Genomic DNA, 140,455 nt, shown 5'->3' on the forward strand with positions numbered 1-140,455 from the left:
ACCACTGTAAACTTCCACACTACATATTGTGGTAGGCCACCTTCTAAGATGACCCCCAAGGACTCCTACCTCTTGGTGGTCACAGCTTTGCTCTTCCCTCCCCTTGCAGGTGGGGTGGACCTGGGGACTTGCTTCTACCTGATAGAATACAGCAAGAGTGATGAGATGTCACTTCCGAGATTAGGTTGGAAGGATGGTGACTTCCAGCTTGTTAGTCTTCTCTTGGGCTCTTCTTGTTTGCTTGCTCTGGTGAAGCCAGCCACCATGTGGTGAGTTGCCCTGTGGAGAGGCCTATATGGCAGGGAGCTGAGGGAGGCCTTTGGGTAACAGCCTCTGAGAAACTGAGGCCCTCAGTTCAGTAGCTAGTGAAGAGCTCAATCCAGCCCACAGCCACTGAGCAAGCTTGGAAGAGGACCCTTCCCTGCGGCAGCTTTGTGCTATTGTAATATAATAAAGAGTGTATATCTGGTTTTCATCTAGGGTTCCTGGCATAGAGTTTCTAAAACCACTGGAATTTCCTAAGTAAAAGGGGTGAGAGAAGTGTCTTTTGTTACTCATAATAAGCCCCCTTCAACCATACTTGAGTTTATTCTAATGAGGTGACTCATGGAGGTTGGGGGCTGGTAGCCAGAGGAACCAACCACGTGATTGAGGGTTGCAACTTTCAGCCTCACCCCCAACCTCCAGGGAGGAGAGAGGGGCCAGAGATTGAGTTCAATCACCCATGGCCAATGATTCAGCCAAGCATGACTATGTGATGGAACCTCCATAAAAACATTGGGTCTCATGAGAACAACAGAATACAGAGAGCTGGTTTGGTGGACATATGGAGGCTCTGGGAGGGTGGTGGGCCCAGAGAGGGCATGGAGCCCCTCTCCCATACCTCGATTATGCATCTCTTCGATTTGGCTTTTCCTAAGTTGTATCCATTATAATAAACTGGTAATGGTATGTAGACTGTTTTCCTGAGTTCTATGAGCCATTCTAGCAAATTATTTAACTTGAGGAGGAGATTGTGGGAACCTTCAATGTATAGCTGGTCTGTCATTAGTGCAGGAGGCCCTGGACTTTCAACTGACATCTGAAGTGGAGGCAGTCTTGTGGGATCCCTTAACATGTGGGATCTGCATTAACTCCAGGAAGATAGTGTCAGAATTAAATGGAATTGTAGAACACTCACTTGGCGTCCAGAGAGTTGGTTGGTGTGTGGGAAAAAATATCCCACACACTTGGTGTCAGAGATGTGAGTAAAGACAGGTCAGAGACCTTGCGATGATTGCAGCCCTGGCTGACACCTTGATTACAACCTCTTGGGAGACCCAGAGTCTGAGGCACTCAGCCAAGCTGCATTCAGATTCCTGCCTAAGAAAAACTAGGAGATAATCAGCATTGTTTTAAACCACTAGGTTTTGGGGTTGTTATATGGCCATAGATAACTAATACACATATTTATTTCAACATCTCTTAGAAAAATAGAACTAACACATCAAATTGAGTTTTAGTGTTTTATTACTTGCAATGAAACTAAGTAGAGAAAATGAATCAATGTAAATCAATTTGAAGAGAACCGTAAGATAAACAGAGGTACAGATGGGTGTGGGATGGCAAACAGCAAGGGGTAGAAGGACAGTGACTGAAGTTTGGTAAGCACTGAGCTAATTGAGCTGACCATGATTCCAAAGCCATAGTATGCGTGCTCAGTGTTAGGAATAATGAAGGGTTACCTCTGTCTGGGTGCAGGAGTCTACAGGGTGCAGCAAGTGCCTCCACCTCCAATGGTAAGTTGTGCCCTGCTGAGGGGGCTGCATATCAAAATCATCTGGGTTCCCGCTGCCTGCCTCCCATAGCTCCCTCCCGTCCCTAGCTCCTTCTTGCCTTACCCCCAGCCTCAGTGCAGGCAGCACACCCATCAGGGAAGGAATGACTTTGTGACCTGTTTGCTGTAGCCCTGTGTCCAGTGGCCTGAGGGGACTGGAGATCCAGGAACCCTGGTTCTTTTTTTTGTTTTTTGGGATGGAGTCTCGCTCCGTCGCACAGGCTGGAGTGCAGTGGCACGATCTTGGCTCACTGCAACCTCCGCCTCCCAGGTTCAAGTGATTCTCCTGTTTCAGCCTCCCCAGTAGCTGGGACTACAGGTGCACGCAACCACACCAGGCTAATTTTTTGTATTTTTAGCAGAGATGGGGTTTTGCTATGTTGGCCAGGCTGGTCTCGAACTCTTGACCTCAGGTGATCCGCCTGTCTTGGCATCCCAAAGTGCTGGGATTACAGGCGTGAGCCACCACACCTGGCCAGCATCCCTGGTTCTAGGATGGCTTCTGCCATCACCTGAACAGGAATTGTGGAAGGGTTATTTCTCTTCGCTGGGCTGAGGAAGAGGAACAGTGGTGGGTAGGGTGGAAGAGAAAGGAGAGAGAAAGATAAGGGTAGGGGATAGGTGGGACAGGGTCAAAGGACATCACTGCCCTGCCTCGAGTCCACTGCAGAACTGCCTCCCAGTCTGTGGCACCAGAAAGACCCATGGATGGGGCAGGCAGGAGGACTGGTGGCTTCACCCAACCTCAGCTGCAGATAAGGGGAGATCTTGGCCAAGCCCTTCTTGCCTCTGGGCTCAGTTTCTCCCTCTCTAAAAGGATTGCGGAGGCCTTTCTGGACTGTATAGCCTTGAAGGGGAGGTGGCCAGAGCCACTGAGTCTCTGTCCTTCTTCTCTGGGTCTGGGAAATGCTGTCATAGCCTCCTCTTTCTGGGTTCTGTCTCCTCCACTGGACCAGACAGACAAGGAGCTCTGAGGATGGGGCCAGGCACTCAGACTGTGCCTACTGGAAGGGTGCCCCCTTCACCAAGTGCTTCCCATTGGCCCCGCTTCTGACACATGTCATCTTGTTCGAATCCTCCCTACAGCCATGTGAGGTGCAATTCTCTCCCCACTTTACAGATGGGGAAACTGAGGCTCAGGGAGGGGGTGATGCGCCCGGCATCTCACAGCTGGGCCAGTGTAGGCGTGGAATCAGCAGAGCCAGCAGCAGATCCCCATTTTGCCCTCTCCTCTATTGTATCCACAGCACCTAGAAGAGCACACAGCACCTACGAGGCGCTCAGTAAATGCTTGCTGGGCAGGGCTTGCTGGGGGGTGGTTCCTGGTCAACCTCGCAGAGCAACTGGCCCCGAAGGAGCAGCTCGAGCCAGGTCCTGGACCTCCGCTATTGGAGGCACGTGTGTCTGGGAAGACCCCCTTCACCCAGCACAGGGGCTTGGGCTTGTTACACCCCCACTTCACGGAAGAGGCAACTGAGCAGCCGAAAAGTGCTGTGACTTGCCCGAGGTCCTGCAGAGGCTGGGCTGGTGTCTCACTAGTTTTTTCTTTTTTGAGATGGAGTCTCGCTCTGTTGCCCAGGCTGGAGTGCAGTGGCACGATCTCGGCTCACTGCAACCTCTGCTCCCTGGTTGAACCAATTCTCCTGCCTCACTCAGCCTCCTGAGTAGCCGGGATGATACGCGTGGGCCACCACGCCCAGCTAATTTTTATATTTTTAGTAGAGACGGGGTTTCACCATGTTGGCCAGGCTGGTCTTGAACTCCTGACCTCAAGTGATCCGCCCTCCTCAGTCTCCCAAAGTGCAGGGATTACAGGCGTGAGCCACCGTGCCTGGCTGTGTCTCTCTAGTTTTACTCCCAGGCTAGCACTGCTCCCTTGGTGACAGGTCCCTAAGCCAGGGCCCAGAACACCCACAAACGGTGACTGCCAGGCTGCTGTGAGGATGGTGCTACCCAGAGGGGCCCCTACACTAGCTCTTTCTCTCCCTCCCGAGACCCGTAAGTATGTGGCGACAGACTCACTGAATGCCGGTGAGGGACACAGCCCAGATGCCATCTGTCCGTGCCCCATTCTGGCTGTGCCAGGAACAGGACATTGCCATCCCAGTCTCAGCGCCCTCTTGCGGGACCTCACTGGGCCCTGCCCACATTGTTTGTTTCTGCTCCTTCTGAGCTCCCTCCTGCATCACGCTCCACATGGTGTAACTGCTTACTGGGAACCACATTCCACTAGGGCCTCTGGGGTTGTGTACCCAAACATCAAGGGAATTCTTTAGTGGCAATAAAGACAATTTATTGGGATGTGCCGTTTTTGCAGACAGCTGCGTGCATCTATTATTTCCTTTCTTTGAAATAAAAATATCTTATACTTTTTTTCATGTTTTAAAATGTATGCTCCTTGTCACAACAAAACAAAACAAAAAACAAAACAAAAACAAAACTCAAACCTGTGGCCACATCCTGAGATCTCTCTCGACCCCACTCTGTTCCCCAGAGCTGTGTCATCTTTTAAACATTTGCTGACTTAGGAGCTCAGTGATTTCATTGTTACTTTAATTTGCATCCCTTTGTAGCCTAATGAGATAGAGCTTTATTTTAGGCATTCCTCACTGATATTTCCTCTTTCTTGGGAACTTCTGGTTCAAGTCTTTTCCCATATGTGGAATTTAAGGCTGAATGTATGGGATTTTAAAGGCTCTGCAGGAAGCAGAATTTTGGCACCCATGATCTTCACTCCTGGTGTCCTGCCTGTGGTTGTGTTAGATGAGATGGCAAAAAGGATTTTGTAGATGCGATTGAAGTCACGAATGAGCTGATCTTAAATTAGGGAGATCATCCTAGATTATCTGATGAGCCCAGTGTAATTGTTACCAGAAAGAGGTCCTGATCTAGATCCCAAGAGAGGGTTCTTGGATCTCCCACAAGAAAGAACTCAGGGCAAGTCCACAGTGCAATGCAAAAACAAGTTTATTAAGAAAGTAAAGTAGGCTGGGTGTGGTGGCTCGTTCCTGCAATCCCAGCACTTTGGGAGGCCTAGGCGGGTGGATCACCTGAGGTCAGGAGTTCGAGACCAGCCTGGCCAACATGGTGAAACCCCGTCTCTACTAAAAACACAAAAATTAACTGGGCGTGGTGGCATGTGCATGTAATTCCAGCTACTCAGGAGGCTGAGGCAGGAGAATCCCTTGAACCTGGGAGGCGGAGGTTGCAGTGAGCTGAGGTCGTGCCATTGCACTCCAGCCTGGCGACAGAGCGAGACTCTGTCTCAAAAAAAAAAAAAAAAGAAAAAAAAAGAAAAGAAAGTAAAGTGGTGACAGAACAGCTGCTCCACAGACAGAGTTAGGACGTTCCGGAAAGTAAGGAGGAACGTGTCCACCCTAGGTATAATACTCGTTTATATATAGGATGAAAAAAGATCAAAGATCATGAGGACACGTGCTCTGCCACTGGGGTTTGTGATAAAGAATTTTCCTAATTACTGTATTTTGCAAGAATTGATATTATTACCTTTAAAGCAAAATTAGGGATGCTTCTGTTCTGAAGATATCAGGATATCAGCACACTCCCAAGTCTAGGTCTGCTTAGTAAACATTATCAATCTGTTCCCTTAACTGTGAACATCTAGAGGCTGGGAATGCCTCACTTTCTGGGAATGCAGCCTGATAAAGCCCCAGCCTCATTTTTCCTAGTCCTCACTCAAGATGGAGTCGCAGCAAGTCCCAGCCTCATTTTCCCTAGTCCTCACTCAAGATGGAGTCGCAGCAAGTCCCAGCCTCATTTTTCCTAGTCCTCACTCAAGATGGAGTCGCAGCAAGTCCCAGCCTCATTTTTCCTAGTCCTAACTCAAGATGGAGTCGCTCTGGTTCGAATGCCTCAGACATAATCATATGAGCCCTTGGCTCACTGCAACCTCTGTCTCCCAGGTTCAAGCGATTCTCCTGTCTCAGCCTCCTGAGTAGCTGGGATTACAGGCGCCTGCCACCATGCCTGGCTAATTTTTGTATTTTTAGTAGAGACGGCGTTTCACCATGTTGGTCAAGCTGGTCTCGAACTCCTGACCTCAGGTGATCCGCCTGCCTCGGTCTCCCAAAGTGCTGGGATTACAGGCATGAGCCACTGTACCTGGCCTGAAAGCAGAGTCTTGACGAATTATTTGTACACTCATGTTCACAGCAGCATTATTCACAATAGTCAAAAGGTGGAAGCAACCCAGTGCCCATCCATGGATGACTGGATAAGCAAAATGTCATGGATACATACAGTGGAGTATTATTCAGCTTTAAAAAGGAAGGAAATTTGGACACATGCTACATGGATGAACCTTGAGGATTTTAGGCTAAATGACATAAGCCAGTCACAAAAGAACAAATACTGCAGGATTCCACTTAAATGAGGAACCTAGAGTCGCCAAAATTTTAGGGATAGAAAGGAGAATGGTGGTTTCCAGGGGCTGAGGGAATGAGGAGTCAGTGCTTAATGGGTCCAGAATTTCAGTTTTGCAAGATAAAAAGAGTTCTGGAGTTGGAGGTGATAGTTGTATAGCATCATTAATATATTTAATATCAATGAGCTGTACACTTCAATATAGTTATGTGAACTAAAAATATCTGAGACAGGTCTCGATCTATTTAGTAAGTTTATTTTGCCAAGGTTAAGGAGTGCCTGGGAGGCAGGTCTATGCCTTCCTCCAAGGATGATTTGTAGGACTTCAATATTTAAAGGGGAAACTGGCCAGGTGCGGTGGCGGAGGTTGCTGAGTGACCTGAGATCGCGCCACTGCACTCTAGCCTGGGCAACGAAGCAAGACTCTGTCTCAAAAAAAAAAAAAAAAAAAAAAGGGAAAGGGTGGATATTGGGAAAGAGGGAGAAATTTTAAAAATATGTGGAGAGATAAGAGACAAAGGTTGGGCCGGGCGCGGTGGCTCACGCCTGTAATCCCAGCACTTTGGGAGGCCGAGGCGGGCGGATCACGAGGTCAGGAGATCAAGACCATCCTGGCTAACACGGTGAAACCCCGTCTTTACTAAAAATACAAAAAATTAGCCGGGCGTGGTAGCGGGCGCCTGTAGTCCCAGCTACTCGGGAGGCTGAGGCAGGAGAATGGCGTGAACCCGGGAGGCGGAGCTTGCAGTGAGCCGAGATCGCGCCACTGCACTCCAGCCTGGGCGACAGAGCGAGACTCCGTCTCAAAAAAAAAAACAAAAACAAAAACAAAAAAAGAGACAAAGGTTGCATTCTTGTGAGTCTTTGATCAGACTTTCACTGAAATACACAATTTACAGGTTGCGGGGGGTAGAGGAATAGTCACTTATGCCTTAGTCTGGCTAGGTGAATCTGCACTTTTATACCAGAGGAAGCAATCAGGTGAGCAGAGGGATGACTTAGAGTTCCATCCTTTGTTTGGAACCTGTGAAGATCAGTTGTCAATGTACATTGTTAGGGTAAAATTCAACAAAACTGTTTTAGGGTAAAGATCTTGGGGGCCCACAAAAAATTTCCTAGCGGGCAAATTGTGAGGGAGGTATGTAGCTTTTTAAATCTTCGTAGCTGTTTTATTAAAGAAGAAAAGGCGAGGCAGTTTGCCCAACGCAGTTCCCAGCTTGACTTTTCCCTTTGGCTTAGTGATTTTGGGGTCCTGAGATTTATTTTCCTTTCACAGTTATGATGGTAAATTTTATATTTATTTTAAACCCTCCCCCCTCCCCAAAAGAGGGGGAAAAAGTAAAGAGATGTGGCAGAAGGGGAAGTCACAGAGATTGGAAGCGTCTTGCAGCACCTTTTTTTTTGAGATGGAGTCTCGCTCTGTTGCCAGGCTGGAGTGCAGTGGCGCAATCTCAGCTCACTGCAATTTCCGCCTCCCGGGTTCAAGCGATTCCCCTGCCTCAGCCTCCGAGTAGCTGGGACTATAGACACGTGCCACCACGTCTGGCTAACTTTTTGTATTTCAGTAGAGACGGGGCTTCACCATGTTGGCCAGGATGGTCTCGATCTCCTGACCTTGTGATCCACCTGCCTCGGTCTCCCAAAGGGCTGGGATTACAGGCGTCTTGCTGCATCTCGAAGCGTCTTCAGCGTGCTCTTGCTTGCTGGCTCTGATGATGGAGGTGTTCAAGCCATCGTGGAAGGAATGCAGTGGCCTCTAGGAGTGAGAATGACACCAGCCAACATCCAGCAAGAAGATGTGGACTTCAGTCCTAGGCCCATGGAGACAATTCTGTTAACATCCTGGATGAGCCTGGAAGTGGGCTTTCCCCAGAGTCTGCAGATAAGAGCCCACGGCAGCTGACATTTTGACTCTAGCCTCGTGAGGCCCTGAGACAGGAGGTTTCCTGCCCCGCAGGACTGAAAGATGATGAATGGGAGTTATTTTATATTTTCAGATTGTGGTAATTAGTCACTGTAGCAATAGAAAACGAATACAAGGTCTTTATGCATTAATGTTGAAAACACTTTTTATATACGTTGTAAATATTTTTTAAGTGTGTCATATTTTTTAAACTTTTCCCTTAATGATATTGAATCCTCCTAATTTCACCATCAGAGGGTAAACTCCAGTTCCATTCTGGGGGGAGTCCTTTGCAGTCACCCCGTGTACTCAATACTCACATGCATCAGAATCACCCCGAATGCTTGTTAAAACACAGATTCCTGGGTCCTCCCCGCAGAGTTGCTGATTTAGTAGGTTTAAGGGCCCAAGAATTTGCATTTCTAAAATGTTTCCAGGTGATGCTGAAGCTTCTGGCCGGAAAGACCATCCTTTGAGAACATATTTCCTCCCCAGCCCTCGGCCCTTAAGCCCCAGAACGCTGCCCCGCCCTGGGTGGAACGAAGCTGAGCTCCACCCTAGAGGGGCGGGGCCCTTTAGCTCCGCCCCACTCAGGAGAACCCCCACCCCCCCCTCCCCGTTCTCATTGGCTGGGACTGCAGGGATCCCCTGCGCCACAGTGCCGTGCGCGCCTCAGCAAGAACGCCAGGGGCGGGGTCTCCGCGCCTGCGCAGTGAAGCTGGGCGCCCTCGGGGCTTGAGCTTCTGAGGGTCGGGTCCAGCGCGCGGGCTGCTGGATGGCGGAACCCCAGGCGGAGTCGGAGCCCCTGCTGGGCGGGGCCCGCGGCGGTGGCGGCGACTGGCCGGCGGGGCTGACCACTTACCGCAGCATCCAAGTCGGCCCTGGTGAGCCGCCCGGACCTGGGGAGGGGACTGGCCCGGGAGACCAGGGTCGCGCGTGGGGGTCCCGCTGTCCCAGCACCCCGCGTTCTGCCGGGCGCGCCCCCACCAGGTTCGAGTCCGAGCGGGGCCCGGGCCGCGCCGGGTGCCAGGCGAGCCGGTGTTCTGAGGGCGAGTGGGCTGCGTCCTGCGGACCCGGACCGGGGTCAGGGCAGAGCTGGGGTCTCTTCCGTGTCGCGTCCTGATCCCGACCAGCCGGGCGAAGAGGCCCTCGCCCAGCCTTGGGCAGCCCCGAGGGAACCGGCCACCTGCGGCAGGCACCTTCCGTGTGGCCGGGCGGGCCCAGACCCCATACTTCCGGACTGTCGCCGTAATGAGGGTCGCCTAATTGACTCAGAGAAGGCAGCACTTTGATTTTTCCCGTTTCTTCTGGAAAAAGCAGAGGCTCACAGAGAGGCGTTACCCTACCCAAGGTCACACACCCAGTAAGTGGCCGAGGTGGAATTCGAACCAGTTGGGAGCTAGGAGTCCTTTCTTTGTAGGGTGCCTTTCCCCGTCCCACTTCCCGTGGGGCTGGGGCGGGCCCCCTAGACGGGGGCGGCTTCTTCTCCTTGCCCTCTGCCAGCCCAGAGTCCCCTCTGCACTCCCTCCTGCCCTTCCTGTTTTTTGTCCTGGTCTGAAGATTGCTGAATCCGCCCCCCGAGGGTGGGGTGCGTCCGCCCCTCGCTGACACCAGGGGAATGAGATTCTGGATTAAGAGGTGGAAGGACCTTAGTTTCACTTCACAGATGAGGAAACTGAGGCCCAGAGAGGCCCTGAGACCTGCCCAAGGTCACAGCCCTCTGTTCTGGTGCGGCTGCTGCTCGAACCACTCTGAGAATTCACATCTGGCTCCTTCCCTCTCTGGCCTCTCTTTCCTTCTTTCCTCCTCTGTCTGGAAGGAACTGGGTTGGAATCCTGGTGCCCACCCACTGGTCTGTGGCATGTGCCTATCCATGGAGTAATGAGGGGCCAAGGAGGGGACCCTGACGAGAGATGAAAAACCAGAGGCCAAGGTGGCCACCCTGTCTGCTCACCTCAGAAGCTGCCTCCAGGAAGTTCTTCAGGTGCTTCCTGGGACCAGTCAGGAAGGAGATCTGCAGGGAGCAGCTCTGGCAGGCCCCTTGATGAGACGCCCAGCATATGGCACCGTTCAGGGAACACAGACTTTGTGTCTAGGGGTCTGGGCGCCTTTCTGGGGCTGCCCTGGCTGTGTGACCTTGGCAGGTTGCTTAACCTTTCTGTTTGTTTTTTGAGATGGAGTATCACTGTCATCCAGGCTGGAGTGCAGTGGCGTGATCTCGGCTCACTGCAACCTCTACCTCTGCTGGGTTGAAGCGATTCTCCCGCCTCAGCCTCCCAAGTAGCTGGGACTGCAGGCGCCCGCCACCACACTTGGCTAATTTTTGTCTTTTTAGTAGAGATGGGGTTTCACCGTGTTGGCCAGGGTGGTCTCAAACTCCTGACCTCAGGTGATCTGCCTGCCTCGGCCTCCCAAAGTGGTGGGATTACAGGCGTGAGCCACTGTGCCTGGCCATGCTTCACCTTTCTGAATCTCAGTAAAAGGGAGATAATACTAAGGACTGCCTGGCGGGCATTGTGAGGATTCAGAGAGAATCCAGAGTTTGTCCTCAGCACAGGGCCCGGCGGGCTGGTGTGGGGGCCAGTGGCCATCCTGGGTAAGCTCTGTGATCATTGCAGGTCCTCCCTGGCAGGTGAGACCCGCTCTGCTGGGCAGTGTGGCTGACAAGAGGAGGCTCTCGGGGAGCGCTCTTTGTCCCTATGCTGTGGCCTCAGCCAGGGCTTCTGAGAACGTGGACAGGACGCTCTGTGTTCCGAATCCCCTTGGCCAGGGTCCCCGGCAAGGACTGGCGACTATGGAGCCGTGGAGACTCCGAAAGGCTCATTCAGTCTCTGTGCTGAGGCCTGTGCCAGGCTTTGAAATGAAGGCCCTGTGCTCTGGTTTGCAAGTCCTGTGGTTGGTCTCTTGCCAACGGGTTGTGGTGGGGGCTGCTGCTGTGGGCGCCCCAAGGACCCCAGTGGACCCTGCTGTTGGGTCGTTTTGACTTGGCCCCACCTGATGGGGCCGGGGTCAAAGGTTGAGAACAGTTGTTTTCTCTTGTTTCTGGGTCAGAAAAATCACACTTTTACTGGTTATCAAACAAGTCAGAGGACAAGGGATTGCGATGCTGTAGAGGCTTTCAGAGTAACTGAATGCTTATGAAGGGCTCACTTAGCAAAGTACTCTGGCTATAGTAAGTCATTCAGTCTGTACTTAGCTCCTATTGGGTGGGGGTCCATGAGGACCTGGAGCACCTAGAGGTTAAGGGACTTGCCCAGGGTCACACAGGATGATGGTCAGGACCCTACACAGGTTGTGCAGCCTGGAGCCTGGAGCAATAGGGGAGCGGGAGCTCAGACCTGGATGTTGCGGGGCAGAGGCTTGGATTAGGAAGCCGTGTTGAGGCCTGGTGTGCCGGATGCAGCATCTCAGCCCCTGCTGTCCTCTGTGCCTTGCAGAACCCTTCAGCCCCAGTGGGTGATGGTGTGTGGAAAGGTGATTGTCCCCCAGGGTGATGAGCTCAGGGCGGGGTGAGCTGCCCCAAGGGAGTCCCTGGACTCACAAATTGGGGGATGGTGCTCCTGGCAGAAGCAGCAGCCTGAGTAAAGGGTTGGAGGCTTTGGAGAGCATGGCCTTGGCAGAGCCCAGTTCGGAATGAGTGGCACTGAGGGTTGAAAGGCAGGAGAGAGGCGGGCCGGCAAATGTGGGAACCTGCAGTGCCAGACCAGGGTGGAGTGTGGGCCTGGAATAGTGGGGGCCCAGGGGAAGCTGCGATGTGCTTCTGAGTGTTTGGAACAAGATCCTTGGGCTGTTGCAGGGTGAAACGGAGGATGGCCAGACCCAGAATTTTACAAACCAGCAACCAAAAAGCCAGGCGAAAGGGAACCACGAGTGCTGGATGGTTCCAGGGGTGCCCACCACTGTTGGCCTGGGATGGCTGGCCTGGGTGGATGTGAGTACTTTCCGTGGTCCTGGGGCTGGAGTGAGGCCCGGAACTCGGCCGCTTGTCTCTTCTCTAAGAAGCTTGTATCACTAGATCTCTCCTGGTAGAGATTTTGTCTTCTCCCAGGGAATCTGGTAAGGTGGGGCCTCTCAGATCACCGGCCCCCCAGGCTCCCCTCAGGGCTGTTCATTTATTCATGGGATAAATCAGCTTTGAGTCCTGTGTGCTTGACTTCTGGGCTCTGCAGATACAGCAGGGAACAAAACAGTGTGGCTTCTGTTCATAGCGATCCCAGGATGTGCTCAGGGGACATAAACAGTAGCCACTTTCAGAGCTTCCCTGGGGAGACATTCGGGTGTCCTCAGGGTGGGTCTCGTGGCTGTGCATGTGGGCACCAAAGCCACAGGGAGGGAAGGCTCTTGCTCCCGGCAGTGCAGCAGGGCCGGGCAGAGCGAGGGTGGGGTCCGGTCTCCTGCCTCTGTCTGGGGCCCCTCACACCTCTAATCCGTCCAGGGCCCAGCTGCCTATACCTCATGCCCCCAAGCAGGAGCCCCGAGGACAGGGGCAGCTGCCTCCCTAAGGATGGCCAGTGGCGTGGGCAGGTCATGGCCTGGAGCTCTGCCTGGGGACCAGCACCTCCCGAGGCCTCTGCTGCTGCCTCCCATGTCACCACATTGTCTTGGTGCAGCTGTGGGCCCCAAGGGGCCAGGTGTGAAAGCCGAGTCTCAACTGAAAAAGCAGCTGCTTCACCCTCTCCCCGTGCTGGGAAGTGTCAGCCTCTCCGGGCTCCTCAGTTGCTTCGGGTTGAGTTTTCCTTCCCTGTTGGCCTGCTGGGGAGCAGCTCTGCAGCGAGGCCACAGAGGTGGCCTGTGCCTACGATGCGGGTGGGTGGCCCAGGCTCCCCGCAGTGGCTCAGTGGCTGACCAGGTGCGCCCGCTGGCTGCTCTGTGGCAGGCGAGGGGCTTGTGAGCAGGCCAGGGTGCTGGGTCCTGGCTTCTGTGCCGCCTGACTTTTCCTGAAGGCCCCTCCTAGTCAGGAGCCACTGCCGCTTTTGCCCAGGCCTGCCGGGAGGCTCCACCCTGCTTGTGCTGTTGGTAAAGGCGGGCGGCCACCCTTCACCACAGAAGGCACCGGCAGAGGCTGGGGGACTCGGGCGTTCCTGCAGCTCTGACCCTGGGAGTGATTTGGGTGGGCTTGCCTGGGCCCATGGACCGGGACAGTGAGGGAATGGGACCTTGGTAGCACTCGTGAAGCCTCATGGCGGTGCCTTTGGGTTCTAGATGCCAGTTCTCCCTGTCACTGTTGAATCCGAGGTCTGGTTTGATGGGGGTGGGTGGGACACTGGGTACAGTGTCCTGGCTCACGAAGGCTGTGCAGGAGCCAGGTAGGGCCGAGCGGAAGAGGGGTGACAGCAGCCCCATGTACCAAGCATGCCTGGGGACCGTGGCAGGGGGCTCTTGTGCTCCTGCGTTGCACCTCACAGTACCCTCTGGGGAGCCGATTGGGTGGCTGTAAATAGCCCCACTTGACAGAGGAGGAGCCAGCCACAGCCTTCCTGCCAGCACGTGGAGGAGCCGGGCTCTGAACCCCGACGCTGGTGCCAGGGCCCTGCAGGACGTGCTGCTTCCCACAGGCTTGCTAGGTGTGTGCGCTGCATGCGGAGGTGCTGTGCCCTGGGCCTGGCCTGTGCATTTGATGCCGAGGCACTTACCTGGTTTGGTCCCTGCCCTGGGCAGGTACGTGCAGCCCCACTGCCGGGTGGAGTCATCTCTTTACAAACGGCCTTGGGAAGAACCACAGCCGGCATCTTTCCTTGATCACGGGTATCCTGGAGGGTGAGGCCATGTCATCCTGCTCGGTCACCTGATGTGTCCCCTCTGCCTGCAGGTGCTGCGGCCAGGTGGGACCTCTGCATTGATCAGGCTGTGGTCTTCATCGAAGATGCTATTCAGGTCGGTGGCACCTGCTCCCTGTGGCCGGGCCTGGGGGGTGGCCGCCCTCCGATTGGCTCGCCCCTCCAGGGGCGACTGACTGGGTCCAAGGCCTCCATTGCTGGACTGTAGGTTAAGAGAACTGAGGGTGGAGCCTCTGGGCACGGCTCTTCGTCAGTCCCCGGAGGACTTGTCTTCTGCATCCTGGACGCATTTGCTGCTTTGATGCACCGTGTTCTGGGGCCTGTTGTGGACCACCCCATTCTAGGTCCCGGGTGGGTGGGGGCATCCTGGAGGATGACACAGCTGCACGGGGCGTGGGAGGGTCAGCCTTGCACAGAGAAGAGAGAGCCTCGCAGGCAGACACGGGCACAGCTGTGCTCTCAGCAAGTGTTCCCTGAGCGTTTGCTCACGCACCCACCCACCCCGGGTGTGTGGCCTGTGAGGTCTTGTGTGTTGGGCAAACCTCGTGGTTTGTGATGGTGTGGGCCTGATGGGTCAGGGCTGGCCATGTCCACACGCTGAAGCGTCCCCTGTGATCCACAGCCTGAGACTTGGGCCTGTCTCTTGTGTGGTGTGGGGCTCGGGTCACGGCCCACCCTGCATGCACCCGTGTCATGCCTCATGTGACTTTTCGCTTGTAGTACCGCTCCATCAACCACCGGGTGGATGCCAGCTCGATGTGGCTTTACCGACGGTATTACTCGAACGTATGCCAACGGTGAGAACGCACCCATGTGGAACTCAGGGTTCCTGCCGGCTTGCGTGGCGGGGGAGGCTGGCCCCCACCTGGGGATCACCTGGTCTCAGGGTCCAGGCAGGCTCCCCACTACATAGATAGGGTGGTTACCATCATCCTCTCTGGAAAGGAGACGGCCTGTGATGGCAGGCTCCTTCTACAACAAGGGTTCCTTTCTGGAATGCTGTGGTCAGCCCTCGGCAATAGAGCTTTGAGCAGATTCGTGATCTCCCCAGTCACGAGTGTCCACGCTCAGGCAGCGCCAACTCCCGTGCTTCGGACTGGGGAAGCTCCTGACCAGCCTCTGGGCCCTGAGGGCTGCTGGCTCCTGTGTTTTCATGTTTCTGTCCCCTTTCCAGGACTTTGAGCTTCACCATCTTCTTGATCCTGTTTTTGGCTTTTATCGAGACCCCATCCTCACTCACCAGCACGGCGGACGTGCGCTACCGCACTGCCCCCTGGGAGCCGCCCTGTGGCCTGACCGAGAGTGTCGAGGTGCTCTGCCTGCTGGTCTTTGCGGCCGACCTCTCTGTGAAGGTGAGGCGGGCGCCAGGCCCTCTATGTGCTGCCCCGGCCTCCCAGCGCCTGGCCGCTGCTCTCCTGGTTTATTGCTGATTCTCTGGAGTGAGCTGCCTTTTCCCCAGACTTTGTACTTTGACCCGGTGAGCAAGGCACACTTTCTTGGACAAGCAAGTGCCTGAGGCAGAGGCTATGTCAGCTCTCCTCCCTCTCCACCATGCAAACTGAGGCCAGTGTGCCGTCAGCTCTCCTCCCTCTCCACCATGCAAACTGAGGCCAGTGTGCCGTCAGCTCTCCTCCCTCTCCACCATGCAAACTGAGGCCAGTGTGCCGTCAGCTCTCCTCCCTCTCCACCATGCAAACTGAGGCCACTGTGCCGTCAGCTCTCCTCCCTCTCCACCATGCAAACTGAGGCCAGTGTGCCGTCAGCTCTCCTCCCTCTCCACCATGCAGACTGAGCCCAGTGTGCCATCAGGGGTTGCACAGGCTGGCAGGGCCTCTGGGAACAGTCCAGTGTCTGCAGTGCTGCTGTAAGGAGAGGTCCCAAGTGAATAAGTGAGGCCCAGGTGGTCCCTCCTCAAGGCTCACCCTGCCACCCCAAAGAGAAGAGGAGAGGAGGTGGGCGTGGGGCAGAAAGGGGTTTCTTATGCACACAGCAGCTGCTGCATGTTTGACTCTGGGTTCTGCCTGTGACGCACGTCCTCCCACAAGCTGGAGGTGGGCATTTGGTGCTCACCTAAGCTTCTGAGCCTCGTCAGAGACTTAGTGCCTTTCCAGGGAGGTGCAGGCTACGTTTTCTATTTTTGTCAAACAGTGATTCCAGTGCTGCGGTCTCAGGGGCCCCCACATCCATGCCCATGGTGTTAGATCAGGCCCTGGCTGCAGCTGTCCTCAGCGCCAGCCCTGCCGCTCCTTGGCTGGGCCTTGGGCTCACGTGGCTTCCTGGTCGCGTGGGGCCTCTGCCCGGCACTGCCCTGTAGTCCCTTGTGGGCAGGGCGGGCTGTGTGCCGACCGAGGGTTGTGGCTGGATGCTGGTGTGTGTGATTGCAGGCCCCGGGCAGTTTCTCATTTCTTCCTTTGTAGCTTATCATGTGGTTAGCAGGTCTGGGGGTTTTTCAACTGGAACTGAAACTGGCAAGAGGTTGTCATTAGCGTTTTTTGAATGGCTGGTGTGTTTGAGAAGTGTCAAAAGGTGAGAGAGGGTACATTAGCAAGCTGTGACCTCTGGGGGCTGTCTTTTATTTTATTTTATTTATTTATTTTGAGACACAGTCTCGCTCTGTTGCCCAGGCTGGAGTGCAGTGGTGCAGTCTTGGCTCACTGCAACCTCCACCTCCTGGGTTTAGGTGATTCTCCTGCCTCAGCCTCCCCAGCAGTTGGGAATACAGGCGCGTGCCACCACGCCTGGCTAATTTTTTGTATTTTTAGTAGAGACGGGTTTCACCATGTTAGCCAGTATGGTCTCGATCTCCTGACCTCGTGATCTGCCCGCCTCGGCCTCCCAAAGTGCTGGGATTACAGGTGTGAGCCACTGTGCCCGGCCGTCTTTTATTTATTTATTTATTTTTGAGACAGAGTCTAGCTCTGTCGCCCAGGCTAGGGTGCTGTGGCATGATCTCAGCTCACTGCAACCTTCGCCTCCTGGGTTCAAGTGATTCTCCTGCCTCAGCCTCCCAAGTAGCTGGGATTACAGGTGCCTGCCACCATGCCCGGCTAATTTTTCTATTTTTGGTGGAGACAGGGTTTCACCATGTTGGCCAGGCTGGTCTCAAACTCCTGACCTTGAGTGATCCGCCCACCTCGGCCTCCCAAAGTGCTGGGATTACAGGCGTGAGCCACCGCCCTCTGGGGACTTTCTTGATGGTGGGAAATGGCAGTTAGGTAAGGGAAGAACAGACCAGACCTCACTTCCCAAGCTGCCTTGCTGTGGCGGCGGAGACCTGCCCACTGAGCCGGTACTCTTCTAGCCTTTTCCAGAGTGCATTCCATGTCTTCTCAGCCTGCACAAGGTGGTTGTTAGATAGGCAGAACAGGCAGGAGCCTCCCATTACTGATGAGGACCCCAGGCCAGAGAGCTTTGGTGCTGCCTGAGACTGCACAGCGAGTCCCTAGCAGGCTTGGGCGGGAGCTCGGGCCTCCTGACTGCTGCTCTGCGTCCCGTGGGGACCACACTGTTGTGGAGGCGCACCCTGCTCTGGTCGCCTGGTCCCTGCCCTGCGCACCGTCATTCTCTGGCTGCAGGGCCAGCGTGTGGGGCTACTTGCTGCTCACCCGCCCGTCTCTCTTGCAGGGTTACCTGTTCGGGTGGGCCCATTTCCAGAAAAACCTTTGGCTGCTGGGCTACCTCGTGGTGCTGGTGGTGTCTCTGGTGGACTGGACCGTGTCCCTGAGTCTCATGTGTCATGAGGTAGGTGGTGAGGCAGCCCTGAGACAGATGGAGAGATCTGGGGCTGGTGTGGGTGCAAGGCCCACGGGGGTGCTGGGATGGAGCCCTGAGCCCGCCAGCCATCCTGCCCACCCGCCCAGCACTGCCCACCTCCCATGGCACTTCCTTCACTTGTTGGCTGGGGATCCTTGTTCCTGTCTCACAGATGAAGACACGGAGGCCTGGACCGGCACAGGGTTCCTCCTGGCTCGCCCTGTTTTTGAGGGCGGACCTGGGAGTGAGCTCCAAGACTTCTGCCTCCCGGCTCTCCGCTCTCTAGCTGAAGGCCTCGGCCGTCCAGCCCCGGATGAGAGCGCCACACCAGGGCCTCACCATGCCCCGTAGTCACAAGCCCCAAGCTCTGTGAGGTCTGACAGTGAGAAAGCCCCCTCACCCGGCCACACTCAGCCCTTTCCACCGCAGTGCCTTGGTTTCCCCTCAGAGCACCCAGAAACACCCCCTGGGCTTTGGGAGAATAGAGCTGGGAGAGGTGGGTGCGGAGTCAGCAGAATCCACTGGGGTCTGTCGGGAAGCAGAGCCCCACAGGTGCCTTGTGGAGAGAATGAACAGAGGGCCTTAAACAGGCTCCGAGAAACCAACAGTGAAAGGAGCCCAGTGGAACCCAGAACCGCCGGGAGCAGTCCCACTCATGGGCAGGGGATGGGGGAGAGATGGGGGTTGTTAGCACCTGGAGGCCCAGGGGAGGGGCCCATAGAGCTGGGACCTTGCCCTCTGTCCTCTGGGAGGGGGTGCTGTCTGGTGGGCGCTGGTGCCTCCCAGAAGCTCAATGAGGTTGGTCCTAGCAGTGCTGATGGGGGGGCTGGAAGCTCCAGGTGCAGCTGATAGGAACAGCCCAGTAAGTGCATCTCCTGTCCCCGCCTGCCCCAGGGCCCTGCTGGCAGGACCTGGTGGGGAGTAGCTGCTGAGGAGAGCTGGAGCGGGCGGCATCGCAGCCCACAGCACGGCAGAGCGGAAGGGTGGCTGGAGGGCAGCCCCGCTGTGCTGCTGCGGGGCCTCCGTGGCCACCTCCTTCCTGTCTCCCTGACTCGGCAGCTTCCCGCAGCTTCCTCCCTGCAAAGGGAGAGCCTCTTGCGTGACTGCCCCAGCAAAGGGAGCGAGGATGGCCCTCCCACCGCCATTTCTGAGTTACGGTTGTGGCAGCTGTATCATGTTCTGTAACTTACAGGCTAAATTGTAAGCCACACCAAGAATCCTTATATGAAATTAGGATGGGGAAGGAGACAGGAAAAAGAGACACAGGTCTATGTTACAAGCAAGGAAGAAAACGAATAAAGGCCTGGTTTTATACCTGGCCGTGGGCCCTGCCTGGATCTCTTCTGCCACCTGCTCCGCGCTCCCTTCGCCTCCGCCAGCTCCCCACCTGGCCCGGGTTTTTCACCTGGCACAGGGACTGGACCTTCCTCCCTGAGGGGCCCGAGTCCTTGGTGGTCCTGCCTTTGGAAGGCTGGAGTTTTCTGCTAACTTTTCCAATGGGACATAGGAGTAAGAGGTGGCCCAGAGGACCCCCACCCAGCCCTCCCTGCTGTTCTCAGTGGCAGCAGCCAGCCTGCCCGCTCACCCTGCTGGCACAGCAGCCCTCTTTCCATGAACAAGCTATGGTCCAGCATGTGTCCCGATGGAAGCATCCCCACCTTGGGAGTGGATATTTCCAGAGCGGGGACCCAGAATGGGGGAGGTGGGAAGTGGAAAGCTGGCCATCCACCTGTGCCTCTTCACCATGTTCACTCCCATTGCCCTTGCCTGGGTCCCAGTGGGTCCTGGCTGGGGGAGAGACAGCCCCGCCAAGTGGCCTCTGGTTCAGAGCCTGTGCTGTGCCCTGTGACCCTAAGCTGACAGCATTGCTGAGTCTTCCTAAGGCTCTGGGACCCTTCCCGCAGCCAGCTACTGTGGGGCCGCACCGGGGCTGCCCCAGCTCTTTCACCTGAAGCAGCATTTGCAGGGCTGTGAGTGGGACACAGTGCCCCACAGTTCATTCCCAGGTCCTGGGATGGTGCTGGGAGAGGCGTTGGGGGCAGGGCAGGCAGATTCATAACCTGCATGCCTGTCTGTCCAGGGAGGACAGATGAGCGATGGTTGTGGGCAAGGGCCCCTCTGTTGTCAGGGGGCTGTCTCGGGCTGGTGCCTGGCCCTGCCTCTGGCTGAGTGGTTGTGCTATTGGCACCAGGCATAGCCTCCGTGTCTGTCGTGGTGGTTGCTTTGTGTGTGGTGGAGGGAGTTAGGAGCAGGGTAGCTGAGGGAAGAGGCCTAGCTGCATCCACAGGATGCCTGGTCCTGGCCAGAGAGCCTCCTCTCCGCGATGCCCATGGTGGGCGTTCACGTGGGGCACCAGCTCCTTAGGCCACGTGCCCTGCAGAAAAGCTCGTTCAGAGCAGCTGGTCCACATACTTCCTCCCAGACCTCGTGCCCAGTCTTCCACTCTTCTCTCTCCACGCCCCTGTCCTCCACCTGGGAACGTCCCCTTTCTCAGTCCACACAGGGGACCGCCCAACCCTGCCCACTGCAGAGCTTTCCCTTCCGCAGCATCCGTGCAGCGCTTTCTTGATGGAGGCTGAAATGCGTGTGTGTGTGTTTCCGGCTGGGCCGGCTATCATTCAGCACGTCTGCAAACCAGGCCTGAGGTTTTCCTCTGTGGCCAGCTGTCCAGTCATAAAGAACTCCTACAGGCATGGGGTGGCTTGCAGGGAGGACTGGGTGCCCTCCAGCCTTGTGGCCGAGTGGGTTGGATAATACGGAGGCTGACGGTCACTGTTGGGTTTTGCTCGTTCACTCTTGTCTTTGCCAGGGCTGTTTGGACGTGGTTTTTCCTCAAGGCCTTGGGTCTGAGGGTCCCAGGGGCTTGACTGGCATTGTGGTTGGTTGTCCTTGGAGGCTGGTCACCTGGATATACCTTCCCATCCTTATAGAGGCCTCATGGCCCCAGCTGTCAAGGGAAGGCCCTCAGGTTGGGCTCTTGTGTCTGGGGAAGCTGTGCTATGGTCTGTGTCTGACTACAGGTGAGGGTGCAAGTTCCTGGGCAGGGGAGGGGACCCAGCAGCACCTTCAGCACCTCCTTGGCCTGTAGAGGGGCTGAAAGAAGGCTTTGTTATCAGGCCCTAAGACCAGAGTTTCCAACCAGTGGGCAATGAATGGGTTCCGGGTGAGCTGGGCGCACAGGGCAGGGGCCAGAGCCCTGAGCAGTTCTCTGTTCACCACTGTTCTCTTGGCCTTCTCAGTCCTGCGCCAGGCCCTGGGGTCCCTTTTGAGAATGGTGATTCACTTGGAGTGAGCGCTGGGGATCAGTCACTTGCAGATGTTCTGGAGGGCCTGCCGTGCTGCTGCTGGCTGGACCTTGGTGAACAGAATAGGCAGGTCTCTTGTCCTCTGAGACCCCCTTCTGGAGTGAGAGAGAGACTGCCAGCGCACAGAAGTGCCAGACATAGAGTGTGATTCCCAAGTGTGGTGGTGGGTGCCATGCCGGAGAGGAGCCCGGCAGCCCTGGGAGAGGCGGCGTTCTGCAGGTTGCGGGGGCTGAGCCGGCCGGCTGGGCAGACACTGGCAGCTTGAGGGCCGTGGCCTGTGAGGTCTGGGAAGGGGCTGGACTGACTGGCTGGGCCTGTTCCGTGGACCCCGGAGGCCATGGGCAGAGCTGTGGGCAGCTGTCGGAGGGTTTTGGTTTTGTGCAAGGAGCTGACAGCTCTGCGTTTCTAAAACAAGATACTGATGAGGATGCGAGACTGCAGTGGAGAGCGTGGATTTGAGATTGACAGGCGCCAAAGTGTAAACGAGATACTCAAGGGACTGAATCCAGGTGTGAGGCAGAGAGAGGAGGTGGGGGCAGGGTGCCCAGCACAGGCGGATCGGGCAGTGCGGGGACCCACAGGGCAGCTGGGAGCACCAAGGTAGCTGTGTCTGGTGCTGAGGGCGCCAGGCAGGATGGGAAGGTGCTCATGGGGACCCCCAGGTGGGTCCCAGTGGCCAGGAGGGGAGGATGGGCTGGGATAGGAGCAGGGGAGTGAATGGAGGGGAGGGCAGGGAAACGTGGCATGATGGAAGCTGTGAGAACACTGATGTGTGATGGTTGGGGCAGAAGGTGGTGATTGAGCCAATCCTGAGAGGGCTGGGGTGGGTTGACAGGACTGTGGGTGGTGGCCGTGGGTGGGCCCTTCTGTCCTCACAGAAGGAAGGCAGGGAAGATGGGGATACCTGTGAGAGTGTGTGTGTGTGAGTGTGAATGTGTGTGTGAGTCTGTTTTGCTTGTCCATAAAGCAAGACCTGAGGCTGGGTATTAATAGAGAAGGGGTTTATTTGGCTCACGGCTCTGTAGGCTGCATGGGAAGCATGGTGCTGGCGTCTGCTTCTGATGAGGCCTCAGGAAGCATCCACTCATGGCAGAAGGAGACGGGGAGCAGGTGTGTCACATGGCGAGAGAGGCCCCCAGACTCCTTTTAACAACCAGATCTCTCGTGAACCCCTCACCTGAAGTCATTGCTGCAGGGAGGGTACCAGGCTGTTCATGAGGGATCCACCCCACGACCCAAACCCCTCCTGCTAGATCCCGCTTCCAACACGGGGAGTCAGATTCAACGTGAGATTTGGAGGGGATGCACATTCACACCGTGTGAGTGTTGAGCGTGGGAGCAGTGAGGCTGGAGGGCGCTGTGTGAGTGTGGGGGTGTGGAGGTGGGGCTCCTGGAGGCAGGGTCTGTGTCTGGGAGGGGAAGGCTTGGAGATGGGGACACAAGGGGAGGCGGGTTGAGGGGTGAGGAGGCGGGGATGGTACCCTGAGAAGCCAGGTGTGCTGGGCAAGGCAGGAGGGTACCAAGGGAGGCATGGGACCACCACCCTTCCAGCTGTGTCCTGGGTGGGCAGAGGGGAGGATGGCCTTGGACAGGGACAGAGACAGGTGTTAGGATTGGGGAACCTGTGTGTGCAGTGCCCAGGAGTTGGGAGATGGGTAGTGGGGAGGCCTGTGACAGGGAAGGACTGCAGAGCATGTGGCCTGGAACAGGTCTCAAGGCCAGCTCTGGAGCCAGGCCCTCCACTTTGAGCTCAGTGACTCTGGAGTGGCCCCCAGGGCACTGGGGTCTCTGAACCGTGTGCCCATCTGGGATGGTCGGTGAGGGGTAGAACTAATAAGCACTTGACGTGGTCCTCAGTTTGCTGGGTCTCTTCCAGCCCCTGCGGATCCGCCGGCTTCTCCGTCCCTTCTTCCTGCTGCAGAACTCCTCTATGATGAAGAAGACCTTGAAATGCATCCGCTGGTCGCTGCCGGAAATGGCCAGGTGGGCTCTTGGTGCTCTGGGCTCGCAGGGTTGGGAAGGGGCTCTCTCTGCCCCGGGCCACGTGGTTGCGGGTGGGGTCCACCGGAGTCTCATCTTGGACTGCGTGCTCCGCATCCCTGGCTGGCTGGTGCTGGTGTGGGGAGGCTGCTGGGGAGCTTTTGGGGTCTCTGTGGTTCCAGCAGTTCCCCAGAAGCCTCCCAGCAGCCTTCGAGCTAGGGCCAGGGCTGCAAACACCGCGGCCCCAGCTCAAAGGCTGCTGAGTCCCATGGGCACTCTCTCCGATGGGTCTCCTCTTGTCCCCTCTGTGGCTGTGCCCTGCCTCTCCCCTCTGCCGTCCCCTCCCACTCATGGTGTCGGCGTGCTGCCAGCCTAGACTTCATAAAGCTGAGCTGCTCCTGACGGCACCCCTGCTTGGAAGCCCTCGTGGCTCTTGTTGCCACTAGAAGCGTGGGGCTCTCTCCCTGCGCCCCAGGCCCAGCCTCCATCCAGCCTCGGCTCACCCCTGGTCCCGATCCCCTGCCGCCCTCCGCTCTTGCCAGTGGCAGCGTTGCCCGAGTCCCTAGTGGCTCACGTGCTGACCCCTCACCATCCAGCTCAGGTGGATGGAAGTGGCCTCCCCTCTGAGAGCCCTGGGTCCTTGGATGCTGTCTCAGCTGGGCCCCCAGGGTTTCATTTGTCACTGTCAAAGAAAGGACCCTGCCAGGGCAGGACCAGGCCTTTCCTCTGGGCCCCATGAGCTGAGCATGAGGCGAGGCCCTTGGGGAGAGGGGGACCCAGCTGCTGCCTGGATCCACCCCAGCTGCTGCAGACTCCTGGGCGCTCCTGTCACCGAGCCCTGCAGGCAGGTCAGGTGTCCCTGCCTGCCCGCCGCCTGGCCCAGGCTGAGTGCCGTGCTCTCCCCCAGCGTCGGGCTGCTGCTGGCCATCCACCTGTGCCTCTTCACCATGTTCGGAATGCTGCTGTTCGCCGGTGGGAAGGTAGGGCGCCTGTGGTCAGGGTCTGGGAATGGGGCTGCCCTGTGCTGTGACTAACAGAGGGGGCTGGGCTGGTGTCTGCTGCCCTGGCCTAACCCATGTGCGGACTCTGTCCAGTAATAGCAGTGGCCCATCTGGGGTCCAGGAGTCTGCCTTTGGGTGGCCACAGTGCTCCACCACCCCACTGCCCAGACACCTGTCTGCCCTGGGGTCTCCTGGGCTCAGGGCCACTTGTCCTTTGTCCTGGCTGCCCGCTCCCACCCTCCTCTGCTCCCTCCCATCCTGACTCAGTTCCCCTATCCTCCTTACCACTTCCCTCCCTCCCTCCCTATCCCCCGCCCCTCCCCGCCCTTCCCCGCCAGGCTGTTCACTGAGGGTGGGTCCTCTGGCTTCTCCTCCAGCCCTGTTCATCCTTCCTGACAACCAGGCTTGCCCTGTACCCTCTCTGACTGCAGCCCCCAAGGCTGCGCTGGCCTATTGGGAGGGCCCTCACCTCCCACGCCCTCTCCTGCCAGTAGTCTCTCCCACCACTAGTCTCTCCCACCATATCCTCCTCTGCGGCTGCCCCAGGGCCCAGCAGCTCGTTGCTGTGTGGAGGCGTCTTCCTGTCCCCCCACCCTGCTCCAGTGCTATGTGTTTGTCCTCCTGTCCTGGCCGAGGGCACCATCCTTCTTGGGGCTGGGGCCACGCTGCGTCTCTGCTGCTTTGTTGTGGGAGTGGACAGTGCTCAGCCTGCGCTGCTGTTCCTGTTTGTGGCCCTGTTGGGGTTTGGTGTGTGTTGTCCAGAAGGGGAAGGCTGAAGCCCGTGTTCTCACCCAGGGCGGAAGCGGTCATTGAGCCCCTGTGTGGCTCTGCATGTGTGTGTGGAGTCTGCATGTCTGTGTGCATGTTTGTTTGTATGTGTAGGTGTATGGTGTTTATGTCTGTGTGCGTGTTTGTATGTGTGCATGTGTAGTGTCTGTGTGCATGGTGTCTGTATGTCTGTGTGCGTGTTTGTATGTGTGCATGTGTAGTGTCTGTGTGCATGGTGTCTGTATGTGTGCGTGTGTGGTGTCTGTGTGCGTGGTGTCTGTATGTCTGTGTGCATGTGGTGTCGTGTGTGTGGTGTGTCTGTGTGCATGCATGGTGTCTGTATGTCTCTGCGTGCGTGGTGTCTGTATGGCTGTGTGCGTGTGCATGTGTGTGCGTATCTCTGTGTGTATGTGTGTGTTTGTGTGCCTGTCTGTGGGTGGTGGGGGCAGCTGGGTTGTGGAGATGGAACCGGCTGACAGAATCTCAGGCCCTCCTCTGTGTGACCGTCCAGTGACCGCTGCAGTAGCGCTGTTTGCCAGAGCCTGTACCAGGTGGATGGTGTCAGTGTGGGTGCTGGAAGTGGCATCAGCCTCGGCCTTGAGGCCAGGGTGTGGTCCTCGGCCCCGGGAAAGCCGAGTGTCCCATCCTGAGGCACCTGGAAGGGTTGGCTCCTCCTCCAGGCGTGGGTTTCTGCCCCACGAAGGGGACCTAGGGGAGCAAGGTGTACCTTGTGTGAGGGGTGCGTGCTTGTCGTGGTCTTGGCAGGAGTCTGGATCCCTGTCCGAGGCAGGACTTGAGAGGAGCGTGGGATGGTACCCGGCCCGTCCTGCCTTCCTTCCCTGGCCATCATGCCCTGCCAGCCTGGCCTGGGGCGGTAGCCAGGCTGTGCTTCTGGGTGCAGTGGCCGCCTTGCTTTAGCTACCTTTGTGAGTGCGGTCCAGAGCCAGCCTGCTTGTCCTCTGCTGGCTTTGCTCGTTGTGAAGCTCCAACCTGGATTGATTTCCAAGAACCAGGGTTGGTGTTGGGGTGTGTGGTCTCCCAGCAGCCGTGATGGTGCTGTCCCATTTTACAGATGTTTCTCAGGTCGGGGCTGTGGGCTGGCTCGGGTCCATCGTCGCTGGTTGTGGCAGGTTGGGCAGGAGCCCAGGGCTCCTCTGTGTCCCTGCAGAGCTGTGGCTTGGGCTGGGCAGGAGGTATGGGAAGTCATGCCTAGGGTCTGGAGCTGAATTGTAGAGGAGGAGCGTGAGGCCTGCTGGGAGGTACACAGTGTGGGGTGGGAGATGGCCCGGGGCAGGGCCACCTGCCTTGGGGAGTTCTGTCGGCTCTATGGACCTCAGCGTCTGTTAGGTGGTGTGCCTCAGCTGGCTCGAAGCCTGGCCCTAAACCTTGCTCCGTGGGCGCTCGGTGGGTTGCTTTACGTTTGGGAACGTGGTGGTTTGACTGGGTGAGGGTGGGATGGGGGAGGCCCGGGAGGCCTGGACCCAGTGCTCTGGTCCTGCTGTCCCCGGTGACTGCTGGAGGCCAGCCTGCCCTCCAGGCCTCGGAAGGCCTTGCTCTGCTCCTCCACTCTGGCTTGGGCTGAGGCCCAGGAGGGGCCCGCCTAGCTCTCCCCAGCAGGGGAGCCTGTCCCTACCCGTGGCTCTGTGCCTGACAGCGCTGCCTGCCTTCTAACTTCCTCTCAGTGGCCCCTGTGCCCCCTCCCCCAGCAGACTGTGGAGTCTTCACCAATTAGCTCACGTGTCCTTGGGAGCCCCTGACTGGACAGACGAGGGGACAGTGCCATTTTATAGGTGAGGCCTTGGAGGCCTCAGTGCTATTGATGCGGCTGTGAGGCAGGAAGGGCGGCCTGTGCGACAGAGAGTGGCCATCACAGGTGCCTCCATGCCAGGGCCTGCCTGTGGGGTTGCCCCTTGCCCAGCAGCTGGGATTGTGGCTTTGAAACGATCCCTAAGAGAGGAGGTTGCTTTGTGTGCCAAGTCCCGCTGTGCCACCTGCCCCCACAGTTCATACAACCAGTCTGGTTTGCGGGAACCACCCATCTTCCAGCTGGGGGGTCTGGAGGCTTGGTAGGCAGAGGGTGCCCACGAGCCTGGCCCCAGTGAGAGCCCCGGGCCCGGAGTCTCAAGCGGAGTTGCTTTCCGAGCAGAAACACTGCATGTGCCAGCTGTGTTTTGTGGCTGGGACCCCTCTCAGGAGGGAGAGAGGATAGGGACTCCAGTGTGGATGCCCCCTTACCAATGGCTGTGATTCGCCACAGCCACGAGCACAGTGCCACTGAGTCCCGTGGGTGGCTATGGGCGGCCGTGGGCCCTGACACACAGCCTCTAGGGCAGGCTTCACGAAGGGTCCAACCTATCTCACCCTGGCAGCCTGGGCCCCTCTGCTCCTCCTGCCCCTCCTGCCTCTGCCCCGTAGCCTCACTGCTTGCACAGTGCATGGCAGAGTCGGCTGCGAGCAGGCGAGGTGGCCTGAGGGAGGTCACTAGGCTGGCTGAGGGCTTTTTGCTGTGGTTCTGAGCCGGCCTGCTTCCAGGCACCGTGTCCATGCGGGTGAGCGGTCTCCCTGGGTGCCCACTCTTGCGCCCGGAGATCCTGAGTTTGGTCCTGTCTGGCCATGAGCTCAGCCTGCTGGGAGGCCACAGGGAGATGCAGGCTGGGCGGCGGGTGGATGGTTCCAGCCGATTGGGTCTGGGGCCTGGAGCTCAGCCTGTGGGGTGGGGACACAGTGGTGCCCTGGAGCTGCCGCTTCTGCTCTCAGCAGGATGATGGGCAGGACAGGGAGAGGCTGACCTACTTCCAGAACCTGCCTGAGTCTCTGACTTCCCTCCTGGTGCTGCTGACCACGGCCAACAACCCCGATGGTGCGTGCAGGGCCAGGGAGGGACCGTGGGGGTCGGTGAGCCCAGCACTGGGGGGCCGGTTTGGGCTGCTGAGCCTTAGAACCCAGTGGGAGTTTCTGAGGCCTTTTTATCGATAAGTGGAGAAGAAAGGGTGACATTTTCCTTCCTCCCCTTCTTTTCCTATCTCTTCTTTTTTTGTCTTGGTTTTCTTCTCCCTCTCTCTTGTCCCTTCTCTTTCCTTCTTTCCTTTTCTGTCTCATGACTTTGCTTTCTCACTCCCTCCTCCCTTTTTCTTTTCATCTCCTCTTCTTCCTTGTCTTCTCACTCCTCTGAGAAGCTGAAAGTGGCTGGTGTTCTTCATAGGGCGATGATGGCAGTGGTCAGAGGGGTCTCCTGGTGCCGTCCTGCTGGAGCTCCACACACCCACGCTCCTGTTGCTGCCGAGGTTCAGCTGTGGGAGCCACTGGGCAGCAGCATGTGAGGGCCAAGGGTCTTACTGGCCACGACGCTCACCCTGTGTGATGCTCATGGGGCCTCCACTGCTCAGGTGCAGGTGTGGCCAGGATGGAGGCCACAGTCCTGGGCTTGGCTGTGGCCCAGCCACCCTGGCTGGTGCCTTTCATCTTGCGGACCCTGAGTGCTGTCTCTTGTGTCCTCTGAGTCCTAGGAAGTGACCGCACTGGGAACAGGACTGTCTGAGTCCTAGCAAGTGACCGCAGTGGGAGCAGGACTGTCTGAGTCCTAGCAAGTGACACAGGGGGAGCAGGACCGTCTGAGTCCTAGCAAGTGACCGCAGTGGGAGCAGGACCGTCTGAGTCCTAGCAAGTGACCGCAGTGGGAGCAGGACCGTCTGAGTCCTAGCAAGTGACCGCAGTGGGAGCAGGACCGTCTGAGTCCTAGGAAGTGACCGCACTGGGAGCAGGACCGTCTGAGTCCTAGGAAGTGACCGCACTGGGAGCAGGACCGTCTGAGTCCTAGGAAGTGACCGCAGTGGGAGCAGGACTGTCTGAGTCCTAGCAAGTGACTGCAGGGGGAGCAGGACTGACTGTGGGGAGGGCTGCAGGGAGGCTTTCAGCTCTGTGTGCAGAGGGACATCCTTGATAGGTAGGGAGTTCCCCGTCCTGGAGGGTGTGCGAGCAGAGGCAAGAGATCGAATTTGGACAGGAAGGCCTTTCAGCCCTCCCAGGAGACCTCCTTTCTTTTTTTTCCTTTTCTTTCTTTTTTTCTTTCTTTCTTTTTTTTTGTTTGAGATGGTGCCACGCTCTGTCACCCAGACTGGAGTGCAGTGGTGCAATCTCGGTTCACTGCAACCTCCACCTCCCAGGTTCAAGTGATTCTCCTGCCTCAGCCTCCCGAGTAGCTGGGTTTACAGGCATAAGCCACCACGCCTGGCTAATTTTTGTATTTTTAGTAGAGATGGAGTTTCACTATGTTGGCCAGGCTGGTCTCGGAATTCCTGACCTCAAGTGATCCACCCGCCTCAGCCTCCCAAAGTGCTGGGATTACAGGCGTGAGCCACCACGCTCAGCAATGGAGACCTCCTTTCTATTGCAAAAGCAAATAGTGTAGCGTCAGGATGGGAGTGGGATCGGGTACTGAGGTTGTCCGTTTCTGTTATTTCTTTTTTCTTTTAGTGATGATTCCTGCGTATTCCAAGAACCGGGCCTATGCCATCTTCTTCATAGTCTTCACTGTGATAGGTGAGTGCAGGTAACGTGGCCAGCATTTTGTGACAGGATCCCGAGAGCTCAGGGACCGATACACCCTGCTGCCTCCACGACCTGAAACTTCACATCCGTGTTTTTCACTCCAGAGATCACCCCAGGGATCCCCCGCCAACAGCTTTTAACCCCAGGGATCCCCCACCAACAGCTTCACCCGAGGGATCCCCCACCACACGGCTTTACCCCAGGGATCCCCCGCCAACAGCTTCACCCCAGGGATCCCCCACCAACAGCTTCACCCGAGGGATCCCCCACCAACAGCTTCACCCCAGGGATCTCCCACCAGCAGCTTCACCCCAGGGATCCCTCACCAACAGCTTCACCCCAGGGATCCCCCACCAACAGCTTCACCCCAGGGATCCCTCACCAACAGCTTCACCCCAGGGATCCCCCACCAACAGCTTCACCCCAGGGATCCCCCACCCCACGGCTTCACCCCAGGGATCCCCCGCCAACAGGTTCACCCCAGGGATCCCCCACCAACAGCTTCACCCCAGGGATCCCTCGCCAACAGGTTCACCCCAGGGATCCCCCACCAACAGCTTCACCCGAGGGATCCCCCACCAACAGCTTCACCCCAGGGATCCCCCACCAACAGCTTCACCCGAGAGATCTCCCACCAGCAGCTTCACCCCAGGGATCCCCCGCCAACAGGTTCACCCCAGGGATCCCCCGCCAACAGCTTCACCCCAGGGATCCCCCACCAACAGCTTCACCCCAGGGATCCCTCACCAACAGCTTCACCCCAGGGATCCCCCACCCCACGGCTTCACCCCAGGGATCCCCCGCCAACAGGTTCACCCCAGGGATCCCCCATGCCACGGCTTCACCCCAGGGATCCCCCACCAACAGCTTCACCCCAGGGATCCCCCATGCCACGGCTTCACCCCAGGGATCCCCCACCAGCAGCTTCACCCCAGGGATCCCCCATGCCACGGCTTCACCCCAGGGATCCCCCACCAACAGCTTCACCCCAGGGATCCCCCACCAACAGGTTCACCCCAGGGATCCCCCACCAACAGCTTCACCCCAGGGATCCCCCACCAACAGCTTCACCCCAGGGATCCCCCGCCAACAGGTTCACCCCAGGGATCCCCCATGCCACGGCTTCACCCCAGGGATCCCCCACCAACAGCTTCACCCCAGGGATCCCCCACCAACAGCTTCACCCCAGGGATCCCCCACCAACAGCTTCACCCGAGGGATCTCCCACCAGCAGCTTCACCCCAGGGATCCCTCACCAACAGCTTCACCCCAGGGATCCCCCATGCCACGGCTTCACCCCAGGGATCCCCCGCCAACAGGTTCACCCCAGGGATCCCCCATGCCACGGCTTCACCCCAGGGATCCCCCGCCAACAGGTTCACCCCAGGGATCCCCCACCCCACACTTTCTGTTCTGTCCCCACCATTGACCTCGTCATCCTCCCACCTGTGACTGCGCTGGCCAGGCCATGTTTCCATTTGATAGGGGACGCCCCCGGCGCTGTGCTATCCTGTGCCGGCCACCCTTGTGTTGGTTTTGCTGCTGTACTGGTGGCGCCCCTGACCGTGGCTGTCTCCTCTTGAAGGAAGCCTGTTTCTGATGAACCTGCTGACAGCCATCATCTACAGTCAGTTCCGGGGCTACCTGATGGTGAGCGAGCTCCCCCATGCTGGCTGTGCCTGGAGCTGCCGGGAGGCCAAGCAGGGTGTGGCTCGAGCTGAGCAGCTGGGTGACCCTTGCTGGCCAGGCCCCTGGTGGGATGGGAGGGCAGGGTTGCCACCTCTTGTGGATCAGCCGGGGATGCACATGTGTTGTTGCTCTAGCCACTGCCAGAGATGGCAACTCCCAGGACAGCGGACCCTAAACCCTCTTGAGGGGGAGCTGGGGGCGCCCCCAACACACAGAGGAGAAACGCGGCCCAGCATATTGCGCAGCACGCCCGTCAGACACCTTCCTGTGCGGCCTGTCCCGGAAGTCTGACCAATCCTCTCATTCCTGGGGGGTGAGGGGCTGTCCCCTGGCTGTGGGGAACTGGCCCCCCCACCAAGGCTGCCCAGACTCCCCCTCTGCCTGTTCCCCAGGGGAGGGAAGGGTCGGGGGTTCTGAGCTGGGGGAGGGCTGATCCTGCCGTTCATAGCCTTCCTCTTTGCAGAAATCTCTCCAGACCTCGCTGTTTCGGAGGCGGCTGGGAACCCGGGCTGCCTTTGAAGTCCTATCCTCCATGGTGGGGGAGGGAGGAGCCTTCCCTCAGGCGTGAGTGCTGGGCATGGACCCTCTTCTCCCTGAGGGTGGGCGCTATGGCTGCTGGGCAGGGGCCGGGTGTTCATTAGGGGCTTCTTGTGCTTGGCCTGTGCCTCACCCCTGCTGGCTGGCACCCGACTCATGGAAACCACCATGTCCCTGGCGCTCTGTGGTTCCCGGCGTCCTTGTCCTGAGTCCATGCCTTTGTCTTCGTGCCCCCCGGGGACCCTGGGCTGGTGAAGGGCCGAGTGGCCCGGCCTTCTTGTCCCCCTTTGTGCTCTTCTACCCTTCTGTGCTGACTTAGGCAGCAGAGCCAGAGGTGCGTGGGCCAGGTGTCCACACCACCATCCTGCTTGGAAATGAGGGCAGAGAGCTTGAGGGACATTGCAGTGGAAAGTTCTGGTCCTGACTGCTCATAGTGGTGAAGTCAGTTTGCGCCTTCTTGGGGGGACGGCAGTGGCAGGATGCTCGTTACAGGGGCTCTTGGTGTGGCTCAAGCTGCAAAGTGGCTTCATGGCAAAGCTCAAGCCAGACGCCAGGGCAGGAGGACCCAGGCCAGGGTTCCAAGGGAGCCGAGCTGGCTGTGCTCACCGGGCTGTGGGTTTTTCCCTGCAGAGTTGGGGTGAAGCCCCAGAACTTGCTGCAGGTGCTTCAGAAGGTCCAGCTGGACAGCTCCCACAAACAGGCCATGATGGAGGTACCCGCCCCCTGCTCCCAGCCTCCTCTGGGCTCCTCCCGGGAGGTCACTTGGGCCAGCAGCCCCTTTTCAAGACTAGGGGTGTGGCTTCAGGTCACCTGCAGCGTTCACAGCCCGTCGGGGTGGGGTTGGGGCTGGGGGCGCTCACCTTCGAGGGCGCTCACCTTCCCGTGCGCCCCTGCTGACCTGTGCTCCTTCCTGTGCAGAAGGTGCGTTCCTACGGCAGTGTTCTGCTCTCAGCTGAGGAGTTTCAGAAGCTCTTCAACGAGCTTGACAGAAGTGTGGTTAAAGAGGTAACTGGGGCCACAGCCGCCCAGGGTGGATAGTGGGGGCCTTCCGGTTTCCCCTGCCCTTGATCACCTGGGGAACTCTTCTAATGATCAGTGCTGGGATTCACCTGCCAGGGATCCTGGCTCCTAGTATGGGAACTGGGAATGGAAATCTCTTTGGCTCTTGGAGACTGGGGAGATTTTTATGAAATTCACCAGACCCCAGGAACTAGCCTGAGCCCAGCCCGACATGAAGGAGTCTTCCAAATGGTCTTCTCGGTTTCCATGACAGACTCTCCTTTTCCTGTCTGTCCTTCCTCAGGAGGTCCACACACTGGTCCTCTCCAAGGCCTTTGCCTTTCACCCTTGACACTTACAAAGTTCCCAGGTGGGCCTCAGCATCCGACTAAGCTCTGTGTCCAGAAGGCCTGGGCCAGGTGGGTGGAGACAGTGGGAAACAGCCCAGGTGCTCACAGGCAGTGTGGGGGCAGCACGGGGGCTGCCATTCCAGCTGCTCAGCCTCAGAGGACTGAGCCAGACCCTGGAACAGGGATGGGGCAGAGAGGTGGGGTGGCAGACGCCTGCCAGTTCTGTGTCACTTTTCTCGTTTGCTCAGGCTCCTGGGACGGCACCACAGACTGGGGCGGGGGCAGGGCTGAAGCAGCAGACATTTGTCATCTCACAGTCCTGGCTGTCAGTCCAAGGCCAAGTGTCACAGGGCTGGTTCCTCCTGAGGCCCCTCTCAGTGGCTTGTAGGTGCTGTTCTTTCCCCATGTCCTCACCTGAGGCCTCTCTCCGTGGCCCGTAGATGCCACCCTCTCCCTGTGTCCTCACCTGAGGCCTCTCTCCGTGGCTTGCAGATGCCACTCTCTCCCTGTGTCCTCACCTGAGGCCTCTCTCCATGGCTGTAGACATCGCCTTCTCCCTGTATCCTCACGTGGTCATCCCTCTGTGTGTCATCTCCTCCTCTTATAAGGACCCTATTCAGATTGGATTAGGGCCCATTCTAATGGCCTTGTTTTAACTAAATTACCTTTTAAAAGGCCCTGTCTCCAAATATAGTCACATTCTGAGCTACTGGGGGTTAGAGGTTAAAGATACGAATTTCGAGGGAGACAAAATTCAGCCCATAGCAACTGTCACCTGCTTCAGGATTCCTTGTCGGCCCCTGTGGCTGCAGGGCCCTGTCAGAGGTGGTTCTCTAAAAAACATTGTTTTCCTAAGGTCCTTCCAGACCTCTGGAGTCAGGCCCTGCCCCAGCCTGAGCTTGAGTGCCATGCACTCGTCCCCATCGTCACTTCGGGCATCCTCTTTAGGACTGCATTCCTCATTGTGGCACCCCCAGCCCCTTGGGGCATATGGGCGATGAGTGTGGTGAGGATCAGTAGGTGGCAGTTTGAATATTCACGCCATCAAACCTCTGTTTGGGACGAGGCTGGGCAATGCGGTATCAACTTAAGGTTGACTTGAAGATACGAAATAAATTTTACCAGGTGCAGATTTCGCAGAAACTGTGGAGATGGTCCTCAGATAACAGAAAGTTAAGAAGCACCATTCTAGATAAAGGCGCTTGTCCTAGGGGCGGAGCTGTTTGGGGCTCAGGAAGCAGCTCTTAGCGGCTGTCGTAGGCTAGGTTTGCTGTGATCCGGCCCTTGTTTAACCCAGACGGACACCTTGGCCAAGAGAGATTTCAGCATTATCTATTATGTCTAAATTGTTACAAGGAGAAGGTGTTCGTGTGTTAGCTGTGTAACTGAGAGCTAACTGATACGACTAAAGGGGCAGGCAGACACAGGCCGGGAGAAGCCAGTCATCCTAAAGGTTCTGGAAAGGTGGTTTTTGTTCCTCAGGCTTTGCTCCTGGTGTGTTCTGGGCCATCTGGGCTCTCCCTGGGCAGTTGTTGCCGTTCCCTAGGGCATGATTGAGTCCTGGTTGTCCAGAGCTGACTCTCCCACCCTTTTCCAGTGTCAGGATTTGGTGAGACCTGGAAAGGGGTTCCTCCTCCCGTGATGATGTGGAGGAAGGGCGGATGGATTGCTTTGGCTGTGACCCAGTAGAGCGGGCTCATGTGCGCACAGGAGTGGGGAAGGCCCAACACGCAGGCCTGGCCTGATTCCCAGCCTGGTGGTCTCCCTGGAGGTCCCGGCGATGCTCTTCCCAGGGCACCGAGCACTGGGCTTTGAGATGGGAGTTTAGGTTCCACAGGTTTTGGGAGCCGCAATAGCCTTAATCTGGTTTTCTGACTCCTTCTTTCCTCAATAATGCTGACTGTAGAGGGGAGGCTGTTGCCCCTCGGTATCTGTAGGGATTGGTTCTAGGACTCCATGTGGATACAAAATCCGTGGATGTTTAAGTCTCTTACTTAAGATGATGTAGTGTTTGCATGTAACCTACACACATCCTTCCGTATACTTTAAGTCATTTCTAGACTACTTGGAATACCTAGCACCTAGGAATGCGGTGGGAGTTTGGGGAATAAGGGTAAGAAAACCTGTACATGCTCCGTACAGATGCTTTTTCCCTGAGTATGTTTTGATCTGCAGTTGGTTCAGTCTGCGGACGCAGAGCCCGCTGACGTGAAGGGCTGGCAGAGCTTCAGTTTGGGAGGCAGATGCTTCTGGGATTGCTCAGATTTGGGGCAGCCTGTGGTTTTGGAAGCACAAAGAGGTCCTTTCTCGGCAGGCTGACGTCATGGGAGCTCCAGCCTTTTTGAGAGCCCTCCCGTGTGGGGTCACTGCCTGGGCGTCAGCCTGGCCGTGGCCAGGGAGTCGGTTGGTGCTTGCTGGCGAGCTTCAGAGAAGGTGCCCTGCCTGCTGCTGAAAGAAGTCTCCTCTTCATATGAGAAGCTTTTGGGGTTAAAAATGTAGTGGTCATTCATTATAGACAACAGAGGGAAGTGGGAAAATCCACCTCACGGGCTTTCTACCCAGAGACAAGCACTTTAGTCATATCAGTTATCTCTCAGTTACACAGCTAACATATGAACACCTTCTCCTTGTAACAATTTAGACGTAATAGATAATGCTGAAATCTCTCTTGGCCAAGGTGTCCGTCTGGGTTAAACAGAAAGTGTCATATACGGCAGTGGCAACTACGATAAAAGAGTAACTGCAAGATGTAAGGAAACCATGTGGTGTCCTTGGGCTGAGGGGAGTGCATGAGGAAGGATGGACCTGGAAGGGGACCCTCCGAAGCCGGGGTTCAGACCTCTTGAGAGTAGGTGTGGTTTTGCCCACAGGAATGCAGAGACGTTCACTGGCTTCCCTGGGCTGCGGTTGGTTTGTGGTCACTGGGTAAGCAGGAGGCGACCCTCCCGGGTGCAGCAGGCCCAGGCTGTGAGCAGGCAGTGGCGTGGTCCTGCCGAGGGAATTCAGTGCCAGTGTGGGCAGGTGGCCTTTGGGCACTGGTTTCCACATTGAGGACTGTGGGAAGCTGGGAAATTTTCAGGAGGTCAGGCTGTGGCTGTAGGTCGCCTGGGGACTATGTGTCTCGGACAGAGCGTGTCCAGATGTGCTTAACACCACACCCCGATCCACCCCGTAGCATCCGGAAACCGCAGGGGAGGCTTGCCCTCCTGCTGTGTCCCTTCACCTGCCCTCCTGCCGTGTCCCTCCACCTGCCCTCCTGCCGTGTCCCTCCACCTGCCCTCCTGCCGTGTCCCTCCACCTGCCCTCCTGCCGTGTCCCTCCACCTGCCCTCCTGCCGTGTCCCTCCACCTGCCCTCCTGCCGTGTCCCTCCACCTGCCCTCCTGCCCTCCTGCCATGTCATTCCACCTGCCCTCCTGCCCTCGTGCCATGTCCCTCCACTTGCCCTCCTGCCCTCCTGCCATGTCCCTCCACTTGCCCTCCTGCCCTCCTGCCATGTCCCTCCACCTGCCCTCCTGCCATGTCCGTCCACCTGCCCTCCTGCCGTGTCCCTCCACTTGCCCTCCTGCCCTCCTGTTGTGTCTGTCCACTTTCCCTCCTGCCCTCCTGCCCTCCTGCCATGTCCCTCCACCTGCCCTCCTGCCGTGTCCCTCCACCTGCCCTCCTGTTGTGTCTGTCCACTTGCCCTCCTGCCACGTCCCTCCACCTGCCCTCCTGCCATGTCCCTCCACCTGCCCTCCTGCCACATCCCTCCACCTGCCCTCCTGCCCTCCTGCCATGTCCCTCCACCTGCCCTCCTGCCGTGTCCCTCCACCTGCCCTCCTGCCCTCCTGCCATGTCCCTCCACCTGCCCTCCTGCCGTGTCCCTCCACCTGCCCTCCTGCCGTGTCGCTCCACCTGCCCTCCTGCCGTGTCCCTTCACCTGCCCTCCTGCCCTCCTGCCATGTCCCTCTACCTGCCCTCCTGCCATGTCCCTCCACCTGCCCTCCTGCCATGTCCCTCCACTTGCCCTCCTGCCCTCCTGCTGTGTCCCTCCAGCCCCTCCGCTAAGAAAGCCTCACCTCCTGTTCACTGTGGATGAGACGCTGAAAGGGACCCTGCCCGTTGTGGCAGAGTGCGTATCGAGGAGGATATCGGGAGCCGAGAGGAAGTTCGCTGATCATTGGCACCACCAGTTTGGGTCTCACTGGAGAATAGCCACTCTATTCAACTGGATATTTTGGTGTTTTCCTTCCAGACTTTTCCCTGTGTAATTTCAGGCATTCGTAGTTACCTGGGGAAACAGTTGCTTTGTTCTTCTTTGACGTATACATGAAGCATTGCGATTTTCACTCCGCAGCCTGCCTGTTCACGCAGCCATGTCTTCTTACCCTCTCCATTTTCATATGGACTTTCTGGGGGGATGAGCTGTAGCCACGTGTCACATGTGGCTGTGGAGTACTTGACACGTGGCTGTTGCCACCGAAGAACTGAGTGTTGAATTTTGTTGCATTGAAATTTTCATGAAATAGCCGCCGGTGGTCAGTGGCTCCCGTGTGGGACAGCGGGTGCAGGTCCCCTTGCTGAGAAATGTTTAGGCCATTCCCCTTGTTGACCTCGTGCACACACGGACGTGTCTCAAGGAGGCTGCTGAGCGTGGGAAGTGCTGGGTCTCACGAGGGTCCTGACAGTGGCAGCGTCTGCCCGCCTGCCCCTCATTGCCTTCTGCTGCTGCTGGCCACAGTACAGGAGTCGGTTCTGTGCTGAGTTTCTGTAGCTATGAGTATATCACTTACCTGTGTTTTTTCACACAGCTTTTTTTAAAAATATATATCAGGGTGACACTTTGCATATGTTTCAGGTGACTCTAATATCACAACATGGTTTACTTACAGCCTCAGTGGACGTTTCAGTTGCTTCTATTTCTCTTTGGGTGTTACAAAGACCACTGAGATGAACACCTTTGTGTATAAAGCGATTTCTGTGTCTGGGATTATTTCCTGTGGCTGGATAGATAGGACGGGAGATGGGGTAGGAAAAAATCAGATCCCAGAATAAGAGGGTGTGAGCATTTTTGGGCTGCAACAGCCACGGCTGCTGGCCTGTGCTTCTGAGCGCGTGTGTTCCTTGCCCAGCACCCGCCGAGGCCCGAGTACCAGTCTCCGTTTCTGCAGAGCGCCCAGTTCCTCTTTGGCCACTACTACTTTGACTACCTGGGGAACCTCATCGCCCTGGCAAACCTGGTGTCCATTTGCGTGAGTGTGGATTTGCCCCAGAGCTGGCGCGGAAGTGCCGGTTCCCGCCCACCTTGCAGGGGAGCCTGCCCCTCCTGCCTCGCCCAGTGCTGTGCTGGGCCAGCCGGCGAGCCCTCTGTTCTGGCGTTGCAGGTGTTCCTGGTGCTGGATGCAGATGTGCTGCCTGCTGAGCGTGATGACTTCATCCTGGGGGTAAGTTCTGAGCTGTCCACCTGTCAGGGCCAGGGTGAGGCTGGGCAGTGCTGGCAGCCCTGGGGCCCAATGCTGGGTGCCTCTTCTGCCCCTTTCAGATTCTCAACTGCGTCTTCATTGTGTACTACCTGTTGGAGATGCTGCTCAAGGTCTTTGCCCTGGGCCTGCGAGGGTACCTGTCCTACCCCAGCAACGTGTTTGACGGGCTCCTCACCGTTGTCCTGCTGGTAAAGTAGGCGCATCCGAGGCCGGCCTCTCCTGGGCGGGTGGGTGAGCGCCACCTGGGCTCTGTGCTGGCCCATCTCAGGCCTCTCCTGAGGACTAGAGGCTGTAGGAAGGTGGGCTTCTGCTCTCAGTGGTGAGGGCTGGCTTCCCTGCTGGCCGAGTTGCTCAGTGGGCAGCCGGTGGGGTCTTTAGGAGGCTGGGTTTCTACTGCATCCGAGTGTCATGGGGGGTAGGCTGCCACTCCCGACCCCCAGGGGAAGCCCTGAAGGACTTGTAGCCCTGGCCAGCGACTCCAGCCCGGGGAACAGCCTCTTAAATGTCACTGATAGACGGTGTGACCTCAGCATGGGTGGAGCGAGGGGCCAGGGGGCTCTCAGGCACCAGGGTGTTCTCGGGAAACGCTTACACTTCCTTTCCCCAGACCCAGTGGGAGTGAGGGCATGCCACACTTGGTGTGTGTGTCACAAGCAGCCACATGAGAGTGACGTTTGCTGTAGCCAGCAGGCCCCTCGGCACACGGGTGAAGAGAAATTTGAAAAGGGCCCTGCAGTCTGTCCTTGACTCAGTATCTTCTCTGCCACCTCTGCCACCCCAATCTGTGCAGTCCCCCGATTCCTGAGGCCAGGGTGTCTTTCCAGCTGAAAGAAGTCCCGACATCTGGAACCAACCCGTGGGGTCCAGGACCAAGCTCTGATTTCTCCCCAAAAGCCCCTTTTGGGGAGAATGTGTTAGAGATGAGCTTTATAATAATTCCTTTAAGGGCCGCCCAGATTAGTGTTGCTGTAGCGAAGCCTTCTTTTCTTTTGTAATTAAAGGTTTTGGAGATCTCAACTCTGGCTGTGTACCGATTGCCACACCCAGGCTGGTATGTGACTGGGCAGAACCGAGGGCGGCTACAGCAAACAGCACCACCACCCAGCGCCCCTGGGAGGGTCTCAGTGGTGTCCAGGGGGCTGGGTCTGCTCTGACTCTAGGGCAGACCCCGTGATGGTGGAATGGGTGGGCCGATCCCACAGCAGAGGCTGTGTCGGGGCAGGGCCCTGCCATCGCTCTGGGGGTCCTCTCTCCAGAAGCTGGCACCCCGCAGGCTGTGGAGGGAAGCCGTTGTTCCCCCTTGGAGATGGCCTCCAGGGCGGCAGTGGGCTCCCCCTCCCAGCACACATGCTGGGAGCTGGCAGCAGAGATGCCCCTGGCTCAGGTCTCAGGGGACCTGTGACCACTGGGATTCGGCTGGGCCCCTCTGCTGGCAGGAAGGTCCTTGGGATAGCCCCTGCCTCACAGTGTGATCTTGAGTCATCGCCTCCCACTCTGGACATCACTTTAGCCTCCTTAAAATAGTGGAGCCAGGGGCCCGGGGCTCACTGAACTCTGAGGCTGTGTGCTGATTCCCCACTGCCCGGGGTTCTGGCCATGAAGAGACAACCTGGGCAGACCCTGGAGCCTCGTGGCACCGCAGGGCCGTCAGCCAGGCTGCTCTGCCCTGAGAGCGAGGCTCTGGTGTGCCCATGATGAGACAGGAAGGGTGGGGCACGGGGCCCAGCGTGCCAGCCTCGGCCCTGTGGTTAGGCCGGGCTCCTTGGGTCTCTGTGTGCTGTGTCATCCACCCCACTGCCTAGGGAGCAGCTGGGAGTCACTTGGTGGGGGTGGGGATGGTGGACAGCAAGAGCCTTGCTATTCCGTCAGCTCCCTAGGAAGCCCCCCAGAACTTAGGAAGGCAGGCAGTGCCACTGTGCTGTGCTGTGGGGCTGGCATTGCCTCGTCTTTCATGTGCACTGAGCATGCCCGCTGCACTTTGTTCTGAGTCATTACCTTGGGGGGCTGACACTGTGGGTGAGAATGGGTTTGAGTTTCAACAGAAATGAAAGCATGGAAAGACCATGAGGGATGCCAAGCGGGGCTTGGGTCAGGGATGGGGTCAGGGTCAGGGTCATGGGACAGGAGGTAGGCGATGGGGGCAGGAACCAGGGGATGGGGCCGGCGCAGGAGACCGGGGCAGGAGACATGGGCTCACGCAGTTCTGCTGGGGCCTGAGCTGGAGCAAGTCTCAGTGTCTGGAACCTCCATGCCCTCCCGTGTGGACGGAGGGTCTGTGTAGAAGGAGGGCTGCGGCCTTCCTGCGAGGGCTGGCTGGGAAGGTGTTGGGGGGATGGGGGTCGCTCCGGGGCTGCAGGTGGAAGCGGAGCAGTGAGTAGCCCAGGCCCCGCCCTCTCGCCACCCTGCAGAGGCTTTTCTGCTCGGTGTTGGCTGTGGGGTGCACTCCCGTCATGCCCTGTTGCCCTCCCTGCGCCTCCGTCCAGGAACCCGCGCGTTTCCTTGTCTCCTCCCTGTGGGGCTCCTGGGCTCCTCCCACCCCGCCTCCCGTGTCTCTCCCCAGGAGGCCGGAGATGCTGGGCCTGCTGTCGCTGTGGGACATGACCCGCATGCTGAACATGCTCATCGTGTTCCGCTTCCTGCGTATCATCCCCAGCATGAAGGTGTGTGCCGGCCCCACCCCCACTCGCCCCACCCTCCTGGGTCATGCTGCTGCGTTGCTCCAGGGTGGGTGAGCCTGGGGCAGGAAGGGCCCGAGGACTGTGCCCGTCACCCTGGGCTCCCTGGCTGCACCCTCAGCTCTCTGCCGTGCTCTTGTGATGCTGGGGAAGGGTCATTAGAAGCAGGAGAGCCCAGCCCTGCATTTCTGGGTTGGGAGAGGAAGGCGGGCAAGGGCGTGGTGGGTGCTATGCTTTGGCCAGTGGCAGGAGCTCCTTGGGGCTGGAGCCCTGGACACCAGTGCTCCCCCAGGTCTCTGAGGTTCCCAGAAAGGCCTTTGCCATGGCTCCCAGGGTGCTATTAATGAGGGGCAGTGGTACCCCTGGCCAGGGAGCTCGTTTCCAGGATCCTCTAATGCGGGCGCAGGTGGCTCATGACCATCTCTGAGGGCTGGTTTCTCTTAATGCACCGGTTAGGAGCAATGGGCACCTTAAAGGGGCAGGCAGGCAGAGGTCGGGGGTCTGGGCCTTGCTGCTCCTGGCACCATGTCCTAAGACCCATGTTCTGAGTGTCCAGGTCCCTCCTCTGTCCCCGTTCATCCTTCCTCTGAGCTGTACACCTGTCCCACCTGACAGTATGTCCCACTTGAAGGCAGCTCAGGGGTCCTGAGCCTTCCTAGGGGGCTGCTGTGCTGGGACCTTCATACGCACACACACGCGCACACATGTTCACACATAATTACAGCCATACAGGCACAATCGTACATATATACAATACAGCCAAGCACACGTGATATCACACACAACCACACGTGACCATGCACATGCATATACACACACAATCACAGGCACACATATACAATCATGTTTGGATACAATACACATCATCATGCACATACACAAGTACATTAATACACACGCACCCCCGCATCACCGTATGCACAGATAATCACATGCAAATATCCATGTGAACTCGTGTCCGTGTAAGACGCATGATCGTGTGTGCACACATCGCATGCAGATATCCATGTGAACTCGTGCCCGTGTAAGACGCATGATCGTGTGTGCACACATCGCATGCAGATATCCATGTGAACTCGTGCCCGTGTAAGACGCATGATCGTGTGTGCACACATCGCATGCAGATATCCTTGTGAACTCGTGCCCGTGTAAGACGCATGATCGTGTGTGCACACATCGCATGCAGATATCCTTGTGAACTCGTGCCCGTGTAAGACGCATGATCGTGTGTGCACACATCGCATGCAGATATCCTTGTGAACTTGTGCCCGTGTAAGACGCATGATCGTGTGTGCACACATCGCATGCAGATATCCATGTGAACTTGTGCCCGTGTAAGATGCATGATCATGTGTGCACACATCCACAGTAAGGCCTCAGTGCTATCCACAGGTTCTTGGAAACTGTGACTTTAAGGGAAATGGCGCACAGCAGACCCTGCAATCATGCCGTTTTGCTTGAAGTCGCAGTTTCCCAGGACCTCTCACGTGAGTATATACATGCTCACGATGACACGCAATGTGTGCACACGTACATGCTGACTGGTCTCCACTGTGGCGTTCAGCTGTGTTGTCTAATTTGGATTCCTCAGGTGGGTTGATGGGGCTGATGTGAAGGCCTTTCTCCCGGCTAGGCTGTGATGAGGAGGAGCGGCTCTTTGGAGCCGGGGCCTCCCTGCTGGTTCTCAGAGGCCCCTTCTCAGACTCAGTTCCTGCAGGTGCTCCTGCCACCTCTAGCTCTGCATTTCTTTGGCGTCTCCAGGCCACAGAGTAGCTGACCCACCTGCAGTGGGTTGGGAGGCAGAGAAGGGCCTCCCACAGGAATTTGAAGTCCGTGCTTGAATGAGGCTGGGGTGGAGGTGTTGGGATGCGGGAGTGGGTGAGTGAGTGCGTGCGGGTGGCGATGCAAGCGTGTGTGAATGCGTGTGGGTAGATGTAGGTGTTGGGGTGCGAGGGTGTGTATGGGTGGACGTGGGGGCCTGACAGGCTGTGTGGGTGTGTAGAGGCGTGTGGGGGTGGCTGTGGGTCCAGGTGTGTGTGTGTGGGTTGGTGGTCATTGGCCTGCCCCATCTTGCCTTTCTGTCAGGGTCAGCGTGGTGGGCCGGGATGGGGTCCCCTCAGTGGGGCCAGGAGGAGTAAGGGCTGTGCTCTCTTCCTGTCCTCAGCCGATGGCCGTGGTGGCCAGTACCGTCCTGGGCCTGGTGCAGAACATGCGTGCGTTTGGCGGGATCCTGGTGGTGAGTCCCAGGCTGCTGCTGGTGGCGGGTTATGCACTGGAGTGGGAGGCTGGGAGGCTGGCGGAAGGCAGTGCCGGGCCGGCTCACTGCTCTGTCGGTAGGAAGGTTCTTGGGTTCGGACGGCAGCAGGTTCCTGAGGCCAGGGAAGTACAGGGTCGGGGTAAGAAGCCAGAGGCATCCCCTTCTTTGTACAGCAGGGAGCTCGGGTGGTGTGGCTGGTGGCCCTGCCTGAGTGAGCATCCTTCCCTCCCATGGCAGAGACTGTTTGGTAATTTTTGAGTCTCTCGTGTTTTCTGGGTTGTGGATCTCGTTGAGAAAGTAATGACAGAAATTTAAGAGGCGCAGGGCTTTGCTCCAGGGACCCCAAAGCCTGCACAAGCCCTGGGATGAGGACTTGGTCGAGGCTCCTTTCTTAGAGGGATTTCAGGGACTCACAGCCACATTTGCTGAGCGAGAACTGTGGGACGCCCCGGCCCCTCCCCGGGGGCCAGCCTTCCAGCTGAGGAGCCCATCTGCTCTGCCTGGTGGCCGGGCTTGGGCAGGAGAGGGGCCTGTGACCAGGCAGGCCCCAGATCCGCGCCGGGCAGAGTGACAGGAGGCGCCCTTTGCAGGAAGCCCGGCCACACTTCAGGCAGTTTTGCCATTTTATTCTGACCACCTTGACGTAGGGACCACTGGGGTGAGAAGGTGTCTCTGGGGCCGCAGGGTGCTCTGGGCTGGACCCCAGCTGTGCCTCGCGCCTCTGGAAATAGACGCTGGGAAGAGAATCTTGCCTCAGGTGCTGTCTGCCCAGCCCCCTAACTTGCACAGCAGAGGAAACTGAGGCCCAGAAAGGGGACCAGGTTAGCCCAGGCGTGTACCCCTTCCACTCTGCTGACACATGTTAGGGACAGGCCTGGGGTTGGCGGGCAGCCTGTCCCCTAACTGTGGCTGCCAGGGTACCTGGGGGCAGGGCCCTAATTCCCTTAGGAGCTCCATGACCACGCCTGCCTGAGCCCCACTGTGTCTGTGGACCCGCCAGCCCTGGGGGAGACCAGCTGCGTGTGTTTTGAAGTAGCAGCCAGGCTGGAATCCCAGCCCTGGGCAGAGGGTCCTGGCCTCACAGTCATCCTCTGGCTTTGCGGTTCTGTCTGGGGAGGGGGGTGGCGGGTGCACCCATGGGTGGGGCTGACCAGTCCCCGGCTCCTGGCCCGCCAGGTGGTCTACTACGTATTTGCCATCATTGGGATCAACTTGTTTAGAGGCGTCATTGTGGCTTCTCCTGGAAACAGCAGGTGAGGTGGGGTCCGAGGTGCCACAGGGAGTGTCTCAGGGGTGCTGGGGTGGGCGGGAAGCCTTGGCGGTGGCCTCAGTGGGCTCAGCATCTCAGGATGGGAGGGTGTTCTCCCAGTTCCTTCGTCTCCTCCCTCCACCCCCTTTTCCCCACCCCCAATTTCCACCTCCGCTCCGCACCTCTCCTAGGAGCCCTTGCCTGGAGTCTGCTAAACACATTTCTCGTGGCCTGCGCAGAGCAGCACTTTCCCTGCCCCCTGAGCCTCTGTATCCCAATTTGGACCTTCAGGCCAGGCTGAGCACGCCAGCAGAGGAAAGGGGTGTAAGGTATCAGGCCTCAGAACCTGGAGCCCCCGCCCCTGACCCAGGTGTGTTGTGTTCCCCAGCCTGGCCCCTGCCAATGGCTCGGTGCCCTGTGGGAGCTTCGAGCAGCTGGAGTACTGGGCCAACAACTTCGATGACTTTGCGGTGAGCCCTGCGCCCTGTCCCAGCACCCTGCTCCCCGGGCTCCTCCCCTCCCCACCTCCTGGGCCCTCCTGGACCGCTGGTCTCTGCCCCCGCAGGCTGCCCTGGTCACTCTGTGGAACTTGATGGTGGTGAACAACTGGCAGGTGTTTCTGGATGCGTATCGGCGCTACTCGGGCCCGTGAGTCCTCGTCTCCCTGACGGCAGTGATTCTCCGTGCAGCCTGGGGGTTCCCTCACCTCCGGGCACGCTGCATCTGCACTGGATGCCCGGAGCGTGGCTGGGACGGGGACTCGGGCCTTGACAGGGAAGTTGGCCAGCGTGGCATCCTGGCTCGCCTTGTCCCTGCCCCCTGCATAGCCACATCGTGACTCTCAGGATGGTGGCCAGTGACTCTGGGTTTACACCTCCTGGAGGTCGTTGGTGTGTTTGGGGCTTCTGAGGAATTCCATGGGGGTGGGGGAGCCCCGGGAAGGCTGAGTGAACGAGATAGTTCAGCTCTGAGCTTGAAGAGCTCAGACTGGCCCCAGCTGATGGTCCTGGGTTTTAATCCCAGCACCGCCTCCTGCTGGCTTAGCTACCTCGGCAGCTTGTTGCACGTTTCTAGGCCTCAGTTGGGTTGTTTCTGAGATGGAAATAGTAACGCGCTCTGCATCATGGTGTGTGTGGGCCGGCTGCCCGAGAGCTGTCCTGGCCACGCAGCAGTGGTGTTTGTATCGAGTGCTCTTGCTTTGCTCATCGTGGTTCACAGGGTGGGTCTCTGTCCTCCGCAGGTGGTCCAAGATCTATTTTGTATTGTGGTGGCTGGTGTCGTCTGTCATCTGGGTCAACCTGTTTCTGGCCCTGATTCTGGAGGTATCAGAGATCCCCACCCAGGCTGTTCTCCATGGTCGTTTGTTTCTAATTCACTTTCGATGGGCCTGAGGCCACCGGCCGGGCCTGCCTGGAACTTTGATGGGAGAGTCGTGCTGGGTTAGGCGGGTCCTGAGTGAGGCTGAGCCCCTCCCGTGGGGCTCAGTGCTGCCCGCCCTGGCTGCTGGGGCCTTGGGGAGTGCTCCTGACATCTGGGCTGCTGGGGCCTTGGGGGGTGCTCCTGACATCTGGGCTGCTGGGGCCTTGGGGGGTGCTCCTGACATCTGGGCTGTGGGGATTCTCAGGCCCCCAGGTCGGGCTGAAGGAGGGACTTGGACATTGGCTCCAGGAGGAGCCAGCAGCCTCGTGGGGCCTGTGCCTGGGTGTCCAGGGTGAATGGCTCAGCCCCCTCAGTGGGTGCCCTGTGGCTGACCCTGGAGGGGCCGGGGATGGGGCAAGGCTGCTTTCACTCGGGGCCCACACTCACTGGCCACTCCTCCTGCTTGCCAGAACTTCCTTCACAAGTGGGACCCCCGCAGCCACCTGCAGCCCCTTGCTGGGACCCCAGAGGCCACCTACCAGATGACTGTGGAGCTCCTGTTCAGGTGTGTGGGTGGGGAAGGCGCTTCTGTCTGGCCCCCTGGGATGGGAAGCCAAGAGCTGGGGGGTGGAGGGGTTGAGGCGGCGGGCAGGCCCTGATGACTGTCCTCCCCCTCCGCCTGGTTATCTGGCTTTGGTCCTGTGCTCTAGGAGAGCAGCTCAGAGCCGGGATCGGGAGGGCTTCTTCTTCCTGCCACTGGCGTCATAGCCTTTGTCCTGCTCTCCTGCTCTTGGATTGGGCATATTTAAGGCACCATCCTTCAGGGTCCATTGGATCCTGTTGGATGTAAACAAGGGACCTGAGGAAACCGCACCCATCTCTTCTCCTGGCAGCTTTGAGATGGTTCCTCTGCTAGTCCAGAAAAGTGACCACCCAGAGGCAGCCCTGCTGTGGGGCCTCTGTGCCTTCCACCAGGGGCTGCCGAGTTGCTGCAGCCAAGCCCTGCGGTCCTGCCAGCCAGTGGGAAGACGTGGCCCCTGGGCTTTTAAGAATGCCGTGTAGATATTTCTAGTGGCTACATCCATCCTGAGGCTCATCTGAGTCCCCGTGCCTCTGTGTCCCTGTGACACTCACTTCGCATGTGTTGCTAAGCTCTGCTCCCTTGTTCTTGTGGGCAGGCCAGGGTCTCCCTCCTTTAGAGGCCCCTGTGTGCATCTTTCCTCAATTCCACAGGGATATTCTGGAGGAGCCCGGGGAGGATGAGCTCACAGAGAGGCTGAGCCAGCACCCGCACCTGTGGCTGTGCAGGTGACGTCTGGGCTGCCGTCCCAGCGGGGGCGGCAGGAGAGAGAGGCTGGCCTACACAGGTGCCCGTCATGGAAGAGGCGGCCATGCTGTGGCCAGCCAGGCAGGAAGAGACCTTTCCTCTGACGGACCACTAAGCTGGGGACAGGAACCAAGTCCTTTGCGTGTGGCCCAACAACCATCTACAGAACAGCTGCTGGTGCTTCAGGGAGGCGCCGTGCCCTCCGCTTTCTTTTATAGCTGCTTCAGTGAGAATTCCCTCGTCGACTCCACAGGGACCTTTCAGACAAAAATGCAAGAAGCAGCGGCCTCCCCTGTCCCCTGCAGCTTCCGTGGTGCCTTTGCTGCCGGCGGCCCTTGGGGACCACAGGCCTGACCAGGGCCTGCACAGGTTAACCGTCAGACTTCCGGGGCATTCAGGTGGGGATGCTGGTGGTTTGACATGGAGAGAACCTTGACTGTGTTTTATTATTTCATGGCTTGTATGAGTGTGACTGGGTGTGTTTCTTTAGGGTTCTGATTGCCAGTTATTTTCATCAATAAGTCTTACAAAGAATGGGATTGTCATTCTTCACTTCAGCACAGTTCTAGTCCTGCTTCTCTGGAGTAGGGTTGTTGAGTAAGGTTGCTTGGGTTGTGCATTGCACAAGGGCACATGGCTGTGAGGTGTATCCTGGCGGGGGGCTGTCTACCTGCAGTGAGGGGCACCTTTTCTGTTTTGCTCAAAGGCATGTATAAGCCAATGGGTGACCTTATTTCCTGTGTCTTCAGGTGTGTGGCAGGGGGCCTGGGTTGGGGAGGTGGGGCGAGCGAGCAGTGTGTGGAAAGCCTTGTTGTCACCTGAAGCAGGCCAGGTCCAGATTGACCAATGGTTTTCTCACTTCAGGGGCCAACCCACGCCCCCTTTCTGCTGAGGTTTGGGTGCCATCTAGTGGTGGGATGGGACTTGGTTGACTACATTTAAGGCAAGGTGGACCCAGCAACTCCCAGAAACAACTCCGGGGACACCACTCCCCCTCACACTCCACACCGAGCCTGGTGCCCGGTCTGTGCCCAAGCTCAGCGGGACCAGGAAGGGATGGGCCCTGCCAGGGTTGCCCCTGCACTGTGCATTCTTGCCTGGGAGGCACAAGTTCTTTCATCTGCTTTTCCTTCAGAGGTGCTGAGCCCACGCCATAGCCCCTGTGGGATGGTGGGGGAGGGGGCGACCCGAACAACAGTGCAGTCGGTATCGAGATTGGGGAGAGGAGCGAGTCCAAGGAGAAGAAGGTCATGAGTTTCTTTTTACTCGTGTCGAATAATAACAATAACAATATGGAAACCACCGCAAACTTGGAGAAAAGTTGTAAGTACAGTAAAGAGAAGCTTCCTTCTGAGTCACTTGAGTGGTTGCCGTTCTGGCCCTGCACCCTCTGTGCTTTGGGACGGCGTCCAACCCGCATTCGTGTCAGGAGTGAGTCGCACGTGGCTTTGTGGTCATGGCGACTTAATCTGCCTGGACGGTGGCTCCGTCTCCCTGGGCTTAGACGACCTTGGCACTTCTGGAGATAAGCCCATGGCTCCCAGGTTGTGTTCATGTGACGTTTCCTTGTGGTAGGTTCTGGGTCTGCATTTTGTCTAGGAGTGTCACAGGATGGACACTGCCTCCTGGCAGGGGCTGCCCAATGCAGTTAGCCTCCTGCTGGTGTTCTCTCTTGTTGCTTGGTGAAGGTGGCCACGGTCAGCTTCTCCACTGCCCAGTGAACGACCCCTTTGTAATGAATGAGTGGGGAGGTAGTGTGAAGCGATGCCAATATCCCATCCCTGTCAAACTGCCTTTACTTTTTCCTTCCTTCCTTGCTCCCACCTGTGTGGATCCTGGTCCCTTCTTGTATTCAGGGCTGTGGTCTGTTATGACGTTTACTCTCAGGCTCAGGTCCTGCTTGTTTGGCCCGTGGGAGCCCCTTCTTCTGCCTTTTGTGTTTTTTTTGTTATGTACCTACAGTTCTTTAGCTGTTTCTTTACTTTCTGGTGCAAAAAGATGTTCAAGCCTTATTTTATACCTGCCTGCCCCTTTCTCTTTCATTTATTGGAGTGAGCTGCAGCTCTAAGGAGACCTGTTCCTTTGAATGGAGAGTAGCATCAGGAACCAGGATGTGGGTGCGAGGCGTGCTCCTGGCTGTTGCAGATTGCTGCGCCCGGGAGCTCTTAGTGGACAGAGCTAGAGGATATGTGCACGTACTTCCATCTCTCTCTCTGTCTCATCTATTCACAGCTGGGAATGACACTAATACCTCCGATTTTAGCCCAGCACCACAGGGTACGTTCCAGTTTTTCTCTCTTTCCATAGCTGTAAGGCCCTTTCTGGGAATGGTTCTCATTCTCCTCAATCTATTATTGGGTCAGTTTTCCTGCATGTCCCCAGCCTCCCATCACTGCCACCCACTCCCCACAGAGATGCCCTGCTCATCTGACTGGGGCTTTGACTCCCACACTGTGTGCCCCTCTTGTGTGGACGCCCTGCTGCCAAAACCTTCAGCAAACAGCTTTCCAAATGGAAGTTGTCACTGTCAGGGCCTTTACAATCAGCAACAGCAAAATCTACATGCTGCTGAGGGTCCTGGCTCATTAAGATGCAATAAATATGTAAGTACATAAAAACAGCAATAGAAGAAACGTAATGCTTTATTCTCAAATATGATGTCTACATAGAAAAGCCAAAATTATTAAGAATAGTAAGAATTCAGCACAGTTGTTTGCTATGAGATTTAAAAAGTTTTTACTTTATTACTTATTCATTTATTTATTTTAGGGTCTTGCTCTGTTACCCAGGCTGGAGTGCAGTGGTGTGATCATGGCTCACTGCAGCCTCCAACTCGTGGGCTCAAGCAGTCCTCCTACCTCGGCCTCCTGAGTAGCTGTAACTACAGGCACATGCCACCAGGTCTGGCTAATTGTTTTATTTCTCGTAGAGATGGAGTATCTCTATGTTGCCCAGGCTATTCTTGAATTCCTAGGCTCAAGTGATCCTCCCACCTTGGCCTCCCAAAGTGCTGAGATTACAGGTGTGAGTCACTGCACCTGGCCTGCCCTGAGATTATATACTGAAATCAATTGCTTTTCTAGACAGTAGCAATAAGCTTATAAATTATATTCAAGGATTCAGTTATATTCATTTTTTAAAAGATATTTAAATAAGATTAAAAATTCTTAAGGTTTCTAAAAATAAATGGAAGGAAAGATATTCAAGGCCTATATACAGAAAACTATAAAACTTCATTAAAGCCCATGACTGTAGATACAAGTAAATAGAGACTATGGTAGTTTTCTGTTGCTGTGTAACAAGTCCCCACATACTTGGTAGCTTATCACAACCTCATTTCTTAGCTCCAAGCTGCAGGTCAGACATCCAGGCACGGCTTGGTAGGTCCTCCGTTCAGCAGAAATTGGGGTGTCAGTGGGCTGGGTTCCTTCTGGGAGCTCCAGGGAAGAGTCTGCTCCCATACTCACTTGGGTTGTTGGCCAAATGCAGTTGCTTGCAGGTGTTGGGCTGATGTCCGTTTCCTGCTGGCAGTCAGCCAGGGGCTGCTCTTAGGGACTAGAGGCCACCCACATTCGTTGCCATAGGGTCCCCTCCATCTTCAAAGTCAGCAACAAAGAAGCTGCCTCACATTGACTCCCACTCGCCCTTTGAATCTCTAGGAAAAGCCTGTGCGGTTTACAGTTTCACCTGATTAGGTCAGACCCACCAGGACAACTGCCCATCCTTAAAAGTCCTGTGTGCCACCTAACGTAGCCCAATTCCGGGAGTGACTTATTCACGGGAGGAGATTGTGTAAGGGTAAGGATCACTGGGGTCATCTTGGAATTCTGGCCACCACAGTTTTTCTATCTTCATGGTCAAAAAGAATTGATATTGTAAAAATGTCAGTCTTCTCCAATTTCATCCATATATTCATTATAATTCTAAACATAATGCCATTTTTTCCCCACAAAATTTGATAAGTTGATTGAAAAATTAACATGAAAGTACAAAAACAAGAAGAGCAAAAATCCTTTCTGTGGGAGAATCCAGTTGAGGGAATTGCTGCTCCATTATTCCTGACTTACATTGCTGGGACAGCAGCCACAGCAGCGTGGTCCTGGTGCAGGAGCTAATCGGCTAAGGGGAGAGAGCCCGGAAGCCACGCACATCAGCGCAAGGGGCGGATAGGCTAAGGGGAGAGAGCCCGGGAGCCCCGCACACCGTCGCAAGGGCGAATCTACTAAGGGGAGAGAGCCCGGGAGCCCCGCACACCGGCGCAAGGGGCGGATCGGCTAAGGGAAGAGAGCCCGGGAGCCCTGCACAAATGCAGAACTGCGACGGATGGCAGCAAACCCGCAGGGAAGGGATGGTTATTTAATAAATGCTGCCAGAAATTCCAGCCCAGGTGGGAAAAGAAAGAAATAAGTTCCCTGTTTCACACCTAACACAAAAGTACATACCGACTGGAGGCGGGCTTAAGTGTGAAAAGCAAGTTTTAGAACGTTTAGAAGATGAACTCAATATATTTAAATTAAGAACTTCTTTCTTTAAAAAAGGCCATAAAATAGGCAAGCCACACACTGGGAGAAGATTTTGGTAACTGAGAACAACTAAGAACTTATATCCAGACCACGTAAAGAGTACCTACAAATTAGGAAGAAAAAGACAAAGCAGTAGAAAGTTGGGCTTTTCACAGAAAAGCAAACACCCGGGTTCCATAGCTATGTCAAAAGTTGCTCCGTCTTACTAGTTATTAGGAATATGCAAAATGAAACTGAAACACAACATTTCACTCACTCCATGGTCAAAATGGAAGAGGTTGGACCATCTTAATTGTTGGTACTTACATGTTTATTCTTAAGAGTCAAGCTAAGCTGAAACAACCTCTTTGGAAAATTGTTTGATGTCATTTCTTGCAATTGAATAGGATGTACCTTGGTAATTCTCTGCTAGATACACTCACAAGAGAAACCGCTGCCCGTGTGCACTGGAAGACAGTCGGCAGAGTGATCCTAAGAGCAGTATCAGTACTAGCAACACATCTGCCAGCTGAAACGTCCTCAACAGAATGACAGGTACGCTGCAGCTTGGTGACAGTGGAGTATTACACGGCCGTGAACATGAATGAACTCCAGCTGCAAAGAGCTACCTGGAAGAATCTTAGAAACATAATGTTGGGTGAACAAGTTCCAGAAGTCTCCACACGGCACGGTATTATTCATGTAAAATTCAAAAGCAAGGTTAAACAACATACCATGTAGGCACGCATACGTCAGTGATGAGGTTACTTCAACACAAGACGCCCAGAAGCCTATGGTCCGGTCAGTGCTGAGATTACTGCAACACAAGATGACCAGAAGCTTATGGTCCGGTCAGTGCTGAGGTTACTTCAACACAAGATGCCCAGAAGCCTATGGTCCGGTCAGTGCTGAGATTACTTCAACACAAGACGGCCAGAAGCTTATGGTCTGGTTAGTGCTGCGATTACTTCAACACAAGATGGCCAGAAGCCTATGGTCCAGGGAGTGGCCACCTCTTGGGGAAATGGGGATGGGATGGGAAGGGACTGACTGCCATGAGCAAGTTCCAGGGGAAGTTCTTGTCCTGGCGGGGCTGGGCAGGGCTCATGGTCATGGTATTAACCTTAGGAATATGCACATGTTACATGTGTTCTTTTGCATGTGCCAAATATTAAAAGGAGAGCGAGAGGAGAGGCATTGAAGACAGTGAGGATGGACGGCTCCCTCAGGGAATCTCGTTGCAAAGGGGAGGCGGGGTCAAGAGGATATTGTGGTGGTTTTCACGTGGGAGGATCCTGTGTGGACTGATGGGGAAGACCCAGGGAAGAGCCAGAGAAGTGACAAAGCAGGAATGAGGAGGCCAGGCAGGGGTCAGCCACAGGGACGTTGCTGGGCAGTGGCAGGAGGTGCAGTGCCAGGGGCAGCAGTGGGGCAGAGGTGGGTCGGGGCTTGGCGGGGCTGGGCAGGGCCGGGCTGGCAGGTCTTCTGCCCCCAGGGCTCAAGCACAGGGCTGACCAGAGCAGCGGTTCTGCCGGCCCCGCAGGCCTGGTGTCGCCAGTGGGAGCACTCAGTGGCCATCAGGGTCCTCTCCCAGGTTCCCTCCCACGTGCTGTCCCCAGTGCAGGTGGCTGGATGGGGTCCAAGACCCATGCCCAATCTGTTGCTGGGGCCTGGGAGCGGGGTCTTAGTGAGCAGGCTGGGGCCTTTCATGTGGTCTCTGTCCAGCTGGGCACAGCAGGGGGAATCTTCCCTACTGCCAGAACGGCTTGGATTGGGTTTCCCGCCTGAGATAATTAGTGGTTCTTAGGAAAAGGTTAGAAGAGCTCTTGCTTAAAAACCACCAAATGGGACTGGGCACACTGCACTGCTCCTAAAAATCAAAGAGGAGGCGTGGAGCCCAGACAACACTCCTCACATCAAAGTGGCCAGCAGACGGCCCAGGGCAGCGGGCACAGCCTCCTGCACGCCTCTCCCCAGCCCTCTAATCACGTTTCAGGGTGTGTGTGGGGGGCCAGCTATTCTTCTGAGTAATTCAATCGGAGCCTCACAGGGTGGTGGGACCCATACCTGTGGGGGGTCTGGGTAGGCCTGGGTGCCTCCGCGGTTCCGACCGCAGTTGGTTAATCCACACCTGGGCCTGGGCCCCGGCAGCACCTGTCGCCAGGTGAGCCTGCCTGCCTGCCTCCCAGGCCCTGCAGGTTGTGGCCTTTTTAAGCACAGCTGACGGGCACACTGACTTGTGAGGTGGGCGGGGGCCCAATAACACAAGTCCACGGTGAACATTCTAGAGTGGTTCTTATTTCTGAAGCTGAGACCTATGCAGTGCCAGGCAGGTGTCTGCCAGCGCCCCTCAGACATGAGCGTGCATCAGAACTCCCTGGGGAATGTTGACAATGCAGATTCCCAGGCTCTGCCCCAGAGTTTCTGATTGAGATGGCCAGGCTTGAGGATGTACACGTGTGAAAAGTTCCAGGTGCTGCTGCTGGCAGGGGCCACACGTGGGGGTCGACTGGCCTAGGAGCGCCAGCTTCCCTCCCTCCTTCCCTTGTTTTCTTTCAGCAAATTGTAAGGAGCACCCAGAGCTGCTAGGGGCCAGTTTGAAACCAGCAGTGCTTTGGGAGGAGCAGCTACAGAAAGGCCCCTTCTCTGGGTGGTTGGAATGAACCCAGCCTCTCTGGGTGGGGGCATCAGGGAAAAGTGCTGGCTGCTCAGTGCTGCTGTGCCCCCGGCCACACTGGCGGACACGTGGCTTGGCCGGTAGGAGCCAGGCAGGACATTGGCCCGTCTGCCTTGGCTCTGGGGTGTGTGCAGGGTACATGACTGGATGTGGAGAGCCTGGCCGGACCCTGCCACGCTCAGGGGCACGGACATCAGCAAGAGCCCCTGGGCATGAAGAGAGCAGAGATGGGGTCCCGGCCTCTGTGGGGTCTGGAAGTTCCTGGCTGATGCCTCCCATCCCCCAGCTCCATGCTCCTGGGCTTTTGAGCCCCTCCACTCACCCTGTGAGGCCTTGTGATGTGGAGAAATTTGTAGATATTCATGCCATCGAATGCCAGAAAGAACAGAAGGTAGCTTACATCTGGTGCTGTAGCATGCTGTCAGTGTTTATCTGAGGTTACTGTGAGCCAGGCACGGGGCACTCACGTTCTCACCTGGACGTACCAGGGGGATGACAGCAGAGAAAAGGCTGGGACCAGGAGGAGGAGGAAGAGGCTGGATATGAAGCCCGAAGACCCACTGTTACTCCAGGCCAGCTTGGAGCTTCCTGAGGGCCTTTGGGAAAAGGGAAAAGGTTTCTACCTGAAGAGGCACGGGTCTTGTTGGTGAGCCCTGCCCTTCCTGGCGGAGACATCCCTGGGTGGGCTAGGCCTGGAGAAGGCTACCACCCAGCGTTGGTGACCCCAGCACCATGTTGGGAAACATTGGGATGTGAGCCAGGACCCACAGAAGCCTCAATTTGGTCTCCGTGTGTTTTGAAGGTTCATGGCGGGAGGCCTGGGGGTGAAGGGTATGAAGGCACCTTCTAGTGTTGAAGGCAGGGAACACATGCCCATTGTCTGCATTTCATTTCCCTTAAAAGGAATCTCAGGAGAGTAATAATAGTGATAATTGGTTGGTAGACAGAAGTCATGTTGCTGGGGGCCTGCTGGCCTCTAGGTGCTTTCTGGAGCCCTTTACCTGCAGGCTGGAAGATGGATGTGTTTAATCTTACAGAGTCACCCGCTGTGGCCCTATTGACAGATGGGGAAACTGAGGATCAAAGAAGGTGGATAACCTGCCAAGGCTGCCTGGCTGGTGAATGGTGCTGCCGCTGCTCCTCCCGTTCCCAACCTTCTCTGCTTTCCACCCCCTGGTACCTCTGGGTGGAAACGTGAGCTCTGCGTGCCTGGCTTGTCCTAGCCCCGGATAAACACTCGCTGAACCAATGCTGCAGCATCAGATGCAACTCCCAGGACGGCCCTTTGCCCACCATGGCAGGGTGGCCAGTCCCAGTGGCTCCGTGTGTCACCGTGGAAGGTGGCAGGTGACACTTGGCCTAGAGTCTGAGGCTTGGCCTGGGTCGTGCCTGCTACTGGCTGTGGTCTTGGACTTGAAATCGGCTTTTCCTGGCACCTGTCCTGTCTTTTGGAAAGGGAGGCGAGTGGGCTTGTTGGGAGAATGGCAGTGAGGAAGCTGAGCCAGCGACCCCGGCATGGGCTGTGAGCTTCAACCACCAGGTTCAACCCTTGGAGCTCCTTGCATGTGGGGTCACTGTCCCCATCTTGCAGGTGAGGAGACTGAGGCACAAGGAGATTCAGGGACCCATGCAGACAGGTGGCAAGGTACAGTGTGAGCCCAGGGCCGCTCTGCCTGCAGCCCCAAGCTGTGGCCACGGACTTCCCACGGGGCGGCTCCTGGGTTTCCAGGCCTGGGCTCAGCCATAGTGACTGCGGTCTGGGTGGACCACCGGCCTCTCTACACTCATGTCCTTAGCTCTCAATCTTCAGGATGGTGGTGGGCATATGGCCCGTCTCCTTTCCCATGTCCTGTGGTAATGACCTTGATAAGTGCAGAGTGGAGTGAAGAGTGAGGGAGGGAGAAGTAGTGTGGGGTGCAGCAGGCAGAGCTTCCGGTAGCAATGCTCCAGATGAGGGACCTTCGAAGCTGTGGTTGCAGGACCCATCCCTGGTGCAGCTGGGCCCTCCCATTGCCAGGTGAGGGGCGCCAGGCATGTCGGGAAGGAGGGGGATGTGGGTCAGCTGCGGAACTCATGGGAACTCTGTTGGGACGGAGTTCTCTCCTGGGATCCGGCCACTTCCTCTCTCCTGGCACCTCTTCCTTCCAGACTTGCTGATCGAGGCACTGGCGGGAGAGATCAGAGGTGAGGGGCCTTTCTTTCCTGGGTCGATGGAGGTGGGCTCTGACGTTGGGTGATGTGGGTGGCCTCCAGCTGAATCGGGCTCCCTGGGTGCCTGTCCACTCCTCTGCTGTGCCCTTCATTGGTCCAGCACCTCAGGCACTGGGGACCCTGGTCCTCCCATGGGTCCTTAAGCCAGTCTTCAAACAGTTCATGCCAGGGCCCTCTGCCCCTCCCGCGTGGTCCCCACCTGGATCCCAGCAGCCTCAGGTATTCTTGGGCTCACTGGCTGGAGGCTGGAGGTGCCCTCCCTGGCCCACCCCTGCATGGCTGGGCTGCTGTGGCATCAGGCACCATCTCCATGTGGGGGGCACCAGTCTACCCTCCAGGTGGCTCTGAGCCCTCTCACCAGGCTGGGTGTTAGCTGGTGGAGTGGCCACATCGTTTGCACTAACCCCACTTTCTGGGTCCCTCTGGGTGTTCTCTCTTCTCCAGTGGGTGAAGAGGCCTACAAGTCGGGTGCTGGTTTTTATTCATTTCCTTTGTAAATTCTTATGTCCAGAGGGCTCCTGCCTTGGGATTCACATGTCCGGTTTTCAGGTGGAAATGCCTATTTTAAATCCCGTTACAGGTGTGTTTGCAGAGAAACAATACTGCAGACATATGAACGTGTCCTGTGGTTGTTGGGTCAGTGGGGCATTTGCTCCTTTTATTGTCCTTTTTAGTATTTTATTATTTTTTGAGATGGAGTTTTGCTCTGTCCCTCAGGCTGGAGTGCAGTGGCGTGATCTTGGCTCATTGCAACCTCTGCTTCTTGGGTTCAAGCAATTCTCCCGCCTCAGCCTCCTGAGTAGCTGGAATTATAGGCACCCACCATCATGCCCGGCTAATTTTAGATTTTTGTAGAGATTGGGTTTCACCATGTTGGCCAGGCTGGGTCAGGCTCGAACTCCTGACCTCAAGTGATCCGCCCACCTCGTCCTCTCACAGTGCTGGGATTGCAGGCGTGAGCCACCACACCCGGCCCCCTTTTAGTATTTTAAACCATTCCAGGCTGAACTTTAAGAACTATGAGGAAAAATAAGATGTTTAAAGTCACGAACGAACACACACATCTTATCCTGATGGTGAAACAAATAGTTACAAGCTACTTTAAAATACCAGGAAGTTCTGGATTGGCCAGAGGGTGGGAGTCAAGGTTTGTAGCCAATTGGGTGCCAGGGCCTCTAGGCATGTGCTGAATCCGTGGCCCTTTCTTCGAATAATGTCTTTATTTTATTCTATTTATTTATTTATTTTGAGATGGAGTTTTGCTCTTGTCACCCAGGCTGGAGAGTGCAGTGGCGTGATCTTGGCTCACTGCAGCCTCTGCCTCCTGGGATCAAGCAATTCTCCTGCCTCAGCCTCCTGAGTAGCTGGGATTTCAGGTGTGCACCACCACACCTGACTAATTTTTTTTTGTATTTTTAGTAGAGATGGAGTTTCACTATGTTGGCAAGGCTGGTCTTGAACTCCTGGCCTCAAAGGATCCGGCTGTCTCAGCCTCCCAAAGTGCCACACCACTGTGCCCAGCCTTGAATAATGTCTTTAAATTAGCTCCAAATCCACGGAGCCACAAGGAAAATAATTACATCGAGCAGCAGTTAACAGAATATCCCAAACCCCAAGGTGTGACAGAGTAAGGCCTGTGCAGCTGCAGTGTGGCGCTGAGCAGGAAGGACGCGTGGAGATGCCGGCTGTGGCGGCCGTGTGATTTGAAGGCACCTGTGACTTCTGCTCCTGATGGGGCAGAGGCCTCATGAACACGACTATGGTCTGTGACATGCTCACATTGGAGGGAGTGCCAGGAAGTTCCCAGGCCCGGGACGGCCACGCCTTCTGTTGGTCCATGCAGGGCTCCTGCCTGTCTTTTATGAGTGTAGTAGCTTAGCTCTGATTTTAAGCTCAGCTGTACCTCAGCTCCGGTGTAGTTTAGTGGCTTAGCCGTGGCAGGGAGGGGATGGGGTCGGCCCAGCCCCCTCCCCAGGAGGGCTTTCCTGATCTCCCCCATCAGAACAACCCCCTCTCAGCTCCTACCACCTGTTCTGTCTGTCCCAACATTGACCTCTCCCTCCTGTCTCACAGCTGGCTGTGGGCCTGTGAGTGCTCCTGGATGGAATGTCCCAGACGCCGTCGGTCCCAATAAATGAGCCCGTAGCATGGCACCCGATCCACCCAAAACTGAGACTCTCCAATACATATGGAAAGCGGGGTGGTGGGGTAGCTTTCCAGCATTGTTCCAGTGGTTCCCAAACATTTGTGTCCATTGGGATTCCTGGAGAGCTCATGGAACAGGCTGCCGGGCCCCATACCAGGGTTCCAATTTGTCAGGCCTGGGAGGGACCTGGGAATTCCGCTCCTGACCAGCTCCCTGGTGTTGCTGATGCTGCCGGCCGGGGGTCACACAATGAGAACCACCTCCCAGCATTAGCATCACTGTAGTGGGCTGAGCGGGGATCCCCCAAAGTATGACCAGGTCCTAACCCCTGGCACCTCAAATGCGACCTTATTTGGGTAATAGGGTTTTTGCAGGTGTAATTAGGTTAAACACGTTGAGGCGAGGCCATGCGGGATTTAGGGTCGCCCTGAATAGAATGGCTGGTGCCTTATAAGAATAGAGAAGGCAGAGACCACAGAAAAGACCACGTGAAGACAGAGGGCAGAGACTGGAGTGATGCGGCCACAATCCAGGGAATGCTGGGAGCCCTCCGCGGCTGGAAGAGGCAGGAAGGACCCTCCTTTAGAGCCCCCGGTGGGAGCACAGCCCTGCCAATGCCCTGATTTCTGACCCCCGGAACTGTGGGAGAAGAAACCTCTGCTGTTCTGAGCTCCGGGTCGGTGGTGATTTGTTGTGGCAGACAGAGGAGACCAGTGCAGCCCCCGAATTGTGCTCATTAGCAGCCACTTCTGGGTGCCGAGCTCCGCAAGACCTCACATTGCGACCTCCAGGCAGCCAAGGCCACATGGGGCAAGTGCAACGATTTTATGCTTCTGCGCCCTGCTGTTTCTCCATGCAGCGGCCCAGGGGTGCTTCTGGAACACATCTAGGCCTGAGCCCCTGGGTTCCAGGAGCCTGTGGAGAGCTTGCAGCCTGGGGCTGTCCCCAGGGCCCCTCTCTCTCAGTTTTGTTTGGAGCGGTGGCCTCGAATGCTGCCCGAGCCTGGGCTGGGGGTACCAGCTGGGCAGAGGGATGCCCTGTGACCTCTCAGGGGGCTGCGGCATCTGGGGACAACCTGCCCTGGGCCCAGGGTTGGGGGGTCAATGGGACAGGCATGGCGGGGTGGTGCTGGTGCAAAGCTGCCTGCCCAAGTGGGGAGTGCTCCAGCCGCATGGGGCATCAGTCACCTTGGGTATTTCTCCAGGAGCAGGCAGTCTGGGAGACCTCAGAGGAGGCCTGCTGGCTGGTCCACTGGTTTGTCAATCACTGGCAGGGCAGAGAGTGATGAGCTGGGCTTGGAGGGGACACAGTCTTGGATATGAGCCCAGCTCTGTGGGCACGGGCACTGTGGCCCCTTTTCCACTGGCCTCAGGTTCCTGGTGTGTGAGATGAGGTGGAAGTGAGTGGGAGGGGCTCCTGGCAGGGCTGCGAGCCTCCTACCTCTCGGTCCCACATCGGTGCTGGGTCCCAATGCCCACCTTGTCTCAGGGGTGACGTTATCACCTTTTGAAGAAGCCCCAGATGGTGTTGAATAGCGATCGCCACCCCCCAGTGTGCACCAGGGAAGGAGCATCGTAGACCTAGCAGATGAGGGCAGGCATGACTGAGCCCGTCCCAGCTGGGCCTGGGGACCAGAGGCTTGTAACCTACAAGATGCCCTCAGAGCATAATTTGCATACAGGTGAGGGCCTGCGACAGAGGCCCTGCATGTCCAGAGGCAGGGCCAGGTAGAGTAGGTAGGCTAGACACACCTGGAGATGCTGCCCTGGGCACACGCAGTTCCTGGGTAGGCCAGCGGAGGGCAGCAGAGCCTAGCAGCAGGCGACCCAGTGCCCAGGCCCTGGTACCCTCCTTGTCCTGCTCAGCACCAGGCCCGGGAAGGCAGGGGGAGTCCCCTCCTGGCAGGAGCTCCTCCTCCTCCTGGCAGCCTTCCTGGGCCTGTGCTGGGAACCTTACAACCCTTGCCTAAGGGACCCTAGGGGAATCTGTGTGGTGGCAGTGACAACCAACACTTGTTAGATTCTAGCCAGGAGGGAGGGTAGCTTGCTCTTAGTGGGGAGAGGGTGTGATGAGGTGGGCTGCTGGCTCCCACCACCAGGCCAGCCGGCCACCTGGAGTGCAGGGCACTGATGGGGCCCTCTCTGGCTGTGGGGTTCCCACTGGGTGGGGCTGGAGCAGCCCCTGGGTCTGTCTACCTGCCAGTCACTGTGGGGACACTCAGACTCCCTTCTCCCCGGGTGGGCCACGTCAGTGCCCCCAGGCATGTGAGGTGCTGAAAAGACCCTGCGCTTCTGTGGGTATGCGACTCATTCCACCTCATTTCCCCAGAAATCCGGGTCTCCAGGAGGCTCTTGCAGTCACCCCTTGCCGGTGCGTGCGCTTAGGGAAAGGCCATTTTCAGGCTTCACTGGGGCAAAGGAAAGAGGCTCTGTGCCTGGGGATGCAGTGGGCCACTGGTGAGGGGGGTCACGCTTTGCAGACAGGGCCAAAGTCCCAGAAGGGGAAATAGGTTGGGAGCTATCAGAGGCCGAGTTGGACAGCTCCGCCTTTCCCCCCGCACTGCACAGCCCCTTCTCCTGGAAGTGGACAGGGCAGGGAGGACTGAGAGGGGAAACTGAGGCCCAGACATCCCAGGCAATTTCTGAGGTCACCCCAATGTCTGTTCCTTGAGTGCAGCAGTGGCTTGGGCCCCGGGTGCCCTGCCTGTCCATCAGCTCTGCCCACGCCCCCTCCCTGATTTTTCTCCTTGGCAAAGCCCACCCAGCCTCTGGCACAGCCCTGGAAAAATGGTCAAGGAAAACTCTGGATGCTGGGCCAGCATCACAGCAGAGCCTGGGGGACCCTGGACCTCCGTCGGTGGCTGCAGCGGGAACACTGTGTGGAAGTGTGCTGTGCATACTCATGCATCCTCACTTCTGACTTAACAGAGGAGGGAGCTGGGGCTCAGAACATCCTGGAACACGCCCACCCCTGAGCACACCTGGGCTGGCTGCCTCCAGAAACCAGGGTGGTGTTGGCCACTCTGATAGGCAAAAGGGATTGCATTTGTTTTGGGGACTGTCTGAGGTTAGAAGTCACCCAGTGAAGACAGGAGAACACAGGTGGGGGATATTGTCTCAGTCTGAGTGCCCAAAGGTGGCGGTATTAGCTCAGCCGTGGGGACAGGCAGTGCACAGCCTGTGCTCTGGCCAGGAGGAAGGGGTGCATCAGGGGCTCTGTGGCTGGAGGCAAGGAGACCTCTCAGTAGAGCTGGGAAGGAGGAGTGGGGGCCCTGCTCCCGTGAGAGGTGGCAGGTGGGCAACGATGGCCATGGCTGGGCTGGAGGGAAACTGCTGACCCACGTCACTCGAGCGGGACATGAGACTGGCCCAGGCAGAAGGGCCTGAGACCCCAGGACCCTCATCAAACGTTCACCGGCTCCTTGGGGTTTGATGAAGGGTTCGCAGGCCCGGCAGTGTGCCCCCTCTGGGAGGCAGTCTTGCCCGGCTCATCCACCTCTGGCATTTGTTTCAGTTGCCAAGAATTTGTTTGGGGGCGCCAGGGCTGATGGTCCCACTTTCCACCTGGCAAGTAGTCCTGCCGCATAACTGAAAGGCAGCGACTCCACATGACCACGGGGCAGGCAGGATGGCGAGCTCTGCTCCAACCTGCATGGTGGCAGCGGCCCCGGGAGGCGGACTCCGGGCTGGACGGGAGACACGGGGGAAAAGTGAATCTGGTAGAGGTTACAGAGGGGCCACCCACTTGGCTGGTGCAAGCAGGAACCCTCTCCAGAGAGGCCACCCTTCCAGGCTCTGGGGACCCGAGCATAGGGTTGGCGAGTTCTGGCATTTATTATTATTATTTGTTCCAGAACAAAATTCAACTCCCATCCTCAGTTGGCCAATAATGTGGTAGGAACAGGTGGGAGCTGACCCCCAGATGCGGGGTGCTGGGTGCTGTGCTGATTTTCTGGGGCTGCTGTGCAAAGTACCACAGCCTGAGTGGCTTTAGACCATGGAGATGTGCTGTGTTGCAGTTCTGGAGGCCAGAAGTCCCAGGTGCAGGTGCCAGCAGGACCGGGCACCCTCTGAAGGCCCTAGGGAAGCGTCCCTCCTTGCTGCTCCTGGCTTTTTGCGGCTCTGGTGTTCCTTGGCTTGTGGCTGCGTCGTTCCAGTCTCTGTCTCCCCCTTCATGTGTCTTCTCCTCTGTGTGTGTCCACATTTCTCTCTACTTATAAGGACACCGATTGTATTGGATTCAGGGCCTTCCCTGCTCCAGTATAACCTCAACTTATTACATCTGCAGGAACCTTATTTCCAAGTAAAGTCACATCTGAGATTCCAAGTGGATGTGAATTTTAGGAGCACCTGATTCTACCTTTCCAGGTGTTTTCTCTCTCACAAGCATTCACGAGCAGGCAGCTTTTTGATTTTTACGGTAAGGGGCGGAACCCAGCAAGGCATTGGGAGGGGTGAAGGCCAGAGAGTGGGGTGCAGGTATCAGGAATGAAGGGATGGGGGCCAGGGAGGCTCTAGCATCCAGTCTTCCTTCTGATCCCAGCCTTGCCATTTTCAGCTGTTTGGTGTTTGGGCAAATTATTGGACCTGCCTGAACTTTAGTTTCCACATCTGTAAAATGGGCCCGTTATTTCTCTGCACTGCACTGGCATCAGTTGCTGGTTCTCTGTAGCAAATGGAGACGACAGAGTCGGTTTGTACAGGGCCAGGAATGGTGTCCTCAGAAATGTTCCGGGGGTGGCCCCAGCTTCTCCTCCACCCACTGGCTGCACAGACTCCTTGTGCCTTGGGTGCCTCATCTGCAGAACGGGAATAACCACAGTTCCTGCCCTGTTGGCTTAAGGCGAGGACAGGTGGGAGACGGGCCCAAAGCCCTCCCAGGTGCCTGGCCCGGGGCCAGCCTTCGATGCAGATCAGCGTCCGTGCAAGTCAGCTGTGGGGCTCAGTCATCTGGAGATGGTCGGGGAGGCTCTTGCAGATCTTTCTTCTTTCCCCCGAGACCCTGGCTCCACCGTGGGTTTTGTTGGCGTTATTGGAGGGCAGTGGGGAGTGAGTGGCAGCGAGATGGACCTGGTAGCGATGACAGTTGCCAGCCACATCTCCAAGGTGGACTTGGTCCCAGCCTGGCAGCACAGGTGAAGCTGGGAGTGGTGCGTGCAGGGCTCTCTGCATAAGCGGCATCCCAGAGCCTTCCTCTTGGACACTGACCGATGGGACATCGGGCCACGCAGCGTCCACACGCAAGCACTTGCCACCAAGTGTGTCTGCAGCGAGAAGATGCCAGGGGCTTGTGTGGCAGTAGAGCTGTCAGCGCCCACCTGCTGGGTCGAAAGCACCTGTCTCTGCCCAGAAGGGAGGGTCCCGTGGTGGGTGAATGAAGGTTGGGTTGGTTTCACAGACCCCCGTCGTGCCCACTCTTCCCGTCTCTCTGTCTAGACCGAGGCCACGTCAGCTGGCAGGGCCTGTGAGCCCTCTGGCCTTACATTTCCTTGGTCTGGGCCTCTCTGTGTCACATGGCGAATGATCCCTGAGCAACAGTGCCATGTCCTTGGGGAGCTTCGGTTTGAAGGGGCCCCGCCATGGGTCTTTTGTAACGTGAGCCATTGCCCCGTGGGTTGGGGTTTCCATGGATTAGTGGGGCACACCGCACCTGTGGTCAGCCCCCACCCCCATCTTTGAGTCTGGGTAAGACAACTCTGGCCTTGCCCGGCCCGGGGTGCCCCCACAGCTCATTCACCTGGCACAGAGAGGCAGTGAGCAAACCAAGAAAGGCACTTTTGATCTGGGGACGGCTGGCACATTTGCCAAGAGCCCCCAGACAGCCCTGCCTGGCTCGAGCCCAAGACAGCTTCTCAAAGGGCAGTTCCTTCGAGAGAGACTGTTGGGAAACACCTTTGAAAAATGGCTTTGTGCAGCCGGCCTGGAGGGCTGTGGACCGAGTCCCAGGGCTCCTCCTTGGCCACCAGCCTGGGTCCCAGGACGCAGGGCCATATGGCAGGTTTAGAAATTAAGCCAGGCCCTGACATTCCTGTGTGCAGCTCCGGAGGCCCCCTCCCCGCCCCATGCCTGCAGCCCACTCCCTACCTCTGCCAGCCCGGGGCTCAGTGCCTGCCCTGTGCTTGGGGTGGGGTGAGGAGCTGGGCTTCCACGCCAGCCGACTGGGAAGCTTCTCCAAGTGGTGAAACCCAAGGGAAAGCCGTGGAGTCTTTCCCCGCTGCCACCCGCCTTGGTTTAGTGATGCTCTGCTGGGCCACGTATCCTGCTCTCAGAGTTCGGAAGGGACTTAATCTATTTTTGTCCTGTTCAGCCAGGATGATTATCTTTAATAAGGCCATCTTGAATGTTTCCTTGTCAGCTCGTTTTAAGGAAATGTTTGCGCATTAAGCATTTTCCCACAGCGGTAAGACAATGTGCTGTCCCTTGCCAAAGATCACATTTGCCATCCTCGGCGTTCCTGCCTCTGGACGGTGAGCCTGGAGGCTGGCCAGCCCATTGCTGCCAGGGGCCCTCCATTGATCACTATCAGGATGTGATTGATTAATATCTCATGGAGGAGGAGGCCTGCGCTTGGCTGGCCCGGAGCTCCCTGCTGCCGAGGGGCTCTGTGGGCAGGGTCCATGACCGCTGGCAGTGGGGAGGGGCAGCAGCGAGGTGGTGCATGGGCTCTGGCAGGTGGCCTGAGTGATGGGCTGAGCTTGGCCGCAGCCGTGTGAACCGGCCGCCCGGCCCTGCTCCAAACTCTTTGAAGCACTTCCAGTTTGCCCAGCTGGGTACGTCCAGTGCAGCCCTTTACACTTCCAGTTTGTCCAGATCCACTAAGCAAAACCAAACTGTCCAGGTCCCCTGAGGCCTGCTGGCCCTGGCTCCCAGGCCCGGCTGCCCAGTGAGGTGCTGTGGGAAGGTGCCTCTGGGTGATTCTCTGAGCCTGTGGGCAGGGGATGGAGGGAGCTTGTCCCAGCCTCCTGTCCTTGGTGAACTGCTCCAGTGGGGACAGGCCTCCCTCCACCATCTTCCCACTCAGGGCTACACAGAGGCCAGGCTCCCAGGGCCCAGCCCTCACCTGCTGAGTGACCAGGGCAGGGGACATCATCTGTATCTGGCTGTGTGGGGGCCCAGCCACAGAAAGGCAGGTGGGACAGCAAATGGCAGCGTTTGGGGTTTTCAGAGGCCACAGCTTCTGGGGAGAGGAGGATCCCTGAGCATGAATGGTTGCAACAGGATGTGGGGAGGGAAGAGGAAGAACTGGTCCAGACAGAGAAGGAGTAAGGAGGGCCCAGGGCAGTGGGCAATGCTGTGTCTGCTCCATATCCAAGAGGTGGTGCTGGGGCTGATGCCTGCGGAGAGGTGGGCAGGCCAGGGACTGCCTGGCCTGCTTGAGAAGCTAATGGCTGGATGGGCAGGGCCATCCAGTGAGGGTATTTTCTAAATTGGAAAGTCCCTGATTTTTTGGGAGCTGGAGAACTTTAAAGTGGGAAGGGCCTGCGGAGAACTTAGCATCAGGCCCCCTGGTTTTGGGGAGGCTGAAACCTGGCATGGCAGGAGTGGCCCAGCCTGCACTGCTGGGAGATGACCAGTGGCTGCTGCACTAAGAGCTTACCTGGGGCAGGTCCATGGGTCTCTCACAGTGAAAACCCCATGGCCTGGAATGCAGTATTCATGCCAGAAACACTGAGAAAGGCTCTGCCATCCAGGGACTATGCTGTGAGGGTTTGCTGAGCACCAGGATTTTCTGAGCAGTGGGGTTTGCTAAGCACCAGGGTTTGCTGAGCACCAGGATTTGCTGAGCACTGGGGTTTGCTGAGCACCAGGGTTTGCTGAGCACCAGGATTTTCTAAGCAGTGGGGTTTGCTAAGCACCTGGGTTTTGCTGAGCACCAGGATTTTCTCAGCAGTGGGGTTTGCTAAGCACCTGGGTTTGCTGAGCATCAGGGTTTGCTGACTACCATACTGCCTGGGATGCCACAGTGAATGCAGGCACAGCCCCACCTGAATGTTGCTTCAGACAATTCAGCCTCCTCTTATCCCAGCTCTGTGAGATGGGGCCCCCACACCTCAGGGTTGTCCAGAGTATCACACCTCAGGATTGTCCAGAGTATCACACCTGGTCACACCCTCCTCCCCATCTTGGGAGAAGCCTCTGTGACCCACCTGCTCATGCCCGTGTCCTGGGCTCGGTGTTGATGCTCCCACCCCACCCCATCGCAGTCATCAACAAAGTCCATTTGAACCTCCAAGCACATTTTTGGTCTGCCTCTCCTCATTCCCTCTCCCCTGTCCCAGCCCCGCCATCCAACACACCTGGAGGACTATAGTGGTCCCTGATGGTCCACCTGTTTCTCCACTGCTGACTTCTCTGCTCTGTCTTTGCACCCGCAGCAGCTATTGGATCATGTCCCTCCCCATTGTGAAACTCAGCGATGGCCGTCCACAGCCCTCCACCCTGGCCCCCAGCCCACGTGCACGAGCCCCTGCCCACTGTGAGCCTGCCACCCCTGCCATGTCACTGGCCAGCACCACACCTCCCAGCCTCAGGGCCTTTGTCCAGGATGTTTAGATTGGGCTGAATGATGACCCCCTTAAGGTATGTCCAAATCCTAACCTAGAACCTGTGGGTGTGACCTTTTTGGAAAGAAGGGTCTTTGCAGGTGAAATTAAGGTAAGGGATGAGATCATCCTGGATTATCTGTGTGGGCTCAAAATCCAATGCCAGGTGTCTCATGAGAGAAGAGGTGAAGACACGGAGAGGAGGAGGAGGATGCACGAAGACAGAGGCAGAGACTGGAGTGATGTGGCCACAGTCAAGGAACACCTGGAGCCCCCAGGAGCTGGAAGTGTCAGGAAGGACCCTCCTCTAGCACTTTCAGAGGGAGGGCGGCCTTGCTGACACCTGGGTCTTGGGCTTCGGGTCCCCAGAACTGAGAAAATAAGTCGCTGTTGTTCTGAGCCACCCAGTTTGGGATGGTTTGTTACAGCAGCTGCAGGAGACTTGTACATATTTGTTCTGCCGACACGCTTTTCTCATTCTCACACGCCTTTCAGGTCTCAGACCCACTCCCTGTGGGAGGAGCTCCTTGGTGCCCATCCAAGCACCTGCCCCTGCCCCTTTGGGAGCCCCACCACAGTTTATGATCATGCATTTATTGATCACTTATTAACTTATTTCTTGGCTAATTACACATTTGTTGATTATTGAAAATGCAAACTATGTCTGGTTTACCTTTGAATCCCAGCCTCTGTGAAGAGCTGGCTCCTACTATTATTATTGTTAATCAGTATTAGTATTAGTATTAAATGAATGAACAGGTACCTCCTCATTCATTCATTTATCCACTCAATTACCTTTTATTGAATGCTGCTGGGTGCCAGGGGCTGGGGATATGGCTGTGAACAAGACAGACCCAAGTGCCTGCCTTGGTGGGCTCTTCTAGTCAGAGTGGCCAGGAGAAGCAGACCAAGTGTCTGGTGCACCAGGCAGTGGTGAGCTCCAGTGGAGATTTAGGCTGGGCCAGGGCAGGCCTGGCTGATGAAGGAACACACATCCAAGGAAAGGGAGGCAGGGATCCCAGTGGAGACCTCAGGACAGAGCAGCACATGCCAAGGCCCTGAGGTGGGGCATGCTGAGCTCCTCGAGGTTCCCTGAAGGGGCCTTGTGTGGAGCAGAGGAGCTCCTGGCGGTTTGAGTGGAGGAAGGATGAGATCCAATGTACTATGTTAAGGCTCGCCCTGAGTCCTGATGGCTGGGATGTCCATGGCCTTTGAGCTGTGCAGTGGAGAAGTGAGAAGTGAGGATCTGCAGGGGTGGCTCCAGGCATTTTTGAGTCTGCAAGGGAGACAACTGATCACTTTAATCAGGCACTGCAAACTCTTTAGATCAAGGGCTGGGAGATGTGGCCATTTTCTTGCTCACTCTGAGGTGGGAGATAGCTGAGGTGTTGACCAAGATCAAGACAGGGCAGCACCACCGTTTGCCACGCTCTGCCTTTAGGCATCTCCCACCTGGCTGCCTTGAAGAACACTTGCTCCCTTCAGAGTCACAAATCAATCAATTGATAAATCAATCAATAATCAATCCTCATGTTACTTTGTTAATCATCTCCTGTATCAGTCACAGCACTGGCATCTGGCACACATTATCAAATTTAATCCTTCCCACTTTCCCTTATGAGGCCCTTTATACAGATGAGGAAACCAAGGCTCAGAGAGGAAAGTCTGTGGCTTCAGGGTCATCAGCTAGGAAGTGGCCAACTCTGGCACGGACCTCAGGCCTGTGTGAGGCTGAGTTCAGTGTGTCCTGGCATGGAAGAGAGATAAGTTGGCAGATGCAGTGCCCCAGCATCTACTTGGAGGAAGAGGTTGGGATCCTTGGGAGAGAGGGCTTCTGGAAATGCAAGTGTTCTAGGAGAGAACTGTGTGAGCAGTGCACAGTGCTGGAAAACATGGGGCCAAGAGGTTGGCCTGGTGGGGTTCTCTGTCTCAGAGGCTACAACTGGGGGACACAGCCAGTGGGGTCCCTGACTGAGACCTTTGTAGAGTTCTAGGGAGAGAAAGGCAGGAAATATAAATTATTCTACCAAGACAGTTGTCTTTCTGGGGTATGACCAATTTTCTCCACCCACCATCCATCCGCCCATCCATCCATCCATCCATCCATCCATCCATCCATCTAAACATCCATCCATCCATCTGTCCGTCCGCCCGCCTGTCCGTCCATCCATCCATCCAAACATCCATTCATCCATCCATCCAAACATCCATCCATTCATCCATCCATCCATCCAAACATCCATCTATTCATCCAAACATCCATCCATCCATCTAAACATCCGTCTATTCATCCATCCATTCATTCATCCAAACATCCATCCATCCATCCATCCATCCATCCATCCATCCATCCAGACATCCACCCGTCCATCCAAACATCCATCCATCCATGTGAACATTTATCCATCCATCCAAACATCCATCCATCCAACCATTCAAACACCCATCCATCCAACCATCCAAACACCCATCTGTTCATCCATCCATTCAGCCATCCGTTCATCCATCCATCCATCCATCCAAACATCTGTCCATCCATCCATCCATCCATCCGTCCGTCCGTCTGTCCGTCCGTCTGTCCATCCATCCATCCATCCATCCATCCATCCATCCGTCCGTCCATCCATCCATCCATCCAAGCATTTATTCATCCATCCAAATATCCATCCTCCATCCAAACATCCATCTGTTCATCCATCCATCCATCCATCCATCCAAACATCCATCCATCCAAACATCCATCTATTCATTCATCCATCCATCTATCCATCCATCCATCCAAACATCCATCCATCCATCCATCTATCCATCCAAACATCCATCTGTCCATCTAAACATTCATTCAAACGCCTCTCCATCCATCCATCCATTCATCCGTCCATCCATCCATCCATCCATCTGTCCATCTAAACATCCATCCATCCATCCATCCGTCCACCCGTCCGTCCATCCATCCATCCAAACATCCATCCATCCATCCATCCAAACATCCATCCATTCATCCATCCATCCATCCATCCAAACATCCATCTATTCATCCGAACATCCATCCATCCATCCATCTAAACATCCATCTATTCATCCATCCATTCATTCATCCAAACATCGATCGATCCATCCATCCATCCAAACATCCACCCGTCCATCCAAACATTCATCCAAACATCCATCCATCCATCTAAACATTTATCCATCCATCCAAACATCCATCCATCCAACCATTCAAACACCCATCCATCCAACCATCCAAACACCCATCTATTCATCCATCCTTTCAGCCATCCATTCATCCATCCATCCATCCATCCAAACATCTGTCCATCCATCCATCCATCCATCCATCCATCCATCCATCCATGCATCCATCCGTCTGTCCATCCATCCATCCATCCATCCATCCATCCAAGCATTTATTCATCCATCCAAACATCCATCCTCCATCCAAACATCCATCTGTTCATCCATCCATCCATCCATCCATCCAAACATCCATCTATCCAAACATCCATCTATTCATTCATCCATCCATCTATCCATCCATCCAAACATCCATCCACCCATCCGTCTATCCATCCAAACATTGATCTGTCCATCTAAACATTCATTCAAACGTCTATCCATCCATCCGTCCATCCATCCATTCATCCATCCATCCATCCATCTAAATATCCATCCATTCATCCATCCATCCATCCATCCATCCATCCATCCACCCATCCATCCATCTGTCCATCCAAACATCCATCTGTCCATCCAAACATCCATCCATCCATACATCCGTCCATCCAAACATCCATCCATCCATCCATCCATCCATCCAAACACCCATCTATTCATCCATCCATTCAGCCATCCATTCTTTCATCCATCCATCCATCCATCTAAACATTCATCCATCCATCCATCCAGGCATCCATCCAAACGTCCATCCATCTGTCCATCCATCCATTCGTTCGTCCATCTGTCCATCCATCCATCCATCCATCCATCTAAGCATTTATCCATCCATCCAGACATCCTTCCGTCCATCCAAACATCCATCTGTCCATCCATCCATCCATCCATCCAAACATCCATCCATCCATCCATCTATCCATCCATCCATCCATCCATCCAAACATTTCCCAAATATCTATCCAAACTCCCTACTTCCCTCTTTGTAGTCTATGACAAACATTCTTCTTGATACTGGGGATACAGGATGGATCCTAGTTCCTGCTCTCAGGAGGCTGGGAAGCTCTGAAGAAATGATTATGCAAATCTACTAGAATTGTGAGGACCACCAGGAAGGAAGGTACAACACTCACTAAGAGTGTATAACCAGCCCCCCCTCACCTGGTGCTCAGAGTGGGCTTCTCTGGCAAGTGAGCTGAGATGAATTGGATGAGCCAGAGTGACCTGCTCGGGAGCAGAGAAGCGCAGTCCCAGTGGGAGGAACAGAATGTGCAAAGCGTCTGAAGAAGGAAGGGCTTGTTGAAGTGGGAAGACTGGTGTCTGTAGGGGTGGGTGGGGAAAATGAAGAGGCTGTGGAGGAGGCGGGGGGCTCAGGCACTGGGTCAGGGGGGCCATACTTTGATGATGCTGACAGACTCAGGGTCAGGTGATCACTCTGGGGTGTGAACTCAATGTGGCCCCCTTCCAATTCTGTTTTGCAGTCTCTGCTTTCTCAGAAGGTTACTCCAAAAGGGGACCACAAGGTCAAGATGGGCACGGGGAGGCTTTGGATGCCGAAGCAGTTTTATTTTGGCAAGTCAGCCGAAGGAGCACGTGCGCCTAAAATTAGGCAAGAGTGTGAGCTGCACACAAGTTCACACGCTCAAAACTCCTGTGGGCAGGGCCTGCGCAGCTCTCCTCTGTCTGTTAATGGTACAGTCTGTTCAGACCTTTGGAACATTCCTCAGCTTTTATTTAATGTAGGAAGAATCATTTCTGGAATTAGCATATAAATTGGCAGAAGTCAGCAGCTCTAGCAGAAGTCACTCTCTGTGTCAGGAAAGGAGAGCGAAGGCCTGTGCATGGATGGGAGGTCCACTCCCACTCCTCTGGCGCCCTCCTTTCCCCTTCAAGGGGCAAATACATGGTTCATTTAAAACACTCCAGCTTTCTTCCCAAAATGTGCAACTTGGGAAAGAATCTGTGTCCCTTCAGCTCTGGCTGCAAGGGGAGAGGGGTCGTGGCCAGGGACGGGGTGCTGAGGAGAGCATGGGAAGCCTTTCTGACCAAATGGCTTGCTTCGGGAAAATTTTCCCACAGGAGTGGCCCCATGGCCTGCCTCCCAGCACAAGGTTATTGAAAGGGAACACAGAGAAATGTTCACTGCCCTAAGCTGTCTTGTCTGGTCTGGTCGGGGGCAGATATTTTACACATTTTATAGCCCTATTAGTTTTAGGTCTTTTGGATAGGGGTGACCAGTTGATCATTAACTGTTTGCTACGTGTGGCATTCTGAATTCTGGCCCCAGATAGCTCAGCCCAGCGTGCTGATTCCGCCTGGCCATTGGGCCATGGCTGGGTGGGCCGCCGCCTTCCCCAGCGGGTGGGGCGAATTCTCCTGATGCCAGGGCTGGGGCCCATGTGGAGGCCTCCCTGGCTCCCTCAGGCTCTGGTGTGAACACTTCATTATCCTTTCTGGGAGTTCAATCCCCTTGTGAACCCTCCACCATGGTGTCTTCACAAGACTGTGGGCGTCTGCCCTAAAAAGGCACCAATGATTTGATTCTGACATTCCTACTTTGGTGTGTTTCCCCCAGAATAAAATAGCAATCAGGCTGGGCGCGGTGGCTTATCCCTGTAATCCCAGCACTTTGGAAGGCTGAGTTGGGCGGATCATGAGGTCCGGAGATCGAGACCATCCTGGCTAATATGGTGAAACCCTATCTCTACTAAAAATACAAAAAATTAGCCAGGTGTTATGGGCGCCTATAGTCCCAGCTACTCAGGAGGCTGAGGCAGAAGAATCGCTTGAACTCGGGAGGCGGAGATTGCAGTGAGCCGAGATCGCGGCACTGCACTCCAGCCTGGGCAACAGAGCGAGACTCCTCCCCACCCCCCCAGCAAAAACAGCAATAAAACAGGGGCTCTCTCTACGTCCTGGACAACCATGGGGTCTGGGTGTCCTCTTCTCCACCTTTCGGCCTCCAGGCCTGGCCAGGACACTGTCCTGTCCTCGTTGTAAGACTTGCATTTTTGACGTTCTCTACCTACAAAAGGTTCGTGCCAAAGTGCAGCTTTTGGTCGGGTTGGGAGTCCTCAGGCGGCTTCTTGGACAGGAGGGTTGGGCAGGTCAATGGGGTGGGAGTTGGGGAGCAGCCACACTCATGAATAGATTCTCGTTTTGCACTAATCAGATTTTCTAGCAGAGCTTCCAGAAATGTCGTTCTCTTGCAGAATCAAAGGCAATTGCAAGGCATTAAAAACCAATGTGCCTTCAGTGTGTGGGCTCCCGGTCTCACCCCCAGCTGGTTCATGTTGCCGCCCAGTCCCGTCTCAGACCTCCTTAGGCCGCCTGTTCTCCCTCCCCGCCCCCAGCTCAGTGCCATCTCCCCTCCCGGCAACTCCCTGTTCTAACTCCTCTCCTTCTGGGACACGTGGCCTCTGGTGGGCACTTCCAAATGGTCAATGTTGTCACTCACCCTGGGCTTAGAACTGTCTATGGCTCTTCAGGATTCAATCTAAGAGAAAAGCCCCAACCCCTGGTTTGAGCCTAGAATGCCCAGCGAAGCCCGGCCCCTCACTCAGGGCAGCCTCGAGAACGTCCTGCAGCTGCCTGGACATGGCACCGCTGTCTCTCTCTCTGCATGTCCACTGCTGTTCCCTCTGCTGTCTCTCTCTGTGCGTGTCCACTGCTGTTCCCTCTGCTGTCCCCTCGTCCCCACCTGGCCAACCTGCCCCACCCCGACGCCCCTCTTCAGGAGGCCTCCCCTGTTCCCGTCTCTGGGCTCTAGTGCTGCATTCATCACGTTATTCCCTTTCCATGAGTCTCATTTCCTCCCAGGTCTCCTTCCACCTCCATGCATTCTGGGGCCAGAGGCAGCTCTGAGCACTGTGGCCGAGGGATAGACGGACCAGTATGTGGGGAGGTAGGTGAGGGGTGTGCAGTTTTATAGCTCAGCCCAGAACATAGGCGGTGGAGCCAGACGGACCTGGGCTCGAGCCCAGCCCTCGCAGCTGTGTGATCTGAACAAGTTACCTAACCTTTCTGAGCCCGGTTTTTTCATGTGAGCAAACAGGCCGTGCGACAGCCCTTCTGGAAGGTCAGGGAGGCTGTGGCCCAGCTCTCGCTCGGAAGTGCTCAGTGATGGGTTTGGAATATTGTGGGGACCGAGGGGTAGGGATGTTTTCCCTGAGTGTGTGAGGATGACCCTGGTGTGTGGAGCAAAAAGGCAAGCTGGCCCCCGGGCGTAGGGGCTGGGGGTGCTACAGGGAGGTGCTTTTATGCTCATGCCTTCCAGAATGGGAGAGCCCTAGGCCTCACCCAGGAAAGAGAAGGACCCGTGCCAGGTGCCGGCTTCATGTCCAGCTCTGCCACCCTCTTTCGTAGGGATCCGGGGCCCCATTGTTCACATGGGGGTGGCCTCTAGGCTCCTGATGATCTCTTGGGAGCTGCCCTTGGTGATGCCGAGCTGCCTACAGGGGTCCTTCTGGGGCCTGAGGCCAGGTGGTCACTGGGCCCCTGCCCCTCGGCCCCTTTGTGAACCCAGCAAAACCTGCACCTTTGGCGCATGACCTCCAGCTCCTTGGGAACCTATGACTGCTCTTCCAGAAGTCCCTCTACCTGGCAACGGGCCCTCCACCGAGAACTCCTGGTGCTGAGATGGACGGATCATGATTTCCTTCTGTCTGCACCAGGCTTTGCTTAGGAGAGAAAATGCCAGAAACAAAAAGGCTTGTCTCACCCTCAGCCTTAACATAGGATTTATTATGAATAAATGAAACTCCCTTGCAGGGCAGTTGCTCTGCGACCAGCGTGGCCTAGGAAGGCTCAGCTCCAAGTGATCAGCTCTGTCCTACAGAGACTGAAGCTTGGAGCAGCTGGTGACAGGACCACGGGCACGTAGCCTGGATTGGGAGAAGTTGGGAGTGGCGATCACTAGTGTTTGCGGAGCACTTGCTAGGAGGCCTGAGCCAAGGATGTTATCTTATTGATGTATGTTATCTTGTTTAATCAGAGCGTGCCAAACATCCCAGTCTGCCCCAAAGTCCCGGGCGACACCTGTCGCCCTGGCGTCATCATTAATAACCCCCGGAAGGTGAAAACTCTCAGAGTGCCCTTGTGGAGCTGATAAGGAGCACGGTTTCACTGTGCTTAGTCCTCTGTTGAGCCCTCTGGAATATCCCTATGATGTGGATGAACAAACTGTGGGTCAGGGGGATGGAGGGACTTGCCCAGGGTCACCAGCTCGGAGGCAGGGTTGGATTCCAGGATTTATAATCTCAGAGGTGGGATTTAAAGCCACGGCCCTCTAATCCTTCCCGAGCAACCGAAGGCACGGAGTGTGTTCGCGGTATCAGGGAGGGTGGTGGGAAGGCAGGGGCGGAGGTCCCTTCAGAGGCCTGACCTTCCCAGGACCCCTCACCAGCGGTCAGCAGCCGGGGTCCCGGGAAGAATTCTGCCGAGAGAGAGCTTTTTCCCCTTCAAGGAATAAAAAGCACACACACACATTCCTCCGAATCAAAGGTGTGTCCAGAGAGAGGGAGGGCAAGGCCCCTTGACCAGCAGCTGCCAGCAGCCTGGGCACATGACAGCCCCTGAAGGCTGCTGGCACTGACTCTGGCCAGGCATTTGCAGTGGACGGCGGTGCCAGGAGAGGGAGGGCGGCCTTTCACCAGCTTGGCACCTCTGCCATGTGACGGCCGCCTCCCCTGGGGGAGGGCGGGGCCGCCCCTCTCCCAGCAGGCGGGTGCAGCCCCAGGGGTGCTGCAGGCCACTGCGGGACCTTCAGGGCCCGGCTCCCGGCACTGGCCTCTGTGCCCTGGCCGTTCCTGGGGTGGGGCATGGGTCAGGAACTCGCACTCTCACTCTCGGGAGATAGGAACTCAGTCCCGTTCATAACCCCACCGTGTAACCTGGAAGGCACTTTGCAGTTTACAAAGGCCGTCATAGCCAGGGTCCTTGAAGGAGGCGTGTCACTGTCCACTCTCCAGAGAGCAGCCTGCGGCCTGGGAGGTGGGCTTCGCCTCCTCGACGTCACATGTTGGGGGCTGTTTCCTCGTTGACTTCCAGTGCAGGGCTGTGATCTGGAGTCCAGGCCTTGCTGGCCGGGAACCCCAGGACAAGGGTGGCCGTGACATATGTTCTGGCGCCTTCAGTACTAGTGAAAGAAACGAGCCGGCCGTGTCAGCTGGGAGATTTCTTGCGGCTGCCGTAACAAAAGATCACAAACTGGTGGGGGCTGGAAACCACAGAAATGCCTTCTCTCCCAGTGCTGGGGCCGAAGCCCGATATCTAGATGTAGGCAGGGCTGCGCTCCCTCCGACGGCTCCAGGGAGGGACCCCGGCCTCTGTCTGCCCTGGTGCCTCCAGGTGCCCTGTGGCTTGTGGCTGCCCCGCTCCAGTCTCCGCCTTGTTTTCATGTGGCCCCCATCTCTTCTCCCTGTGTCTCTCCTCTGAGCCCTCAGGAGGAGGCTGGTCATTGGATTTTGGGTTCTCCAGGATGATCTCACCTCAGGGTCCTTAATTGCATCTGCAGTGCCTGTTTCCAAATAGGGCCGCATTTGGTTAGGACGTGGACACGTCTTTCGAAGCCACCATGCAGGCCACTACAGGAGGTTTCATGAATTCATCTCAATTTCCAGAGGACCTGGTGTTGCTTGGCCAGCCCCCTCCAGCAGTGACTGGAGGTTGCTGAGTAGCAGAAGCTTTAGGTGGGGCAGGCCCTCACCTGTCTGCCACAGCGAACCCCGACCCTGCCTGGGACCCCTGACCTGGTCTTCCCAGTCCATTTCACAGCCAGGTAAACTGAGGTAGCTCAGGGTGAGTTATTGCCAGGCCTGGGCTGCCCAGGGCACCCGGCCCACGGGGCAAACCCCAACACAGTCCTCAGTTTACCAATTCTCGTCACATGGAAGCCACCTGGGGGCTTCCCAGGGTGTTCTGTCTGCCCCCCTGTCCCCAAGGGTAGCTTGTGTCAGGTTGGGATGACTCAGAATAATCAAATATGGCCACGTCTTTTGGGATGAGCAGCCATTTATCATTTATCCTGGGGATCAGAGTTTTTTCCTCTGTAAAGCTGAATAATGTTGCCTGGTATAGCCCTAGGTAGTGTTACTTTGAAGGCTGAGAGAGAATGTGAAAGCGTTTTGGAGCCTGAAGAGTACAGAAGGGAGAGACGTGGTGAGCATCAGGGCAGTGCAGTGTTATCTTCCTGAGCTGTACGGGGAGCGTGGTTAGGACAGGAGGGACAGACCGTGGTGAGCATCAGGGACAGTGCAGCGTCCCCTCCTGAACTGTACGGAAAGTGTCCTTAGAAACTTCAGGAACTCCTTCCGTGGAGTTTCCCTGTTCTTTGCATCCATCCTGTGCTCAGCCCTGAGGTAGGCGCTGGGGAAGGGGAGCGAGAAGGGCCTCTGTATCTGTCCCTCTGGGCGTTACATGACTCCAGGAGCTGGGTATTGAACATCACAGGCATGGCTGCCCCGGGCTGCCCGAGCGGCTGGACATAGGTGGTGGGTGTGCGGGGCACGAAGAGTGCCTGGCTCAGGCTTTTGGGGACAGCTGAGTGCAGGAGCTGGGGCAGCATTGAGTCTAGGATGGAGGATGCATTGTGGGGAGACCACAGGGAAGACCATCTGAGGAAGAGATCCTGTGTGACTGGTCACCCACAGAGAGATGGTGGTGAGACCTCAGCATGGCTGGCTCAGAGCCCCTTCCTGAAATGGCGTGGCATCACGGTGATACAGGAACAGAAATTCGGAGCAAGGGGAGGACTACCATGCCTCTCTTCTGCACTCTTGGGGGCAAGGCCAGAGCAGGAATTGGGTGTGGTGGGGGCTACTGAGCTTGGGTCCTATGTTCACTTTCTCCTTCCATTTATTTATTTATTTATTTATTTATTTTTGAGACAGGGTCTGGCGTTGTTACCCAAGCTGGAATGCAGTGGTGCAATCATGGCTCACTGCAGCCTCGACCTCCGAGGCCCAAGTGATCCTCCTACCTCAGCCTCCCAAGTAGCTGGGACTACTGCTATAGTATAGTCCAGTGCCTAGACTGTACTAGTACTATAGGCACATGCCGCCACCTCTGGCTGATTTTTGTATTTTTTGTAGAGATTGGGTTTCACCATGTAGCCCAGGCTGGTATCAAACTCCTGGGCTCAAGTGATCTGCCCACCTTGGCCTACCAAAGCCCTGGGACTACAGACATAAGTCACTGCATCTGGCCTAATTACTTATTTTTTTGGGGATGGGTCTTGCTCTGTCACTCAGGCTGGAGTGCAGTGGCAGCATCATAGCTTAAGCAATGATTTTGTCACTGCACTCCAGCCTGGCAAACCTCAAACTCCTGGGCTCAAGTGATCCTCCTGCCTCAGCTGCCTGAGTAGGTGGGACTACAGGCATGAGCCACCACATCTGGCTAATTAAAACAATTTTTTTTTTTTTTGCTGGAGACAGGGTCTTGCTGTGTGGCCCAGGTTGGTCTCAAACTCCTGGCCTCAAGTGATCCTCTGAACTCAGACTCTTCAGTAGCTGGGATTACAGGCGTGAGCCACTGGGCCTACTTCCTTTCCTTTTAGACTCAAAAATCCAGTGTAGGAGCTTTGTGGTCCATTGAGTAGGCTGCATTGCCTAGCCTCCCTGTTGCTGGAGAAGTGTGTCAGCTAGCTTTTGCAGTGTAACAAACCACCTCAAAACATTGTGGCTTAAAACAGCGAGGGTTCATTATTTCTCCAGGTTCTGTGAGTTGGCTAAGCAAGATTTCTGATCCGGGCTGGCCTGGCTGTGGCTGGATGGTTGGGGATGGCCTCTCTCCCATGTTGGGGGCCTCTGCTGGGACAGCGATGCTCTCCCTATGTGCTCATTCATCCTCAGGAGACCAGCCCGGCCTTGCTCATGTGCTGGTGGGAGGTCCCGGTACCGACATAGCAGCCTGCATGCACAAAAGCTTTTCCAGCCTCTGCTTGCATCCTGTTTGCTTCATCCCTTTGGACAAAGCAAGTCACAGGCCAAGTCCAGATTCAGGGGTGGAGAAATAAACTTCATCTCCTGGTGGGAGGAGTGACAGAGTCAAACAGTCATATGAGGGAGTGTGAATAAATTAGGGGTCATTACTGTCATGCTCTACCACTGAGTGTGTGACTCAGTTCTGGCCAATGAGATGTGAGCAGCGTGGGTCTTCTAGGAAGTCTCCTTCCAGGGAATAGGCACACCTCCTTTCTCCCTTCCACATTCCTTGCTGCTTGGAATGTGGATGTGATGGCTGGAGCTCTTGCAGCCATCTTAGACTATGAGGTTGAGAGCCACACCCTGGGAGTGGTGAATTAGTTGGAAGGAAGCTTGGTTCCTGTTGACTTCTTGGTGCCTTAGACTGCCTATCCCTGGACTTCTTTTACATGATAGGAAATTTACGTGGGGTCAAATTTCATCCTGACCGATACATTTGGCAAAGACTCTTGTCTCTCAGAACATGAGGATTTGGGTGGCCTCTCCCCAAAGTTAAGTGGATGGACTTAACACACATGAGGAGGGCAGCTCAGGTGCTTCTCAGGGGCCTGGATACCAACCATGGGTTTCTTGGGAGAGATACTCTGGGGGAACCTCTGGAGTTAGGGCACTAGGGACAAACTGGCTTTGAAGGCCTGAGATCCAGATGGGGAGAATGGCAGCCAGTACCACTGTGCCCAGCACTGGCCTCACCCCTGTAATCCCACCACCAGCCCTTGTAGTAGCTCTGTCACTATTTTACGGGTGGAGTAGCCAAGGGGTAAAGTGACTTTTGCATAAGGCTGTGCAGCCCAATGTGGAATGAAGATTCCAACCCGCAAATGACCTCAGGACCCTGACTCTGAGCCGAGACTGAAGCAGCCCATTCATTCATTCACTCACACACTCATCCATTCATTCAGCACTTTCTGAACACCTTCCATGAGCCAAGCACACCTCACAGTGCTGGGGCACCACAGGGGACAGAACAGACCAAGTCCTATCCTTGTGGCTTGCATTCTCATGGGATCAGAGACTCAGCCCCCTGGGGAAGCAGGGTGGGGAGAGAGGGCAGCCTTGCTGGGGAGGTCTGGGGGTCTCCTTGGAGTAGCATGTCTGAATGGAAGCCACGGCTGGCTTCGCACCGCGGCTGCAGCATGTTAGCTGGGTAACCTCAGGCAGGGTCCACATTGCGCTTCAGTTTCCTCACCTGTAGAACGTGGCCGTCGACCTCCTGCTGATGGGGCTGGTGTGAGGAGGTGGGGTACCCCACGCTCACAGCAGCATGCAGGGGCTGCTCCTCTGCGGGGACTTGGTGGCTCTATTTGTCCCTCCTAGAGACCTCCAGTCTTGGTCTGGCTCTCTCTTTAGCATGGAGCAGGAGATGAGGAGGTGGCCCTGACTACATCACTGTTGCTTTCCCAGGGTCCTGCTGATGCCTGCTGGCTGGGACGAGGGGGGGGGGTGCGGTCAGAAAGGGCCTGGTGCCATGTGGCAAACAGGTCGGGTGCACAGGTCACGTGTGAGAGTCCAGCCGCAATAGCGGCTCAGGATCCAGCAAATGGGCTTGGGCCCTTTGCTGCAGAGCTCTTGGGTCAGGTGGTCACACGCTCCTGTGTGCTAGGTCCCTGACATGCCAGGTGCAGGTGGGGGGTGCCCGTCTGCAGTCACGAAGGCTGGACTTCAATCCTGGCTGGGACCCTCACCAGGCAAGTGCTTAGCTGGGCACTCACCAGGCGCCCAAAAGTGACCACTGCTATAATCATGGCAGCAATAAGTGTGACATACTCCAAGGTGGTTATAATTTAAGGAACTTTCTTATGTGAGCCACACATATACTTGCCCACATGCACACACAGGCACAACACATCTATACAAACATGCACACACACACATACATGCTTCTGCACACCAACACACATGTACATGCTTCTGCACACAACACACACAGATACATGTTTCTGCACGCCCACACACACATACCTGCCTGGGCATGCATGCACACACGTACATGTTTCTGCACACCCACACACACGTACCTGCCTGGGCATGCATGCACACAGGCACACAGCACGTACCCATAAGACTCAAGCATGCACATGCCCCTGTGTGCCTTTGGTCTCAGCCTTGAGCTTCACTTACCAAATGTGCAGGGGGCAAAGCCACGCACAGGCTGAGGGCGCCGAGCTGCAGAAGGCCCTCCCAGGGAAGGAAGTGGCAGCAGCTGTTGGGTGTGTGTTATATCCATGCCAGGCTCCTGCTCAGGGCTCTCTGTAGATTTTCTTCCATAAAGAGAAGATTTTCTCATCCCCATCATACAGATGTGGGCATCTAGGAAGGGGTGTGACCTGAGAGGCAGGAGGTGTCCTGCCTGGGAGTGGCTCCCCCAGGGCTGGGGTGGCTGTCCTCAAGCCCAGCTGACTACCTCCCCTGGGATTTTTGGGTAGCTGGTGAAAGGTTGGCTGGACCACTCTGTATCATTGAGACTCGGAATTGGTGGTTTTGGTTGCGGGGGAGGGCCGTGGGAGCCAGGCAGAGGTGCTGGAGAGAGGGAGACAGTGCCACCCTGCACGGGGGTCCTGGGAGCAATAGAGCGTTATTCAATGCAAGTCATCCAGAGCCTAGGCCGTTGGGACCGCCTGCCCCCACCACGACCCTGGGGTGCCCAGTGAGGGGCAGGGGGCAAGGTGGGCCTGAGAACAGGAGTGGAGGCAGCTGGCGGAGGGCAGCTCGGAGGGAGTCAAGCCCCTGCCCGTCTGTCTCAGCCCGATCCCCAGGGACTTTGGGGAGGCCCCTGGTGGGGTGTACTGCTCCGAGGGCAGTGGGAGGCATTGCTTGGATAATTAAAGAAGAGCGTGATCCCAAGTGGCCGAGAACTTGGAGTGAAGAGCAGTGTGCTCAGGACCCATGTGGAAAGTGGATCCCGGCTCAGCCATCCTTCCCCACCCCAAGGAGCCTTCGGATCAGCCCTGCCCTCCCTGCAGCTGCACCCGCACGTGTCTTCCCGGGCTCTGAGGGGCTCACAGGCGGGTTGGGGCGGAGGGTCCCATGCCCTCTGGGAGCCTGCTGGAGGCACTGCACTGCAGAGGGCATGAACCTGCAGGTTCTGGCCTTGCCACATCCTCAGAGTGTGGCCGACGGCAAGCTGGCCTCTCCACGTGCCAGTTTCTGCCTCCCTAACGTGGAGAGGGTGCAGCACAGACAACAGATACCACATGCAAAGCCCCTACCCAGTGCCTGGCACACAGTGGGTGCTTCGGTTCTTATCTCATTGGAACTGTACATGTGCCTGGGGTGGTAGGAATTCCTGTCCCTTTTCCAGGTGGGGCAACTGGGACTCAGACCCATAAGTGGCTTGCCCCAGGTCACACGGCCAGTTTGAGGTAGGGCCCCATGTCTGCGTATATGATCCCATCGTGAGACAGCACCTCTGAGCAGCCAGCCTTCCGGGGCGGCTAGAATACTCTTCAAATCTACAAGGTTTCATTTATATCCAGGGACAGCCATGTCCAGGCAGCGCTTGGCCAAGAGAGAGCACTGTGCTGGGAGTCCAGAATCTTGGCCCCAAATCCCGGAAGGACCCAGGGCAAATGGCTTCCCTCCTGGCGAGTGCCTTTCCTCCTCTTGGTCACAGTTCCGATGTTACCTGGGCTGGGCCATGGAGAATGCTGCCCAAGGGCTGGTCCTGGGCCATTGTTTACCCTAGTTCTGCATGGAGGGTTTGACCTCACGCCCGGCTCCCCACCTGCCCGCCCTGCTGTGTGGCCTCCTCCCTGCCTCGGCTGACTCACAGCTCTGCTATGTGTCCTGCAAACATTCCGGAGCCCTCGCCCCGCAGCAGTGCTCTCTGCATTGGTGGATAATAGGGCAGCACTCTGTACCCGGAACGGGAGGCATTTGGGTCCCCTAAGAAGCATTTGTCATTCTGTCCCTGCCTCTAGGCTCCTCGCCTGTGATCTCAGAAACAGGGCTGGGTGTGTCTCTGCAGCCTTCCTGGGGAAGTTTTCTTTTAATCTGCTAGACCCATGGCGGGGGGGGGGCGGGGGGAGGGGAGCCAGAACACTCTGATCTGTTCCTGCCAGCTCAGGGACCTCGGGCAAATCGAGTCAGCTCCCTGTGAGAGGCGGGAGTGGGTGGCATCAGTGGTTTGCGGAGACGTAGGTTGCAGAGCCGGTGAGCCGGTGACATCTTGCATGCAGCCCTGATCCAGGGAGTGAAGGAAGTGCTCAGGCTGGGTGTGAGGGCGGGGAGGGGGCTGGGGCAGAGCTGGCTTTTCTGTGCGCTTCTGCGGAGACCTCTGAATCTCCTCTACCCGTGGTGGGGGAAGCCCCAGAGTTCCCTGCACCTTCGAGGTCTCTCCTCACGCCAGCGGGCTGCAGCCCACGGTAGCCCAGGGTCACATAGTGGAGGCCCAGCTAGAGTTTGAACCCAGACCTTTGTGACCTTGCACCCTGCAAGCATTCTGCTTGACCATTAGGGTGATCAGCACCTGTCCCTGCCGCCGAATGCCAGCTCTGTGAGGTTGAGGCCCCACCCACCACTGCACCCAACACTGAGCACGGTGGTGAGTGCGCGCCAGGTGCCCAAGAGTCCTTTGCTGAGTGGGCGAGGGGTGGGGTCCTCCTACTTCCCCCTGCCCTCCCTCCTGGCCCTTGCAGGGGCTAAGTACCTTTGTACCCCTGGGTGCCCCCGCCACGACCCTCCCCGCTGGCCCACTTCCCCCTTCCCTGTTCTAGCCTTCAAGGTCTGCAGTCTCTGGTCTCACTTCTCTCCTCCCCTGGTTCCGGTAGACAGCGGCCAGAGGAGGCGCTCCTGGGGTTGGATTCACTGTTGGTTTTAGGAACTGAGAAAGGCCCCCAATCCCCGAGAAAATCCAGGGCAGAATGTGGCTGAGGAGCTGGAGGGAGGAGAGGAGACCAGGCGCCCTCCCAGGGCCTCCACCTCAGGCCTATAGATATGAGGTCCCCCAAGGCCTTGCTGTGTGACCTGGGCAAGTTACTCCATCTCTCTGGGCCCGGATAGGGATCAATGGATCCTATCTTGTCGGAATGCGGGGGCATTGAGGGCAGCTGGAGAATGTAAGCTTAGCTCACAGACTGGTGCTCGGGAGGGCCGGCGAGGGTTCTGCTACGTTTATTACCACCTTTACTGGCGAGTTCAAAAGGAGCAAATCAGCAAAGGCCCCAAAACACTGGGGCCCAACAGACACGCAGTTTCCCCTTGAACAATGCACGTGTTAGGGTTGCGACCCCCTCCCCCATGCAGTGAAAACCTGCATGTAACTTTCGACTCCCCCAAAACTGAACTACTAATAGTTGACTGTTGACCAGAAGCCTCACTGATAACATCAACAGTTGATGGACAGATATTTTGTATGTTACATGTATTACATGCTGTGTTCTTACAATAAAGTAAGAACATGTTATTAAGAAAATCATAAAGAAGAGAAATATATTTACTATTCAGTAAGTGGAAGTGGATCATCATAAAGGTTTCCATCCTTGTCATCTTACATCAAAGAGGCTAAGTCAGAGGAGGAGGGGGAGGAAGGAGGAAGAGGAGGGGGAGGGGAGGAGGAAGAGGGGGGGGAGGTGAGGAGGAAGGGGGAGGGGGAGGGGAGAAGGTGGAGGAGGGGGGAGAAGGGGAGGGGGAGAAGGGGGAGGAGGGGGAAGAGGGGGAGGGGGAGAGGGGGAGGAGGGGGGAGAGGGGGAGGGGGAGGAGGGGGAGGAGGGGGAAGAGGGGTAGGAGTGGGGGGAAGAGGAAGAGGGGGAGGATGAGGAGGAGGAGGAGTGGGAGGAGAGGTTGGTCTTTGTGCCTCAGGGGTGGTAGAGGTGGAAGAAAACCTGCCTGTAGGTTGAAACCCGTGTTGTTTAAGGGTCAGCTGTAGACAGATGGCTCCCAACTTAGGATGCAGCTTAAGGATCTCTTGACTTCACAATGGTGTGAAAGCCATATGCGTTCAGTAGAACATCAGTAAATTCCATGAAATAGTAAACATCTTATTATAAAGCAGGCTTTGTGTTAGATGATTTTGCCCAATTGTAGGCTAATGGCAGTGATCTGGGCACACATAGGGTGGGCCAGGCTGCGCTATGATGTTCAGGTGGATTCAATGCGTTTGATTCAATGGATGGGTTTGCTGGAACGTAACCCCATCGTAAGTTGGGCAGCATTTGTCATGCGAACCACAGAGATAATTTACAATTTTTGAGTAGCCACATTAAAAAGGTAAAAAGAAACTGGTGAAATGAATTTTAATCACATTTTATTTAACCCAATCCATCCAAAATATTGAAACAGCACATAATCAATATTAAAATTATTGGGATATTTTGCATTCTTTTGTATGTACTAGTCTTAAAAACCTGGTACTTTTCTTACATTGAGAGCACCTCTTACTTCAGACACTACATGTTGAATGTCCTACCTAGACAATAAAGTTGTGTTGAACAAGAGGCTATTTCACATGGCTTCAGTATTTTTAATTTTTTTTTTTTTTTTTGAGAAGGAGTTTCACTCTGTCGCTTAGGCTGGAGTGCAGTGGCACAATCTTGGCTCACTACAACCTCCACCTCCCGGGTTCAAGCGATTCTCCTGCCTCAGCCTCCTGAGTAGCTGGGATTACAGGTGCACACCACCACGCCCAGCTAATTTTTGTATTTTTAGTAGAGACAGGGTTTCACTATGTTGGTCAGGCTGGTCTCGAACTCCTGACCTAGTGATCTGCCTGCCTTGGCCTCCCAAAGTGTTGGGATCACAGGCGTGGGCCACTGCGCCTGGCCCACATGGCTTCAGTTTTTAAAAATTAAATTTAATGAATTTTTCTGCAGGTCTGTAGTAGGTGTATGTACCTGTGGGGTCCATGAGATGTTTGGATACAGGCATGCAGTGTGAAATCAGCACGTCCTGGGGAATGGGGTATCCATCCCACAAACATTTATCCTCTGAGTTACAAATAATCCAATTATTGCTTCAGTTTTTAAATGTAAAATAATTAAAATTAAATATGTTTTAAAAAAACCCCCACAGTTTATGAGTCTCACCAGCCATGTACAGAGTGATCAGCAGCTGTGTGGCTGGGGGCTGGTGTGTGGGTGACGCTGGCCCAGGCGTCATCTGTGTCCTTCTACCCTCATCAAACTGCACCTGTCCAGGGCCCTGTCCCTCCAGCCTGTGCCTCTGCTGAGTGGCCCCTGGCTCACCTGAGGCTCTCAGGCACACTTGTCTGTGAGAGGCTGAACCCCACCTCCTGTTTAGAGGCATTTAGTGGACATTCGAGGGCTGATCAGATGGGGCTTCAGGCTTCTCAAAAGGGAGGCAGGCAGGGGAGGGGCTTTGCCTCAGAGCCCTATCTGCTATGAGGTTGAGGAGGGCACACACCTGGTGGGGTCTGAGTCCTTGGGCTGGGTGCTTTGGGCCACATGCAGCCCCTCTCTGGGGCTGTCCAGAGGGCTCTGATGTCCCCTCGAGCTCCAGTCTGTCTACCTAGTACTTGCCAGTGCCCATAAGTCAGGAGCTGGAGTCCTTCCCAGAGGCCTAGCAGCACCAGACGGTGCCTGGCGGACAGACGGCCCTTCTTGGTGGCCTGGTGCATGGATGCGGGTGCTGGCCTCACTGTGGAGTGCGGTCCGGAATGGCCTTTGTGTCTCACTTGCCGCAGGGGTCTGACTCTGACCTTCCTCAGGGACCCTACCATTCCAGGGTTCTGTACCCCGTGCAGCGACTGTCCAGCCTTGCTTGAGGCCCACCTCTCCCCATATGCTGATGACACCATCGTCCTGACAATAGCCTGAGAGGCAGGTCCTGTGTGGGTTGTACTCTGTGGATGGGGAGACTGAGGCACAGAGAGGTGAAGAGATTTGCCCGGAGTTGCAGAGCTCACGAGTGGCAGAGCTAGGAATCGGACCGGCTGCCTGGCTCGCATGCTCCTGAGAACTGCTGAGCGACTGTCCCCTCTGATAGCCAAAACCCTGGCTCTAGTCTTGGCTGTTCAGCCTCCTGGTTGCAGCTTCAGTGTCTCCAACTGTACCATGAGTGAATGGGACCCTCTGACGGCTAAGTTCCATCCAGCTCTGAGAGCCTCTGCATTGCCTGTTACTTTTCATTTTTAAAGTGATTTTGTTTTGGTGAGGAGGCTGAGGGAGGGTGAGGCCAGGTGGGTGGGAAAAAACATGAAATCGCTCAGCCCCAGGCCCTCCTAGCAGCTTAGTCCCTACAGATTGACGGAGGCCTTGCACACATTTCCCAGAGGCCGTGCTGGGAAGCCCGCCCAGCCGGATCCCGGCGCTTGGAAAAGCCCGCTCTGTGTCTTGGCACTCGGGCCTCACAGCTGCCGGGGACTGGCTGCGTGAGGTCCTGGGGCTGGCGTGGCTGCGGCCGGGTGGGTGGGGGGGGGGTGTGCCGAGGGGCACGCATCCATCACTGCCAGCAGCTTGCGTGGGCCCTGCCAAGTCGTGGTGGAACCGAGCCCAGGTGCCAACGTGCTTGGTAACTGGCTTGCTATTTGAAAAATTAAAGCGGTGTCAAGAATATCTAACCTTTGCATTCATATCAGGAGTCTGGAGCCGGGCGGGTGGCAGCCAGAGTGGGGCTGTTTGTGCAGGGCGGCCAGTGGGAAGTCACCCTCGGAAGGAGCAGATTACAGCAAAGAACATTATCCACCCAGCACCCAGGAGGAGGCACAGGTGATAACTGGGGAGGGGGAGCAGAAAGCACAGGCGAGCTGACCTCTCTCTAGCTGCTGGGACCCCTGCAGGAAGGCAGCCTGGTGCGCACCTACTGTGTGCTGGGAGAATGTGCCAGGTGCTGGGGTGGATGGAGATGGGGTGGCACCTCCAGGACACACTGCGCCTGGGCCCATGATACTTGCAGGGACCCACAGTGATGTTTTAATGTCTTTTAAAATCAAAAGAAAGAAATGAACTTTTAGGTTGAAGAAATGATGGTTAATAATGTCCCCACATATGACCTAAAGTGATCTACAGATTCAGTGCAATCCCTATCAAAATAGCAATGACATTCTTCACAGAAATAGAAAAAACAATCCTGAAAGTCATATGGAACCACAAAACACCCCAATAGCCAAAGCAATCTGGTGCTAAAAGAACAAAACTGGAGGCATCACACTACCTGACTTCAAAATATACTACAAAGCTATAGTAACCAAAACAGCATGGTACTGGCTAAAAACAGACACATAGACACATGGACCACAATAGAGGGTCCAGATGCAAATCCATGCATTAATAGCCACTTGATTTTCAACAAAGGCACCAAGAACATGTGTTGGGGAAAGGACGGTTTCTAATAAATGGTGCTGGAAAAACTGGATATTCACATGCAAAAGAATGAAGTTGGACCCATACCTTACACGATACACACAAAAAGCTCAAAATGGATTAAAGACTTATTATGAAACTACTAGAAGAAAGCATAGGGGAAACACTTCAGGCTATTGGTCTGGGCAAAGATTTTATGGCTGAGATTTCAAAAGCACTGGCAACAAAAGCATATAAAGAACTTGAACAACTCAACAGCAAAAAATCCAAATAAGATTTAAAAATGGGAAATTATTCTAAATAGACATTTCTCAAAAGAAGACATACAAAGGGCCAACAAGTATATGAAAAAAATGCTCAACATCACTGATCATCAGAGAAATGTAAATTAAAACCACAATGAGGGCTGGGCGTGGTGGCTTACACCTGTAATCCCAGTACTTTGGGAGGCCGAGGCGAGTGGATCACTTGAGGTCAGGAGTTTGAGACCAGCCTGGCCAACATGGTGAAACCTGTCTCTACTAAAAATACACAAAATAGCTGGGCATTGTCATGCATGCCTGTAATTCCAGCTACTTGGGAGGCTGAGGTGGAAGGATTGCTTGAACCCAGGAGGTGGAGGTTGCAGTGAGTGGAGATCGTGGCAGTGCACTCTAGCCTGGGTGACAGAGCGAGACTTCATCACAAAAACAAAAACAAAAACAAAAAACAGAAAACAAAACCACAGTGAGATATCTCATCCCACTTAAAATAGAAATAAAATTATCAAAAAGACAAAAACAACCAAACAACAAATGCTGGTGAGGATACAGGGAAAAGTAACTCTTATACACTCTTAGTGGGAATTTAAAATAGTGCAGCCATTATGGACAACAGTATGGAAATTCCTCCAAAAATTAAAAGCAGAACTACCATATGACCCAGCAATTCTGCTAGTGGGTATGTATACAAAGACTAGGAGATCAGCATGTGAAAGAGACATCTGCACCCACATTCTCACTGTAGTGGTAGTCACAATAGCTAAGAGATGGAATCAACCTATGTGCCCATCAATGGATGAATGCATAAAGAAAATGAAGTGCAAATACATAATGGAATACTATACGGCCATAAAAAAGAATGCAATTCTGTCATTTGAGGAAAAGTGGATGAGCCTGGGGACCAGGGAATGGGAAGGGTGACGGGGAGAGGGGAATAGGGAGAGATTGGTAAATGGGTACAAAATTACAGTTGGGCAGAAGGAATGAGCTCTAGTGTTCTATGGCACAGTAGGGGGACTACAGTTAATAATTTATTATATATTTCAAAATAGCTAGAAGAGAAGAATCGGAATGTTCCCAACGTAAAGAAGAGATACATGTTTGCGGCGACGGACATCCCAGTCACCTGCTGTGATTGTTACTTGTTGAAATGGGATCATATACATGTATTGAAATATCACATGTGCCCTATGAATATGTACGTTATTATGTGTTAACTAAAAAAAAATATCCCCACAAAATTCACATCCACTTGGAGCCTCAGAATATGACCTTCTTTGGAGATAGGGTCTTTGCAGATGTAGTCAAGTGAAGAGGGGGTAGTTCTGGAGCAGGGTGGGCCCTGACCCCATGGCTGGTATCCTCATAAGAAGAAGAGATCCAGAGACACAGGCCGGGAAGACCATGTGCCGATGGAAGCAGAGGTTGGGGGGATGCGGCCATAAGCCAGGGAACGCCAGGAACCAGCAGAAGCTGGCAGGGGCAAGGAAGGACCCTCCCTGAGAGCCTTCAGCGGACCCAGCCCAGCCGACACCTTGAGTTTGGATTTCTGCCTCCAGAGCTGTGAGAGAATAATTCCCACAATTCTGAGCCACCTGTGGTAATTGGTTATGGCGGGCCCAGGAAATAATACAATGTATAATATTGATCTGTCTCTACTCCGGCATAGTTAGATCAATAGAATTCTTTGCAGGGTGCAGTGGCTTATACCTGCAATCTCAGCACTTTGGGAGGGCTAGGCAGGTGGATCACATGTGGCCAGGAGTTTGAGACCAGCCTGGGCAGCATAGTGAGACCATGTCTCTACAGAAAATACAAAAATTAGCCAGGTGTGGTGGTATATGCCTGTGGTCCTGGCTACTAGGGAGGCTGAGATGGGAGAATTGCTTGAACCCTGGGAGGTTCAAGGCCGCAGTGAGCTGAGATTGTGCTGCTGCACTCCAGCCTGGATGACAGAGTAAGACCCTGTCTCAATAATAATAATAATAATAATAATAATAATAATAATAGAATAATTTTTTTAAATGGAAGAAGGAATCTAAGTGTTCCTTCAAGGCGATGAACCTTGCCATTCCTGGGTGGGGGCCTTGATGGGGGTGATGAGAGTGGGTGTGGGTGTTTGCTAGGTAGGTGGAATCTGCATGTGCAGGGAGGTGGGCCAGGGAAAGAGATGGAGCACTGGAATCAGAATCTTACGTTCCAATCTTGGCTCTGCCATGTCTGGCTGTGTGGCCTTGAGAGGGAACATGACTTCCATAAGCCTCAGCGGCCGCCTCTGTTAACTCAGGCTCCCCACTGTAGAGGATGCTCCCAGGGAGTCGGGGAGGAAGTGCTATCCGATCCCAGGAAATGCAGCTTGCAGAAGCCCAGGAAATGCAGCTTGCAGAAGCCCAGGAAATGCAGCTTGCAGAAGCCCAGGAAATGCAGCTTGCAGAAGCTCAGGAAATGCAGCTTGCAGAAGCCCAGGAAATGCAGCTTGCAGAAGCCCAGGAAATGCAGCTTGCAGAAGCCCAGGAAATGCAGCTTGCAGAAGCCCAGGAAATGCAGCTTGCAGAAGCTCAGTGGGGGGCCTCGAGGGCTGGCCGGTTCTACTGCCTGCTCAGGGATCGGGGCACCTCATAAATAAGGATATCTGTCTTCTGGAGTTTTCCATCCATGTTTCAAAAGAGCCGAGCCCTCCTTCCTTCAGAGGGTGTCCTCTCCAGCATTGTGTTCCCCTGTGACCGTGTTTCGATGCATTTTATGTATTCCTGACTTTGGAGGCCTGGTGATGTCAGAGGCCTGTTGGCTTGTGGTCCCTGCCGGCTCTTGTCCTGGAGGTCCTCTTAGCATCGTGCTGGTCCTAAACAGAGGCTCAGAAGGCTGTCCCCAACCTCTGCTGTCCCGGAGCCCCTTCCCTCTGGGTGTCTGTGCATCTAGGCCAGGCCTTGCTCGAGGAGGATGCAGGCAGCCTGGCAGGGGAGCCTCTAGGCATGAGCTGGCCAAGGTCCCTGGCACTGTCCGAGCTGCCCAGGGGTGGCCCGGAAAGGTTCCCAGACTGCGATATCTCGATGGGCCACCGTGTCTTAGCATGGGCCGCCTGGTTTTCCACGGAAGATGTCTGGCCAATCCTAGAGCCACCAAATTTCCAGGCAGTGGGCTGTCCCATGTTCCCAAGAACAACCCTGGGCTGGCTGCCACACGGCTACTAGCTGTGTGTCAGGCCTACGTAGATGTACTTTGCATACACTATCTCCATCAGAGACTGGGGTGTAGATAGGATTGCAATCCACAATTCCCAGATGAGGAAACTGAGGCACAGAGAAGCTGGTAGGTGGCCCAGCCATGATGGGAAGCTAGGGTGGGAAGCGCTGAGGGAGCAGCTCTCCTCCTCAGGTATTCAGACCTGCCTAATGGTGCAAATGCCTCAGCCACATTCCTGCCTCTAGGTGGGGCATCTTGCACGTGTGTTCCCGAGGGCTTTGCCTGCTGGCTGGGAATTCCTGGGCTAAAGAGCTGAGCACTTGCATTTTCTGACTCCCATAACTGTTGGTCAGAACCGAGGTGGGGTGTAGAGGTCCTGAAGCCAGCCCAGAAAGGTCTGGTTACTGACCCACCCACCAGCTGTTGCCTTTCCCTGCAGACCGGGAAACGCGGTGTGGACTCTCACTGCTTCTCTGGCTTGGAAACAGTGTTCCTGTCTTTGCCTTCTCCCTGGGGCTGGAATCCCTCCTGGACAGGCCTAAGGCATGTCATGGGTCCCCCTCCCTCCCTGCTGTAACCCCAGAGCCCCCATGGGGAACCCGCAGCTTCCATCATCCTCAGGGGCCCAGTGTCCCAGGAGGGGACTGTGGAGAGGTGTTTGCACTCCTGGGTGTGTCTGGGCTGCCACTTGCCCAGGGTCTGGGAGGTGACCTTGTGCCAGATGGGGCTGGGAGCTCCCTGAGGGTAGGGGCGGGGCTTACCCTGGTGCACGTGTGTTGCACGTGGCCTCGGATCTCGTTCCTGTCATGTCTTGGGGTCTTTTCTATTCCCAAGGTTGTCGTAGGAAGGTGTTTGCTGACAAATGAGACCTGGCTCCCTCCAGATTCTGATTCTGTCCCTCTCTTCGTGAGCCTGGATGGGTCGGGCCCCCTGAAGCCTCATGCTTTCCTCCAGAAAACGGGAGGAGGAGGCTGGCTTGCTGATCCCCAAGGTCTCTCCCAGGACAGCCTTAGTGGTTTGGGGGGTGACGCTGCAGTCAGGCCTAGGCGGAAGTCCCAACTCCATTCCAGCCTTCCTGGGTGGCACTGGGTGACCTGGCACCTCCAGACCTCCATTTACTCATCTGTAAAATGGAGAGAACCCAGGGCCCCCTGGGTACCTGACCACAGGGAATGCAGCTCCTTGGTTGTTCAGCACCATTTCTGCCACGTAAGGAGTGTTCCTCCTCTTCCTTCAATGTCGTTACTTTCAGTGATGAGGAGAGTGAAGTGATTTTTTTTTTTTTTTGGGTGGAGTGTTATTGAGCCATAATGAGCACACAGCAAAAGTGGCTGTTTTTACAGTTTGGTGACTTCTGACAAAGACACAATCGTGCAACGACCACTGTAGTCCAGGCATAGTACAGCACTGTCTCCCAGAAGTCCCTCAATGCTGCCCCTTGGCCGTCAACGCCTGTCCCCACACCAGCCCCTAGAAACCAATGACCTGGTTTTTATTCCTGTGGTTTTCCAGCATGTCATAGAAATGGAAGTGTGCATTGTGCAGCTCTCTGCCTGTGACTCTATCACTTGCCATATGCATTTGAGATTCACCCGTGTTGTTGTGTGTATCTGTAGATAGTTCCTTTTTACTGTTGAATATTGTGTGACCTTTGCACGAAGGCTGGGTTGTATGAATATGCCACAGCTTGCTTTCCCACATACCAGTTAATGGACATTTGAGTTGTTTCCACTTGTGGCTGCTATGAATAAAGCTGCTGCAAACATTTGTATCCGGGTCTTTGGGTGCACATATGTTTTCTTTTGGGCACATGCCAGAAGTGGGATTATCACTGGATTGTATGTTAAGTGTACATTTAACTGTATAAGAAACTGCCAAACTCTTTCCTGACATGGCTGCATCGTGTTACGTTCCCAACAGCAAGGTATGAGAGTTCCAGTTGCTCCACATCTTTGTCAACACTTGGTATTGTCAGTTTTAAATTTTAGCCACTTTAGTAAGTGTATGGTGGTTTTAATTTGCCTTTCCTGACTCTCTAATGTTGTTGAACATCTTTTCAGTTTGCCATCCAGTTGCTTATTTGCCGTCTGTTTTCATCTTTGGTGAAGTGTCAGTTCAAATTTTGTGTATTTAAAAAATAGGCGTTGTTTTTCTTATGACTGAGTTGTAAGAGTTCTTCTATGTTCTAGATGAGAGATATTTATAATGTACACAATTTGGAAATATTGTCTCCTAGCCTGTGGCTTGTCTTTTCATTTTATTAGCAGTGTCTTTTGAGGAGAAATTTCTGTTTTGATGAGGTCTAATTTATGATTTTGTTCTTTTATACTTTGTGCTTTTTGAGTCCTACCTAAGAACTCATGCCTGTCTCAAAGTTGCAGAACTTCTGCTCTGTTTTCTTCCAGGCTTGTAGTTGTAGGTTTTACATTTAGGTCTGTGACCCTTTGGTGTGAATTCACTTTTGTCTACAGTGCCCTGCAGTGCCCACATCCTGTGGCCACCAGCAGCTGGCCAGGCTTTCCCTTTCACAGTTGCCTTTGTCCACCTGGGCAGCTGTTGGCCAAGTCTTCTCTGCCACCTGTGAACAACAGATGTGAAGCTGTTGGGCCACCCTGCGGGTTTTGGTGCTGGCGTCAGCCTTTGCCCAACTGTTTGTCCTCAGAACTGCAGGGTGACTGTATTAGTTCATTTGCACATTGCTATAAGGAAATACCTGAGATTGGGTAGTTTATAAAGAAAAGAGGTTTAACTTGCTCACCGTTCCACAGGCTGTACAGGAAGCATGGCTGGGGAGGCCTCAGGAAACTTACAATCATGGCAGAAGGCGAAGGAGAAGCAGACATGTCTTACATGGCTGGAGAAAGGGGAAGAGAAAACAGAGGGAAGAGCCACACACTTTTAAACAACTGGATCTCACTCATAGTGAGAACTCACTCACTATGACCAGAAAAGCAAGGAGGAAATCCACCCCCATGACCCAGTCACCTCCCGCCAGGCCATTCTTTTTCTTTTTCTTTCTTTCTTTTTTTTTTTTTGAGACAGAGTTTCACTCTGTTGCCCAGGCTGGAGTGCAGTGGTGCAATTTTGGCTCACTGCAACCTCCGCCTCCTGGGTTCAAGTGATTCTCCTGCCTTAGCCTCTCGAGTAGCTGTGACTACAGGCACGTGCCACCACACCTGGCTAATTTTTTGTATTTTTAGTAGGGATTGGGTTTTGCTGTGTTAGCCAGGATGGTCTCGATCTTCTGACCTCCTGATCTGCCCACCTCAGCCTCCCGAAGTGCTGGGGTTACAGGTGCGAGCCACCACGCCTGGCCTCACCAGGCCTTTCTTTCAGCACTGGGAATTATAATTCAACATGAGATTTGGATGGGAATACAGAGCCAAACCATATCAGTGACCTTGTCTAGGGGACCCCAAGGCTGGATCCTGCCCACTGCTTAGAAAATGCAGTTGCTGGATGAGCCACCACTGCTGTCCTTTCCAGCCCCGGGCAGCTGCTGCTTGCCTGTGACCCAGGAGTTCTCCTCCTCCTCTCTGTCCAGCCTGGAGGCACCTTCCCTATCTGTGTGTGGGCTGAGCCACCCAGCCCAAACACAAACATTTTTATCAGACTCTACCCACTCTCCTCACCCGCCAGCAGGTTCCTGGCCCCATTTCTCAGGGTTAGGGGAGCGAGTTATTTGTCTAAGGTGGAACAGTGTGAGTGGCAGAACTGGGAATCGATCCCTCGATGCCATGTAACTTTCCCAGGTCAGGTCTCACCACGTCAGGCCGCCTAAATCTGCATCCACGCGGGAACCTGGGTGTGATTTAACCAATGTCATTGGCAGGAGCTTATTTCAGGGTGAGGGTGCTGCCGGTCCCCCTCCTGGACAGTGGGTCTCCTCCGGGTTGCAAATTTCTTGTGTTTTGTGTCTCTTCCCTCAGTGACCCAGGAGGCTCTCACGTGGAGTCCCCAGAACAGCATCAACTCCTCACGATGCTCCTGACGGTGGTGGACAGACTCTCCATGCCCTGATGAAGTTGTGAGTCACATACATCCCTGTCCACGGCACCCGGTACTCAGTAGGTGGTCCCATAAATGTTTGTGGCACAAGTGAATGAACTTGGAACCATCCATCTAGTGGAAATTGTAAATTATAACAAAACCCAATGGACCGTGAAAGCCAGGGTCAAGGCTGGGGCCTGCTGAGGCCCTGTCATCGAGGGAGTTTTTGTGCTGGTAAAGATGATGACTGCCCTGGTGCAGGGCCCGTGTAGCCCAACATGTCTAGTCCGTGGCAGGCTCTTACTGGGGATGAGGGGCCTCCAGGAGGAGCAGGCCTGGGCACAGACTTCTGACCTGGGCACAGTTGGGAAGGGTGACAAGGGGTCAGAGCAGGCTCTTGGCCTCAGGTCAAAGGACAGGAGTCCTCCTGACTCTGCTGTGTCTGAAGCCCACAGTGAATGCAATGCAGAAAAAGCAGTGCTTGACCCTTTGTTTTCTCCGGGGTTAGGATCCCTGATATGATTGGGCTGTGTCCCCACCCAAATCTTGCCTTGAATTGTAATGATCCCCATGTGTCAGGAGTGGGGCCAGGTGGAGATCATTGAATCATGGGGGTGGTTTCCCCTGTACTGTTCTTGTGGTAGTGAATAAGTCTCATGAGATCTGATGGTTTTATAAAGGGGAGTTCCCCGGCACATGCTCTCTCTTGCCTGCCCCCATGGAAGATGTGTCTTGCTTCTCCTTTGCCTTCTGCCATGATTGTGAGGCCTCCCTGGCCATGTGCAACTGTGAGTCAATTAAACTTCTTTCCTTTAAAAATTACCCAGTCCCAGGTATGTCTTTATTAGCAGCATGAGAACAAACTAATGCGATCTCACAGAGAGCAGCGCTGGTGGTCAGAAGGAAGCTTCTGTGTTTGAGGAGGGACACTCAGGTCCCACCCCAAGCCCATGCCGTGACCTGGGGCTGCAGTTATTTTGATTCCCATTATGTGGGGAACCAAGACCCAGAGAGGGAGGACACTTGCCTGGGACTGCCCAACTTTGGAAGGAAGATCCTGCCCCTCAGCTGGGGAGGCCTGGATGGCACTGGCGGCCGGGGAGGTGCGGCAGGAGCGAGGACTGATGGGTGAGTGCAGGCTGCATGCAGCCTTGCTGGGACCTTGTGGGAGGGGAGACCCTGAGTCCTGATGGGAGTTCGAGAAACCCAGGACCAGCAGAGGTGAGGAACAGGCCTGGCCTGCTTTCCTCCTGTCCGTGAGCTGGCCGTGGGTTCTGCTGACACGGCCCTGCCCTGGGACCTTGGTGGACAGGCAGAGAGGCTGTGTATACATCAATGGCCTGGGTTCCTGCAGGGCTCAGGGTCCCCTGGTCTCAGCAAGGGCCTCAAGAACGGCTGGAGAAGGGAACACACCTTTGTCAGGGACTGTCCAGCTGCCAGGCTTGGTGCTGCAGCCTCTCCACCTGCAGCCTCACCAATCCCTCCAAGCTGGGGTTTCTCCACTGTGGTGGCACTATCCACATTTTGGACAGGGTCATTCTTTGTGGAGGCTGTCCTGTATGTTGTAGGATGTTTAGCAGCATCCCTGGCTTCTATCCACCAGATGCCAGTAGCACCCCCCCAAGCCCTGCCCAGCATGACAACCAAATATGTCTCCAGACATTGCCAAATGTCCCTCTGTGGGTCCGCTGGGTGAGAGCCACTGCTCGCCATCACTCCACATTTCGAGAGGACAAACTGAGGCTCTAGAGAGGCCGAAGACTCACTCACAGGCACCTGACATGTCCAGGGAGAGCTGGGGCTTGGTTAGCTCACAGTTTCTCTCCCAGCAGGGCTGGAAGCCCAGGAGAGCTTGTCGCATTCCCTGCTGCATTTTCAGGGCTTGGCACTGTGCCTGGCACACAGTAGGTGCTCAGGGACTTTGCATGTGAACGGCGAGTGAGTGAATGAGCTGATACAGGAATAGGTTCTGGGTTGGTCTCAGGTTCCCAACTCTGCCCTGCTTCCTCCTTGTGTGGCCTTCCAAGTGGCTTAGGTTCCAGGTGGAGGGTGTGGCTCTTGTCACCGTGTGTTCCCCTGTGACCGTACTTCAATGCATTTGTATCTCTTCCTGGCTTTGGAGGTCTGGTGACATCAGAGGCCTGGGGTAGGGCCAGGTGGGTGTGCTGAGTTTGTGCTGGTAGTGTGAGCCCCCAGCTTTGGGACACGCGTGTGGGTGCATGGAGTGAAGGCCTTTGGAGCATGGGGGCATCAAGGAGCAAGCAGAAGTGGCAGTGCCCAAGACAGGGCAGGCAGGGCTGGGTGGACGCTGGAGCCAACAGCTGGTTCCAGTCCTGGGTCAGACATGGCCGAGCTGAGTGACCTGGGGCAATGAGCTGAAGCTGCCTTTGTCGGTGGGATGGGGATGCCAAGGATACCCTCTTGCCCCAGGGAGTCAGTGGGATACTTGTCAAGTGTGTACCTTGACCCTGCCTCTACGTAGCAAGGGCCTGGCAAAAGCAAATTCTCATTCTCTCTAGAGGCAGGAGTTGCTCCAGTCACTCTCCTGCTGAGGAGTCCCAAGTCTGCTCTGCTCTCTGATGCTATCATTAGTATCATCTGCACTCCTGTACCAATGGTCCAGGTTCAGGGGCATGAGGGAGCCAGCAGGGTCTTGTCCTCAGGGGCTCCTGAGGTTATGGGAGTGGACACCGTACCAAAGTGTGTGTCAAGTTCACTGTGTGGGGCCCAGGGGAGGGTAAAATTGTGGCCAACCCTCAGAGCAGTCTTCCCAGGAGTGGGAATGGAGGTGGGCTTGACCCTGGCTTCTGAGGAAGGGAAGGACTCTGAAAAACCAAAGAGGTATGTATCAGTTGTTTATTATTGCACAACAAATTTCCCCAGCACTTAATGGGTTAACACAAGAAGAAACATCTATTATCTCACACAGTTTCTGTGGGTCAGGAATTTGGGAGTGGCTTAGCTGGGCAGTCCTGGCTCTGGGTCTCTCATGAGGTTGTGGTCAAGGCGTTGGCTGGGCTGCATCATCAGAAGGCTTGATTGAGGCCAAGGATCTGCTTCCAAATGCAGATTCTCATGTGTTTGGCAAACTGGTGGGAGGCCTCAGCTCCTGGCAACGGAGACCTCTCCACAGCAATGCTTGAGTGTCCTCACAACGTGGTGGCTGATTTTCCCCAGAGCATGTGATCCAAGAAGCCACAACATCTTTTACCATCTAGCCTGGAAAATCACACCCCATCATTTCTATTGGTTGCAGAGGTCAGTCTTATTAGGTGAGGGAGGGCACTACACAAGGGTGTGGATACCAGTGGGGAGGAATAGGGAAGCCATCTTAGAAACTGGCTACAACAAAGAAGGAGATGCATTCCTGGTGGGGCCCCTGAGCCAAACCTTATCAGTTAGGTTCCTACAAGCCTTGGCTACATTTTTGCCAACTGATCAATACGTAACTTTGTTTTATGTGTGTTTCTGTTGGAAGACACCTCATTTTCTATCTGTGGCTGACTCATTAACACTGAACTCATGGCCAGCAGCACCATACCTCATGCCTGAAAGAGGCTCACCTAGCGCAAGTCTATCTCCATTAGGCATGTCACAGCCTTTCCAATTTAGGAATATTAGACGGCACTTTAAGTGGTAGAATCACAAGCAAAATGCACAAACACGTGGATAAAGTGGCATTAAGTACATCGCAGAAATGACACCTGTTTCAGTACAACAGGTTGAGAGCCAAGACAAGAAGGCTGTGTGTCGGCTGGTTCAGCCTCAGCTAGGAACATGGACGTCAAGCAGTGCAGACGCTTTGCCACCTGCACATGTCTATATGTGGCTAGAGGCACTGAGAGTGTTGATTTGAGGCTACACATGCATTTTTAGCGAGTGGGCATAGTCACAAGTGTGGAATCTGCATGTAGCGGGGATGGCCTGCACTAACCAAACAGGACCACACTATGAAAGCAAAGAGATGGGAAGCGAGCTCAGCCAGGGAGGTCAGCAGGGGCCTCTCTGAGAAGGCGGCATGAACTCTGCAACCTGAAGGATGAGGAGCAGGCAGCAGGCGGAAGGTCTTTTCTCTAGGTCAAGTTCAGAGCACTGACCAGGCCTGGGTGTTTGCCATTACGTTCAACATAACTTGGGGGATTTGTTTCCACTCTTTGAGTTTGCCCCATGGGTAGTCTTTTCTCTCTTTTTGTAGCTTCATTTAGATTGCTTTTGCTTCTTTTTCTTTTTCTTTTTTTTTTTTTTTGAGACAGAGTCTCGCTCTGTTGCCCAGGCTGGAGTGCAGTGGCACGGTCTCAGCTCACTGCAACCTCCACCTCCCGGGTTCAAGCGATTCTCTTGCCTCAGCCTCCTGAGTAGCTGGTATTACAGGTGCTTGCCACCACGCCCAGCTAATTTTTTGCACTTTTAGTAGAGACAGGGTTTCACCACGTTGACCAGGGTGGTCTCGAACTCCTGACCTGTGATCTGCCCGCCTCGGCCTCCCAAAGCGCTGGGATTACAGGTGTGAGCCACTGCACCCGGCCCAGATTGTTTATTTTTCTTCTCATTTTATTTTCTCCTCCTCTACTACTTTGGAACTTATATATTCAATTTCTGTTCTTATGGTGGTGACCCTAGAAATTTTGGATCAACTGAATAATTTGTCTCTTAGATGAAAAATTTGTCTCTGAATATTTGTACTAAAACATACTAAGACCAAAAGTCAAAACATCATATTAGTTAACAGAAAATTGTTGTGATGTGGGCAATAAAAGGGAATTGAAAGCATTATTATTATTATTATTTGAGAGAAGGTCTTCCTCTGTTACCTGGGCCGGAGTGCAGTGGCGTGATCTCGGTTCACTGCAACCTCTGTGTCCGAGGCTCAAGGAATCCTCCTGCCTTAGCTTCCCTAGTAGCCGGCACTACAGGTGCACACCAACATGCCTAGCCAAATTTTGTATTTTTTGTAGAGATGGGGTTTTGCCATGTTGCCCAGGCTGGTGTTGAACTCCTGGGCTCAAGCGATCCACCCACCTTGGCCTCCCAAAATGCTAGGATTATAGGCATGAGACACTGTGCCCGGCAGAAAGGATTATTTTAAAATCAGTTGTGCCATATACGTTTGGCCAAATATGAGGCCAACAAATTGTTACTGAGGGGCTCACTATCCAATACTATGGCACAGGCTTTTGGGAAAAAGAAAGAGCTTTATTGTGAGTCAATGGCAAGGAGACAGGAGGCAGTGTTCAAATCTGTCTCTCTGATCTGGGGTGGGTGGAGCTTTTATGGCATTTATAACTAGTCCCAGTTGATGCCCACACAGCTGGTCTGCCAGGCTGGCAGCATTAACAGGAGGTTAAAGTGTTTTCTCTTGTGCACGCCTGGGCAATTCCGGCTCTGCATCACCAGTAACAACTTACGCAATGGTTGATCAGTTTGAGCTGGTCTCACGGTTACAATATATTTTAATATCTACATTACCTAAAACCCATATTTCCCTCTCCATAGCATGGCTGCGATGACACTTGATTTTGTGGCTGAAACAGGACTCTTGATTTGCCAGTAATGACCTGGACCACCAAACTCTGTCAGATGCCATTCAAAGTAATGCTTGCATACATCACAACAGAAATTATAGATTTTGACCACACTATGAGCTGAAATTCCAGTAATAGCAGTAGGTGCTTTCTTTGTGACTTCTGTAAATCATAAGAATAGAAGGTGAAGCCATGTTTCCAGGGAAATGTTGGATTTTGTGAAAAAAGCTCCCTTTTCAGAGGCCCATGACAATTGGCAATTTCTCTGAATAGCTGTCTTTGCATTGATGTTGTACCACTCACTGTAAGTACTGGCGAAGTGAGGAACATTCAGGGGCCACAGATAACAACTTACCTTGCTTGAAGAGGTCAGTGGCTGGGAGGCTTGAAGCCTTAACAATAGTAGGCTGTGGTGTATCATGAAAGAAACATCTACCCATTAGAAGAGGTGAAACGAAAATGCCCTCAAAAATAAAACCCCTAAAAAATAAAATCTGAATTTGACCTTCAGGAGTTAATCATAGTTGAAGAATTTGATCTGCAGGACCTGGCAGGGACAAATTGTTAAATTGATCTGAAATTTTGACCAGGTGTGCTAAACTTGTAAAGGTCGAAGTTAATCAATATTTCATGCTTCTTCCAAATGGTACAAAATCATAGAATCATCTCCTGTCTCTCCTCTTCTGACTTATATGCAATTGTGTTATATCGTTTATGTTATGGTCTGGCTGTGTGCCTTGTAGTTCCCATAATCTCATCTTGTAGTTCCCATAATCCCCACAGGTCATGGGAGGTACCAGGTGGAGATACTTGAATCACGGGCGCGGTTTCCCCCATCTGTTCTTGATACTGAGTGAGTTCTCACAAGATGTGATGGTTTTATAAGGGGCTTCCCTGTTTTGCTCAGCACTTCTCCTTGCTGCTGCCACGTGAAGAAGGATGTGTTTGCTTCCCCTTCCCCATAACGTTAAGTTTCCTGAGGCCTCTCCAGCCATGCAGAACTGTGAGTCAATGAAACCTCTTCTCTTTATAAATTACCCAGTCTCGGGTATGTCTTTATTAGCAGCGTCAGAACGGACCTAATACAGTTTACTTCTAATTTTGACTTCGACAAGCAGACCTGACTTTTCTTGTTTTATTTGGTCAGGTTTGCTTAGATTTCCCCAAATGTTCCCCATGCTCTTTGCACACAATCTTTTCTTGCACCTTAAATATTCCTTCTGTGGTAATTTCTCTTTGACCTGAAATATATCCTTTGGAATTGTCTTTATTGGCATTAATTAGTGCAAACATCTTAATTTTCATTTGCCTAAAAATACATCCACCAAATTAGTCCATTGTTTTCCTTTAGGATTGGTACTTTTTATGTGTTGTTAAGATGTCCCTGCCCCGGAGGATCTAAGACGTTACTCTGTATTGTCCTCTAAATGTTTCATAGTTCTGCCTTTGATGTTTAACTGTTAAACCACCTGAAACTGATTTTTGGGTGAGGTGTGAGGTAGGAGCCTATGGTGATCATTAGTGTTCTTACCACAGTATTTGCAGCTTTAAATAGTTCAGGCACATGGTAGGAGTTCCAATCTCCACCAAATTCTGTATTAGTCATCTATGCTGTATAACAAATTACACAAACTTAGTGGCTTAGAGCAATACCCACTTATTAGCTCACAGTTTTCTAGGGCAAGAAGTCCAGGTTGGCTAGGTTCTCTGCCTGGGTTCTCACAAGGCTGAAATCAAGATGGCGGCTGGGACTGTGGTCCCCAACTGGAGGCTCTGAGGAGGAATATGCTTCCAAGCTCATGGGGTTGTTGACAGAATTCAGTTGCTTTTGGCGTAGAACTGAAGTCCTTGTTTTATTGCTGGCTGTCAGCTGGAGCCACTCTCAACTTCTAGAGGTTGCCCTCAGATTCTAACCTGTGGCCTCTTCTCTCACAGTATGGTAGCTCACTTTTTCAAAACCAGCAGAAGAATCTCACTCCACTTGGCTATGATGGAGTCTTATATGGTGTAACCTAATCATGGGACTGACTATCCAATCACATTTGTTAGGCTTGAACACGTGACTTGTTTTGGCCAATGGTGTGCAAGCATAGTAGGGCGTGTCACCTCCTGAGAGAAGCTTTAAGAGCTGTCTGGGACCTGCCACATGTCCCTCCCTTGGCTTCTGTAATTGGGGAAGTGTTTGTAGAGATGACGCCTCAGGTCCTCAAGAGACAGTAATGGGCAGTACTTTATTCCTGAGTTTCCCACACTGACTTTCTAACTCGAAACCTTGGTAGAGTCTGTTCTTATTTTGAATAACTTGTTTGTAGATTATTTTGGAATTTCAACATAGATAATTGCGCTATCTGTGAATAATGACAGGATTTTGTCTTCTTTTCCAGTCTTTATGAGTTTATTTTTTTTGCCTTATTGTCCCAGTTGGGGCCTTCAGTACAATTGATGAATTTGACCATATTACAATTTAGAGTTTATGTTCATCAAAAAACACCGTAAGGGCCAGGCACGGTGGCTCACGCCTGTAATCCCAGCACTTTGGGGAGGTTAGGTGGGCGGCTCACTTGAGGTGAGGAGTTTGAGACCAGCCTGGCCAACACAGCGAAACCTCATCTCTACTAAAAATACAAAAATTAGCTGGGCATGGTGGCACATGCCTGTAATCCCAGGTACTCGGGAGGCTGAGGCAGGTGAATTGCTTGAACCTGGGAGGTGGAGGTTGCAGTGAGCCAAGATTGTGCCACTGCACTCCAGCCTGGGCGACAGAGCGAGACTGTGTTTCAAAAACCAACCAACCAACCAACCAACAAAAAACACCATAAGAAGCATGAAAAGACAAACTACAAACTGGGAGAAGATACTGCAATGCTTAGAACTGACAAATAATTTGTATGAAGAAAAATTTTTTTTGTTGTTGCTGTTGTTTTTTTGAGATGGAGTCTCACTCTGTCACCAGGCTGGAGTGCAGTGCCATGATCTCAGCTCACTGCAATCTCTGCCTCCCGGGTTCAAGTGATTCTCCTGCCTCAGCCTCCCAAGTGGCTGAGATTAAAGGCGTGCACCACCACGCCCAGCTAATTTTTGTATTTTTAGTAGAGACGGGGTTTCACCATGTTGGCCATGATGGTCTCGATCTCTTGACCCCGTGATCCGCCCACCTCGGCCTCCCAAAGTGCTGGGATTACAGGTGTGAGCCACCACGCCCGGCTGCTATAGGTTTTATTATTATTCAGATATGATGAGGCCAACAGATCAGGAGATAACCATTATTGAAAATACAGTTTGTTACTCACAGATCTGCAGGGGAGGGGACATGCTGCACCCCAGGGTGGATGGGGGGCACAGGGAAGCAGGGGAGTTGGTCTGGAGGGATAGGGACTAAGGGGAAAGTGTGGGCAAGAGCCTTGACTGTGGTTTCTGTAGGAAGAAACGAGTGAGGCAGGGCAAGTAGGCATAGGATGGGCTAGTTTGAATAATGTTACAGGCTCTGGGGCACAGGGGCTGTCCCTGCCTGTCTGGTACCTGGCCCTGGGGTGATTATGGCAGGAGGATGGTAGCCCTGAGTATGAGAACCTGATAGAAGAGGTCGTTGCAAATGTGAGCTCTGGATTAGTTAGTTGGTTTACATTTGAAAGGTGCACTCACAGATGACTTCATTTCTAGAAATTGGATAATCCTGGGAGGGGCCATCCCTCCAGGGTCAGCACGTTCTCAGATGTCAAAGCATCAGAATACAGGAAAAAGAGGTAATGGTTAATACAATGAAGAATGCCTACAAATTCCTAAGAAAAAGAAACAACCAAAGACTCAACTGGTACTTCACAAGAGAAGAAACCCCAAAGGCAATCAGCATAAGAAAAGTCAATATGAAAATGCAACCCCGAACTATGCCGAGACACTATGTCTCACCCACCAGCTTGGCAAGCACTCAAAAGCCCGTGTTGGTGAGGATGAGAAGTGTCAACCTTAAACAGTGAGATTCAGAAACTATGATTAAATGTAGAGATTCTTTGAGCCCAAAGCATGAGGATAGCCACTTGGGCAACACTGACTCCAAACAAATGGGGTATTTCAAAGTGGAGAAGTTAAGATTTCTCTTACATAGGCAGAGACAGAGAAATTTCAGCAGGATTACAACATTTTTCATACACGATCAGTGCGTACAGTGACTTGATCGGTTACAGATTGCTGCATTCCAAGGAAAATACTTTATTACTCCATGAGGAGGGGTAGAAATTCAAGGGATTCTTATCTCTGAAGTCGTTTGGTCTTCTTAATTATTTATAGGGAAAAAAAAAGGTAGAAGTTGCAGTTGCATTCCATGTGATTCAAGTTGCATAGCCATGTTCCTCTCAAGGCTCTGAATACAGTTCCAACAGCTTTAAGTCTGAATTCTTTAATTTCACAGAAGCAACTGGAAGGAACCCCAACTAAGCTATTGTTGGAAGCGTCCATGAAGCCAGATGCATATTTCCTTCAGCTAAGTGTATATACTCCTAGGTATGTTCCCAAGAGAAACCTCTAGCATGTGTCTTTATTTAAACATTTTTGGTTGAGTATACAATTCTAGGTAGTCACTTCACTCTAGCACCTTAAAAATGTCATTCCACTATCTTCCGCTCATCCATTGCTGTTGAGAAGTCAGCTGTGGGCCAACCTTGCCTCTCTGGCTGCTTCTAAGCTACGCTCCACTGTAATAATCATTCTTGATGTCCTGTAATTTGGTATCTTGAAATCATGAGCCAAACTATAGCCAGGCTTGTTTCTATCCTTACTATCCTTGTGTTTTCATGGGTGCACAAAAATCATATCACAAACCCTCTGGCCACAACCCCCAACATCTGTGTTTTGCCTTCTGCCCCATAGGAGACACCCTCACTTAACTTTCCACCACCAAGGGGAGAGTCTTGACTACTATGGTACTTTATTACTATTATTACTATGTCAATAGTAATAGTAGTGATAGTAAAGTCTCCCCTTGTGTTCCCCTGCTCCCTCTGCCTCCTGACCAACCCTCATCCTTCCTCATGTAGCCTGCATAGCATGGCATGCCCCCTGCTCCTGGGAACTGTAAGTAATAAACTTCTTTTAAGGCAGCTGTCTCCATGTCTGTCATGTTAATGTACCTGATTAAAACAAAATCCCGGGTACATTTAAAAACACCTCTTGGTATTGTATGGTGTCACTATGGTGTCCCCAGCTATGGACTGCTTATCACTCATCCTATGTTGGATTCTTTGGGATGCCCAAATCTGGGGATTGATGTTTTTCATCTGTTCTAAAAACTTCTCAGCCATTTCCCCTTCAGATCTAGCCTTTGCCCTATTCTATTCTCTTCTACTGGAGCTCCTAGGACCATACAGTGTAGCTTTTACTCCACCCCCCATGCCTCTTGGCAGCTCCTTCTTGTCTCCCATTGTCTCTGCTGTATTCTGGGCCATAGCTCAGATCTGTCTTTCCGTTCACCAACATAATTTTCAGCCATGTCTGACCATCTGTTAATATCACTTAATATATTTTCATCTCTGGAATTACATTTAGGTCTTTCCAAATCTGCTTGGTCATTTTATAATCTCTTGTTCTTTATGTTTTAAATATTTTCTCTTAATCCTTTAATCATGCTTATTTTATATTATATTCTGATAACTTTGACAGGTCTGGGTCTGATTCTACTTTCTGTTGTTTCTTCTGACAGCAAAAACCTTTTGATAGATTATGTTCATCTAGAGGTTATTCATGCTAACATCTCCAGCTGCACGGTGGAGCTTTATTTTTCTTCTTTTATTTTTGGTTTTCTGTTTTTCTTTCTTTCTTTTCTTTTCTTTTTTTTAAACTCTTAGCATGGTGGAGCTTTACGGCATATTCTGAGCAATGTCCTGGTTTCTGTTGCCTTCAGTTGCATTGCCCAGTGTGGGACAGGAAATCTCACATACACAACAGCTTATTGTTTCAGTGCTGCATTGTACTGCAATATTTTTGAAGATTTGATTTAATTTAATTTAATTTTATTTCCCGAGACAGAGTCTTGCTGTGTCACCCAGGGTGGAATGCAGTGGCGCAATCTCGGCTCATTGCAACCTCCACCTCCTGGGTTCAGACGATTCCCCTGCCTCAGCATCCTGAGTAGCTGAAGTTATTTAAAGTGAAAATTAGGGATTCAAACTTAGGTTATGAGTCAACCACGTGTGGGGACGCAAGGTAAACACCCGGCAGAGGTTGAATAGATTATGGTTTATGCTCAGCTGGGTTCATACAAAAGCAGGGAATGGCAACTTTATTTCTGTCTCCTCCTTTCTGCAGGATCTGAAAATGAGTTTTAATATCTACTAGAAGCTATACTTGATTTCAGAATTATCAAAGTATGAAAAATACATGCCTTAGAACTGAGGACTTATAGGATTCTAAGTGTGCTGTGCCTTGAGGGAACCCCAGTGGCCTTTGATCCCACATGGGCCATCAAATAGCGAGTAATGTCCCTACTTTGAGTGGTCATGTCCATTCTGAAAGGTCCACCAATTCTCAGTATGAGGTCCTCTGAATGTGCTGATGTCTGGTCACACACGGGGGATCAGTCAGGCTGGGCTAAGTCAGTTAGGTGACACATGACCCCATGGCACAGTAGCTCTCAGCAGCATGGGTGGATTTCTCGGCCATGTTACGCATCCCACCTGGGTTGGCTGACTGCTCCATGCACTCTTCACTCCAGGCAGGGCAGCCTCCTTCCTGGAAGGAAAAGGAAGAGGGAAAAGAGAACATTGCAAACCATGCCCTGGCTTATTTATTTATTTAATTTTGAGACAGAGTCTCGCTCTGTCGCCCAGGCTGGAGTGCAGTGGCGTGATCTTGGCTCACTGCTACCTTCTCCTCCCGGGTTCAAGCAATTCTTCTGCCTCAGCCTCCCAAGTAGCTGGGACTACAGGAGCATGTCACCATGCCTGACTAATTGTTTTTGTATTATTAGTTGAGACAGGGTTTCACCCTATTGGCCAGTCTGGTCTCGAACTCCTGACCTCATGATCTGCCTGCCTCAGCCTCCCAAAGTGCTGGGATTACAGGTGTGAGCCACCACACCAGGAAGCGACAGGAGTATTTCCTCCCTTATCTCACTGGCCACTCCTGAGTTCAATAGGGTGGGGACAGGCAGTCGTCCTGCAGGGCAGGGAGGCAGGGGCATGGGGGAGGTGTGATAGAGCCGCCTCCCCTGGCTCAGCATCTTTGCCTGGGGCTCTGCTCAGTGACAGGAGCCTGGGTGTGAACTTTCAAGTCAGGGATCCCAGAGGCAACAGTTACGTTCCACCTCTCTGAGCCTCGCATGCTTTACATGTGCCAGAAATGGACGTTGGATACGGAGGCACCATGTGGGTTGTCACACCCTCTGTGACTATACAGGTTGTTGGTGTTTTCATCTTTGTTAATCGCCCAACAGTGCTCAGTGCTAAGGAAATGTAACAAAATGTAACGTGACGTTCAGTGTTCAGCGGGACTTGGAAATGTGTTGCACGTGTGTGTGCAAATAGGTTAGAGGTGGGGGCCGGCCACATGTGCTCTGTTTCTCGTCTGCCTTCTTGGAGCGCCCACAGCCATGTGTGTACCTCAGCCCTCAGCGGGTTGGTCAAGCTTGGACTTTGCCTGTGGAACCAATGCAGGGGCTGCTGAGCTCTTCTGATTCTCTCTCGGGAGCCTGGGGCTGGGAGGCCAGCAGCAAAGTGTGGGTGCTGGACTTATTTATCGGTGAGGCTGACAGTGCCTTTAGGCTCAGGCAGAGCAGAGGGAGCCAATGAGCAGAGAGAAAGAGAAGGTGGAAGAAGTCAGGCAGAGAGACCCAGTGCCTTAGAAGGAGAGGTGGCCACTGTGCTTCCTGGTGAGGTTCCAGGGGATGTGCCTGACCTAGCCGCCAGCCGGGGGATGTACCTGGGCTAGCCTCCAGCCACGGGATGGGCCCGAGCTAGCCTCCAGTGGGGGTCATGCTGTGTTTGGAATTGGTTTCTTCCGGTGGATTCTTGGTCTCGCTGACTTCAAGAATGAAGCCGCGGACGCTCACGGTGAGTGTTACAGTTCTTAAAGATGGTGTGTCCGGAGCTTGTTCCTTCAGATGTTCAGATGTGTCCAGAGTTTCTTCCTTCTGGTGGGTTTGTGGTCTTGCTGACTTCAGGAGTGAAGCCACAGACCCTCGTGGTGAGTGTTACAGCTCATAAAGGCAGTGCAGACCCAAAGAGTGAGCAGCAGGAAGATTTATTGTGAAGAGCGAAAGAACAAAGCTTCCACAGCATGGAAGGGGACCCGAGTGGGTTGCCGCTGCTGGCTTTGGTGGCCAGCTTTTAGTCCCTTATTTGGCACCCCCACGTCCTGCTGATTGGTCCATTTTACAAAGCACTGATTGGTGCATTTTTACAGAATGCTCATTGGTGTGTTTACAAACCTTTAGCTAGACAGAGTGCTGATTGGTGCGTTTTTACAGAGTGCTGATTGGTGCGTTTACAAACCTTCAGCTAGACACAGAGCGCTGATTGGTGTGTTTTTACAGAGTGCTGATTGGTGTGTTTACAAACCTTTAGCTAGACACAGAGCGCTGATTGGTGCATTTTTACAGAGTGCTGATTGGTGCATTTACAAACCTTTAGCTAGACAAAAAAGTTCTCCAAGTCCCCACTCAACCCAGGAAGTCCAGCTGGCTTCACCTCTCAATGCCTAGGCTAGCAGCCAGCCACAGGACAAGCCCCAGCTAGTCTGTAGCCAGGGGTCATGCCTGGGCTAGCCTCCAGCCAGAGGATGTGCCAGAGCTAGCTCCCAGCAGGGGTCATGGCTGGGCTAGCCTGAGCAGCCTCCTCTTCCTGGTAAGTGAACACTGTCACCCACTGACAATGGAGTCTCTGGGAGGCTCTGAACACAAGTCCCTCAGGGTGGCTGTGAGACCACAGCATTTCTTTCTCTCTCTCTGTTTTTTTTTTTTTAACTTTTATTTTAAATTCAGGGGTACATGAGCAGGTCTGTTACATAGGTAAACTTGTGTCATGGGGGTTTGTTGTACAGATTATTTCATCACCCAGGTATTAAGCCTAGTACCCATTAGTTATTTTTCCTGATCCTCTCCCTCCTCCCCTCCCATCCTCCAACTTCTAAACGGCCCCAGTGTCTGTTCCCCTCTTTGTGTTCATGTGTTCTCATCATTTAGCTCCCACTTATAAGTGAGAACATGCAGTACTGGGTTTTCTCTTCCTGCATTAGTTTGCTACAGATAATGGCCTATTGCTCCATCCATGTCCCTGCAAGGGACGTGTTGTCATTCCTTTTTATGGCTGTGTAGTATTCCATGATATATACGTGCCACAACTTCTTTCTCCATTGATGGGCATTTAGGTTGATTCCGTGTCTTTGCTATTGTGAATAGTGTTGCAATGAATGTACATGTGCAGGTATCTTTATAATAGAATGATTTATATTCCTTTGAGTATATACCTTGTAATGGGATTGCTGGGTCAAATGGTATTTCTCTCTTTGGTCTTTGAGGAATTGCCACACTGTCTTTCACGATGGTTGAGCTAATTTACACTCACACCAACAGTTTATAAGTGTTCCTTTCTCTCCAGAGCCTCACTAGTATCTGCTGTTTTTTTTTTGACTTTTTAATAATAGCCATTCTGATTGGTGTGAGATGGTATCTCATTGTGGTTTTGACTTGCATTTGTCTAATGATCAGTGACATTCAGCTTTTATTCATATGATTGTTGGCTTCATGTATGTCTTCTTTTGAAAACTGTCTGTTCATGTCCTTTGGCCACTTTTTAATAGGGTTGTTCCTAAGCAAAAAGAAAAAAGCCGGAGGCATCACTCTACCTGGCTTTGAACTATACTACCAGGCTACAGTGACCAAAACAGTATGGTACTGGTACAAAAACAGACACATGGAGCAATGGAACAGAATAGAGAACCCAGAAATAAGACCACACACCTACAATTATCTGATCTTCGACAAAACTGACAAAAAAAGCAATGGGGAAGGATTCCTTATTCAATAAATGGTGCTGGGATAACTGGCTAGCCATATGCAGAACATTAAAACTGGACCCCTTCCTTACACCATATACAAAAATTAACTCAAGAGGGATTAAATACTTAAATGGAAAGCCCCAAACTATAAAAACCCTGGAAGACAACCTAGGCAAGCCTTTCAGGACATAGGCATGGGCAAAGATATCATGATGAAGATGCCAAAAGCAATTGCAACAAAAGCAGAAATTGACAAATGGGATCTACTTAAACTGAAGAGCTTCTGCACAGCAAAAGAAAGTATCAACAGAGTAAACAGACACCCTAGAGAATGGGAGAAAATTTTTGCAAACTATGTATCTGACCAAGGTCTAATATCCAGAATCTATATGGAACTTAAAGGAGACCACAGCCTTTCTAAGGTGACAGGAGATTTTCCTTGTGGCACATACTTGGTGACAACAGGGCACCTCCCGGTAGCTCAGTTCCACTTTCAGACCCCTGGAGCATCATGGGGTTCTCATGCCTATTGTCCTTGGGCTGGGGTCCTGTTCCAAGGCACACTCCTGCCCACTCTCGCAAAAATCATTTTGTGTGCACATGGCAGGCCTCAAACATGTCTCCCTGTCCTTGTCCCCACTGTTTACCTTTTTGTTTTATTTAGAAATCAAGAGAGAATCTAGGCTTGGGAAATGGCAGAGATTTCCCCAAGCTTAGCACAATTCTTTTATCTTTTTTTTTTTTTTTAAAATTTAATACCATTAGGTCATCTCCTTTAAAAAAATTTCTGGGAAAATCTTTATTTTGTGTATTTCTCAAGCATCTTGACATTCCGTCTCAGAGTAATGGCCCAATCACTTCCTCCCAACTCCCCTTCAAATTCCCTGTCGGCTTTATCTCTTGCAAATGGCTCGGTGCTGCAGAGCAAACTCCCCCTCCCCGGCCCCTCCACCCCCCTCTCTGGGGACAAAGAAAAGGCCCCATACTCTCACTGAGGCCTTTGGGCAAACCAGATACATCATCACAGTCTAAGACAAGGAGGAGGCCCGGGACCCTTCAAAGGTGCCTGCTCCAGAGTCCGCACAAACCTCTGCCTATTAACTCTTTCAAAGAGCGTTTGTCGGCTGTGAAAGCCGTCTGGGTTCATTGATAAAAAAAAAAAGATATTGTCTTTAGGGCTGCTGAATATATTAATGAGTTGTCACGGAGGACAGTCAGGATTTGCAAAGGGTGATAGTTACCATTCACCTACTTGTTGCCTTAAAAGATAAAATCATGTTCAAATGAAGACAGAGCTTTCAGGCACCTCCGCCAGAACGCACTTCATTTGAGGCGACGGCAGGGATGCTACTAAAACCCCAAAGAGTTAAGCTGAAATGGTTAATATTCCTGTCTCTGCCCCCCTCCTCCTGTATTCTAATGTATGAACCCGCTCATTCAGATGTGAGTGGGACTTGGGGACAGCTTGCCTTCCCTACGCGATTGTGTATGGCCCCCGCTGAAATGTTCCTAAAAACACGATTTTGTAAACGCTTATGCTCCACCAGACATCCAGCGCATCTACTTGTAGCCCAGCGTCCCGAGTGGGGTTCACTTTGTCTCTTCACACCCAGGGACTCTCAGCCCGAGGTGAGGGAAAGGAAGGGGGGTTATTAAGAATTCTGACAAGGTAGGCTGAATAAATTGTGTTTTCTTTGTGAGCCTTAATCCGGTGTTGTATTGGCTTCTGGACATGGCTAATTTATTTGGAATTTCATTCTGTTCCTGACAGCGTCCTTGACTAGCTGTTTGATCACCCCGAGCAAAGTTACATACCAGCTTTCAACCGTTGGGAGGGCAGCGGCGTCCTTTTTCTCAAGTGCCTTCTCCTGGGTCGGGCTTTATGCCTGCAGCAGGGCGTTTCAAACGGCTGAGGCCATCCCTTGTTAGGGAGAGAAACCGCCTGGGCAGGGGTCTCCCTCAATGAGGAAGCCCTCCACTTCCCCCCACTTGTCCCACTGTTCGTGATTTTAATCTGCTTTTGTGGCGCAGGAAGAAAGAAAATTAATTTTCGCCCGTCTGTGTGTAGGGAGCATTTCAGTGGAAACCCGGTTTGAAATGCATGTTCTGTTGATTTCGGCAGCCTGCGCCGGCTGGGGTTTTGAGATGCAGCATTCTCAGGGGAAGAGGTGATGGGCCACAGGCCTTCATGGGGTGGGAACTCAGGCTCCCCGTGGGCCCTGGACGGGGTCCTCATGTCCTGTGCTCCGTCTTGGCAGGAGTAAGAGTTGATGATGTTCATGCTCTCCCAACTCACCCATCTCTGCCATGGTTGCTTTTTTTTTTTTTTTTTGGTTAAAGCAAGCATATTTCGCTATTGCAAAAAGAAACAAAGAAAAAAATGATTTTCAACAGGACCCTGACATGTCTGAGAATGTCTCACTGTCAACAAGGCTGTAGGTGGTGGTTTTACAATTTTGGCGGAATCTGTTCTAAGGAAAACACGTGCTTCTTTTAATTTGGCCTCCCAGCTCCAATGCACGTGGCCGTCCTTGCTGAGAGTCTTCTGGGTGCCTGGAACTGTGCTAAGTCCTGGGGGATTCAGCGAGAGCTCGAGTTCTAGAAACACATGGAAGAGTTCAGAGGATGTTGGTGCTATGAAAATAACAAACAAAACCAACCAACACACTGAGGCCCTGGGGGATGTGCCTGGTGGTCCCTGGGGGAGGGTGTTCAGTATTATTCCTGGGTCCTGCATTTGAGTCAGCCAAGTCCAGCTCATCTCGATGACATTTGGGCGGGGATTTCCCCTGCAAAGCACTCTTATCCCCAGCCTTGCTTGCAGAAGCTGGGAAGGGATTATCATCCCCTCACCGTTTTTTTTTTTTTTTGAGATAAGGTGTTGCCCAGGCTGGAGTACAGTAGCTTGATCATGGCTCACCGCAACCTCTGCCTCCCAGGTTCAAGTGATCCTCCCGCCTCAGCCTCCTAGCTAGGTGGGACAACGAGTGTGCACCACCACATCCAGCTAATTTTTGTATTTTTTTTTTTTTTTTTTGTAGAGATGGGGTTTTGTCATGTTGCCCAGGTTGGCCTCGAACTCCTGAACCTTCTCATGTCGGCCTCCCAAAGTGCTAGGATTATTTTCCCCTTTTATTGAGGGGAGGAAACTGAGGCCCAGTGATGCTTCAGTGGAGACCAGCTTGCCTGGGGCTCACAGGAAGCTGTTCACAAGGTTCTTGGGGCTTTGTCCCAGGCTGTCACCTGTACTGAGGGCTGGTCCTGGGCAGGGACCAGGCTTTGGGGGCAAGAACTTGCACCTCCTTGTTACTTCCACTCCAGGCCTTCCCCACGGAGCTCACCTGTGGAGAGGTTTCCTCTGCCAAGCATTTCATCAGGAAACAGTGAGTGAGGGTGCGTCACTCACTGCTCTGTCAGCGTTGAACATTTGGGTGCAGGAAGATGCCTTGGCTCTTTGAGGTCCCGATGGCAACTTGCATCCCCGGATCCATCCTCAGAGGCCCGGGGCTGGGAGCATCCCCGGATCCATCCTCAGAGGCCCGGGGCTGGGAGCATCCCCGGATCCATCCTCAGAGGCCCGGGGCTGGGAGCATCCCCGGATCCATCCTCAGAGGCCCGGGGCTGGGAGCATCCCCGGATCCATCCTCAGAGGCCCGGGGCTGGGAGCATCCCCGGATCCATCCTCAGAGGCCCGGGGCTGGGAGCCACCACCGCCCAGCTCCATGTGTTCCCATTGGCGGGGTCTGGGTCTGCGCTGATGAGGCGCTCGTCACTCTTATCCTGGATTATATTCACAGGCGGGTAACTCGGGGGGTGGTGTGATGGGGAGACACAGGAGGGAGGAGCAGGGAGGGCAAGATGAAGGGGAGCAGTCTGGGAAGGGGGCGACTCCAGGCACAGCCGCACGTCCCTGGGATTTTCAGGGGGAGCTCTGGGGGTTCAGAGTGGCCTCTAGTTTGTCCTGGTCCAAAGCAGGGAAGCTGGGCTACGTCCTGCCCAGGTCAGCCTTAGGTTAAGGGCTGCCTGGGGGAGGGAACTTCCTGGGCCTTCGGGTCTCTGTGCACTGGGGTGGCTCCTGTGGCCCAGAATGCCCTGGAGAAGGGTCCTACTGGAAGCGAAGGTGCAGGGCAGCAGGGCCTGAGGCACAGGAGCTGGTGGAGGCTCCCAGCACAGGTCGCCGCCCCAGTCACATCACTGCTGATGGTGGGGGGACTTGGGGAGTTTCCCCCGAGAATGGGAGGTCTCACAGTCCCCATGCTGCAATGCTGTCGGTGCACTGTGTCTGCAACGTGCTCATGGTCACTTGCTTTTTCTCTGTGGCCCCGGCCGCTTTATCCAGCAAGCAGCCCCCTCTCCTCTCCGGAGAAGCCGAGCCTGGATGCCACCGGGAGGAGGTCACTCCCTTCCTCTCTCGAAGGGCATGCCGTCCTCGTCCTTGCTGACTCCCAGAGGCCCAGGGACGTCTGAGGGGGAGGGGCCGGGCCTCCTTGACCCCTGCGTGTGGACACCATGTGACTGGGGCGTGGTTGACTCTCTGTGTCCAATTGGGTGCTTGGCAAACACAGAGAGTTTTGTCCAAGGCCACCTTGGTCCCCACCTGTCCAGGTTGGGAGGTGCCCTGCCTGGTGTGGCCTGAGCTGAGCACCTCTGGCCGGAGCAGACGGCCCCGGCTCCCCCAGGACATGTCACCTGGGGAGGTGGCCCTTTCAGGTAAGGGACATGCCCATTGGCAGCAGCCTCTGCCCCCTCCCTGCATACACAGCTGCTCCCGTCTGGGGACCCTCACCCCACGTGCAGATGGGCTTCCCCAGGAAGTCAGCAGGACTTTCCCTGGCCTTCTGGAAGTCCCCATCAAGCAAATGCTCTATCGATGACTTACTCTATGACGGGGTCCAGAGAGCTAACTCCCCACCCACGTTCGAAGTGATCTTCAAACCGCTGTGCGTGGAAAACAAGCCCAGAGCTCAACGTTCCCTAAGTGAGTGGCCTTTGACAGCAGTGCCAGGCAGCCCAGTGGGTGCAGGGCACACCACAGATGGAGGAAGGGCCAGGCATGCTTCCCAGACAGCCTCTGCCAGTCCAGGCAGGGGCTCCAGGGTGGCTGCAGGAAGGCAGCTTAGGCGGTGCCCTGCCCAAGGTGAGTTAGCATCACGCTCCACTTCCCGTTTGAATGTGTGGTCCCGTTTGAACCTTCTGGAAAGGCTTGGCAGGGAGGACACTCATTTTGTAGACTGGGAAGAAACTGAAGAGCTGGCTTCCGGCAACCAGCGATGGGCCCCAGATCCCTGTGGCCAGGAAGGCCCCCATTGCTGTTCTCTGTAGCTCAGGCTGGACATTTGCTGGTGAGAACTGGCCGGACTTCCAGGACCCAGCCGCCAGAGACCTCTGTTCCTCACGCTCAGCCCCCTAGTTCCAACTGGGGCCCCTTTGCTTTACAGGATGTAGGCTTGGAGTTAGAGGGGGCAGTTCTGGCGGTTTATCTCTCACCCACAGAAACTCGGCTGTGAGAGGCCAGAGCTGGACTTGGGGGGCAGAGCCTGTAGAGGTCAATGTGTCCTTTTTGGGTGTGTGTGCACACACGTATACATGTGTATGTGCGTATGTGTGTGTGTGCACGCGTGTGGCAGTCAGAGAAGGCTGGGCAGACACTGTTATTTCAGAAAAGATGTGGAGGCCTTTCTGAAGACATCCACTGAGAGGCAGGGGCCAGGATCTCTGTGCCCAGGTGCTGGGCGTGGCCCCTGAGAAGTGCTCTCTCCCCTAATCCTTCAAAGCAGGAGGTATTTGCTTCACTTTCTAAGGCAGGATCTGCAGCTCTGAGAGGTTGCACAACTTGCCCGAGGTCACTCAGCTAGTAGAAGGCCTCAGGTCCAGGGTGACTGTGAGGATGTCAGGGGACCCTGCAGGCCTGTGCGCCCCAGCTTAGGGCTACAGGTCCCACCTAAGGCTTCTTGATGGAGGTTGGAGGGGCGAGCTGGAGGGAGGTGCTGCTGGGGGTCCACCGGTCCCCTTCCTGGGGGATGAAGCCGGTTTCCCGCGCTGACCCCCTTGCCATCAGAGGCCCAGAGCGCGGTCCTTGTGCTGCTGAGCTGTGTTTGGGGCCGCCTGTGGGCTGTGGCCGCCTGTCCTCATCTTCTCCCCTTTTCTCCTTGGCTTTTCATCCTCAGGCTCCGTCCTTCTTCCCCGCGGTGGCCCCAGCCTCCCCGCCAAGCTTCCCGGCCCCCGCCCCATCCCGGGCCTGCTGCTGCGGAGACCGTGGGCCGGCGCTGGACGGCGCGGCCTCCAGAAGTGATAGCTAATTGGGGAGAGAAAGGGCCCAATTGTCTGGCGGGGCCGGAAGAGCCGCGTGGGCTGCTGAAAGCGTCGGGAGGAGGTGGCCGCTTCGCCCAGCAGCTGCCGCCGGGGATGTTTGCAGATTACGTCAGCGCTGGCGAGCAGGGGGCGCGGGGACAGCGAGGGGGGCGGGCTCCCGGCGGCCTCCCGCCCCCCAGGCCCCTGGACAATGCTGTCATTGTCAGCACAGAGAGTGGTTAATTCTGGATGAATGGTACACGGGCCTCTTGACCAAGGAGGCTGCTCGTCGTCCCCAGTCTGTCCTCTCACATGCCAGGGAGGCCCCGGGCTGGAGTCTGGCTGGCAGATCTGGCCTGCTTGGTGGCACCGGAGAGAACAGGGCGGTCCCTTGGGGGCGCCGGCTGCAGAGGCCCCAGGCTGGACGGAGCTTCCTGTCCTGGGTCTGCACGGCAGCCACTTGGCAGTGCCGGGCTAGGGTGGCAGGGCCCCACTGCATCTCGGTTCCAGGGCAGAGGCTGCTGCTGCCCTTTGGGGCTGACTTCAGGCATGACCTCCTGGCCAGGTGGCAGCTTTGGCCCTGACCCGCTCCTGGCCCTGCTGGTGGTGATCCTGCTAGCACGCCTCATCCTGTGGTCCTGCCTCGGGACCTACATCGACTACAGACTGGCCCAGCGGCGGCCCCAGAAACCCAAGCAGGACTAAGCCTCTGCAGGCTGCGGCCTCCACGCGCCCTGTCCCGAGACTCAGCCGGCCCTTCCAGTGGTGGTGGGAGGGAGGGGAGCAGGGCAGGCGCATGATCCCCATGTCCCACCCCTGGGGCAGGAGCTCAGAGAGGCCTGAGATGGATCGTGCCTGCCCAGACTGACCAGGGCTGTCCCGTAGAGGCAGCTGGCCATGTGGGGAGACGGAGGGGCCGGCCTTGCAGGTCCATCACCAGGTTCTGGGGTCCCCGGTTGCAGGGAGTGGTCCTGGGGGTGGGTCTTGCTTTAAGACCTTCTCTGCCTCCAATTCCTTATAAATATGCCTGCAGGAAGAGCTGGGTAAGCCAGAGGACTCAGGTGGAGGGGCCACAAAGACAAATGTGACCTCATCACAAGCTGGCCCTGTTACCAAAGGCCACGTCCTGTCTCAGCTCACCACCCTCAGAACTAGTCTCCTCCTGCCTCCCAAGGGACGAGATAAGTGCAGATGGCTGTCCTGATTTCTCCAGAGCAGACCCCTGGGAAGGGTCTCAGGACGCACTTGTGAGGCTGAGTTGACAAGCCAGACGCACTTGGCTCTGGTTGACCCTCTGCACACTCTCTAACGGTCTGAACAGTTAGGGCACAATGATCCCTGCCTCCCTCCCTCAGCAGGATATCATGTAGGGGACAATTTAGGGGACAAGCCAAGGCACCCATCAATGCCCTCTGTTTATCTGTTCCTGCAAGTGTGTGGCTGGGAAGTGCCCAGGAAGGCTGACAGGGCAGGGAAGTTGATTTGAGGCCAAGCATCCAGTGCTCCTGCTCCACCTCCGTAGCACGTTAGCCGTGATGCCAGTGACTTAACCCACAGCTTGGGGAAGCTCAAAGGCTCCACATTCGAGCCTCTTGGGGCAAATTCGGCAAACACCCATGTCCAAGTTCCACACTGTATTTCCTGGGATCGTTCCAGCAGATCATGGATTGCAGCGAGGGCTGCTGACTACATGCGGAACTGTGAGATGGAAGGGACTATGGGCGGCAGCTCCAGGGAGGAGCATCGAACCAGATATCGTCCCTGGGAGGCTGGGCCTGGTGATGTGGCAACGTCTTGCTCCCTGAGAGGTGATGGGTATGCTAGGGACGCTCGCTCAGGGAACGTGGGCCAAGTCCTCTGAACACGAAGCTCGCAGAGGGGGTGAATTCTGAAAGGACTTGGGGGCGTCCAGCAAGAGCAGGAGCTTAGATGGTGGTTCCAGGGCTGGTGTTGCTGACTGGGGCGAGTGGACCCCCAGGGTGGGCATGGAGTGGGGCACTGGCTGGGAGCCTCTGCCTTGCTGTGTCCTGGCTGAATGAACCCAGGTGAGGACCAGAAACGCTGTTATCACTGTTTCTGCGGCACCCGATACACTCACCTATGCCAAGGAAATTTTTTTTTTTTTTTTGGTTTCTGCAGGACTTGCTGTGCTCAGATCCTCCATTCAAGAGAGCTACAGACATGGGGGTGCTGGTGAGCAGGAGCCGAGACCATCTGGGGTGGGACCGACCAAGAGTTTGAGGTGTCCAGGGGGTGACGTGAAGATGACCTATCGCAGAGGGTCCCTTCTCATTCACGCTCTGAAGTCTGCACAGGGGCAGGGGCCACCGTGCTCCATTTCAGTTTGGCCTCTGTTGTATCAGCCAGAGGCCAGCAGAACTCTATGGTCACTCCCCCGTGTCACGGACAATTTGCCACCTCCACCGGCAGCCCAGGGCTCTGCCTGAATATTCTTGCCTGATCGTAGGATTGTGGGGAGGGATATTCTCATTGATCTCTAAGGAAAATATTGTTCGCTTTTTAAAAACATGATCTGGTACCATTTCATTGATCTCTTTAAGGAAGAAAAATCACATCGTTGTCATGAGCATGTACCGACAGAGCTAGGAGGGCCAGCTGTTCCGGGTTGCCCAGGGCTGTCTTGTTTTTAAAATGGAAAGTTCGATGTCCTGGAAAACCCCTCAGTCCTGGGCAAACCAGGTCACGCTGGATAGAAGGAGTTAGACATTCATATGATGTGCCGATGTCTTGCCAGTTGTAGAGTTTTGTGTAAACCTGTGTGTAGCCTGTGTGTCCACATGGGTGTGTAGGATGGCGCCTACACACATACCTGAGGTCACCTCTTGGTCCAGTGAGCCAGAATCCTGGGACTTCATCATCTTTTTTTTTTTTTTTTGAGATGGAATCTCACTCTGTCACCCAGGCTGGAGGGCAGTGGCGCAATCTTGGCTCACTGCAACCTCCGCCTCTGGGGCTCAAGCAATTCTCCTGCCTCAGCCTCCCGAGTAGCTGGGATTATAGGCGTGTGCCACCATGCCCTGCTGATTTTTGTATTTTTTAGTAGAGATGGTGTTTCACTATATTGGCCAGGCTGGTCTTGAACTCCTGACCTCAAGTGATCTGCCTGCCTTGGCCTCCCGAAATGCTGGGGTTACAGGCATGAGCTACCATGCCCGGCCTCAGAATCCTGGGACTTCTGCTGGAGCCAGGGGTCAGAACAGACTCCTCTACTGGGACTGCCTGGCAGGGAGGACAGACGCTCAAGGCAGCCCCATGAGAACACAGCCACCTGGAAAAATGGTGGAAGGGAAGATTCTGCCAACCTCCTCCGACTCCCTATCTCAGTTACACTGGTCCATAATTTCTTTTCTTTTTCTTAACTCTGTTTCATTGGTTTCTGTTCCTGGAAAATGGACACAATTCTGATGAATTCATGTATTCTGCATCCACGTGTCAGCATCTCCAGCCTTGTGATGCAGTGCCTGGCTCAGAACAGGCAATCAGGCCATGGCATCTGAATGAATGAGAGGGTGTGCCCTGGCCGTATCTCAGGCAGCAGATGCATTCAGCTGCAGGTAACAGACACGTAGACAAACAGTGGCTTAAAAAAGAGAGGCTTTAAAAGTATTTTGTTTTTCTTTCTTCACGTAGCAAGAAGTCTGGCATTTGGCATTCCCAGGCTGTGGCGTGACAGCTTTGTGAAGTTATCAGGGTCTCAGACCCTGACATATTTCTGCTCTGCTACCCTCAGCATGTAGATTTGATCTTCACGGCTACAAGAAACCTGCTGCTACTGCAGGCATCTTACACGAGTTCCAGGCAGGAAGAGAAAGGAAAGGGTGACAGAGACAGAAAGCAATGTCCCCAGATACCCTTAGTTTTCCATCTCATAAGCCAGAATGATGTCACGTGGCATCCCTGGATGCACAGGAGGCTGAGAGATAGTGGCGTTTGTTAGCTGGTCTCCTAGCCATCCTGAATGCCAAGTTTGTTATAAAGAAACAGAGGCAAAATGGCGATCAGGCAGGCAACTGGGTGGTCTCTGCCACGGGCCCCTTGGCCATTCTTTGTCATGATGGTCTTTGTCTTGGACCCTATTTTGGATATTTGGGCACCTTTGTGGTACCCTTATGTGCTGGTTTTGCTGTTGTCTGCCCTTCAGGAATAGCAGCTGAGTCAAGCTGTCCTTGGCTGCTCCAATCTGGAGTCAGAGGTTGGAGATTTCCATGGCTCCCCATGGCTCCTTGGGGCCTCCTAAGAAAATGTTTTAATAAGGAAGTCCAAGGCTGAGACAGACATGCTCCTTCTTAGAGACACATGGGAACATGCCTCTGCTCACAGCTGGTAGCCACAGATGCAAACTGTAGCCCGTGGAACGGAGATAGTGAAGAATTGATGGATAAATGAATAATGATGATGGACAGCAGATGTATAAAAGGCATAAAAGGATAGTGTTAGGGCTGGAATGTCTTCCCCCCAATTCATATGTTGAACCTTTAATGCCTAATACTTCAGAAAGAGACTATGTTTGAAGATATGGTCTTTACAGAGGGAATAAAGTTAAAATAAGGTCATTAGGGTGAGCCCTAATCCAAAGGATGGGTGTCCTAATCAGAGGAGGAGATTAGGACCCAGACACACACACACACACAGAGCCAGGTGAGGACACAGGGAGAAAATGGCCACGTACAAGCCAAGATGAGAGGACTCAGGAAGAACCAGCCGACTCCACCCTTCAAAACTGTGAGAACATAGATGTCTGCTGTTTGAGCCACCCCGTCTGCAAGCAGTCAGCAAGCATTCATTGAGTGCTTGCAGTATTCAAGGCACCACAGATACAATGTTGAATAAGGCAAAGCACCTGCCCTCAGGTAGCTTGCAGTCAGGGAGGTAAGGGTAGTGGGCAGAGAGACCTGGAAACAGATATTAGACCTGCACTAAGCATGTGTGGTTATTGAACAGTAAAAATGTGGCCACCACAAATTGCGATATGATGTAACTAAAATGTGTACTGGCTATTGAAGACTTGGCACAGAAAAGTAATATAAAATCTCATTAGTAATGGTTTTATATTGATTACGCATTGAAATAATACTATTTTGGACAGATTTGGTTAAATAAAATATTAAATTTGATTTCACCTGTTTCTTTTATTTTCATTACTTATTGGCCATGATATTTTATTTAACTTTTAACTTTTATTTTAGATTCAGTGGTACATGTGCATGTTTGTTATACAGGTAAACTCATGGGGGTTTGGTGTACAGATTCTTTGTCACCTGAGTACTAAACTTAGTACCCAAGAATTATTTTATCTGATCATCTCCCTCCTCCCACCTTCCACCCTCAAGTAGGCCCCAGTGTTTGTTGTTCCCCTTTATGTGACCATGTGTTCTCACAAGTGAGAACATGTGGTATTTGGTTGTCTGTTCCTGTGTTAGTTTGCTGTGGACAATGGCCTCCAGCTCCACCCATGTTCCTGCAAAGGACATGATCTTATTCTTTTTTATGGCTGAATAGTATCCCATGGTGTATATGTACCACTTTTTCCTTATCCAGTCTACCATTGATGGACATTTAGGTTGATTCACCTATTCCTTTTAATAGGTCTTAATATGGCTAGTAGGAAATTTAAAATCACATAGGTAGCTTATATTATTTTTGTTATGGACAGTGCTGTGCTGGACCTTCATAATGCAGTAAAAGGGTGGTGGGTGAATGCATGGTGTGTTACAGGAACGCAGGAGGGAGCTTCTTGGAGGAGGTTCTTAGTCCATTTATGCCTGAGGTTGCCGTTTTTAAAATTTTTGCAATCAGACCTTGGTGATGACCTTGAGCAGTAGGATATATAAATAACTCCCACATGCTTAGCATTCCAATAATGGAACACTAGGCATAAATGGGTTGAGTGATAATGTTTGGACTGCAAACCAGAACCTATGAGATGCAGCTAAAGCAATTCTTGAAGGGAAAGTTATAGCCTTAAATATTCATATTAACCAATAGAAAGAATGAAAACATATGGATTAGGCATATGGCTCAATATATTGAACATAATAGAACAAAACTAAGAAAAACAGAAGGAAGAAATAAAGATGAGAGGAAATATATGCATTAAGAAGCAATAGAATTGACAAATGTACCCAAGTGCCAGATTTTTCAGGGGCATAAAAAAGGATGCTGTTAGTCAATCCTATCAAGAAAAAAGAAGAAAACATAAATGAAATAAAAGTCTATGGGGAAAACAACCGCAGAGACATAAAATGGCAAATAACCACAGGAAACTGGCATTGGGATACATAAAAGATTTTGAGACTTTGAAAACATAGAAAATATAATTTATTTAAAAAAAGACTCCAAAAGAGATGTAAAGTCTAAACAAATTGATTACCATAGAAGAAATAGAAAGTTGTCAAAGTTGACTTTCCTTAAAAAAAAAAAAAAAAAGCATCAGGCCTAGAATGTTTTATAGGAGGATCCAACCACACCAAAAACGAACAGGTAATTAAACACTATTTAAACTGTTCTAAAGCATAAAAGAAGGAACATTTTTAACTTTTTATGTAACAAGCATATCATTGATGCCAAGATCCATCATAGATGGCATGGAAAGAGAAAACACACACCAGTGTTGTTTGGGAACATTGATGTAAAAATATTAAGTCCCTGAATTAAGCAGCACATTAGGGGAGTAAATCATTGCAACGACTGAGCGGAATGGATTCCAGAAATGCGAGGATGGTTGGGTATTAGAAAAACAATTAGAAAAGAGGAAGAAATCAGAGGTGCAAACACTGGGAAGGAAAATCATTATTTACAGAGAGATGGATGATTTTCTTGGAAAATGGAAGAGAGTCAACCAGAAGCAATTGTAAATGCTAATACCAGAATTCAGTCAAGTGAGTGGGTCTAGATCAATACAGAGAAACCATACACACAGCAATCCACTAGGAGATGAGAAGCATGAAAGACCCCATTTATAAGAGCAACATAAAGAGCAGAAACATGGTTGGCCACTGTGGGTGATCAAGTTAGGGCTCACAGTGATTTCCTTTAGTCTGTTTTCATGTGCAATCGCCATGGGTGCTGTAGACAAGATTTATTATGGACACGAGACCCTGACAGTGTCGAGGCTGGTGGAGAAGCCCACACAAAGCTGGTGTTTGGCCTGGGGGCCCAGGTGACCTGCAGGGGAAGCTGGTGGCTTTGCCATGTTGCTGAGACTAGGAGGCCTAGATAAGCTAGAGGAACAGCCTCGTTGGAGGGGCTGTGGCCGGGGACCACTGTGGGCTGGGGACTCCACTTGGACTGTCAGAGCACAGAAGCTGACTCTCCTTCCCCACGGCTGCCAAGTCCTGTGCTCCTGGACCTGTCACTACCGTGGAGCCAAGAAGACACAGAAAAAAGCCATCGCATTTTTTGCAGGTGGCGATGGTGGGTGCCTCCATATAGGGTGAGTACTTGGGGTGGAGGGGTTCCCTGGGCCATGGGACTTTCAACACTAAAATGGGGAGGGTCGTGGCCACATTGAGATGGCTGGTCATCCTGTTTATAGGACAGGATGTAGTAAAGTGTAGTAAAGAGTCTGACCCAAAGAGAAGTCTAGTCTTTGTCCTTGGTTCCTGGGAGGGGATCTCCAGGCCCTCGGGATGTCCTGCTTGAGAAGAGCATCTTTGTTTGCCTGTCATGAGGGGAAATTTGGGTCACGTGGTCTCCTTTTGACCTCTGGAGGGGCAGAAAACTAAAGGTCAGTCACTTGGGCATCAGTCCATCATGCCCACGTGATCGTGATCAAGCCCCAGTAAAAACTCTGGACACCAAGGCTCCGGGGACATCTGCTTGGCAATACTCGACGCATCTCATCACGCACCATTGCTGGGAGGAATTCATGCGGTCCATAACTCCACTGGGAGAAGGAGATTGGAACTTCCTTGCACTCTGCCCCATGCATGTCTTCCCTTGGCTGATTTTAATCCTTTCACTGTAATAAACCATAACTGTAACCATTACAACTTTCAGTGGGTTGTTGAAATGGAGGATGATGAACTTGAGGACCCCTGAACTTCCAATTGCTGTCAGAAGTGAGGGTGGTCCTGGGGACTGTTTCCTAATTTCTGCATCTTCGTTCTCTGTTTCTCCTTCTCTTTCTCCTCCTCTTCCTTGAAAACTGCAGAAGGATATACCATGAGCAAGGATTCTGCCTCCCCCAAGACATCTCATCTCCCTCCATCAATGCAGCCCGAGCTGCCTGTTTCTTGTGTCTCATCCAGAGATATCCCGTGTGCTTCCAGGCAAATGCAAATGTCTTCTCCCACCAACCTCATTTTCTCCCATAATTAATAGCATGTTGTGCATACCCTATCCTTATTGCCCCATATGAATTTTTTGTGGATTTTCTAGTTTTCCTATAATGAGCATGCATTTTTTAAAAATGAAGAAACAAGTGGGTTACACAGATTGGAAAGTATAGTGAGCAAGGCTCTAAGAAATGAGTAGTTAAGGGTAGTAGTAGTAAGCTTAGGGAGCTGTTGTTCCCTTACTTTTTGAGACAGGGTCTTGCTCTGTTGCCCAGGCTGAGTGCAGTGGTGCAATCATGGCTTACTGCAACCTCTGCCTCCCAGGCTCAAATGATCCTCCTGTCTCAGCCTCCCAAGTAGCTGAGACTATAGATGTGCACCACTGTGCCTGGCCAATTATTTTTTTTGGTAGAGATAGGGTCTTGCAATGTTGTCCAGGCTGGTCTTGAACTTCTGGGCTAAACAATACACCTGCCTTGGCCTCCCAAAGTGCTGGGATTACAGGAGTGAGCTATCACACCAAGGGGTGAGGTGGACTGAGGCCGGGCAAAGGTGAGCTGTGGGCCCTCGGTCCTGGGCACGGATCTCATCACTAGGAATTCCTCCTCCCCATTCCCCCACCAAAGGGGCCACAGCCCCGGGAAAGGGGTGGCTCTTCTGGGTCCCCAGACTGCTCCCAGCTTTTCCTCTGTGGAGGCAGGTATGTGAGAAAGGATGCAGCCAGGCAGGTGCAACACACCTGGGCAGCCCGTGGCTGTGGCCATGGCCATGGCCAGTCTGCATGTGGAGGAAAAGATGGTGAGGTGAGACCCTGAGAAACAACTCCCTGATCTCATCCACCTCTCCCCTCCTAGGCGGGACGAGATGGATGCACCCTCTGCCGCAGCCACCTCTTCTGCAGGTGCCCGGCTTCTCCAGACTTGCTATTTTGGAGGGGCAGGTCAGTGGGAACGACCGACTGCCTTGCATCTCAGCCACTCGTGGGCCTCAGAGTGTGGACAGGGGTAGCTGCAGCCCTCTCGAGCCTCTCACTCCCTGCTTGGCCTCTGTAAGCCTGTCCGGCAGCAGCTCACAGAGCCCCTGTGGTGGAGATGAGTCACTTGTTCTAAAAATAAAAGAAGTGAAGTCATGAAATAGTGTATTTCCTTTTTAAGCCCGATGTGCCTGCAGGGGGATCCCCAGCAGTGTGCTGGTGGCAGGGACCCTGACAAGGTCTGGAGCCTCAGAGCACACCTGCCCCCACTTACAAGCCCCGTCCTCGGGGATTGGGTGGAGTGTCCCCTGCCTCCAATGGCTCCCAGATGAGTGAGTAAAAGATGGCACGTAGACCAGGAGCGGGGGCTGACACCTGCAATCCCAGCACTTTGGGAGGCTGAGGTGGGAGGATCACTTGAGCCCAGGAGTTTGGGGCCAGCCTGGGCAACATGGTGAAACCCTGTCTCTACTAAGAATACAAAAAAATTAACCAGCGTGGTGGCACATGCCTGTGGTCCCAGCTACTGGGGAAGCTGAGGTGGGAGGATTGCTTGAGCCTGGGAGGTCAAGGCTGTAGTGAGCTGAGATTGCACCACTGCACTCCACCTTGGGTGACAGAGTGAGACCCTGTCTCGACAAACAAACAAACCGATGGCATGTAAATAGCACCCACATTGGGCAGACAGTCTTAGGCTGTAAGAGAGGGCAGAGTGCCCTGGAACATACACAAGGGAAGGGGCGCTGCTCTCTCTTGGGGTCTGTGGGAGGCTTTCTGGAGCAGGTGTCCCTACAGGTAGGACTGGGGGGACTCTGCTAGGCTGGTAGGAAGGGAACAGCATTCCAGGCAGAAGGAACGGTGTGAGCAAAGGCCTGGAGGCTACAGAGCTCCCGGCAAGCTCAGGACATGATCCTCTGTAGGTCTCCCCAGACCACCTGGGGAGCTGGTGACACGTGCAGATTCCCAGGCCCGAAGACCAGCTGGACTCCAAGAGCAGGGCCCAGGAATATGACTAATAATTCCCCTGCATGATTCCCATACCCTGCAAAATTTGAGACCCTCTGGTTCAGATGCTAGTGCATAGAGGAGGGGATGAAGAGACGTACGATGGCAAGGCAGGTTGGGTCCAAATTGTGAGGGTTTTGAGGGTTGTTTAGGAGTTTGGATTTTGGTGTACAGGCAGGAGGGGGCTATCAAGGGTGTTTAAGTAAGGGAGTGCTGCTCCTGGACCTGCTCCTGAGAATGGCTCCTGGGAGTGATGTAGGTGACTGATTGATGGAGTGGGACGAAGCTGGGCAGAGGCTTGGGGAGCTGGGACTGTAACAGTTATGTGAGAGGAAGCGGGAATCTGAGAGAGTTGCAGGGGCAAAATGTAGGCCCCCAGCCCCTGGTTCAGGGGACAGCCCAGGGATAGTCACCAGGGATCCAGCGATGTGTGTGTGTGGAGTGTGAGCAAAAGAGGGGGAATTACATGCTTGTTACCAGAAGTGGGGTCAGAGATGGGGAGAGAGAGAGCAGTTCTGTGTCCTGGAGCAGCAGGGCAGAGGGGTTCTGGAGATGCCAAGTGCTCAGGGCACAGAATGGGGCCCGGATGCTTGATGGGGGTATGGGGAAGTCCTTAGAGAAAACAGAGCCCAACAGTGGGCTTCAGGCACCCACTGAGGGTCTTGGGTGTGGTGCTGGAGGGGCCGGGAGGGAGGGAGAGGGTAGCGAGGGAGAAGGGATTCTGCACAGACTCACCTGGTAGGGAGGTTGTTTCAGGTATATGTTCAGAGCCAACGATGGCCTGGCCTTGAATCCCATGCCCTCCACCTCTACCTGGGTGGCCTGGGCACGTGTGCTGAGCCCAGTCTGAAAGTATGAAATGGAAAATTTCAGAAATAAATAATTCCTCAGTTTTAAGTGGCATGCCATTCTGAGTCGTGTGATGAAATCCCATTCCATCTTGCTCAATCCCCCTTGAAGTGTGAGTGATCCCTTTGTCCAGCGCCTCCACGCCTTGATGCTACCTGCCCGCAAGTTACTTGGGAGCCCTCTCAGTGTGGGATCCATTTGCTCCATACTGCAGGGCTTGTGTTTAAGGTACCCTCCTCCTCTTTTACTTAATAATGGCCCCAAAGCACAAGAGTAGTGATGCTGAGGTCGGGCGCGGTGGCTCACGCCTGTAATCCCAGCACTTTGGGAGGCCGTGGCAGGCAGATCACTTGAGGCCAGGAGTTTGAGACCAGCCTGGCCAACACAGCAAGACCCCGTCTCTACTAAAAATACAAAAATTAGCTGGGCGAGGCGGTGGGCACCTGTAGTCCCAGCTACTTGGGAGGCTGAGGCAGGAGAATTGCTTGAACCCAGGAGGTGGAGGTGGCAGTGAGCTGAGATAACACCACTGCACTACAGCCCGGGTGACAGAGGGAGACTCCGTCCCCTTACCACTCCCCCCAAAAAAAGTAGTGATGTTGACATATTGTTACAATTGTTCTATTTTATTATTGGTTATTGTTAATCTCATTTGGTGTCTATTTTTTAGATAAAACTTTATCATGGTATGCATGTACAGGAGACATGTATATAGGTATGTATGTACATAAAAAGTGTATATGATACTATTCATGCCTTCTGGCTTCCCCTGGGAGTCTTGGAATGTGTTCCCTGTGGATAAGGGAGGACCACTGTACTCATAGAGACTGGGGTGCCAGTTGCGGAGTTGTGGAGTGCTAGCCCAGAGCTTTATGAGCCGGGAATGTGGTGGGGTGAGAGAGGGCTTGGCCAAGCTCTGCTGGGATTGCATGGGACATGGGTCTTGCTGGAAGGCAGTGACTGGTGTCTGCATCTCTCCTTTGAACTCCGGAGGTGGGAAGCTGGCTGGAGCCGTCCCCAGGGCAGAAAGAGGAGAAAGGGCATCAGTGAGCCCCTGTGCTGCCCTGTTAGGGGTGGCTAAGCGTGGCTAAGATTCTGCTTTTCCTGTAGGGAGGAGTTATTGTCTCCATTGTTAAGGATGGCAAAGGGAGAGTCCATGGATTGCAGGTGATGCAGGCAGCAGATGGAGGAGAATGAAGCTATTATCTGTTCTGAGCCTCTTTTGTTACACAGCTTCATCTAGTCCCTGACCCATGCACCCTTCCGGGAAACCTACCTCTAACCTCCTCACTCATAAGACAGACACAGGCTGCCCCACCTCCAAAAGTCTGGAAACACCGAGGACACACGGACAGCCTTTGTGTTGTCTAGAAGGCAGCTCTTTTCCCCAAATGCCTGTCCTCCCTTCCCTGGAATCCTTCTGAGGCTAGGACCCACAATGATGGCCTGGCCCAGCACCCCATCCTCCGCCTCCTCAAAAGCATTTGCTGCCTGTTGGGAACACAAATCCCTGTGACCTTTGGCTGTTCCTGTCATGTCCTCAGAAGGACAGAAATTAGCAGGGGAATCAGGCAGTGAAAAATGGCCACCCTCTCCCCCCACTCCCTCTTCTCACAGTCAACAGCAGGGCAGGACGAGGGCTTGGGCTTGGCTGCTATCAGGCATCTATATGGGGTGTCTTTATGGGTGGGAGGGGGTTTCACAATCCACCTTTTGTAAAGCCTTCTGCTCATGGGAGTTTGAGGTAAGCTGAGGTGGGCTGGAGCTGGCATGGGCAGGGGGCAGGTGATGCCATCTCCCAGGTGCCCTGAGGCCTCAGGCCTGAGTGAGCTGTCCCCAGCAGCCCAGGCCATCCCAGCGGTGATCTTAACATTGGCGGCAGCAGGTTCCTCAAGACGTCCTTCCTGATGTCTTCACCCACATCCCCAGGTCCCCCCTCACCCAGCCCCCAGTGTGATGGTTAATACCGAGTGTCAACTTGATTGGATTGAAGGATACAAAGTATTGATCCTGGGTGTATCTGTGAGGGTGTTGCCAAAGGAGATTAACATTTGAGTCAGTGGGCTGGGAAAGGCAGACCCACCCTTAAACTGGATGGTCACAATCTAATCAGCTGTGCCAGCGAGGCTAGAATATAAACAGGCAGAAAAATGTTAAAGGAGAGACTGGCCTAGGCTCCTAGCCTACATCTTTCTCCCGTGCTGGATCCGTCCTGCCCTCGAACATCGAACTCCAAGTTCTTCAGTTTGGGAACTCAGATTGGTTCTCCTTGCTCCTCAGCCTGCAGACGGCCTATTGTAGGGCCCTGTGATTGTGTGAGTTAATACACTCCCATGTAGATATATTCCATCAGTTCTGTCTCTCTAGAGAACCCTGACTAATACACCTGGTATCCGGCGGGTGCTCACTGTGACAGTGTGGACAGCTGCCTGATTGCAGCCTTGAGCACCTGTCTTTCTGATGCCCTTTCTCCTCTTTCTGCCCTGGGGGCGGCTCCAGCCAGCTTCCCACCTCCGGAGTTGGAGTTCAAAAGGAGAGATGCAGCCAGCTCCTTCCCAGCCAGCGGATGGGCCAGGGGCCAGCGGAAGGGGAGGGAAAATCCTCGGACATGTGGCCTGGCATTTTGAACTCCCTGCACTTTGAAAAACAGGCAGTACAAGAGTAATATTCACCTAGAAGTAGAAAGTCAGGGCCGAGGGAAAAAAGCAGCTACGTTAGGAAGGCGAGTCCAGGGACAGATACGTTGTTACCCACCAGGTCCTCCATGATTGCTGTAGCCAAGCTGCAAGTTCCTGGCGGCCAATGGGAGCGTGGAAAGAAGGAAAGGTTTAAGGTTCTCGTGGCCGTTGGAGAAAATACTTTAGCTGCTCAGGAAGAGTAAATCTTTCCCTAGCTCTCATTTGTGAAAGAAATTTTCCTTAAGGGGCTTCACCTACAAGTCATCGGGAGTAACGGTGATTGGATTGGTCAGTGTTCTCAAGAGAAGCTGAACCCACAGGATGTGCTGATATACAGACAGAGATTTGTGATAAGGAATTGGCTTGAACCGTGTTGGAACTGGCAAGTCCAAAATCCACAGGATGAGCCAACAGGCTGGAGAGCGAGGAGAACCGATGCCATGGTTCTAGTCTGAAGGCTGTCTGTGGTAGAAGCAGGTGGAGCTGACCTCACAGATGGAGCCTGAAGGCCTTCTGCAGCAGAATTCTCTCTTGCATTTGGGTTCTAATCAGGCCTTCCACTGATTGGGTAAGGCCCACCCATATTAGGGAGGGCACATTGCTTTACTGAACATCCTTCAGTTTAAATGTTCATCTCATCTAAAACACCCTCGCAGAAACACCTGGAATCATGCTTGACCAAATATCTGGGCACCCTGTGTCCCATCCAGGTTGCATTAGTCTATGTTCATGCTGCTAATAAAGACAGTACCCAAGACTGGGTAATGTATAAAGAAAAAGAGGTTTGATGGACTTACAGTTGCACGTGGCTGGAGAGGACTCACTATCATGGCAGAAGGCAAAGGAGGAGCAAAGTCACATCTTGCATGGCGGCAGGCAAGAGGGAGCATGTGCAGGGGCATTCCCCTTTGTAAAACCATCAGATCTTGTGAGACTTATTCACTACCATGAGGCCAACATGGGAAAAGCCTGCCCCCATGATTCAATTACCTCCCACCAGGTCCCTCCCATGACATATGGGGATTATCATAATTGAAGGTGAGATTAAGGTGGGGACACAGAGCCAAACCATATCACATGTTGACACATAAAATTAGCCACGACAGGGATGGGGAGTGTTGCCCCCATCTCTAGAGCACACACAGCCCTGGACTGTCCAAATGGGTCCCCCAAATGCACTGGGTGCACCATGGTTCTGATTGGAGGAGAGATGAGTCTACTGCCCATCTCTGGGGCTGGCGTGCATCTCAGGGAGGTCTGAGATTCTTCAACTAGGCTGTTGACCATACAGTCACGTGGTGGCATCATTTTTTTGTTTTGTTTTGTTTTGTTTTGTTTTTTTTAATGAGATGTCAGGTTTGGAAAAGAAGAAGATGAACACATCAGATGCTTGAGTGATTTTAAGGGCAGACCCTTAGGCAAATGCCTGTTGGGAATCTTTGGCTCCCCCAGTCAGCCAATCAGCTCCTTCTCACTTATGAGCCAATGGAGCAAAGGAAGATGGAGTTGAGGAAAAAGGAGTCCCAAGGTCAGGAAGGAGAGAGAAGTCAGTTGAGGAGAAATGGAACCTTGCTTCACCTTAGAGCATTTGCATCATGGTGGTATTGTGTCCCACACCAACCTGCTGGGGCTGCCACAGGGAGCAGGGAGAGAGGGGAGAAAGTAGCTGAGATTCTGCTTCCTCCCAGCCTCCACTCTTACCCTGGAGCCTCCCATTTGCTGAACCTACCCAGAAGCCAGAGGGCAAACGACTCTGGGAAATGTAGTTCCCTTTGGCATGTGCACAGGCAGGGCAGGGTTAGCAAACCACTTACATACCCAGATGATGGCTTACTCTTTTCCTTCAAGTGTCTGCCCAAGTGTCATCTGCTGGGAAATGCCTTCCTTGACACCAAACCACCCCCTCAACCCTGCCAACCTGGCCTGGCTCAGCACTCTCTATTCTTCTGCTAGCCTGCCTTTATTTTTCATTATAGAACTTAGTACCAGCTGATGTTGCTTTATGTATCTATTTATTGGATTGTCTGGTTCTATTTTTAATTGGATTATCTAGTTCTATTTTTTATTTATTATATTGTCTGGTTCTATTTTTTATTAATTGGATTGTCTGGTTCTGTTTTTATTTATTGTCTAGAATGCAAGCCCACAAGGGCAGGCCATCTGTCTGTCTTGCTCTCTGTCTTGCTCATTTGAGAACAGTACCTGGAACACAGTAGGTGCTCAACCACCATTTCTGGGTAGATAGAATCTTCTCCCAGGTCTTCTCTTCTTTGGGTACATATCCTTAGTTTCTTCAGCCATTCCCCAGGACATGCTTTCTGGCCGGCCCCTGCACTGGCCGGCTTCTCCTGGCCCAGCCCTCTGGGCAAGGCAGGACTGATGGTGAGGGCAGTCCCAAGGTGCCAGCACATCCTGCCTTGAATCCAGTGGCCAAGTGGCCATCAACAGACACAGGCTTAACTCAGCTTCTCTGCAGCTGGTTGAGCTCTAGGTTCTGTTCCATGTGCAGCTCATTGAGCGCTGGGCTCCAGGCCAGTTACCAGGGAGGAGAATGTGGGGATCACTCTTGAGGGGTTAACAGGTCATTGTAAGAGCCAGACACAGATGCAGTCTCTACTTCTGAGGACAGTCCTGGGGCCAAGGCTTATTGAGCGATCCATATGGGCTGGGGGCCTTTCTAAGAACATTCCATGCATCCCTTCATCTGCTCTTCACAGACATCCTTCAGGAAGGGGCTGTCATCATCCCTGGGCTTCAGAGAGGCAAAGCAACTTGCTCCCACACTTGAGCTGGTCAATGGGCATCTGGGGTGCAGACCTGGTTGATCTGACTGGGGGGCCCTCATCCCTTCACCCCTAGGCAAGCTGTCTTCTGGGCACTGCCAGGCTGAATAGGCAGATGCCCACTACAGAGGGTCAAAGACCTGTGGGGACATAGGATGGGTGGGGAATTCTGCCCTGGTGACACTGAACTCAGCCTTGAGGCTGCAGAATGTGTTGTGGTGGTGGAAGGTGGGGGGCTTCCATCTGGGGGCAGGGCTGAGGACCTTGTGTAGGGTGGGACTGGGGAGGGTGGGTTTGGAGAGCTGGGCTGCTGGAGGAGGGGGATGCCTGGTTGCTGGATCCTGACTGCTTTCAGGAGAAATGAGCTCTTGCTTGCAAAGAAACATCTGTTTGGAGCGCTGTGTGCCTAGATGTTTTTACATATGCCACACAGAATGCGGGAGAGCCTGACTCCACATTCTCTACGTATTTATTGCAAAATAACCTTATCCTAAGAATAACAGGAAAAATTTCACCCACATTCCCACTACCCTGACAAATCAACTGTCTACATTTTTCCCGTTCCCCTCCGGGCCACACGCTTGTGCAGACATGACTTTGAAGCCACAGTCAAAGAGCAATTGTGTTTGCGCATTCATTTGTTCAGCAAAGACATTTCCCAAGTACCTATCTCCTCTGTATCAGGAAACTGGCTCCTAAAACGAATGGCCTATATTTTCCTTTAGAGTTTTACCACCTATGTAAATATCCTTTATTAATCAGGGTATATGAACTGTTTTAACAAGCAACCCACTAATTGTAGCACCCTAATTCAATACATGTGTATCTCTTGTTCATGACAGTGCAGGGCAGGTTGGGTTGGGCTCTGCTCCATGCAGCCATGCAGGGACCCAGGCCTTTTTTTCTGAATGGCTCTGCCATCCCCTACAGCCATGGAGTCCTCCATTTGGTGCACTGCGTTGGATCGGCAGAGGAGCAAACAGAGAGAAGGAGCAGACTGGATTGTGTAGGAAGCTTTTTTCGGCAGGCCTGGAGGTAGTAAACATCACTTCCATCACATTCTACTGGATGGAACACAGACATGTACCTGTACCTACCTGCAAGGGAGGCTGGGAAATGCAGTCCAGCTGAGTGCCCAGGAATGGGGGAGGAACAGGTTTGGTGATCATCTGGCCAGCATCTACAAGCTTACAACACATTGTTTAGTTCTAAAAAATTGAAGGAAGCACAAAACAAATTGTGTAAGGAAATGGCAATGTTGTCACCAAGAGTTGAAAGCTCCCAAAAAAATATAAAACACAAAGGCCAGCTGAGTTCTGGCAAACTCAGGGCAGCAAGCCAGGCTCTGCCCCTCTCTGAGAGAATTGAAGGTCAGACTGTCAATGGGCAAAGGCATGAGTGAGCCCTGGGAAACTGAGGTCTCACGATAGCTGGGCTATCTGATGAGGCTGACTTCTGGGATCGTGGCAGAAGGATGGCTAAAGAGAGCAGGTTGCTTTGTATCATCTGCTTCTAAGCTCACCGTGGCCAATTCCTGCTCTCAAGAATAGATCAAAGTTCTCAACTGGTGGAGGCAGCCCAGCAGGAGAAAGAGCAGGAACTTTGCCAGCCCCTGGTCAATATAAGCCAAGCGAAGATAAGATCCTCACCCCATACTCTGTCCTCAGGTCAAAAGGGGGCACAGTGGCAGCAGAAATCTTGTCACATGGCTGTCATCTGTACCGGCAGCGTTCTATGTGGAGTGCATCACGGCCATCAGTGATCTTCTGGGGGACTGCCTTCACCTGCTGCTTCCTGTATGTCAAGTCTTCTCTTTCTTGGTTTACCTTCTCAGTTGGGTGTAGCACATCCTTCAGTAGCTTTCTGAGAAAGTGTGACTCGTAGGCAAATTTGTTAGAGACCTTGCCAGCTGAAGGGATCTGTATTCCACCTTCACACTTGCTTAATAATGTGGCTGGCACAGAAGGTTGGGTTAGGAAATAATTTCCCTTCAGAAGCTCAAAAGCATTGCTCCATTGTTTTCTTGCTTCCAGTGTGGCTGCTGAGAATTCTGAAGCTGTTTTGATAACCAGTCCTGGGTATGTCATGTGGTTTTTCTCTCTGGAAGTTTGTAGAATCTTCTCTTTGTCCCAGGTGTACTAAAGTTCCACAATGATGTGTCCATGGGGTAGGTCTATGTTCACCTCCTATGCTGGGTATTTTGGGGCCTTTTTTTTAGTGCCAGGGAATTACCCTGAATTATTTCGTTGATCATTTCTTCCCTGAAATTTCCTCTCTCTTATACATCTATAGCTCCTGTTATTCCTGTTATTCGGATGTTGGATCTTCTGTACTTATTTTCTAGATTTTCTCTTTTTTTATTTTTTTGAGACAGAGTCTCACCCTGTTACCTGGGCTGGGGTGCAGTGGTGCAATCTCAGCTCACTGCAACCTCCACCTCCCGGGTTCAAGTGATTCTCATGCCTCAGCCTCCCAAATAGCTGGGATTACAGGTGTGCGCCACCTCATATCTGGTTAATTTTTATATTTTTAAGTGGAGATGGGGTTTTGTCATGTTGGCCAGGCTGGTCTGGAACTTCTGACATCAAGTGATCCACCCACCTTGGCCTCCCAAAGTGTTGGGATTACAGGCGTGAGCCACCACAACCATTGTCCTTATTTCTCCTCCTCATTCTTGCCATCCACCCTCTCCTCTTTTCCTTCCTCCCTCTTGCCCCCTCTCTCTTTTCTTCTCTATCTCTTTCTAATCCCCTTTCCCTCTCTTCTTTTTTTTTTTTGGCCGGGTGCGATGGCTCATGCCTGTAATCCCAGCACTTTGGGAGGCTGAGGCGGGTGGATCACAAGGTCAGGAGTTCAAGACCAGCCTGATCAATATGGTGAAACCCCGTCTTTACTAAAAATACAAAAATTAGCCGGTTGTGGTGGCGGGTGCCTGTAATCCCAGCTACTTGAGAGGCTGAGGCAGGAGAATCGCTTGAACCCAGGAGGTGGAGGTTGCAGTGAGCCGAGATCGCGCCACTGTACTCTAGCCTGGGTGACAGAGTAACTCTGTCTAAAAAAAAAAGAAACAAAAAAAAAGTGTTCTTTTTTTTTTCTGAAAAGTCTGTTTCCACCCAGTTATGTGTTTCTGTTGATGTTTTGGTCTCTGCTTTTCATGTTGGAGGCTGTTCACAGAAGTCTGGTAACCCTTGGCTGTCAGGTTATGACAGGTTTGGAGACCAAAGAGCTCACTGGAAGTTTAAGAATGGAGCTTGGCCACCATACCCTTCGTTGTAGGATGATATGGGATATTTTTTGAGGTTCCCTTGAGTTGTGGGATTTATAAGGGCAACTGCAATGAGTTCCAAGGCCCGGAATTCCAAGTTCTGGGTGCATTCAATGTCAGGTGGTCACTAGGCCATGGCACTTAGGAATGCTTCTAGGTTATATCTTTTTTCTTAAAGAGAAAAAAGAAAGGCCTCTCTGCTGGGGCTCCCTCACTGACCTGTACTGTGAATTCTCTGAAGCCTCTGTCTGCACCCCAGTCCTTGCCCCCAACCCTCCCGATGTCCTGCGTCCATTCCTGCTGACTCCACTTTAAAGCACCCTGGTTTGTGGCCCAGAGCTCTCCCTGGCTATAGTGGCCTCTTTTTTTTCACTTAATAGAATTTTAAACTGGAAGTGTAATTTACATATGGTAAAAGACATAAATGCTAAAGTGTATATATCTCAACGTATATATTCATGTAACAATCAAATTAGAGACCAAGTTACAGCATTTTCTAGCATATCAGAGGTCTCTCTTAGGGACTAATTTCACTAACTTCTCTCTCCCCCAGGTACCCACTGCCCTGATTTCTATCACCATAGATGAGTTTGGCCTGTTTTTGAATTTTGTATGAGAGAAACATACAGCATGTTCCTCTTTTCATGTCTGGCTTTGTCTCTTAGCATGGCGCCCATCAGGTCCATCCATGGCTGTGTATATCCACGTCCATTCCTTTTCATGGTGAATGGGCTTCCACTGGGTGGACATGCAAGGTCTACTGTGGACAGACATCTTGGTTGTTTTTGGGTTTTGATGATTTTGAATAAAGCTGCTATGAACATTCATGTACAAGTCTTTTGATGGACACGTATGCTAAGTTTTGTGCTATGGGCTTAGGGTAGAGCTGCTGGGTCCTAAGGTAAGTAGCAGCTTATCTTTATCAGAAGTTGTCTTACAGATTTCCAAAATGGCTGCACCTACATACATGCCTGCAAGCGTGCGTGAGTCCCAGTGGCTCCAGACATGGTCAGTGTTATTTATTTATTTATTTATTTTGAGATGGAGTCTCGCTCTGTTGCCCAGGCTGGAATGCAGTGGTGTGATCTCAGCTCACTGCAACCTCCATCTCCCAGGCTCAAGAGATTCTCATGCCTCAGCCTCCCAAGTAGCTGGGACTACAGGTGCACGCCACCACACTCAGCTAATTTTTGTATTTTTAGTGGAGATGGGGTTTTGCCATGATGGCCAGGCTGATCTCAAACTCCTGACCTCAGGCAATACCCCCATTTTGGCCTCCCACAGTGCTGGGATTACAGGTGTGAGCCACTGTGCTGGCTGGTCAGTCTCTTTAATGCTCACCATACTGGTGGTGGTGTGGCTACCTGCTGTGACCAGCATGTGTTTTAACCAATCCTAAAGTGCATATTCAATACCAGTCCCATAAAGAATCCCTTGCCAGGGATTAGCGACATGTTGTTTCTTCTGGAAGCCTTCCCTGGCCCCAGGCTGGGTTAGGTGACCTCCTTGGGGCCCCCACAGCCCTGTGCACCCGCCCCTGTCACACATCTTGTACTATCATCACCTGCTTGAGTTTTCCTCTGGTCTGTGAGCTCCCTGTGGACTGAAATGGAGTCTTATTGTTAAAATCTTGTTGTATAGCACAGATATGGTACAAAAAAGGCACCCAAATATCTATCTGTTGGAGGGAAAGAAAGAAGGAAGGCGGGGAGGGAGGCAAAGAGGAAGGAGGGAACAAAGGGAGAACAGAAGGAAGAAAGAAGAAAGAGCAGGGAAGGGAGGAGAGAGGGGAAGGGAAGGGAGGAGGGATGGAAGGAACAGAGAAAAAGAGAGGAAAGGAAGAAAGGAAAGCAGGGAGGGAGGGCTGGAAGGAGGGAATTTAAAAAAAGAGGGAAGGAGGGAAAGAGGAAGGAAGGAGGGAAGGTGGGCAGAAGAGAAGGAAGGAGGGTAGGTGGGGAGAAGAGAAGGAAGGAGGGAAGGAGGGCTGGATGGGCGGCACCTCGGGGCAGGCCTTGTGTGAGCCTCGGTGTAGCGCTCCTGGCCACCTGTGCACACAGACACACGATCCCATGGGAGCTGGTGCCCAGCACTGCTGTGTGTAAACAGAGCCTGGCCCCTTCTTCCAATGCTGGCCTTTGCCTCCCGGTGGAAACCCAAGCTCCAGCCTGGGACAAGGGTTGGCAGATGTCTGTGAACAGGGCTGTCTGCCTTTGCCGATAAGAGTCCTCAGACAATGGAGTGGCCTGGCTGGGAACTCCCTCCGTGCAGAGACTTCGACAGACCCAGGTCCCTACTCTCCCACCTCTTGGAGCCATCTCTGCGGGCCTGTGCCTTCTGCCTTCCCCTGAGGCCCCAGCACCAGTTCCAGTTCCCCTCCTGTCCAAGCCCATTGCTGATGGGTGATGATCAGGGCCTCCACCTTGCACAGCGTGGGCCAGGAGCTGGCCCGTGTGGTCTCTTTGTCCATGCACGGCCTCATGACAGCCTGGTGTGAGGCTTTCCTCCAAAGCACCCCTGAAAGGTGGAGACACTGAAGCCAAGGAGGTCAAAGAGCAGCCTCAGTCCCTAGTGTCTCTGCCGTGAGGGCAACCGGACCCAGAAGTGGCTGCAGTTCTGAGCCCATCAGCGTCCCCCTCACTGCGCATGCTCTGAAGGCAGGCGTGGGCACTTGCAGGGCACGTGGCACCTCAGAGAGAGCCCATCCCGACAACTCACTTGCACTTAGTGTCCTTGGATACTGATC

The 140,455-nt window shown here is 53.8% G+C and overlaps 3 protein-coding genes across 25 annotated transcripts; all 3 read left to right on the forward strand.

Moving 5' to 3' along the window:
• Nucleotides 1–8,726: 8,726 nt before the first annotated feature.
• TPCN2 (two pore segment channel 2) lies at nt 8,727–96,885 on the forward strand. Of its 23 annotated transcripts, none has more exons than XM_016921425.4 (25): nt 8,727–8,986; nt 13,912–13,976; nt 14,600–14,676; nt 15,054–15,231; nt 17,504–17,620; nt 22,814–22,920; nt 23,825–23,897; nt 27,447–27,546; nt 29,160–29,225; nt 30,820–30,884; nt 31,387–31,487; nt 32,091–32,172; nt 32,379–32,465; nt 37,922–38,041; nt 38,174–38,233; nt 38,332–38,460; nt 39,274–39,323; nt 40,833–40,932; nt 43,112–43,183; nt 44,381–44,457; nt 44,842–44,923; nt 45,019–45,101; nt 45,694–45,775; nt 46,283–46,377; nt 47,046–48,493. In XM_016921425.4, exons 1-25 carry the CDS (start codon nt 8,878–8,880, stop codon nt 47,122–47,124), a joined length of 2,256 nt encoding a protein of 751 aa, XP_016776914.1. In that variant the 5' UTR covers nt 8,727–8,877; the 3' UTR covers nt 47,125–48,493. The 23 variants fall into 23 exon arrangements, 17 of the variants coding, with proteins under 17 accessions (XP_016776914.1, XP_016776913.1, XP_063640307.1 ...); XM_016921424.4 differs by having other exon boundaries at nt 8,734–8,986; nt 27,444–27,546; XR_010147586.1 differs by having other exon boundaries at nt 8,801–8,986; nt 23,720–23,897; nt 27,444–27,546; nt 43,033–43,183; nt 47,046–47,673.
• On the forward strand, nt 29,311–30,692 carry LOC134807309 (proline-rich proteoglycan 2-like; the record flags this gene model as incomplete). The annotated part of the gene is made up of 1 exon (XM_063783580.1): nt 29,311–30,692. A coding segment is annotated over one exon (1,353 nt), but the record flags the coding sequence as incomplete, so codon positions are not given.
• A 21,155-nt stretch (nt 96,886–118,040) lies between the features above and the next one.
• On the forward strand, nt 118,041–118,696 carry SMIM38 (small integral membrane protein 38). The gene has a single exon (XM_063784239.1). It carries the CDS (start codon nt 118,175–118,177, stop codon nt 118,565–118,567), a length of 393 nt encoding a protein of 130 aa, XP_063640309.1. The 5' UTR covers nt 118,041–118,174; the 3' UTR covers nt 118,568–118,696.
• Nucleotides 118,697–140,455: the final 21,759 nt, after the last annotated feature.

The sequence above is a fragment of the Pan troglodytes genome, chromosome 9 (genome assembly GCF_028858775.2).
Source record: "Pan troglodytes isolate AG18354 chromosome 9, NHGRI_mPanTro3-v2.0_pri, whole genome shotgun sequence".
Classification (NCBI taxonomy): Eukaryota; Metazoa; Chordata; class Mammalia; order Primates; family Hominidae; genus Pan; species Pan troglodytes.

Excerpts from the sequence above, each read along its gene's own strand:
- TPCN2 (XM_063784226.1), top strand. The coding sequence starts at position 8,878 with ATGGCGGAACCCCAGGCGGAGTCGGAGCCCCTGCTGGGCGGGGCCCGC. Across the intron at positions 13,977-14,599 it reads TCATCGAAGATGCTATTCAG|TACCGCTCCATCAACCACCG; the intron begins GTCGGTGGCACC and ends TTTCGCTTGTAG. Across the intron at positions 44,458-44,841 it reads GCTTCTCCTGGAAACAGCAG|CCTGGCCCCTGCCAATGGCT; the intron begins GTGAGGTGGGGT and ends TGTGTTCCCCAG.
- SMIM38 (XM_063784239.1), top strand. The coding sequence starts at position 118,175 with ATGCCAGGGAGGCCCCGGGCTGGAGTCTGGCTGGCAGATCTGGCCTGC.